Source organism: Nomascus leucogenys, chromosome 7b, assembly GCF_006542625.1.
Source record: "Nomascus leucogenys isolate Asia chromosome 7b, Asia_NLE_v1, whole genome shotgun sequence".
Classification (NCBI taxonomy): domain Eukaryota; kingdom Metazoa; phylum Chordata; class Mammalia; order Primates; family Hylobatidae; genus Nomascus; species Nomascus leucogenys.
In genome coordinates, this window is record NC_044387.1 from 88,436,315 (window position 1) to 88,580,493 (window position 144,179).

General features: G+C 36.5%; 1 protein-coding gene across 1 annotated transcript; it reads left to right on the forward strand.

The window, feature by feature from the left end:
- Positions 1 to 21,586: 21,586 nt before the first annotated feature.
- ANXA10 (annexin A10) lies at positions 21,587 to 118,745 on the forward strand. The gene is made up of 12 exons (XM_003257944.4): positions 21,587 to 21,768; positions 58,830 to 58,911; positions 70,175 to 70,269; positions 92,423 to 92,536; positions 94,089 to 94,179; positions 96,684 to 96,763; positions 109,116 to 109,169; positions 109,266 to 109,359; positions 110,608 to 110,703; positions 112,796 to 112,854; positions 115,645 to 115,767; positions 118,446 to 118,745. Exons 1-12 carry the CDS (start codon positions 21,751 to 21,753, stop codon positions 118,512 to 118,514), a joined length of 975 nt encoding a protein of 324 aa, XP_003257992.1. The 5' UTR covers positions 21,587 to 21,750; the 3' UTR covers positions 118,515 to 118,745.
- Positions 118,746 to 144,179: the final 25,434 nt, after the last annotated feature.

Sequence of the window (144,179 nt, forward strand, 5' to 3'; positions counted from 1 at the left end):
ATAATGCTCACCATCACTGGTCATCAGAGAAATGCAAATCAAAACCACAATGAGATACCATCTCACACCTGTTAGAATGGCCATCATTGAAGAGTCAGGAAACAACAGGTGCTGGAGAGGATGTGGAGAAATAGGAACGCTTTTACACTGTTGGTGGTACTGTAAATTAGTTCAACCATTGTGGAAGACAGTGTGGCAACTCCTCAAGGATCTAGAACTAGAAATACCATTTGACCCAGCAATCCCCTTACTGGGTATATACCCAAAGGACTATAAATCATGCTGCTATAAAGACACATGTACATGTATTTTTATTGTGGCACTATTCACAACAGCAAAGACTTAGAACCAACCCAAATGTCCATCAATAATAGACTGGATTAAGAAAATGTGGCACATATGCACCATGGAATACTGTGTAACCATCAAAAAGGATGAGTTAACGTTCTTTGTAGCAACATGGATAAAGCTGGAAAGCATCATTCTGAGCAAACTATCGCAAGCACAGAAAACCAAACACTGCCATGTTCTCACTCATAGGTGGGAATTGAACAATGAGAACACTTGGACACAGGGCAGGAAACATCACACAGGGCCTGTCATGGGTTGGGGGGATGGGGGAGGGATAGCATTAGGAGAAATACCTAATGTAAATGACAAGTTAATGGGTGTAGCAAACCAACACGGCACATGTATACATATGTAACAAACCTGCACCTTGTGCACATGTACCCTAGAACTTACAGTATACTTAAAAAAAAAAAAGAATCAGAAAACCACACACCGCATGTTCTCACTCATAAGTGGGAGCTGAACAATGAGAACACTTGGACACGGAGGGGATCTCTCAAAATTAATGTTTTGTTTACATTTGAAGTATATTTCCTATCAAATTCTGAAATCAGTTAAAGATTGCAAACTAATCCAACACATATTTGCAATCCACATCTGTATTTTTCATATGCAAAATACTGGCATAATGGATTCTACACCTCAAAACTAGAAATATTCCTTGTGGCTCGTAGGCTGCCTGTGCAGTAAAGACAGCCTTCAGGATTCTGCACACACAGCTTTATTTTCTCAAAAAGAATCTGCTAGTTGAATTATTTGAATTATTTCATGACTCAAATGAATGTTGGGAGAAGAATTGGACCCAGAGTCTAAATTACTTGTATACCTCCTTTTTTTGTGCATGATTAGTTAAGCCGGACTGGAGCTCTTCTTTTGAATATACATTATACAAAGTAGGATTATAAAAAAAAGTGAATTTAGCTTTATTTCAATTAATTATAATAAACATTAGTTACCTGGAATAGATCAGACACTGTGCTAAGTTTAGCATGTGAGGAAGATTAAGCTGTGATTCTTGCTCCCCGGTACCTGTTAGTTTTATGACTTTGTCTTGTGAAATGCTAGATGACTCTAATGGCAATTACAAAATACTACAGCAATATTAGCAAGGACTTGGAGTTCAGTGGAGGCATTCAGAGCTGGAAAGTTTGGATTCACAACACTACTCTATCACCTATTAATTGCGTAAATCATGGCCATGCCTTCTGTGCCTTAGTATGCCTGTGTAAAATAGTTAGAGGCATGCCTTGGAGATATTGAGGATTTGGTACCAGATCACCACAGAAAAATAAATATTGCAATAAAATGAGTCACACACATTTTTTGGTTTCCCAATACATGTAAAAATAATGTTGACACTATACTGTAGTTTGTGTGCAATAGCATATGCCCAAAGAAAAACAAGGTATATACTTTAATTAAAATTGTTGCTAAAAATGCTAATGATTACCTGAGGCTTCAGTGAGTCATAATCTTCTGGCTGGTGGATGCTCTTGCCTCTATTTTAGTGACTGCTGACTAATCAGGGTGGTGGTTGCTGAAGGCTGAGGTGACTGGGACAATTTCTTAAAATAGGACAATGATAATTTTTGCCACGTTGATTGAGTCTTTCTTTCATGAAAGGTTTCTCTTAGCATGTGACATTTGACAGCATCTTATTCACAGCAGAACTTCTTTAAAAACCAGAGACCATCCTCTCAAATCCTGCTACTGCTTTATCAACTAAGTTGATAAAATATTCTAAGTCTTTGTTTTCATTTAAACAGTTTTCACACCTTCACTAGAGGTAGATTCTATTTCAACAAACCACTTTTTTTGCTCATCCATAAAAGAAACTCTCATCCATTCATGTTTTATCATGAGAGTGCAGCAATTCAGTCACATCTTCAGGGTCCCCTTCTAATTCTAGCTCTCCTGCTATTTCCATGACATCTGCAATTATTAAGTCCACTAACTCTTAAACACCTCAAAGTCATCTACGATTATTGAAGTCAAACACCATTAATGTTGTATTTTGTAATAATGTTATAATGTTTTAAACTCCCATTTTTGTTGGTATTTTGACCTCCTCCCATAATTCACAAATGTTCTTAATTACATTTAGAATAATGACTTTTTTCCAGAAGGTTTTTAATTGACTTTGCCCAGATCCATCAAAGGAATCACTATCTATGACAGCTATAGCCTTGCAAAGTGTATTTATTAAATAATAAGACTTAAAAGTAAAAATTACTCCTCAATCCATGGACTGAAGAATAGATGTTGTGTTAGCAGGCATAAAAGCAACATTAATTTCCTTGTACGTTTTCATCAGAGCTATTTGGTGACTAGGTACCTACCTGGTCAATGGGCTGTAATAGTTTGAAATAAATCTTTCTCTGAGCAGTGGGCTTAAAATATTTAGTAAACCACTCTATAAACAGATGTGCTGTCACCCAGGCTTTGTTGTTGCATTTATAGAGTACAGGAAGAGTAGATTTAGCATAATCTTAAGGGCCTTAGGATTTTCAGAATAGTAAATTAGCCTTGGATTCAATTTAAAGTCACCAGCTGCATTAGCTCCTAACAAGAGAGTCAGCAGGTCTTTGAAATTTTAAGGTCGACATTGACTTTTCCTCTCTAGCTATGAAAGTCTTAGATGACGTCTTCTTCCAATACAAGACTGTTTCATCTACATTGGAAATATGTGTGTATTATAGTCACCTTCATCAATTACTTTGGCCAGACCTTCTAGATCAGTTGCTGCAGCTTCTACATCAGCAGTTGATACTTCACCTTGCACTTCTATGCTCTAGAGACAGCTTCTTTCCTTAAACTTCATGAACTAATCTCTGCTACCTTCCAACTTTTCTTCTGCAGCTTTCTCACCTCTCTCAGCCTTCATAGAACTGAAGAAAGTTAGGGCCTTGCTCTGGATTAGAGAATGCCATGACCAGTTTGATTTTGTATCCAGACCACTTCAACTCTCCAAGTCAGCAAGAAGGCTGTTTCACTTTATCATTTGTGTGTTCACTGAGAGTAGCACTTGTAATTTTCTTTAAGAACTTTTCCTTTGTATTTCCAACTTGGCTAACTGTTCTGCACAAGAGTCCTAGCTTTTGGCCTATCTCAGCTTCTAACATGCCTTCCTCACTAAGATTTAGCATTTCTAGCTTTCATTTTAAAGCAAAAGATGTATTGCTTGTCCTTTCATTAAACATACAGACACCATTAATTATATGGTTATTAACTGGCCTAATTCCAATATTGTTGTGTCTCAGTGAATAGGGAGGCCTGAGGGGAGGGAAGGAGACAGGAAAATGGTCAATTGATGGAGCAGTCAGAACACATACAACATGTATCAATAGAGTGACACCCAAAACAATTCAATAGTAACATCAAAGAACACTAATCGCAAATGACCACAATGGGTAAAATAATAATTTAGAAGTCTGGAACATTGTGAAAATTAGCAAAATGTGACAGAGACATGAAGACATGAAGTGAGCACATGCTGTTGGAAAGATGATGCCCATAGACTTGCAGGATGCAGGGTGGCCACAAACCTTCAACTTGTGGGAAAAAAAAAAAAAGGCAATATCTGCAAAAGTACAATATAGTGAAATACAATAAAACAAGGTATGCCTATATTTTGCAGCTGGAGTAAGACACCTCTATATTTATCTCCAGGGATGGCTGCAAGTCTAGAACTGATTTTCAGTCAAGAAAAGAAAAGGGGATGTTACAATTAATAATTTATAATGTGCTATTTAAAGTTCAAAATTTCCCCAATAGCAGGAACTGGTAAAATTGGCTTATACCTCCTATTAGCAGTGAAGCAGTCTTAATTGAATAAGTGATTAGGAACATAAAAGATCCCCGTGGAAACTTTTAGGGACATCTCCCAAAACCAAAATTTATCGCACAGATATTGGCGTTGCAATTTGGAGGTGACGTGTGTCCTGTGGAAGTGACAGAGACCTTGAGAAGCTAGGCCTGTAAATATCGCCAGGACCTTCACACTTTTCCACATTCTTCTACCACTCTGTTCTTGCCATTATTACAACCTTCTATGTGTATGTTCTGGGCAATGCTGTGAATCTTGCCAACTGTTAGACTTGTCAACTTTTGTAATCTGTGCAGTTGGCACCATTTACTCTATAATTTTAAGTAATGATGAAGTTTCTGTTGGGGAGAATTAAGAATGAGAAAGGGGCCGGGCATGGTTGCTCATGCTTATAATCCCAGCACTCTGGGAGGCCGAGGTGGGCAGATTGCTTGAGCCCAGGAGTTCAAGACCAGCCTGGGCTACATGGCGAAAACCCATCTCTAATAAAAGCACAAAAATTAGCTGGGCATAGTGGTGTGTGCCTGTAGTCTCAGCTATTCAGGAGGCCCAGGAAGGAGGATTGCTTGAGCCCAGGAGGCAGGGACTGCAGTGGGCCAAGATCACCTACTGTACTTCAGCCTGGGTGACAGAGAAAGACCAGGTCTCAAAAAAAAAGTGGAAATAAAAGAATGAGAAAGGGTGGGGAAGCCAGGAACTACTGTTGTAGGATGACCTTCTGCCCATCTCTGATGTGAAGTATCACAAATATTGCAACCGTTGTTGAGAAGAAATGCCTGTCAGTGGATATTGGAGAGGAAAATTCCTGGCTTGGAAATTAGGAAGCTAAATGGATTACAAAAAAGAAATTTCAAAAGGAGAAGTCAACCAAGAATACCCTGTTTTTGTCTAGAGAAAATGATAGTAATAGGAAAGCAGCTGATGGCTTCCATGACCACAGATGTACAGCATGTGATCCTGACTGTAATGCCCAAAGGCAGTGGGGAAGATAGCTGTTTCAACCAAAATATCCCCTCAGCAGAGACAAGCATCACAACACATTTACACAGGTCACATGGGGGTGGGAATTAAAAGACTGCAGAAATGCAAGGGTAGTTAGTTAAACGGTTAAGCCACTTGGGAGTTGATCACCAACTCACTTCAGAACCCCTACTGAAGGTTGTGCATGAGAAGCCAAAGAGCTCTTTCCCTCTATCGGATACTGTCAAATGAACAGGCATGTTAGTGCTTACTCAGCATCCTCACTTATTGTAGCTTTTACAGAAACGTGGATAGGAGAGTAAACTCCAAATCCATTAAGCTGTATAAAATCAAAGGTAAATAACATAAATCTTGTAAAGGAAAATTCCCCAAATTCACCCTTAGGTTTTAAATGGAATATTTCTGAGGCTGCTGAATTGTTGAGAACATAAGTAACTTTTATTAGTTGCAGTAATTCTAAAAATTTTCCTAACTCTACAGGTTTGGTCAAGATATGATAGATGCTATAAGGAGCTACAACTGCCTGGACTCCTTATTTGACTTCATTATTGCAGGGATAAGATGGGATGAGCGAAACTATGGAAGGACTCCTTGTCCAACTACTGCAAATAAGGGTTAATGATGGAAAAATGATTAGGATTAATAAAAAAGGAAATATGGATAAAAGAAAATTTAAACTGAACACTAGTGTTCAGAAGGTCGATTAAAAACAACATTAATAAGGAAGAGACAGATGTTATAACCACTAAAATTGTAATGAATTGCTATGTAAAGATTAGGTGGTCTGGCTGCCCCATCAATTTTGCAACCTGTAAAGGAATTGTGACAGTTTTGCTCAATTTATTTTAGTCTCAATAAATTTTTAAGAATCTGATTACTGTACAAAAAGAAATTCATAATCCCCTAAGTGTCAATGCCCATGAAAATTGCATGGGGAAAAAGAGAAGATTCTGACTCTGGATGACAGGAGGGCCAGAGTCCCTTGACTCAACACCCCAGCCAGGGATCCAAGGCTGTTTCCACTGGGTGTGAGTAAAATGGCCCGAGGGTGGTGAAGGAACTTTAGTTGGCGTTCTGGACACTGGTGTCCAATGTAACATCATACAAAGCCCATTAAGGAAAAGTTAACAGGCAATAGAGTTGAGTTAGGGAGATACAGTGAGCAACTCCAAGGAACAGCAGACAAAAGTGTGGCTAAAATGTAGGCATTTATTAACAAAAGTTATGTAAGGTGGTTGCCTCATTCTGCTAGAATGTATGGTTAGAATGGATCTAATGTCTGAATGCAGGACTCTTATCTTACCCAGGTTATTAGGAAAAAGGTTGTCTCGCAAATCTGTTTTTAATCCTTTTTTACTGGAGCATAGTAGATGGGAAATTTCAAACTTACCTAAGCCCACTCAAGTGGCCAATTTAAAGCAATTAGAATAGACTAGGTTTGGATACCTGAGGCACATAAAGAAATTTTGTTTTCAATTAAAAATGTTTTAGATGTAGGTATATTAATATCCACAATTTCCTTGTTTAATAGCCTATGGAAGAAATGATGAAACCCAGAGATTCACTACAGAGTATAGAAATAATAATAAATAATAACCCTCATGCAACAAGTAGTGCACAGTACCGTATTAACTATTCAAGCTGAACAACAAACTAAGGGAGACTATTATTCCGTGACCAATTTGACTAATGCTTTCTTTTCCATTTCTACTTATGAAGAAATTTAAAGCCAATTTGCATTCGTGTGAGATGGATAGAAAAATACACATTTACCATGCTCTCGCAAAGATATTTAAATTCTCCTGCTTATTGCTGTACTTGATGAGATGAAACAGATTTGAATCAATTGGAGAGTGCTGCTATTTGTGATAGTAATGATATATTGTTTATGTATCAATCTCAACACTAAGCTAAAATTGCATTATAAATGCTTGTTAATCATATGATTCCAGAAGATGGCTGATTAACTATCATAAAATACGTATCTCAGAAAAATGGTGAAATTCCTTTATCTCTTGAACAGAGGAGACTAGGGCAGCCCTCAGAAAACAAAAAATAAATGATTTTCTCTGTGAACTCCAAAATCAAAGCAAGCAATATAAAGATTGATTAGGTTCTTTGGTTTCTAGAGAATTCACATACAACATCTGAGAAATGTTATCAACTGCTATTCACAAAATTACCAAGAAAAAAAAAACCTGAATTTGAGCAACAGCACTTCTTTTTTTTTGCAGTTTCAAAGAACCTTAGCACAATCAGGTCTTTGTGACCTTACTAAGCACATGGTAACTTTATTACCTCCATGTTCCAGTGATTTTGGAAATGTCCAGTCAAAGCAGCCATGCTGACTGAAGCATTTGGCAAAAGCCCTTGACTGACACCCAGCGGTCATTGCTGGTATTTGGGACTACAAAGTAGCCTATTTCAACTTCAAGTAAGCATCACTTGAAAACTATCATTGGCTTGTTATTGTAATAGGGGCTTTAATTGAAATCGTTTTTATTACAAAAAGGATATAAATTTATTTTGAGATATGAGATACCTATTTTTGTGAGTTACGTCATACCATCATTCCTACACGGAAGCAAATGAAGGAAATAATTTCCTCATCAAATGAACATGTACATTAAGTCTCCCTGTGGAATTGTGTAAGGACATAACTTGTCCCCATGACAAGTTTCCAAGGGTGCCAAAGGGTGTCAAACAAGTAACTGAAGTTTAGATGGTTCCCAAGTGTGGAAGATCAACACAATAAAAATTCAGTCTAGAAAGCAGCCCCACTGTTGAAGTGTTGGTGACCTTACTTTAGGTGAAGAAGTAAAAGATAAATCTGCTTAATAGGCAGAAATGAGTCATGTTTCTTCTGGCATCAGAGGAACTGGATAATAACAAAAATGACTCTTGCCAATTCTTTGGTAAAAACCAATGGAGTTGGCATATGGCCTGAGATAACGGGAAAATAAAAGAACCCCGTAATCTGAAATTTGATATGGAATTGGAGGTGGGCATCAAAGTGCATCACTCACAAAGTAAACCACAAATACCTCCCAAAATAACACAGGTAACTCCTATTACTGATTACTCACCTTGGCTTAGCTACATAACTACAGGACATAAAACATTCCACCAGAATACTTTTAAGAAGTTTTCCCAAAACAAGGCTCACTGCACAAACAGAAGCCCGAAATGGAGATGAAGCACGTTCTGTGCATATAAGAAGGACTTTGATAAGCAGGTCCCTAATATTTGCCTCAACCCTTTCTCCTACTCAACTGTGTTCTTCACCTTTACTGAAAACCTTATACAACGATGCTCTGTGAAGTCTTGTGAGTCCTTTCAATTATCGAAATCTGATTTTCAATCTATGGAATCTCCATCTGTATTATGAAATAATAATAATGCCTACTTTGTAGGGTTGTTTCAAGGAATGAATTAAACCATTTAAAGTGCTTAGAACAGAACTGGCACATTCATTGCTTTAAAATCTTATTCACTGGAACGATAGCTTCATCACAGTAATTTATGTATAATCTTTCATGGTAAATGACAATATACACTTATATTTATAAATTATAATACATTTAAATTACTTATGAAATCCTGTATTTCCGTAACAATGGATAAGACTATTATATGTATACATTGAAAACAGTATATTCTCATATTATAATACAAACTTTATTTAGTGATTCCAACAAAAGAACAATCAGGTTTAAAGCTCTACTTATTGCCACATTTGTTCCATAAGAGTAGAGTTTTCCCTACTGCAGGTTAATCATGTTGAAGATAAATAAGATGTACAATATGTAGTTTATTTCAAAACAAAAGTATTTATAAGCCAAAAGGTAAATATGATTCAGAAACACTTGTTACTATTTTAATATATTTTGCTTTCAATTGTAATATTATCTATTAAAATATTCAGATGAGACCAATTTAGCAGCACATTATTTTTTCTTTAGTGATAATGATCCTCTGACTACTAATCTCTATGTGGATATATGAAAATTATTATTCCAAGGATGTGAACTTTGTTTCAAATTAATACACACGACTAATATGCTAGAATTCAATTTTCAAAGTGATGAAAATGTTTGTAGTAAGTTAGTTTTTCTTTGACTTTTAATTAAATTTCTTCTACAAGGATTAGGACATATAATTTTAAAAATAATTAAAATCGAATTATTTTTATTCATGACTTCTATTGCTACAAATTGGAAAGGGTCAGTGCAAATTTCCAACTAGAATGAATCTTAAATGGACTTTAGAACATCAGAATATGTCCAAAGTACAGAAATGAAGATAATTTTTAAAATCATATTTTGTTCATTTACCTAAAACATGGATATCTAGAGTACATTGTATGTAGATATTCAATCCTGAAAAATTGCTTTACATTTCAACATCAATTCTCTTTGAAAAGCCATAAAATGTAGTGACATTTTGAGAGGGATACATGGTATCTACACTAAAAATTTATTGTTCTAAATGATATGCAATATAATTCAAGAAAGACAGTTTTTGCTCTTTTGCTTTACAAAGATTCATGAAGTATACAGAGAAGGAGGTTACAGATATTGCTAGCTAGAATGATCAGTGATAACATTTTTAAAGTTATAGAAAAAAATTCTAAGAAAAGAGAATCTGGTGACAAATAACATTGGTTCTTATGCTAATAGATGTTCTGTATAGACATCAGAGGTTAAGAGACCTGCCACAGAGGATGGTCGCCAGGGAAAGTATAATGGCCCCAACAACACAGATGATAGCCTTGCCCTCAGCTCCAGATTCTTAAAAATAAAATTCATTCATTCAAAAACTACTTGTTGGATGCTGTTTTAGATGTTTTATACACTATTTTATGTATTGTCATTATGGTGGTGAAGAAGACCAAGACATTTTCTATCTCCATAGAGTTTGTTCTAATGTTAGAGAGGCATTTTTAAATAACATATTTTTAAAAATATAACATATAATTTTCATTAGTGAAAATACAAACCAAAAAACAGAATAATATAAAGATAATAACATAAGTGGAATTTACAATAAAGGTGACTAAGAAGATACAATCAATCTGGTAAAAGTAAAACCAAGGGAATGTAGGTTCCAGAAGAATGTGTATCATGAAGGAGAGACAATTATGTCAAGATGAGAACAGAGAATAATCCACTAGACTTGCAAAGATGACCATTATTTATGACAATAGCAGTTTCAGTGTTGCATGGGAATGCTTGATTGACGTGGGATAAAGCAAGAATAGACAAGTGGAGAGAGAGGGTATAGAAAACTGTCTGAAGAAGCTTTCCCTGTGAAAAGAACAGAAAAACAAAAATGAAGTTGCTGCAGGTAAAGAATACAAAGCCAAGGAATTTTTCCATTTGGTTGCCTGCTTGCTTTTTAAAATTACAGTTGCTGTAACATAATTTTGGGTTGTTGGAAATAAAAAAAGAATAAAATGATGATGTATAAAAATGAGATAATTTCAGGAATGAAATTCTTGGATAAGTGAGAAGAATTCATATAGTCAGCTGGTAGGAAAAGGAGACCAAGTTAGAAGCAATGTGCACTGTGAAAGGGGAAGATGGGAGAAAATACAAAGGTACAAATACACATAGCAGAAGAATGAAAAATCTCTATCTGCATTAATGGATGTATCCTCAATAAAACAACAAGGGAGGGATCAGCTGAAAATTAGTAGGGTGAAAGAGTATAGGGGTTGGAAGGTTGATAAAAATAAAAATGTGAAATAGATCTTCAAGAGAGTGACACAGCCAACAAGGATTTTCAGAAAGAACTGGTTATCACATACTCGAAATTTGCTGTCACATATTAAAATTGTAGCCAATCAATATGTTTTTACTGTGCGTGTGTTTCTTATATTTATTGTGACTTGACCATATACCTTTCCCTCCTCACATGTAAGTTTTAAGTATACATTTTAGATTTATATAAACATAACAGAAATGTGAATTTTATAATAAGCTATTCACTTAACAGGAGTTACTAATGCAATTTGTAAGATCTGTACTTTTACTGGCCTAATAGTTACTTACTTTGATTGTTGTTAATACTCACAGAGCAAACAAGCCTGCATTCTAAGAAGAACACCTCAACTTATGTATAGGTATAAGACAAAATGTCCTTTACTGCATTCTGAAACATAGTGCCTAGTATTTTGGAGTACCAGATTCATTGAATTAGGATGAATTATTCTCTCTCACAGATGTTGATGTGCTGCTCTAATTCTGTCAGTCAAAATCATAAACTTAATTGTAGTTGACCCTTGAACAGTGTTGGTTTAAACTACATGGGCCTGCTTATATGTGGATTTTCTTCAGCCTCTGACACTCCTGAGACAGCAACAACAGCCACTCCCTACTGAACGTGAAGACCGTGAAGATGAAGAACTTTATGATGATCCACTTCCACTTAATGAATGGTGACTATATTTTCTCTTCCTTATGATTTTCTTAATAACATTTTTTTCTCTAACTCATGTTACTACTATAAGAATACAGTGTATAATACATATAAAATACAAAATATGTGTTAATTGGTTATGTTATTGGTAAGGTTTCGAGTTAACAGTAGACTATTAGTTAAGTTTTGGGGGAGTTGAAAATTATATGTAAATTTTTTACTGTTCATAGCATCAGCACCCCTAATGCCTGCACAGTTTAAGGGCCAACTCAATTTTCAAACATGACATGAAATTACTAGTATATCTATATAAATATTTCTAAAATGTCTGCACTTCTTTCTGCTTGTCCTTTTCAAGGGACTTCATGATAATTAAGAAAATTAAACATTAATACATTATTATATAGGTTTTGTTACCAGGTGACAGAAACAGTTTGACCAATAGGTTTCCCTTTTATAGGGTTGTTTTTCTCTGTTTGTGTCAATTTTTAATTCTGATGACAAGGTGTATCTGGGAAAAGGATAACAAAACAATTAATAGGAATTGAGAAGTCTTCTCTTTTGATGTATTTATTAAAAATTGAGATGATGAATAACATATCCTTCTGGACCAAATTTATGATGTTAGTATCACTCAGGACTTCAAAGAATTAAGTCACATTTCTGTAATGAAATTTCTTCTCTTCCTATCGAAATACTTTTTTTAATATGCTTCTCAGGAACGTGTACCTATTAAAGAAGTAAAACCAGAATGTATGCTGTAGTTTTCTCTAACTTTAGCCATCCATGGACACATGTACTCATTGAAAAAATACTTTAGCTATCTCACTGTATTATAATATATCTGGAAATATAATGGGACTTTTTTTGGCAAATTGTGCACAATTAATCTAAGGGAATCTCCAGGAAGAAAAAAAATTAACACTAAGAGGCTTATGTTTACAGATTTTTTAAAAATTAAATCACAATGTATTAAGGAAAGACTTTCAGTAACGGTATTTAAGTAAAGTTGTCGTGTAAACCCTCCCACAGAAAGAAACTAGATAAAACTTAAAAATCAACTACATAAAAGCACTTAGAAATTGTCCAAAATCAGACAGAAGCAGTAGCAAATGTTATTCCCTGCCCGCCCCCCACGAAAAAAAAAAAAAAAAGCCAGCTCCAGAAAGAGTAAGGAACGTGAGTTTGATGCTTTGAGACCTGACTGCGTGACTTTTGAATTAAAGACCCTCTCAACCCCACAGCCAAAGAGATGTAAACAAGCAGTAGAAAACCATTGTCTTACATGGTGAAAGTACCAGCAATGAGAGTTCAAGGTTGAAAGAACAGTTAGAAACTTAGAGGTAAAATATTGGCAGCAAGAGGACTGAAAAAGAAAGGAGAACAGGCATCCTAGCCTTTTACAAATCTTAGGGGGAAGCATTCAGTTTCTCATCATTATGTATACTATTAGCTATTGGTCATTAATAGATGTTCTGTTTCATCTGAGGAAGTTTCTAACCACATCATTGGCTGATACAAAGTACACTTGTACAAAGAAGTCATGAAATGCAGGGGTAGCAAGTAATAAAAAGGCATGTAGAAATCAGAGAGAAATCTATTCTTGAAAATTTTGTGACTTTTTGTTTGTTTTTGAGAGAGAGTCTCACTCTGTCACCCAGGCTGGAGTGCGGTGGCATGACCTTGGCTCACGGCAACCTCCACCTCCCAGGTTCAAGCGATTCTCCTGTCTCAACCTCCTGAGTAGCTGAGATTACAGGTGCGTGCCACCACACTCGGCTAATTTTGTTATATTTTTGGTAGAGTCTCGCTCTGTTCCCCAGGTAGGAGTGCAATGGCATGATCTTGGCTCACTGCAACCTCCTCCTCCCAGGTTCAAGCAATTCTCCTGCCTTAGTCTCCTGAGTAGCTGGGATTACAGACGCCCGCCACTATACCCAGCTAATTTTTGGTATTTTCAGTAGAGATTGGGTTTCACCATGTTGGCCTGGCTGGCCTAGAACTCCTGACCTCAAGTACCCCTCCTGCCTCGGCCTCCCAAAGTGCTTGGATTACAGGTGGGAGCCACTGCACCCAGCCAAAAAAAAAAAAAAAAAGTGACTTTTATGGGTCACTGAGTGCACTCTGACCATGCACAGTTTGAGTGGCAAAAGAAGAAGTCTTATTAGCTTAAAGTATGAGAAGAGAGCTTAAGGCCAGAATAGTAGTAGAAAATTACATGTGAATTTCTAGAAACAAGTAGGCCACAGGCATGGAAGGACCACATATCTAAATATAATCTCTGGCCCAAAATTTGGCTAACAATGAATCCAGGAAACACCCCCTACAAGAAACAAGATAAGAAAAGCAGTAGCTGGAAGTTGTTAAGACCGGAGCAGAAAATTCAGCTGTTGCGTAACATAGGGAAGACACATTTTCTGTCTGAGTCTAGGCAACTTGACTACCTATTAGAACAAAATCAAGCAATCCTCAGAAGAATGCAAGAGTATCCAGAGTTCATTACCAGTGGTTGGCTTTAAAACAAAAATTACTAGACATTCCAAGAAACGGCAAAGTGTGGCACATATCCAGGAAAAAAGATAGTTCATTGAAACCGGTTCTAAGTGGGTCCCCCTTTAAATTTACAAGAAAAGTCTTCAAAGTCCATATTAAAAACATTTGAACATAAAATCAGAGAAATTTGGACAACTACAGAAATTGAATCCATAATTTATAAAATAAACCTTTTCACATAGAAATCTGGATAAGATTGGCTTCACTGGTAAAATCTACCAAATATTTTAAAAAGAAAAATATCAATATTACACAAATATTTTTTAAAATGGAAGAAAATTAAATACTTTTCAACTTGTTTTCAGAGGCCAGCATTGCTCTGATAAAAAAGCTAGACAAAGTCATTATGAAATTTTAAAAAGTGCTACGACGAATATCCCTTGTATTATATGCAAATTTTTAAAAAATAATTTAGCAAATCAAAGTTAACAATATATAAAAAATGTAATGCAGAATGACCAAGTGAAGTTTTTCCCAGAAATATAAGTTAATTTAACATTCAAAATAGATTACTATAACTCACCACATTAATAGAATTAACAAAAATTGATCATCTCAGTTTCAGAAAAAGGAATTTTTAAATCCACTAAACTATGAATAAAAGGAAACTTCTCAGATGTCCTAAAAAAAGGACATCTATTACAAAGCCATAGTTAATAACATACATAGTGATAAAAAATGAAATGCTTCCTCCTAAGAGTCATAAAGGCTATATTGCCTCTACCATGTATTCAATATTATCCTGGAATTCATATTTAATAAAATAAGAAAAATGAATTTTTTAAAAAGTTCAGATTGGAGAGAAAGAAGTAAAACTATCTTTTAAAAAAATTGACCTGGTCTTAGTCTGTTTGTGTTGCTATAACAAAATACAACAGGATGGGTAATTTACAAACAATAGAAATATATTTCTCACAGTTCAGGAGGATGGGAAAACCATGATCAAGGCACTGACAGGTTTGGTGTCTGAGAAAGGACCAATCTCTCTGCTTCCAGGATGGTGCCTTGTTATTGCGTTCTCTGGAGAGGATGAATACTGTGTCCTCATGTGGTGGAAGGGCAGGGAAGCAAAAAAAAAAAAAAAAAAAAGAGAAAAATTTAAAAAAAGGTTGAGCTCCGTGTGAAGCCTCTTTAATAAGGTGCCTTAAGCCCATTCGCAAGGAAGGATTCCTTATGACTTAATCATCTTCAAGGCTCCACCTCTTCAAACAATTGTATTGGAGGTTAAGTTTCAACATGAATTTTGAGTGGGTTGCAGACATTTAAACAATAACTTGATTATATAAGTACAAAACTCTAAAAATTCTACAAAACACCTGTAATAACTAACAATTTAACTTAGCAAAGTCACAGAATACAATGTGAACCTATATAATGCAATAGTATATTTATTTATTGACACAAATAATTTAAAAACAAAATAACATATATGATTTTCAATGAAACAGAAAATATGAGGTATTTTAAGATAAAAAATGCACTGAAAACAACAAAATATTCATGAAAGTGGAGACTTCAATAAATTGAGAGATTCACTATGTTCATGGATCAGAAGACTAGACATTAATGTATTATTTCTTCTTCCAGATAAGCCTATAGATTTAATGTAATTATAATTAAGTTCCCAGCATGCTTTTTAAGAAATTGACAAGGATATCAATAATTTATAAAATAAAAAACATAACCTACGAGAGCCAAAGCAATTTAAAAAGTAGGAGGAGGAGAAAAATAGTGACAAATTTGCAGAAATCACATTATTTGATTTTCACAATTATAAATCTACAGTTATGAATTAAGATGATGTGGTATTGGTGAAAGGAAGGACATCTAGATCAATGAGGCATAAGGTAGAGTCCAGAAATAGACCCATACATATATGGTAAAGTAATTTTTGACTAATGTGTAAAAACAAATCAGTGAGAAAAAAATATTTTAAATAAATGGTACTTTAACAACTGAGTATCCCTATGAAGAGAAAAAAAATGAAACTTGACTATATGATACAAAATATAACTGAGTATTATATTTCATAAAAGCTGTGACTATAAATTTCTAGAAGAAACATTGTGATCTTGGGGTAGGCAAAAATTTTTTAAATATAAAAAGCTTGAAAATGAATAATTAATTGGAGTTTGTTCAATTATAAATTAAAAGCAAACAAAAACTACTCTTTTCATGAGACAACATTTCAAAAATAATAAGACAAGCCACAAACTGAAAGCAAATGTTTATAAATCAAAGCTGATAAAGGTTATGTGTCCAGAATTTATAAAGATCTCTTGCAAATCAATATTAAATATACCAACTTTGTTGAAAATGGAGAAGATATTTGAACAATTTGCGTAAGAACACATAAGAATGGCCATTTGACATATAAAAAGATTACATTCTTAGTAATAAGAGAATTGCAAATTAGAAGCATGATGTGATATAAGCACACAACAATTTAATGGCTAAAACTTAAAAGGCTGAAAATGTCAAGTATTAGCCCCAAATCATCTTTATTAGTAACAGTCAAATGATTATCAACATGTAAATGGATAAATAATATGTGGTATATCTACTTTATTGGGTGATTTATGAAAATAACAAAGATTAGTGGGAAGAGCCCATGGCTTCCAGTTTGAATAAAGATGGAAATCATTACAAGCAATTTTCTCTAAGTTATAAATATAATTTATAAATATATGATAAGGTGATCCCCTAGAAGATATTCAGGCACAAATTACCTCATAATAAATGACTGTGCAGGAAATAGAATGGAAATAAGAATTAAGAGAAAGAGAGAAATGATGCAAAATATTCAATTGCTAAATAAGAACTTATTTTACATATTTAGATGAATTAAGTGGACATTGAATTGCTATGGTATTGAGATCACATTGGATGCTTTGAGAAGAGTAAAAAATAACTATTTAAACTTGAATGAAAATATTTTATATGACATTTATAGAAAAGTAGAAGAGGTACATAGTTTTTCCAAATTCTTTGGGGAATGTTGAGACAAAACTATCAATGGGTTTTTCAGCAGGAATCTTGTAGGTCAGAAGGGACTGAGATAATATAGTCAAAAAGCTAGATGAAAAACAACTGTCAACCAAGAATATTATACCCAGCAATACTATTTTTCAAAAGTGAAAAAGAGATAAAACCTTTCTTAAACAAACAGAAGTTGAGGGATTTAATCACTGCTAGCTCTGCCTTACAACAAATGTTGAAAGGATTCCTTCAAGATAAAGGAAAAGGTCACTAAATAGCAATAGGAAAATATATAAAAATACAAAAAATAAAAACTCACTGGTAAAAGTGTACACAGAAAGAAGTAAAAGACATTTACACATGAAAGGAAGAAATGAAATTTTATCTGTATGTCGATGACATAATCTTATACATAGAAAATCCTATCAACTCCACTGAATAGCAGTTAGAACTGATTTTAAAAATTCAGTAGGGGTACAGGTTACAAAGTCATTATGCAAAATCAATGGTGTTTCTATATACTAACAACAAACTATCCATAAAACAGACTAAGAAAACAATCTTATTTAAAATTGTATCATGAAAAAATAAAATACTTAGGAGTAAATTTAACCAAGCAGGCAAAATATCTGTACATTAAAAACTACAAAACATTGATGAAAGACTGAAGACAACACAAATAAGTGAAAATATATTTTATATTCATGGACTGAAGGATTAATACTGTTAAAGTAGCCATACCACTCAAGGCAATCTACAAACTTAATACAATTCCTATCAAAATTCTGATGTGATTTTTCACAGAAATAGGCAAAACAATTTTAAAATTTGCATGGAATCAGAAGAGACCCCAGATAGCCAAAGAAATCTTGAGCAAAAAAAGAGCAAAGCTGGAGGCATCACACTATCTTATATCAAAATGTATTATGAATCAATCGTAATCAAAACAGCATGGAACTGGGATTAAAACAGACACACTGACCAATGGAACCAATTAGAAGGCCCAGAAGAAAGCCCAAGTATTTATGATCAATTGATTTTTTGGCAAAGGTGTCAAGAACACAAAATGATAAAAAAGACAGTCTATTCAATAAATGATGTTGGAAAAATAGGATATCCACATGCAGAAGAATAAAATTGGAGTATTAACTTACACCCTACAGAAAAATTAACCAAAAATGGATTAAAGACTTAATGTAAGACTGAAACTGTTTAAAACTGCTAGAAGAAAACATAGGGGAAGTCCATGTCATTGATTTCAGCAATTATTTCTTGGATAGGACACCAAAAGCATGGAAAAGAAAATCAAAATTAGACAAATAGGATGGCATCAAACAAAAATGCTTCTGCACAGCAAAGAAAACAATCAAGAGTTATGAAACAATCCACTTACTGGGAGAAAATATTTGCAAACCACACATCTGATAAGGTGCTAATATCAAAAATATCTAAGAGACTCAAACAACTCAATAACAAGAAAACAAGTATCCTGATTTAAAAATGGGTCAAGGACCCAAAGAGACAGTTCTCAAAATAAAATATGCTATTAAACAAAGGATATGTTTAAAAATGTTCAGCATCTTTAATCATGAGGGATATGAAAATTAAAGCTGCAATGAGATATCACCTCCCACCTGTTAGAATGGCAATTATCAAGAAGACAAAAGGTAAGTGTTGGTGAAGTTGTGCAGAAAAGGGACACCTGGTATTCTGTTCATGGGAATGTAAATTAGTATAGCCATTTTGAAAAACAGTATGGAGATTCCTCAAAAAACAAAACATGGAATTACCATATGATCCACAATCTCACTTCTGGATATATATCTGTAAAGATTGAGATCAGTGTATCAAGGAGATGTCTGCACTCCCATGTTCATTCCGGCATTGTCTACAAAAGCAAAGATACGGAAACAACCTAAGTATCCATCCATGGATAAATGGATACAGAAAATGTAGTATACACACAATAGAATAATATACATGCTTTAAAAAGAAGGAAATTCTGCCATGTGCAACAATATGGATGAAACTAGAGGACATTGCAGTAAGTCACATTTCAAATGCTAATTCATCTGTGAAGCATTCTTCATTTACTTGCTGCCTAAGTAACTTGCCTCTTGAGGAATTGTTCAAAATATTTTTTGCAGCTTGCTTATGGCTCTTACCGTTTATCATCTTGTATTCTGTTAATTTTTAAAACCTACTAAACTGTAAATCCCTTTGAATCAAGAAACATGCCTTTTCATTTTCTTTTTAAGTTGCTTTGTTTTATTCCTTAATAGAGTATCTATGTAACATTGAGATTGAGGTTACAGGTTCTGTCATTGGACTGCCTAGGTTCAAATTTCACTCTCCCACTTCAAGAGTGAGATTTTAGACAATGTTCTTGACTACAGAGTAATTCCATTTCCTCTCTACTATCTATCTATGCTGTGGATAAAATATGGGCAATAACAGTACCAAGCTCATAGAGTTGTTGTAAGAATTAATTTATACAAGTATATTGACTTGAAACAATGTTTAGAATAGAGGAAAAGCTTTATTATTGATAACATTTATTACTGTACAGGTTGTAGATAATCAAATGATATTTTAGTAAATAAATTACAACCAACACTTTAAAATTTTCATCAGGCAAATTTTCATAAACATAAAATAGAATTGTATTAACTAATTAACTACCATCTTTCCCAATAGTTTTCAAGATTTTGCCACACTTGTATCAAAAGGTGTCTCATGACCCTCTTTTCCATGGAATATTATAAACCAAATACCAGATATCATAATTTCCCTTAAGGACAAGTTTTTTAAAAGCTAAATCACAAAATAATGATGAATAAAATTATACATTAAGTAACTATTATCTGGGAGAAAATTAGGGAATATTATCAAATCTCTTTTCTCTGAATTATCTAATAATCTTAGGGAAAGGATTTTGGTCTCAAATATTTTGACAATTTTTGTTCATATTCACATATTTAGTCTATAATAAAAGCCATAAGACCTGAAACTTACTAAAATAATCATAAAAAATAATTGTAGTTGAAAACTCTTCTATTGTTTCTAATTAAAAATTAATTTTAATTGAAAATTCTTCTTTTGTTTCTAATTCTGAATCCTATGGTTTTAATAAGTATATCTATTTTATAATTGCTATATGCTGTCTACATATAGCAATTATACAATATAAATTATACAATTATAGCAATGATACAACATAAATTATACAATTTTATAATTGCTATATGCTGTCTACATAGCAAAAACACAAGACCCTGATTCATACACAGACACATACACATACATAGTAGGACCTACTAGATTTTAATGTTTTTGAGCCAAGCAGCATGGTTCCATATATCTCTCGTAGTACCAGGTATATTGGTAAGGTAATCAGATAATATTATAAATTGAATGCTGAAGAATATATATATATATAGTTGCTCATTATATATATATATATACATTTGTGTTTTTGTGTGTGTGTGTGTGTGTATTACATAAATACATCCTGCTTCACGGCTTTTACTCATATTTTAACATCAGAATTATTTTGGATAGTTCTAGACCTATGGATGCTGCTCAGTTGACACTTGTCTTGTAGAATTTTGTTCTTTCAATAAAGGATTATTTGCGCCTAATTCTCGTTCAAAGTATTTTAAAATTTTTATAAATGAACACTATATTGTTCAATAAATAGCAAGTAGCAGTAAAATAATATACAGATTCATTTTGTTATTTTTGGAATGATATATGAATGTATCTAGATAGTTTCCAACACTATATTGAACTTCACAGGTTTTTCTAAAATTTGTTTCCTTAAAATGCAATAGTTAAATATTAAAATTACATACATATAAATATAGGAAAATTAAGTGCAAAAAATGATGGTGAATATATTTCTCCAAAGACTTTTATTGGTGGATAATGAATTCTTTTCTAAATATATTTAAAATATATTTTTTTAATTTGTGTATTTTTAGTAGAGATGGGGTTTTGCCATGTTGGGCAGCTTGGTCTCGAATTCCTGACCTCAAGTGATCTGCCTGCCTTAGCCTCCCAAAGTGCTGGGATTAGAGGCATGAGCCACCAGGCCCAGCCCCTAAATACATTACTTTTTAATATAAGAGCAGATAAATAGTAGTTGAAATATTTTTTTAAAATTGTATGGATACACATAGAACCTAGCAATTTAAGATAGGAAACTAGGGCTGGAGCACCTGAAGGAGTTTCCATGTTAACAACAATTAAGCAGAAAATAAATCATTAACTTTGTGTTTAATCAACTTAGCTTTCCATAAGTCATCAGCTTTTTCGAAAGATTACATTTCTTTCATTAGTTGGCTACTTTATGTGTCTTAAATCAACATACAACTGGGGATTAGGTTAATGGTTCTATTTATTTTGTGCAATAATTCTGCCTACTCACCTATGACTGATAACTAAGTATAAATACAGTATCTCAAATCATGCTGTATCCAGATTTGCTTTTACATTTTCTTGCCTGAGTCTGAGGTGAACAGTGAACATATTTACATTTGATTTCACAGTGAACCTCAATTCTTTCTGGCTTCACAGTGAAACAAGTTTATGCAATTGATCAAATATTTTCATCCCTGAAGTTAACGATTACCATCAAAATGTTTTGTGGAGACTATGTGAGTATAATGCTTATTTCTGTAAAGCTTTTCACTCTTTTGAAACTTGATTTATAAAATTTCGTTTGTGTGTTTTGACATTTTTAACAGAAAATATTGTTTTAATTAAATGTTTAATTAGTGGGTCTTCAATATAACTATTAAACAGAGTTAATATTGTGAAATCTTAAATCCATGCTAATTTTGAAACAACGTATTACCCCACAGAGGCAAGTTAGTTGTCCCTACTTTCATATGTAATTTGATTCAGAATTCTAACTGAAGTTATCATGTGATTTTTTATCTCGATATTGATTTCTATCTATAAAAAATTAAAATAATTTTGACTATTGATTTTATTTTAAATCCATGCTTTCTTTAGAAGATAGCTTATTTTTGAATAATTTTCTGTTGAATAGAAGCAATGCATAACAAGATTTAGTCTTTTTTTTTTTTTTTGGCCTTGTCTGAATCATTTTAGTCAACTGCTCTAATAGTCATTACAACATAAACATTAAGTTGTCTGAATATGCTTTATATGGAAAGGTCTTCATTTCACGTGGTCTTGAAAATTATATACAAATGTGAATTTATGCCTTGTGGTCTTAGAAATTATATATAAGTATATGTGTGTTAATGATGATTCTTTACAAATCTATATTATAAGAAAACTTTCAGGAGACTGAGGCAAGAGAATGGCGTGAACCCGGGAGGCGGAGCTTGCGGTGGGCCGAGATCGCGCCGCCACTGCACTCCAGCTTGGGTGACCGAGCGAGACTCCATCTCAAAAAACAAAAAACAACTTTCTGGGAACTTTTATGCAAAAAAGTTATAACATAATTATTTTGTTAAATTTTGGCACACAAAACATATTGTTTACTCATACAAAGTAATCAATGCAGGAAAATTTTACTTATATATTGTGTTTCTTCAGATAAATACTGAATTAGGACTTAAAATGCAGCTATTTTCCATCATTGTTAGTTTAACAATCTTAATTTCATCTTAAGATTTCAAGATCTCATTTTGCAGTTGAAAGTTACCATTATTGTTTTATTAATTGTGAGGTGGTTATATTTCACTATAGAGAAAAAAGGTATCAAGTAATTAGGCCAGCATGGTAAATGATTAAATTTGCAAATGCCTATTGTCTTCTCTTTCTGTTCATTTGAGTATAATTATTTGGGAGTAATTACTATTATATTCTACGCATTGTGTGGTCTAATGTTACTATTTATATGCCCATTTTTCAAAAGAAACATTTATAGAATATTTAAATTATATTTCTGGGATTATTAAACATTACCATGATAACAAGATTTTTTAAAAATGCAATTATTTGCTATGCTTCTGAAGCAAATAAAGAAAACTGAAGATGAAAGATTTGTATTTGAGCATACCTAAGAATCCATTTTAAGTACTTTTGATTAGCTATTTTAGAGATGAATGTTATGTTTTATGTATAATCTCAGCAAGTGTGGATGGTAAAATGGTTTTACATAATCAATATCAATATAGTTTAAAGTAATTTTCTATCTTAAGGTATATGACCCCAGTGGTCAGAATTTAGTGTTAAAAAGGCCAGTGTTTAAGGCCAAGCTTATCTCTTTAATCTGATGTTCTCAAGCAAGAGACAGGCTCTTCTGTTGACAAGTAATTTCTTATTTTATAATGTGGGTAGTAATTGACTGAGTTGTTTGTTAAAGATACGTCCCTAGATCCTCCTTATTTAGCAGTCCTGATACAGTATATATAACATCTGAACTTATACACTTGATATAGAAGGGTTACCATTTTTGAGAGCCACAGAGATAGGTAGTTCATTACTCTCAGTTACAAAGTATAGAAAAGTTAAATACAAGCAAGAGACAAGAATCATGGAAAAATGGTTACATTTCTGTAGGAGATAAACATACATAATATGTTAAAATTACTTTCTATATTTATGGGGTTAGGTGGGCCCCAGTGATTAAGGTAGTTTAAGTGTGCTTGTTACATTAAGAAGGAAATTTATCTTTGGTGCAATAGTGTATTTTACTTATGTGCTCGACTGTAAGACCATCTTTCAAAAGCAAGATTTAATTAAGAGATTATTGCAAGCCTGAGTTTTGATATATTAGTCAGATATAAATCACATTGTAGGAATATATTATTATAATATTATAATAGCTCTCTTAGAATGGAGGAAATTACTATACAGTGTACTTGCCCAAGTCAGGATCTAAACCCAGGTATCTCTATGTCCCTAGAGCTCAAATTCTTTTTATTAATAGATAATGTCTCTTTAGAATACACCTGCCTCTTTAGAATACAATTTTCTTGTAAAAATTGTTAGCTGATTTTGTCCTGTTTTGTCATCAACTGATCCCCCTTTTTCATACAGTAGCATCTTATTTACTATAGATTCATTTCTTAGATGATGCCCTTCCTTTTGACCTCTAATAGGATTAGAGTTAACTTTAATCCTGTTCCCTTTTCTACCCTTTTGACACCTTTTCCTATGTCTATCATATTTATTGACTGACAGAAAATGTTAATCATAGCAGTATGAAAAGTAAGATACATGTCGATATCATATTTCTTACCTAAAATAGCATTAGGTATTATACAAACGTATAGAAATTATTATAATAATTTACTGAGTGTCTATATACATCATCCATACCTTGTTTAATTTAATCTTCACAGCAAATTATCCTATAAGAATACCATTTAACAGGCGAAGGTTTGAAGTTCTTTTGGAGGTACTAGATATTCTACCCAAATGTTTTATACGTATTATTTTTGTGTTTGCAACCTTCTAGGACAGTATTATCATCCCCTTTTTCCAGATGAAAATACTGAGGTTCAGAAAAATTAAATACTTTTCCCAGGAGTTAAAAGCCAGAAGGCGACAGTTACATAGGATCCTGTGTAACTCCAAAATCATTTCTACCACAAAGAGAGAAAAAAATGCCTAGGTATGATTATTCTTTGTGACCCCAATTAAACGAGAAAAACTTAGCAGCAGTATCTTTACAAAGATGCTTTGACTCATGAGTTTGCCTCAGAATAGCTCAAGAGCACCGAAGTCAGGCAGCAGTATGTTAGGCAGTGTCTATTATGGGCAATGAGACATATAGCATTTTAGCCTAACTAGAATAAAATAAATGCATTGGTTTTTAGCAGTGGATTACATGTAGCGAAAGAAAAGCACTCCATAAATTAGAAATGAATTCAGAGCATATTACCTAGGAGTGATTGCAGACCGAGAACACATCTCATGGGAGGAGAGGCTGTTGATAAGGCAAGATTATTTTCAAAACTGTCTTTTCCTATAGAAAGTAATTCCCAGGACAAAAACTTCCATCCAAGAAATCTGACTTTGATTGTTTATCTGCAGTATGACTTACTGAGCAAATATTATTAAAAGGTTATTCATACTTTAGATTGCTTTTCACTATCACAAGACTACATTGTCTGAACTTTACACACTTTGATTCAACAAAAGTTATGAATCATGCTGTTATGGCTTCAACTTTTACTGAAGCTTCTGTAGAACTAATAAGAGTTGGATTGGAAAAATTAAATTTAACTTTTTCCTTGAAGTGGCATGCATACATGTTGTTAATTTTTAAAAATATACCACTATAACAACCATAGATTGCTTTTAAGCTAGGGGCTGGGCAAACATGACTATAGTGTAGTGGCTAAACATACACTTAAATCTAGCCTTTCGGCATAGGATCCGTGTGACTGAGCACAATTTGCTGAATCTTTCTGCATCTCAATTTTTTTTAACCCGTTAAGTGAGTGTGATAGCAGCACCTATCTTATAAGGGTCTCTTGAGAATTGTTTGGCATATAAAGCACGAAGAAGAGTATCTGGAGCATAGAAGCATCCCAAAAAGATGAGCTATTATTCACAGTTTCATTTAGTACCAGTGCCAAAGCTTGAATCCAACTCTGTCTAATTCAAAAGCCCTGGCCTTCAGCAGCCCAATGCACTGCTTCTAGAGGGGAGGTTAAGTTTGTATCCATTACTAATACAAATGCATATATATATATATATATATATATATATATATATATATATACAATAAATACATAAGCATTTATGTATGTATATATATATATATAACAGTCCCAAATTTTATAAAGAAATTTGAGAAACAACAAAAGTTTCACAAGGGGAAATATATTTTCTCTTGTACTTAGCATAATGTTTATTTGTAAGTAGATTGTATCATGCAAAAAATTTTCATAAACCCACTTACTTCAATTTCTGGTAACTTCTCTTCTTTATTATGGTAAAACTCCTGAAACATGTATTACACCCATTATATACATTTCTTCTCCTTCAATTCTCTCCGTATCCACTCATTAGGTTTCTTTCTCAAATGCCCTGCCTGAACTGCTCTTATTAAGGTAAACAATGACCTTCATATGGTTAAATCCCATGCCTAATTCTCTCCTCTCATCTTACTAGATATATGGGTGTTATTAGACACAATCGCCTTTGCCAGAAATATTCCAGGGCTAAATTCTTGAAACTCTTCTCCTTCCTCCTTATAGCCTCTCCTTTGGTCATAACATCCAATATAATGGTTTTAATTACATTCTATATACAGACTCTTTTCTGAATTTATGTCTCAACCCACAACGTATGCAGGAACCCCAGATTCCTGTAACCAAGTGTCTACTCAGTGAGTAGAAACTCATCCTCTTATTAGTACAGAAAAAGGAAAGTTAAAAAAAATTAAGCCTTGCTATTATCCTTGGCTCAGGTTCTCTCATACCTTACATTATCATTGCCTGCCAACTTCCCTAGTGGCTTCCTACCTGGTGTCCCGGGTCCCACTTCCAGGTACTGGTCAGAGAGTAATAAATATCATTGTCATAAACCCTGCCCTCTTGAAACATGTATTTCATTGATGTATAGGATTCATACTCACTCTGCAATTAGACAAAGTAATGGAATAGGAGGTAAAAGTCAGCAAAGAGGATATTTTGAGAAAGCCATCTCGGTTTACAAGTTCTTAATTTATCATAATAGCTAGAAAAATAAGAAGACTTCAATTTGTAGAATCACTTGCATTTTTCCAAGTGAGAAGTTAGAACACCTCTCTGGATATGTTGGTTTCTCTTGAATGGGCTAGTTTTTGAGACTATTATAAAATTATCTGTTATTTTGACATTATACTTACACCATTAACATTAATACAGTGTGCCCATTTAAATAAGTATTACTTTAAATCTAAGGCACTCTTGAAATTAAAAAAAAAAAAAGATGTTTAACTATATGTTCTTTTTTTTGTTTTTCCTAATTAATCAACTTATTTAACAAACAGTAGAAGAAGAAAGTCATTAGATTATCACAAATGACAAGCATTAAGAACATACTTCTTTCCTTAACCCTTAGGGTGAAGTCTTCAGAAATTATGTTTAAGCAGTATGAATCATAGTTAGTTTAATGAGTCATTTATTTCTGCAATTAGGTGGAGAGGAAAAAGCAGAAAGAAAGGAGTCACTTAAAGGTCATTACTTACCAACTTTTCATTTTTCAGTACTGCCTCACACACACCAACATCCGACCCTTATCTACCTTAGAATTCTTCTATCAGTAGAAATTATTTGTAATCAGAAGTAGCTCAGCCTGATTCATCAAAAAGGAAGGGATTGCAATAATTTTTAAAAAGAGATCTCAGAGTTTATGCTGTCAATCTCCCAGCATCAGCTTCTTCTAAATAGTCTCCAGCTATTTGTAAGACTTTACTCGTAGCCTTTGGACATGCATTTGTAATCAAAGGCAGAGTAAAACTTGCTTCCTGGGGCCCATTTTTCTTTGCCAGCATCACAGTCTTACACCACACAGTTATGAATATATTCTTCCTCAGTTACACTTTTATTTATGTCCTGTAGACATTCTGGGTAATTATGCTAGAAGGAACCAGAAAAAAAAAAGACTATTACAAAGTATCATGTACAAAACATAAAAGTAAATCCACACAAGATAATGTGTTTTATATACTCCTATTATAGATATAGTGGGAATCAACTTCACTCACAGCAACTTTGGATTGGCTTTTCATCTTTATTTGGTGGCAATTTGTAATAATAAAGCAACAGAATGTCTTAATGTATTTTATCATTCTGTCTCTTAATTGAAACATTTCTGCTATTTTGTTTTTAAATAAGCCAGAATGGAAGGCATTGTAGTAATACTTTTTCAGTTATGTAAAAAGAAAGCACTTTAACCCCAGCAGATATAGTATTCTTAGTACTGTGAATTAGTAATCATTTTAAAATATGTAAATCATATTGTATTTTATTGGTGGGTTATTCTTTGTTGTTGCCATTAGTACAGTAGTAAACTTCTTGAATTATTGTTCAACCCTTTGGAGATATTGAATAAATGTACATATTGTTCTAGGCATTCATTTAGTTGCCAGTCTGAAAATATTGTTTGAAAAGGTAAGTATGAAAATGGTCAAAGGTGCTGAAAGAGAGAGGCATTAGTACCTGGGGACACATGCACCTTCTGTGTACCTTTCCTCACCTGTGGGCTGACTGCTGTGTGTTTAATCAAGAGTGCGACTCACATATAGGAAAGTAAATATTCACAGTGAATACAGTAGTCCCTTCACAGCAGAAAAGGGTTAGATTCAGGAACCCTCAGTGAAAGGTCATTAGTGGTTTTGAAATAAGACCTTTTCATGTAACAGTGGTTACAACTGAACCTAATACAACTTAACGATCAGAAGAAACTCTTCAAGATCTCACTCCCTTCTGGTTCTTATTTTGTTTCATTCCAGATATTGTGAATACTAGAATGACTGTGGGCAACTGTGCTTGGTTTTCCTTCAAGATATTCAATGACTTCTAATTTCATGACTTAGTGGACTTGGTCTTTTTTTTTTTAATATATGATCCATATGCTTCAGAGACAGAAATGGTTTTTTATAAAATGTTATTTTAGTCATTTGGCAGAAGGAAATCAGTATCAAATAGTACCTCCTCTCAGAATCACGGGGTTACATATACACTGTCTGCCAACAATAACAGAGAAACAAGTGAGTTAGTCCCTTTCAAATATTAGGCTTCTTTCTCTCTCCTACAACATGCAAGAGTTCAGCTTTATAATCTAGGTTCATTTCCTTTTTGTTCTTTCTCAATGCTTTTTGCATACTGAGAAAATTTTCAAACAAAAATTCATGTAATCTAGAATCAGTCGTAGAAATTTTTAAGATAGGTGCACTAAACTCAGAAAACTAGTCAAATGGTGTATTGTAATTAAAGGCATCAGATTAACTTTTCTTACATTTAGTCATGTTTTTAATCTAGATTTTTAAAATCTGATTTAGAGAGACATGTAGACAGGTTGAATTTTCAAAAATACTTAGCTTTATTGGCAACGTAGCTTATTCTTCTCTCATCTGATTTTGATTTACGAGAACATTCTTTCCTTAGACTGGGATATAAAACAGATTCATCATGAAATTGTACTTCCCTGTAAGGCTTTCTGTCACCTCACTATGACAGTGTGTGAGGCAGGACATTTCCGTATGGTTAAGATGATTGTCACCCGTCCTTCTATTCACAAACTTGTTCCCTCCTTAAGCCTCTCACACAGGTTCCTTCATCTTTAGCTCTAAGTGCTCTGCTTCTCTCTCTTGTATGGGGTGCTCTTCAAAGTGAAGACAAAAACAACTGGGATCTGTTTCCTGCTACAACTCATCATTATTCCCATGTTTGAACCTCTATCTTAATTGTACAGTTGTAATTCTTATGAAATTATTTTGTCAAACTATACGGTTTGAAGCTAAATTCAAACCAATGTGGTAAGTTCTGATTTAAAAGGTTGCCACATTTGGTTTTATGAGACTAGATATGAACCTAAAAATACTATGTTTAAACTTTTTTTGGGAACATTTCAGATTTACAAGAAAAAAGTTGTCAAAATAATTCATAATTTGAATTACCCTTCCCCCCAGCTTTCCCTAATGTTTACATTTTATATAGCCATATTGAAGTTATCAAAACAGGATATTAACATAAGCACAGTGCAACTAACTAAACCACAGATATTGTTTAGATACCACTTTTTCTGCTAATCTTTTGGTTTCCTGCTTGATATGGTTTGGATCTGTGGCCCCACCAAATCTCATGTAGAATTGTAATGCCCAGTATTGAAGGTGGGGCCTGGTGGGAGGTCATTGGATAGTGGGGACTGTTTCTCATGAATCGTTTAGTACTATTCCCTTGGTGCTGTTCTCATGAGGGTGAGTTCTTGCAAGATCTGGTTGCTTAAAAGGGTATAGCACCTCCCACCTGGCTCTCATTTTCCTTCCCTGGCTGTGTGATGTGCTGGCTGCATGATGTGCTGGCTGCATGATGTGCTGGCTGCCCCTTTGCCTTCCTCCATGATTGTAAGTTTCCTGAGGCCTCCCCAGAAGCCGAGCCCATGCCAGCATCATGCTTCCTGTTCCTGTGGAACTGTGGGTCAATTAGACCTCTTTTCTTTATAAATTACCCAGCCTCAGATATTCGTTTATAGCAATGTGAGAATGAACTAATACACTGCTCCCAGGAGCTAATGGCCATTGGGAACACTTTTAGGCTTAATCTTACTTTTGACGTTTCTTTCTTTTCTCTTTTCTTTGTTTTTTTTTTTTTTTGCTTTTTTTTTTTTGAGCGGGGGAAGGAGGCAGGGGGAAGCTTTTCCTTACTTACAGCTACAAGATGCATTAATCTAATCTTGTATTTTTGTATTTTTTCCTATTCCACTCCTGGAATTAACCACTTCTCCAAAAAGCCCTGATTCCTTTCATTGAAGACTGATATTTAAAACCAAGATCTGGATACTAGTTATACTCATTGCTACTGGGGTATCACTGTTTATATGCCCTCTTAAGAGAACAGAGCAAAAAATATGTGTGTATACTAACCCATTTATCTGCACACATCTATATTTACTTTTGTACATGTGTATGCATATATGTTTGCATGTATGCATGTCTCCATCTACCTTCCTACTTATCTATTTCTCTGTCTCTATCTATATATCTGTCTACCCTCTATCTTCATACTAATACCTCCAATCTAAACAACACTGTTCTAAGCTTCACCCTTATTTGTTACTTCTTTCTCAGACAGTGAAAACTAAGACTATCAATATCTGAAATATCTTTGCTTATTTGTTTAACCCTACCATACATGTAGTTTAAAACTTGCTAAGCCATTACTCTGTGAGAAACAACTTTACCAAGAGGAGTACATTGTTTGGATTATTTTTATTTTTAGCTTTACAGTTCAGTCAAAACACTATTTTCTAAAGTTACTTAGGGCACGTCCCCTCTCTCCACTGAGCTTATCGTGGTTATGAGATTTATTTGTTATATAAATAAATTTGCTACAAACTGCATTTTCTGTTGGGTTTCCCATACATCTTTGTTGATTTTGTTAAACTTACATTTAACAAAATGTGCTTTTTGTGGTATAAAATTTTATGATTTAAGTCATGTATCCAATGCCACATTTCCTTATGGAAGACTTCCATTATCCAAAAATTCCTCCACACTGCCTGTCGGTAGTCAGCTACTGAGCCCAGACTCCAAACTCTGGCAAATATTGCACTGTTTGCCGCTGCTATAGTTTCACCTTCTCTAGAATGTCATAGGAACAGAGTCATAAACTATTGAACCTTTTGGACATGGCTTCCTCCACTTAGTAGAAACATTTAATCCTTATTCATATTGTATTAATCAATAGTTCTGCCATTTTATTGCTGAGTCGCTGTCTGTTGTATGGATGTACCACAATTTGTTTATCTACTCACAGTTTGAATGGATAAACTGTGGGTTGTTTCAGGATTTAGTGATTATAAACAAAGCTGCTATAAACATATCAAGTTAAAGTTTTTGAGTGCAGTTATGTTTCCATTTCTTTTGGGTAAACACTTAGGAGTGAGATTGCTAGGTCATATGGTAACAGTATGTTTAGCTTTAGAAAAAACTGTTTTCCCAAAGTGACTATACAATTTTGCATTCTCGCCAGCAATATATTACAGTAGAATATCATTGTAGTTTTACTTTGTATTTCTTTATGGGTAATGATATTGATCATATCTTCACGTGCTCATTTACTGTATCTTCATTGTGAATGTGTTTGTTTAAAATACTTCCCTATGTTTATATCATTTTCTTTGTTTATATTGTCCTATACATATTCTGGATTAAACGTTTTAGGAAAATGTAACTTATACACCTTCCCTTTCTTTCTGTGGATTGCCTTTTCAGTCCTTTAACAGTGCTTTTCACCAAGCAAAAGTTTTCAGTTTTGACAAAGTCTAATTTATTTTTTCATTATGGATCATATTATTGTTGTCATTTCTAAAAATTCTTTCACTAACCCAAGTCATGTAGATTTTTTCCTATATTTTTCTTCTAGAAGTTTTATAGACTTACATTTCTATTTAGGTCTATGACATACTTTGAATCAATTTTTGTATAAGGCATGAAGTATAGGTCAAGCTTATTTTTGTATATGAATCTCCAATTTTTATAGTACCATTTCTTGGGAAAACTGTTTTTTCTCTATCAAATTGTTTTCACTACTTTGTCTGCATTTATGTGAGTCTAGATTCTTTATTCTGTCCAATCGAGCTATACTTCAATATTGTTACCTAATAGCAGAGTTTCATTAGTACTATGACTTAATAATAATAATTCTTAAAATCAATTAGCATTACTCCTACAATTTTGGAGTTTATTTTCAAAATTGTTTCAGCTATTCTAGGTATTTTGCATTTCCACAAAAATTTTTGAATAAAATTGTCAACATTGACACAAAATTCTGCCAGGATTTCGACTGGGATTTTGTTGAAAATGTAGGCCAATTTAAGGAGAATTAGCATCTTAACAATATTAAGTTTTCTAGCCATGAAAAGGGTACATATCTTTATTTACTTAAGTCTTCTTTAATAACTGTCAGAAGTATTCTGTTTCTTCAATTCCAATATGTATAATACTTATTTCTTTTGATTTTCTTATTGCATTGCCTAAGATTTTTCGGTATGGTATGGAAGTGATGAAAAATAACATTCTTGCTTTCTTCCTAGTCTGGAGCAGACTGGGGCGGTGGAAAGGGTGGTGAAGCATTCAATATTTCACCTTTAATTTTAGATGTAGGGTTTTTGTAGATGTCTTTTACCAAATTAATGAAGTTGCTTTGTCTTTTAAGTTTGCTGAGTTTTTAACATGAATAGATGCTATACTTGTCAAGTGTTTTTTCTGCACCATGTTTTGATGACCATATAAGTTTTATTTCTTAAATTGTTAATAAGGTGAAGTAAACTGATTGATTTTTGAATGTTGTGCCAGTCTTGCATTATTGCGATAAACACAACTAAGTTGTACTACCTCCTCCTTTTTATATATTACTACATTGAATTTTCTTGTATTATGTTGGGCATATTTGCATTTATGTTCATAAGGGTTACTAGCCTACAATTTTCTTTCCTTGTAGTGTTGATTTGGTTTTTGTATTAGTATAATCTAGGTTCATAAAATGAGCCAGAAAGTGTTCTCTTCTATTTTCTAGAAAAAAATTTGGTAGAATTGGTATTATTTCTTCCTTAAATAGTTGGCAGAAATATCCAGTAAAACCATGTAAGCTGGAGATTTTCTTGCTGAAAGGTTTCTAAATACAAATTCAGTTTTCTCAACAGATATGAGGCAATTTAAGTTACCTGCTTTTCTTGAATTAGTTTTGGTAATTTTAGTCTGTCAAGAAATTTAAATTGAATATATATGGGCATTGAATCATTCATAGCATTCCTTTTGGTAGGAATGTTGCCACCTATTTTTATGTTTATAGTTTGTATCTTAGTTTTTCTTTGTAAATTGGCTACAGTTCTATCAATTTTATTGTTGTCCAAATAACTTTACTTCATTTTATTTCTTTATTTTTCTCTTTTTAATTTTATTGATTTTACTCTTGTCTTTATTACCTCCTACCTCCTGTTTGCATTGCATGTAAATTTCTATTATTTCTCTAATTTCTTATGGTGAAAACTTAAATTTTATTTTATTCTAATACATATATATATTTAATGTTATAAATTTTCCTTTAGGCACTGAAACATATGAGTATTAAAAGTGGCAGACTTGTGTGATAAATGTAGATGAGTGAATTTGTTTCTTCTCTTGTTTTGATCAGCAAAGGTCCATGTGGTCTTGAAAGCTTTTGGGATCTGTAGATTTGGGCACTTTTTTTTTAACTTTTATTTTGAGTTCAGGAGCACATGTGCAGGTTTGTTATACAGGTAAACTCGTGTCATGGGAGTTCATTGTACAGATTACTTTGTGACTCAGGTATTAAGCCTATTACCCCTGAGTTATTTTTCCTGACTCTCTCCATTCTCCCACCCACCTCCCTCCAGTATGCCCCAGTTTCTGTTGTTCCCTTCTATATGTCCATGTGTTCTCATTATTTAGCTCCCACTTATAAATGAGAACACGTGATATTTGTTTTTCTCTTCCTGTGGTAGTTTGCTAAGGATAATGGCCTCCAGCTCCATCCATGTTTCTGCAAAGCACACAATCTCATTCTTGTTTATGGCTGTGTAGTATTCCATGTTGTATATGTGCCACATTTTCTTTATCCAGTCTACCATTGATAAGCATTTAGGTTGATTCCATGTCTTTGCTATTGTGAATAGTGCTATAGTGAACATACACATGCATTTGTCTTTATGATAGAATGGTTTATATTCCTTTGGGTATATATCCAGTAGGGGGATTGCTGGGTCAAATAATAGTTCTGTTTTTGGCTCCTTCAGGAATCACCACACTGTTTTCCACAATAGTTGAACTAATTTACACTCCCACCAACAGTATATAAGCATTCCTTTTTCTCTAGAAGCTCATCAGCATTTGTTATTTTTTGACTTTTTATTAATAGCCATTCCGACTGGTGTGAGATGATATCTTACTGTGGTTTTGATTTGCATTTGTCTAATAATCAGTGATGAGCTTTTTTTCATATGCTTCTTAGCCATGTATGTGTCTTCTTTTGAAAAGTATCTGTTCATGTCCTTTGCTCACTTTTTGGAGTGTTCCACACATACTCCAAACATGGAGTTGTTTGTTTTTTCTTTGTGGATTTGTTTAAGTTGCTTATCAATGCTGGATGTTAGATCTTTGTCAGCTGCATAGTTTGCAAAAGTTTCTCCCATTCTGTAGGTTGTTTACTGTGTTGACAGCTTCTTTTGTTGTAATTTATTAGATGCCATTTGCCATTTTTTGCCTTTGTTGCAATTGTTTTTGGTATCTTTGTCATGAAATCTTTGTCCATTCCTAGTACTTGGGTACTTTTTAATGCAAACAATTTTGGGTCAACAATACTTTAAAATCATTTATTATGAATTTCTATAGCATAATGTATGGCAAATGGATAAAATATAGATGGTGGACCTGTAAAAATCTTAAAGTTTTAATTTTACAACTCAATTAAGCTAGGCATTTCTAATTTTATATCAGTGTGATTCTTGAAAACAATATAGTGTTCCATGGAACTCTTGGAAGAACAACCAAAACCCGTGTGATATTACAGGCAGGTGCTAATTATAAGAAGAAAGAAGAGAAATAGAATGAATGATAATTACTATTAATTGAAATACATATCTCATTAATCTTCATAGTAACTGAAACTTACAAAACGTCTACAACTTTTACTTTACCAGCCTGGGCAACAGAGTGAGACTCTGTCTCAAAAAAAAAAAAATGTACTGCTTTGTCCAGCAAGGAACAAAGATGATTTAAAATCAAGTCTGCTTTACTGCCTTACTTTAGTGAGATATCTACGTCTGTTATCACAAGAGAAATGGAGAGGAGGTTCTAACATTTACTGGCTATGCTTTATTTTTTACAATGTCCAGAGAAGGTAATTATCAGATGTTTTCTGGTTACATGATACTTGATTTTTGCTCCAGTTTGTCACTTCCTTGATAGATGTATGCTTCTTTTTATGCCCTTCTCTTCCCAATCAGAAAAAAAAAAAGTTAAACCATATAGGATAAAATACATTACATATAAAAGTTCCTGCTATTTTTAGATGTGTTTCCCATGAGATGCCTCAAAGATTAAGGCATTTAAATTAGTGGCAAAAAGTATGGAGAGCCTCATGGAGTTCTTAGGAATATTATCCCCCACATTGCAGGTTAGTTGAGAGCCTCTTCAAAAGACCAAAGTATACTGTAAAATTATCACGTTAGAATTCCTTTTATATGGATTTCATTGGAAGTAATATAAGCAGGCCAATAAAGAAAAAATATGGATTTACTTGATTACAAAACTGTTAAATAGTGCTTTCAGGATAAAATAGATTTAGACCAAGAATGTCAATAAAAGGGGGCAGCAGAGTGAAGGAAACAAAAGAGTTTCAGTGGAGAATAGGAGCAATTTAAGTGTTTAGAGATTTTTTAGTGAATATCTCTTTGACATTGTTAATTTCACTTTCCAATTATATAAAATGATGAGAAATTGTTGTATTTATCCTTTACCTAAAATATATTTTTGAACAACACTGAAATGTTTTTATCAGATAGTTTAATTAATTAAATTCAGGATAATTACTGGAGGCAAAAACCATGTGCCTTTATTTCATTCTTAAATTGTTCATTTAAACTCACTAGGACTAGTTTTCCATAGGTCCTATATTAGTAAGTTTAGGCTTCTATAACAAAATACCATAGACTGGGTGGCTGAAATAACAGAAATTTATTTATCACAGTTCTGGAGGCTGGAAAGTCCAAGATCAAGGTGTCAGCAAATTCGGTGTCTGTGGAGGGCCCTCTTCCTGGCTTGCAGATGGCCACTTTCTTGCTGTGTCTTTACATAGGGAATGGAGACTCAGCTTTTTCTCATAAAGATACTAATCCCATCATAGGGTCCCCATTCTCATGACCTCATCTACATCTAATTATTTCCCAAAGGTCTCATCTCCAAATACCATTATATTGGGGGTTAGGGCTTGAACATATTAATTTTGGGGGACATGAACATCCAATCCATTTAAGTACCATTACTTTTCTGTTACTCTTAATTAAATGTTCATAAGTCACTTGCACTCACAAAAATTTATAGAAATTTAAAATGTCTAATCTTGTGTCGAGGTAAAAATTATTTCCCTTTTTAGACCATATAGGGTAACTTCCTGATGTTGCCATGGCATTTGTAAACTGTGATGGCACTGGTGAGAGTGTCTTTTAGCATGTTAATGTATTATAACTAGAGTATAATGAGCAGTGAGGACGACCAGGGGTCACTGTCATTGCCATCTTAATTTTGGTGGGTTTTAGCCGGCTTCTTTACTGCAACCCCTTGTATTAGCAAGGTCCTTATGACCTGTATCTTGTGCTGACCTCCTATCTCATCCTGTGATTTAGAATGCCTAACTGTCTGGGAATGCAGCCCAGTAGGTCTCAGCCTTATTTTACCCAACCCCTACTCAAGATGGAGTTGCTCTTTTTGAAACACCTCTGACATTTGGTGTCATTTAGCTGGTATTATACTCATTTAGCACTGATACACTATGGCCTTCAAAGATGTTTCTTTGGGACCATTATAGGTTTTTAGGATATTTCTCATGGCAAACAATCCTCTCTTGCCATCTTCTTATCAATCTGCTCCCTCTTAGAGTTCCTGTCATTCCTTCTAAGGGAGAATTTGGAGCCAGATCCCTTTAAAATGGTTTATGGCCAACTCCTCCTACTTTGTAGCACTTATGTAGTCTGTGGCAAAGTCTCACATCTTATGTCCCAATAAACTCTGGGAGTGCAACAAATTATTGGAATTCAGATATCCGATGTGAAGCCACCCTCTCACTTAAAATAGCTACGTAGCCATGCAATCTGAGCTTTAGACATTTCTCAATGTGCACCTAAGGTGTTCCCCAAATACAGTACACATTTCAAGTTCTCTGGGTGGTCTCCTTGATGCTAACATCACCACCCTTCACCTCATTCCCCATGGCAGGACAAGGAGGTCTCAGAGAACACTATCACCTCTACCCAAATAAATTCCCTTTATAACCTCATCTAGGTTAGTAAGTGGCTGTGAATAACAACACTGATTTTTAGAATTTTCTTTGCAAACCTGGTCTAGGGAATCTGTTCTTCACTTTGGAATGTCAATGCTCTTGGCAGCTATTATTTTGCCATCAGGTTACAGCCTCAGTGAAAACTGAACTATAAAGGGACCAATTTTAAAATCTTGTTATGGTGGTACATGAACACTTTGATGTTTCCCACATTTTTTTCTACGATGTACCCATCTAATGAGAATTTCTACCAACCCTCACTTTCCAGAAGGGAGATCAATATATGTTTGGTGCACAGTAACCCATAACTGATTTCTGCTCAACATACCGTATTTATTCAGCAAAAATTTTCATTTTAATATAAAACCCAGTATGAATTTTAATGGAATTTAGTCTCCTAGGCATATGTGCTCAAGTTTTTAAAAATTATCAAAATTCTCTTATTCCTTCTTTGTACCTATTACATTTTTTAAATGAAGAAAAATGATATCAAATACTCCAAATGCAATTTATATCAGAAAATTGATTTGGACTTAAGTACATGTTAGGAAAATGTTACGTACATTACCAATAATTCAAAGTATAAAATAAATCACCAAGTTAGTATTATTTTTAAAAATAAAATGATAAAATTTCATTCCCCCTTTAGGCAAGTGACTTTATCATTTCCTGAATCTGTCATTGAGTGGTTTGGCAAAGAGCTGACAGAAGAATTTGAAGATCTTTTTAAAAAATAACTGCAGACTCCTTACCATATAATTTCATGATAATCAATATTTTCGGAATCATGTTTTTCTTGCCTATATAAAATCATAACAAAACATACATTCATGTCTTTATAAAACTAGGTACTCCTGAGAAATTAAAAATTACCTTTAAATATATTTTAAAAGCATTTTAGCTATATTAACCTAAGTTATCTAAGTTATCTCACTTAGTTTACACTCCTTACTATAATGCATCAATAAACTCCATGTTAGGCCGGGCATGGTGGCTCACGCCTGTAATCCCAGCACTTTGGGAGGCCGAGACAGGCGGATCACGAGGTCAGCAGATCGAGACCATCCTGGAGCACGATGAAACCCTGCCTCTACTAAAAATACAAAAAAATTAGCCAGACCTGGTGGCGGGTGCCTGTAATCCCAGCTACTCGGGAGGCTGAGGCAGGAGAATGGCATGAACCCAGGAAGCGGAGCTTGCAGTGAGCCGAGATAGCACCACTGCACTCCAGCCTGGGCGACAGAGCGAGACTCCGTCTCAAAAAATAATAATAATAATAAAAAATAAAAATAAACTCCATGTTAGAAGTAGAAACCTGTTAACCAACTGACAGAAAACCAATCAAGATAAAATGTGCTCCTTTTGTCTCCTTCATCCCCGGTTTAGTTATAGCTAGATGTATAGTTATATAAAGAAAACTAGTAATGAAATGCCTTCCACCCGTATTAATGATGCTACAACATTTTTATTTGTGTTAATTCTTTTTTTTTTGATATTTGTACATTTTATTTCCCTGAGTAGAATGGAAATGCTGTGTAGGGCATTCATTTAAAATAGTTTAAGGTAAAAATTACCCTAAACAAACTGGCTCTTACTTCTAATTCTGTAATATATATTATTTGTCTACCAAGGTTAATTTCAAAATTCTAAAACTTTTGTTTCCATTGAAATTGTTTCATATAGAAGTCTAGAAGTTCTTTAGTCTATAGTTAAACAACTTATTTATGGATTGCCCAGCCCAGGTTTTGTTTAGCTGCAAACTGGCTTTACTGTAAAATCACATACTCTTGCTTAAGTAAGAATTAACTCAAGGGAAAAAAAAAAAAAACATAAAACCAACCAGAGCCATGCATTATTATAAAGGTGAAAATCTGCTGGGAATAGAATTTCATGAGACTTTCAATGATAGTCTATCAGTGTACAAAAAGGAGGAAAGTAAAAGGTAATCTAAAGGACCATTCTTTTTCTCATTAACATCTCAAGAACATACAGTTCTCTAGATAACAATATAGCTGGTCTCTGCTACTGAAAGCTAAAGAACTTTTAATCTCCGGGAATTTGTTTCTGTTTGTGAAATAGATGACTGTGCTTTGTGAGTGCTGATTACTAACCAATCTAAAAACATCAAATGAGATTAAAGTTGCTGAAATTTTAGAATCACCATTCATCTAAGGTTTGTAATACCATCTTGTAGAAATTGTTCTAATGAATCTACAGAATTCAGTCCTTCACACATTAAATGTCAGCATAATCTCTGTTGTAAGTGTGAGATTCAGGAGTGCATGCGTTCCTTGAGGATGAGCAAACACATAGATCCTATGTTAAATTTGCTTTATGTTAAACCCTTCAAAAATCTTAAATTGCTATACGTTTTATCCTTTCTAGATTAATTTATGTACTAGGCCTTTTAACCACTTTATGTGACATGGAAAACATAAAATAAGCCTTAATTTTTCAAAATGTGAGAATAATAAAAAAAGAGTAGAAAGGCATAAAATTGACAGGTAAGATATACTATAAAAGCAGTAGTTTAAATCCAGAACACTTTAGAGAGGACACAGCGTTCGAGGCACCTATTCTAGGCTGCCAATTAGTAAGCCACTGGCTTTGTATAAATACTGTCATTTTTTCATATATAATATAGAAATAGAAACACCTTGCCTGATACCCTCTTATTAACATCAAATAAGATAAAGAATATGGAGGTGCTGTTTAAACTGTACAGTAGCTATACAAATAGTATAATGCCTCCTTCATCTCTAGAATGTCGTGATTTGCAAAATATACTTACCACTATTTTATTTGGGGCACAGATATGTTCACTGAATTTAAACATTATTTCAGTTCTTTTTAAATAATACAGTACTGATCAATAAAAAGCATGTAATGACATCTTATTATTAATTAAACTATTTACGAGGAGGGCTGAGTAGTAGTTTCAGATCTGCTCCTTGATATTTATCTTCAAGATAAGCATGATAGACTTTAAGAAATATCCTATTAGTGGTATGTTATGAAAAAGAAAAGCCAGGCTGGGTGCAGTGGCTCACGCCTGTAATCCTAGCACACTTTGGTAGGCTGAGGCAGGCAGATCACTTGAGGCCAGCAGTTCAAGACCAGCCTGGCCAACATGGAGAAACCCCATCTCTACTAAAAACACACAAAAATTAGCCAGGCGTGGTGGCATTCACCTGTAGTCCCAGATACTCAGGAGGCTGAGGCAGGAGAATTCTTTAAACCTGGGAGGCAGAGGCTGCAGTGAGCCGAGATCGTACCACTGCACTCCAGAGCCTATGCAACAGAGCAAGACTCTGTCTGGAGCGGGGTGGGGGGTGGGGGGAAGGCAACAAAAGAAAAGCCAGATTACAAAAAAAATATGTAAATGTGACTTCATTATTTCATTTAGAAACAAATACCTTATGACTATATGTAAAGATGTGGAAAGTACAAGAAGAGCATTTGGCAGACTATTTTCTCTTTTGGCAGCTATTAAAATATTTAACAATAATTTGTAGACAATGAGATCATAAATGATTTTTCTTTTTATGTCAGAGTTTTTTTATTCACCAAATTTAATACATTAAGTATATATTAATTTTCTAATGACTAAAAAATATTCCCATCTGTATTTCTCCTTCATATGGAAGACTAGTCTAGCAATCAAGAGCATAGCCTTTGGAATCAGACAGATTGGGGTTTCAATGTAGGCTCCATACTTTACTAGCCATATGACCTATCAACAGAAATGAATCTCCCTGCCAGCGTGGTGGCTCACGCCTGTAATCCCAGCATTTTGCAAGGCCAGGGTGTGTGGATCATTTAAAGTCAGGAGTTTGAGACCAGCCTGACCAACATGATGAAATCTCATCTCTACTAAAAATACAAAAAAATTAGCCAGGTGTGGTAGCACATGCCTGTAGTCCCAGCGAGTCAGGAGTCTGAAGCAGGAGAATCGCTTTAATTTGGGAGGCAAAGGTTGCAGTGAGCCAAGATCATGCCACTGTACTCCAGCCTGGGTGACAGAGGGAGACTCCATCGGAAAAAAAAAAAAAAAAAAAAAAAAAAAAAAAAAAAAGAAAGAAAAAAAGAAAGAAATCAGTCTCTCTAAATCTGTTTCTTCAACTTTAGTAATAGGACCAATCCCATTTGTTTGTATATTTGATGGCTTAATGCCTGAGAGTTAAATATGCTGTTTTAGTTCATTTTGTGCTGCTATAACACAATATTTAAAACTGTGTAATTTATAAAGAGCAGGAATTTATTTTCTCATGGTTCTGGAGGCTGGAAAGTCCAAGATCAAGGTGCTCTCACTTGGTCTGGTGAGAGCCCAGTCTCTGCTTTCATCTCACTTGGTCTGGTGAGAGCCCAGTCTCTGCTTTCATCTCACTTGGTCTGGTGAGAGCCCAGTCTCTGCTTTCATCTCACTTGGTCTGGTGAGAGCCCAGTCTCTGCTTTCATCTCACTTGGTCTGGTGAGAGCCCAGTCTCTGCTTTCATCTCACTTGGTCTGGTGAGAGCCCAGTCTCTGCTTTCATCTCACTTGGTCTGGTGAGAGTCCAGTCTCTGCTTCCACAATGGTGCCTTGAACATTGTGTCCTCTCTAAAGGAAAAGTGCTGTGTTCTCAAGTAGCAGAAGGTGGAGGAACTCCTTTCATCAAGCCCTTGTATAAAAGTACATAATCCCATTTATTAGGACAGAGCTGTCATGGCCTCATCACCTCCCAGAGGCTCCACCTTCTGATCCCATCAACTTGGTAATTAGGTTTTATTATAGATATTGGAAAAGACACCACATACAAACCATAGCACAGGGTAATATAAATTATTTAGCACTATTCTTGATATATAATTGAAAGCTCAGTGTATTAACTATGACTTTTGAACACTTATTCATGGTATTGAATTACTTCTTTTCTTCCCTTTACTTTTTTACATTTATTCAGCTTTCATTTGGTTGGAATTACTCTTTAATATTATGCTTGGAAAGGTTAGATAGGTGGCATTTTTCCTTTTGCCTTTCCTTTAAATTATAGTTTTGCTGGTTTTAAAGCTTTTCAGTTTATAACCTTTCTCTCTGGATTCTGGAAGGGCTGATCAATTGGCTTCTCATATTTAATTTTGCAGAAGAGAATGCTAAGGGCAGTATGGTTATTTCTTTTGTAAATAACCTAAATAGGTCTAAATATTATGTTTCAAATGTTAATCTTGTTTTTTTCATTAATATTCTCCAACATGAGGTAATCTCTTTTCATTTAAGGACTTGATTCTTTCATTACCTACATTTGTTTATGTTTTGTTTATTCTTGTTTTTTCTTTCATTGCTCTACTATCTTCCAGCTGTGTGTGTGTATATATATATATATATTTTTTTATTTTTTTTTTTATTTTTTAGACAGAGTCTTGCTCTGTTGCCCAGGCTGGAGTGCAGTGGTGCAGTCTTGGCTCATTGCCACCTCCACCTCCCAGGTTCAAGCAACTCTCCTGACTCAGCCTCCTGAGTAGCTGGGATTATAGGCACCTGCCACCACACCTGGCTAATTTTTTGTATTTTTAGTAGAGACGGGGTTTCACCGTGTTGGTCAGGCTGGTCTCGAACTCCTGACGTCGTGATCCGCCTGCCTCGGCCTCCCAAAGTGTGGGGATTACAGCCATGAGCCACCACGCCCGTCCTAAAAATCTTTTGATGAGAATAGAGGGCTCAGTGAGGATTGGGCAAATTTGTGGCATGTGAGTTTAGGACTGGTGGACACATAAGATACATGGATATCAAAGTAAGCGTATTAGTTTCCTGTTGCTACTGTAACAAATTAGCACAAACTTAGTGGCTTGAAATAACACAGGTTTGTTCTCTTACAGTTCTAGAGGTCATAAATTTTGAAATCAATTTCACTGAGCTAAAGTGAAGGTAGCAGCAGAGATGACTCCTTCTGGAGACTCTAGGGAAGAAAGAGCTTCTTGCCTTTTCTAGCTTCTAGAGGTCACCTACATTCTTTGGGTCATGTTTCCTTCCTTCATCTTCAAATCTGGTAACATAGCATCTTGCTTTCATTATCATGCTGCCTTCTTCTGTAGTCAAATCTTCCTCTGCCTCCCTCTTATGACAAGACATTTGGAAAGGTATTTATGGCCCACCCAGATAATCCAGGATAATCTCAAGAATCTTAATTAAAGACATCTGCAAATTCCCTTTTTCCATACAAGACCACATTGACAGGGTTCAAGGGTTGGAGATAGGATATCTTGAGACTTGAATAGTAACAAGTCTTGTCATACTATCTCTTTTAAGTTTTGTAGTCTTCTATTGAAGTAATTTTCAATGACATCTTCCTAGAAAATTGTTTTTTAGAATAGTAAAGGCACATTAGTTGAAGATACTCTTAGATCTTAATTGTAAGAGGCTGGGTGAGTGAAATCAGTTCCCGTCTATCTCTTTTTTAACTCCAGACATCTACCTACTTAACTGTAAAGATTTTATGGCAACTAACTTATCATAAATTTGGTCATGTAGCAAATTGCTTGGAAATTGGCTGTGATAGCACACTAGGAATTATCAAAATGATTGCAGATGTCCACGACTCATAAGGCTGATTTTCATTTAGCACACCTTCTCATATACAGGTGGAGTGAAGCAATCAATTGTAATAGAATCACAGAATTTTTAATTTTCAATTGAGTTCTGAGTTTTTCTAAAGCAGCCGCCATACAAAGGGACCATGTTTATGCTACATGGTTTATAGGTACCTGGATTTAATAGCTTACACTGAGCTTTGCAATTCAACTATATATATTTCAAAAAGTTTAGAACTATATTAATATGTATATCTTTGGTTAATAGATATTTTGAAATATTGTTATACACCGCAAACAATTGATTAGTTATAAGCCCAGCCAAAGTGCTAGGCCTTGAATTTTGAGAAATAGAAAGTACTGCACAAAGCATAATTCCTAATTATGGGAGCATAAAATTTGGTTTGTCCCCCAAACAAATTATTTCAATGATAAGAAGGTACTGCAATAAGGTATACACACACCAAATTAGTGGTACAAGAAACTAGGGAAATAATTTAAGTTTTCTGGCCATAATACTTTGGCATAAAATTTGAAAAAATATTACTAAGCCTATTTTAATATCACTGACTGTACTAGTACTAATGAACTGTCCATCAGTTCATTAAATTTTATGTTGATTAGGTAATATATTCATATTTTCTTTACAAGCATAACACAGCTAGAAGCTGAAGTGAACTTTAAGATTTAAATCAGGTTCACAGAATTTCTATTCCAGTGACTGTCTCCCTAAATATTTTTTTCTGAGGCTAGAAGAACACAGGAAATAAAGATTAACAATTATCTTACTCATTTGAAACTCTATGTTTTCATGTCATTTGACTAATTAGTTTAAGAAACATGCAGCCAGCACATGCATACTGTCCCCTCTTGTTTCTTTAGCAATTCTTAAATCTTTTATTTTAAGCTCAATGATATAACTGCAGGGTTTGTTACAAAGGTAAACTTGTGTCATGGAAGTTTGTTGTACCTAATAGTTATTTTTCCTGATCATATCCCTCCTCCCAAAATCTACCCTCTGAAAGGATTCAGTGTGTGCTGTTCTCCCTCTATGTGTCCATGTGTTCTCATCATTTAGCTTCCACTTATAAGTGAGAACATACAATATTTGGTTTTCTGTTCCTGTGTTAATTTGCTAAGGATAATGGCCTCAAGCTCCAACCATGTGCCTACAGAGGACATGATCTCGTTTATTTTATGGCTGCATAGTATTCCATGGTGTATATGTACCACATTTTCTTTTTTTATTCTTTTATTTTTTTGAGACAGGGTCTTACTTTGTAGACTAGGCTGGAGTGCAGTGATGCAATCTCAGCTCACCACAACCTCCACCTCCAGGGCTCACGAAATCCTCCCATCTCAGCCTCCCAAGTAGCTGAGACCACAAGCATATACCACCATGCCCAGCTAATTTTGTATACAGATAGGGTTTTGCCATGTTGCCTGCTCAGGCTGGTCTGGAACTCCTGGGCTCAAGCAATCTACCTGCCTCAGATTCCCAGAGTGCTGGGATTTCAGACATGAGTCACTGTGCCCAGCCTCTGTACCTTGTTTTATTTATCTAGTCTATCACTGGTGGGCATTTAGGCTGATTCCATCTTGATGCTGAATAACCCTGTCATGGGGAAAACCCTGATACCTTCGCTCCCCCAAAATACCACCAACTAAAATCTATTCCAACTAACCTCTATTGAAAGTTCATTACAACAGATGGGTTTACACAGGGGTTGTGCAAATAACTTGAAATCAGATATTAGACATTCTGTTCTTAACAAATTTCAGCAACCCAGACAATGGGAATTTCTTTTTGGGTGTCTTTCTTACTCTCTTCCCGTCCCTCCCTACAATACACACACACGCGCGTGCACACACACACACACACACACACTCCCCTCTTCTTTATTTTTGAACTGACATAAAAGTAAGAGCTCATCCTTTTAGAATTTCGTTTTTACTCGTAGGGTCCTTTGAAAATGGAAATGTTTTCGTTCATATAAGTGAAAAAAAGTCTTAATAGTATATGTCATTTTATTTTACACAAATTACAGCTATAATGGAAAGGGCACTAACCGTGAAGTTAAATTTGGATTTGAATGTTGGCATCGTGAGTCAATACCTGTGTGGCTTTAAACAACTTACTCAGCCTCATAGTCTTCTCGTGTGTGAAATAAGATTAATATTATCAGTCTCACCAGACTGCTGAGGTGATTACCAAGGAAATGCAGGTGAAGATGCCTAGAGCATAGCCTGCTTATATGAATAATGAATTTTTAAAACCACTGGGTAAACAAAAGATGTCACTGTGGTATATGGATTTTTTATACTTTATAAACGTTCTCTGAGCTCACATTACATCTAAGGCACTGCCCTAGATGTTTTGAAAAGCAAGAAAAGAAAGGTACCTGCCCTCCAGAAGTTTAAAATTTAGAGATAAAGACAAATGCTAAAAAATGGAAGGCCATGTGTAATAGAGATGCAAAGTGAATAATAATAATACTTGGTAAAATCTGCAAAGACTTCGCATAATATAGTTGGAGCGTGAACTAGGTCTCAAATTTTGGGTGGGATACAATCCATATAGATAAAACACGTGCAGAAAAAAAAAATCTTACTTTTTGAATCTAAGAAATCACTATTAAACAGTCTATTGACAAGCATGAGTAAAACCCAAAGACAGCCTACAGATGTGACCAGCTTGGAGATTTTAGACAAAATCACTATATTCCATTTGTCTTCTTCTGAAGCTATGCCTCTTTGTGTAAATTATATGTGCAGTATTCCTCTGAGCCAATTTTGTTTTGCATGAGCCAGTAATGGGCCAGTGAACATTTACTTCAAGAAAAACAGAAGTATGGTGTTTATTATAGCATTCTCTCTAGCCAGAATAACAAAATAAAATAAAAGAATGAATATCTCCAGATATCTCCCCCACCCCCCAAAAAATACCTAGAAGTTTCAGTAAGCTACTGAATCAGAGAGGCAAAAAGGCACTATTTTAATTTTTCATATTTTATTATTGTAGAAGAAATCCAATTAATATGCAATTTGTTTTAATAACTAAGAAAAACATCCCATTATGGAATAAAGGTAGTATGATAAACTGGTGTCGTTTTTCATACAGGATGACTACCAACCAGAGCTCAGTGAGGCAAATATTTTTCCAGAAGTAGGGATGTGTTTGAGCCAAATCCACTCTCATTTTTTAAATCCATGTTCTTTGTGATCTAACAGTGAAGTTTGATTCACTGAAGCCACTAAGTGATGAAACACTATGAAATTTACTAGCAATTATTTCTCCATTTAATTTTATAAATTTCCTCCAGTTTCACTAATATCATCAGCAAATTTTTCACACAGACACACACACACACACACACACAAAATGTGGTGTTAACAGCTTTATTAATCTGGATCTCATTAGTCTTAGCCTGGGCTAATTGTAAACATCAAATCCATCATAAAATAGTAAGTACTCAGCCAGGCACATGTGGTCCCAGCTACTCAGGAGGCTGAGGTGGGAAGATCACTTGAGCCTGGTTGGTTGAGGATGCAGTGAGCCATGATTGCACCAGTGCACTCCAGCCTGGGCAACAGAACAAAATCCTGTCTCAAAAATACTAAGAAGAAGAAGAGGTATTCAACTGTCTCTGAAAGCAATTCTGAAATACTTATCCCAAAGTGATATTTGAACAATTGCAAAAAGTGTGTGTTCTCCAAAATAACTCCTTTTAAAAATACAACCTTAAGATTAAATATATAAATATATGCTGTATTTGTCTAATTTTTGGCAGGAACACATCACATCACTTCATGGTTTCTTATAACACTCTTTGCATTACCAGCTGCATATACCAACTCTTTGTGAATAGGGACTGAATCTCCCATGTGTAGCTCTGCCATTGTACGGTAAGTCCTCACCTAATGTCATGGATAGGTTCTTGGAATCTGCACCTTTAAGGAAAACAATGTATAACAAAATCAATTTTACCCATGGGCTAGTTGACATATGCAAGAGTTACGTTCTTACATCTCTCATCACAAAAACATCACCGAAGTTCTAAATAGACCAAAGACTTCCAATATTAAAATTGAAATAAATGTGAGCTATACATACATTGAAGAAAGATTAGTAAAAACAAGATAAGTGTTTACCAACTTATTCCACTTCAGGGTTACAGGTGGCCCCAGAGCCTATCCCAGCAGCTCAGGCACAAGGCAGCCAGGATGCCTGTCCACCACAGGGTGCACTCATACAATACTCACTCACTCACTCACTCACTCACACTGGGACCATGGGGACAAGCGGATGAACCTAATGTGCACATCAATGGAATGTGGGAGAATACGGGAGTACTTGGAGAAAACCCACACAGGCATAAAGAGAACATGCGAACTCCACACAGTGTCACTGCCAGGGATTCTTTTTTTTTTTCTCATCAGTTTATAACCAAACAATGTTGATCAAAATGACATAACTAGAAGAACTTCTGTGTATAAGGATTGAGGACTGTTGTAAAACACTAAAGAAACAAGGATGAAAAAAATGGGCTCTTGGCCTAATTAGCATGGGATAGTAAAGAATTGAGCTTTCAAACAGTTAAATATAAACATAAGCATTTCCTCTTTCAGCTGAAATGTGTACGGTGAATATTGTGATGATCATGTCACAGCAGTCCCAGCCATGTCTTTTCTGTTTCAGGGAGGAAGCTATTGTAACTCTGCAGGGTCTCACTCACTTTGATTTATGCTGTGCTCTCAGCTCCTGAAAAATTCTTTAGAACAACCTGAGAAGTGACTGTAATCTGATCGCTCTCTCGGAGCAGTAGGGATTCTATGATGGCACTAGCAGTGTTCTGTTTTTTCTAATGAGTTCCACTAACAAATGGGGAGTTGGTACCCAAACTATTGAGAACCTGGCTGGTATTTTGCTCAAAAAGGGTGTACTCTCCTTAGAAAATACACTCTCTACTCTAGAGGATTTCTCCTTCAGAGCCATTTCATGATGGGGAAGCAGACTTTTAGAGATTTGCTTTTAGAGATTTGCTTTTAAAAAATATGTGTGCATATATATTTTTTAACCAAGAAGAAAACAATTCTGCAAACATTGCTGAAATGTGTGAAGACACCTTCATGGTATCTCCTATTTTTTACTTGGAGAAAGAAATAATATCAAGAAGCAAAAATTATTGTTCATGTTTTTCTGCATTTTTATTAATAAATTTTGTAACTAATTCTAAAGTATCTGGCTAACAGAGAACAATATTTGTGCAAATAATCAAAGATGATAAAAACTCAACTAGCTGAAAATATTTCGTATCTATGCTTGTTTTTATATTTACTCATTACCTACATGATTTTTATTTAGTGTGCCTTGATATATATTTTCTTCCACAATGTGTAAGATTCTATAAGTCTTGTTCTCTTCTTATTTCTAAGCATTTATTACCATTTAGATTTGTGATGAGGAAATAAGGCTGAAAATAATATGACATAATGAAAAAGGAACTAATAGTGTCAGCCCATAAAACTATCTCAGGAAATGAGGTGGAACCTCATAGAGATAACCTCGTTAAGAGGAGTCAGAAAAATGTACATTGCACATCCACATAATTGGAAATAGGCTGTGATATCAAACTAGGAATTACCAAAATGATTGCAGATGTCCTTGGCTCATAAGGCTGATTTTCATTTAGCACACCTTCTCATATACAGGTGGAGCAAAGCAATCAATTGTCATAGAATCACAGAATTTTTAATTTTCAATTGAGTTCTGAGTTCTTCCAAAGCAGCCACCGTACAATGGGACCATGTTTACGCTACATGGTTTATAGGTACCCGGACTTAATAGCTTAGACTGAGCTTTGCAGTTCAGCTGTATATGTTTCAAAAAGTTTAGAACCATATCAATAGGTATGTCTTTGGTTAATATATGAAATATTTTGAAATATTGTTATACACTGCAAACAATTGATTAGTTACAAGCCCAGCCAAAGTGCTAGGCCTTGAACTTTGAGAAATAGAAAGTACTACACAAAGCATGATTTCTAATTATGGGGTGCATGACATTTGGTTGTGTCCCTCAAACAAATTATTTCAGTGGTAAGATAGTGCTGGAAAATAAGTATATACATACCGAATTAACTGGTACAAGAAATTAGGGAAAGAATTTAAGTTTTTTGGCTCAGTACCAGATAAATTTGGATTCAAGCCTCTTCTTTGCCACTAAGTAGCTGTATTGCCACAGTAAGTTCCTTACCTTTGCTGTGTCTCACTTTTTTCATTTACAAAATGGGGAACAATATAGCTGTAATAGCATACGGTAGGCTTTAAGGATGAAATACAATACTGAGAAATACAGCTTTGCAATACTTGGCACTCCATAAATGGCAGCTATTTATAGCAACTCATGAAAGATTATTTATAAGTTTGGTGACCAGAAAACACTTAATGGAGATGGGATTTTACTGGAACATTGAAATATATTATGAACTTCATAAATGTGAAACTCATAGGAAAAAAGTCAAAATAGGAAGCCTTGAACCTAGAAATAGTACCAGATGTGAAAACTTGTTAAATAATTTTTATTTAAAACTGGTTTCCAAGAAATATAAAATTTCCAAGCAATGTTTTTCCACCTGTTGCAATCTAATCAAGCATAAAATTTTCACCTCAAGTAAAACATCACTCATGAGCACGTCTTGGGGGAAAAATACTTGTTGGCAAAATTCATTTAATAAAATATTAACACTTCAGGAACAAAAAAGCCTGGGTAAATAACTGGTTATAAGACAACTTTATTCATATATTTCTATAAATTTATTGGAATATTGTTGGACAATTGTGGTCATTATGGTAATGGTACAGAATGTACATGTAATAAATTTTCATAACATCGTAATGTTAATAAAATACCTAACAATGTTGACAGGGAGAAGAGGGAAATTAGGAAGCAATGTGGGAGGTTCAATATCCTCATCTTTTACATAATGTTTGTATTTGAATCCATCTAAAATTGAAAAATTGTTTATAAGATATAATGACTTAGTTTTTATTTCTTCTCTTAACCTGAAAGTGACACTTTAAAATGTCAATACTTACAGTGCTTAAAGTGGATTTGTTAAAAATCAATACATTTTTTCAATATCACTTCATTAATTTTTTTTTCATTTAATCTAACTAGTATTTATCCCAAATTGCATTTAGCAAAAGGTATTTCTTGCTTTATATCCAGATCTAGGACACAGCTACTTTGGCCCATAAGGAAAAATTCATTTAGCTGTCTGCTTCAGTTTTTGGCACTTCATTCAATGTATTTCTGTTTCTTTAATGTGAAAGTTTTTAAAAAGCAATTTCATCTTTTAAAAATATTTATTCTCCTAATCATGTTTTCATTTGATGTTTTTAATTTTTAATTCTGAGTAGTGAGACTGAGGGTTTTTAAAAATTATTTGTAGTTTTCTTCATTGTTTACATTCTTTGAGTAAACACATGTCTTTTACACACACCAAAAAAAACCACACACACATATTCTAATAAGGCATTAACTGTTTTCTATTTTTCACTTGAAGATTAGTCATTTTTCTTTAAATTCCATGGAATGTTGTTAGACTTTTATGATACAGTGCATCATCTTCTTCCTTGAATCCATTGTGTATATGCATCTAATTTACAATAGTAAAACTATATTACATGTTAGCCGTTTATTTTAACTTACTTCAAAAAGTAACATGAAATTTAGCTATTTGAATCTAAGAAGGTTAAATTCTATAAAATTACAATAAGTGTGGGCTACAATTTTAATCAAAATGCACACAACTTTTAAAGTGAATAGTTTAATTATCGTTTAATAATATCAAAGTTAATCTCAAAAATTTGATTAAAAACACATTATCAAATAATTAAATGCTTAGAGCTAAAAATTGAGAACATTTGGTGCTTATTCAACGAAGTTCCAAGTTTCATTGTTTTAGAATATTAAAAATCGTGTTTTCATATGTTATAGTATACACCAAAAATATTGATTTCCCATATATTCTCAATTTTTTTCATTGAACATGTTCTTTTCACAGGGAAACATTCCCTTTAGTTTTTCAGCTTTTTTGTTTGTTTTGTTTTGTTTTTTGAGATGGAGCCTCACTCTGTTGCCCAGGCGGGAGTGCAGTGGTGCAATCTCCACTGACTGCACCCTCCACCTCCTGGGTTCAAGCAATTCTCTGCCTCAGCCTCTCGAGTAGCTGGGATTACAGGTGCCCGCCACCACGCCCGGCTACTTCTGGTATTTTTCTTAGAGATGGGGTTTCACCATCTTGGCCAGGCATTTTGTGAACTCCTGACCTTGTGATCCATCCACCTCGCCTCCCAAAGTGCTGGGATTACTGGCGTGAGCCACCGCCCCCGGCCAGTTTTTCAGCTCTTTACTCCTCCATTTTGACCTTCCGTGAATGAGACTCATTCTCCCAAATCCATATCCGTTGAAGTCTTCAGATCAGTGGTGTCTTGATATTGTTTCTAAACCTCCTAATCTCATTAGAAATATAAGGGTAATAAGAGGATGGAGAGGAAGTTTCCGACTGAGATCAGGTGATTAGAAAATAGTTACCTCTTACTGGATTGTCTAGAAAGTAATTTACTTTAAAACTTGCACATACATTTTAAGCCCAATATAATACTCTATACTATAAAACTAAATTCCACTTGCGTGAATTACAACTACTGAGACAGAATACCTAGAACTGAAGTCAATATATTATATTGTATTAGGCCGTTCTTACATTGCTTTAAAGAAATACCTGAGACTGAGTAATTTATAAGGAAAAGAGGTTTAATTGGCTCACAGTTCTGCAGGCTGTACAAGCATGGTGCTGGCATCTTCTTGGCTTTTGGGGAAGCCTCAGGAAGCATTTATTCATAGCAGAAGGTGAAGCAGAAGGTTGCCTGTCACATGGTGGAAACAGGAGCAAGAGAGGATTGGCGGGGAGGGTGTCACACACTTTTAAACGACTAAATCTCATGAGAACTCACTCTCTATGGTGGGGACAGCATCAAGCCATGAGGTATCCACCCCTATGACCCCAACGCCTCCCATTAGGCCCCACCTCCAACATTGGAGACCACATTTCACCAGGAGATTTGGAGGGGACACATATTCAAATCATATCACATATTTAGCTTCATTTCAAGTTAATTTTGTGAAGGAATTTGTGTAATCAAAATTCTGCCAGTCTATTGAAAACTTTGAAAAGGCGAAGTCAGAAATTATTTCAAATCTAATACAGTACTATTAATAAAATTACACTGCACAAAATCTATGGTTTTGAGAGCTTATAGCCTAGAAGAAGCAGGAAACCACATAGGTTTCTGTGGGGGTCTACGCATAAGATTGCCTCAAATACCCTGAGTGTGCAATGTGGAGTCCAAAGCCTTCCCAGATTTCTTCAAACTCCTCGCACGTTATGCTGCCTTGATTCTTTCCCCCATGTGAGCTCTATAGCTGTGCATTGTTGAAGAAACCAGAGCTGAGTAGCAGTTCAAATGGAAAACAAACAAACAAACAAAAAACAGACTTTATTTAGGAACTATTGCAATAGGGGAAAAGAGATTTCAGTATTGAATAGAACTGAGCTCAATTCCAAATATATCATGGATAAGTGGGGATTTATATTCAAGGGAGACGGGAATGAAAAATTACTGAGATTTAGCATCAAGAGTAGAGGGTTGATTCTGGTTTAATATACCTAACAGGAATCTTGCTGAAGGCAGGCTGGAGTCACCAGCCATTACTTGGGGGATGAGGAATCTGATCAGACATCAAGGTTCTCAGATATCACATTTAGGACATTTTCTTTAAACTGACTTAGCAAGATTGTCATTACAATTGAGTGATGCCAAGACTAACAGAGACCCCCAAATGTAGATGTCTAGTTGGGAACAGCATTCAGAGGTGCCCAACTAAAGTTTGACTAACTAAAATTTAAACTGAAGAGAGCCTTTGTCAGCATGTTATTTTTTTTTCACCCAGACAAATCCAAATAACTCATTCTTTTCTCCAACTTCTATAAAAAAAAAATCACTTATAACAACCTTTTAACAAATGTTAATGAAAAGTTGTGACTATAAGGGGAGGTCATAGAGAGGAATTCTGCCTCATTTTCCATTCTTGTTCCTTGTTGATGGGTGTCTTCTTCCTACCAAATTCATTTTCCTGGAGAGATCCCAAATATTCCCATTCTTCCCTTTATACTTGCCAAAGAAAAGTATTCTATTTCCACATATTTGCCAACCCAAGTCCCAACATTGTCCCCATGATCATGCAGGTTTTATCTACTGTGAATGAAAACATCTCAGAAACTAAGGAAGCCCTAGGTTAATATGAATAGGACCCATTATGTTCTGCAGAGAAACCCAGTAAGGAATTCAAGAAAATGGGAAATTTATTTTCTGAACCTGTATGGAATTGCCAAAATTAGAATGAATTCTGCTGATGTGCAATTGATGCTGTAGTAGTGTGTGCTACAGTTCCGTGCCCAGGATAAAATAGACGGCACCATGTTGGGAGTGGACAGTCCTACTAGAGGCATCATGAATGGCTGCATGTAAAAGATGACTCTGGAGCTAAAGCTTGAAAGATAACATCTTGTATAGACGTTCGCCGTGATCATAAGGTGAAGTCAAGAGATGGGAGTTGAGGAGGAAATATTCAAACAGATGGAACAAAATGAACAATGACACAGAAGTTCCTTTTAGCTGGAGTGTGTGACTGTGAGTCATGATGTAGGAATAGAGAGGCTCAGGAGAGAGAAAATAAAACATGAAACTATCCAGGGAGTAAAGAATCAGTTCAGGAAGAATATTGTATACTCTGTTAAAATATTTGAGTTGAATCCCTTGAGTCATCTATTCTGAGTCACAGGAATACATTATAGCATGCATTGAAAATGTTTAATATTGAAGAACCAAAGTTTGACTTTTTCTATTCTGTGTGATTCCTGCGTTGCCTATATGATACTCTCACTGAGCTGGATTGCAATATACTTTCTTGAGTGGGCAAGAATGGGATGTAATTAAAGCTAGCATACTGGGACATGTTCATAAGCCTAGATGCTCCCAAGAATGTTTCTTTCTTCTGAAAACCATGTATCGTGTGGGCCAGAGTACAAAACAAATATTGAGAAGCATTGTTTTAGGAATTAAGGATTTTGAGCATGGAAGGGCAAATAACATTTGATCTTTTAGAAGGATCATTTTGGTAGACAAATAGGATCTACTTGGCAGCTTATAAGATATAACTTAGAGAAAAATTGGCAAAGGTCTGTATTAAGTAGTAGTAACAGAAATTAAAACAAGGCAAATTACATGAAAACTATTGTGAGGCTAGGAATGAGGGAATGGGACTGAAGGGCGCATTAGCTGTGGAAGCGTAAGGAAGACAATGTGCTCGGTAATCCACCCTTTAATGTTGGCTGTGTTTAAAGCCATTGAAACCACTTTGGAAGAACTCTTGGGAGACATGAGGCAGAGGGTGATAAATGCCTGAAGACCCTTTAGGAGAGTTTAGAGCATTTAGTTCTGTCCAAAGTAAAATCCAAGGAGCAATGCTCCAAAGTTAAGTCAATGCCATGTTCTGGGTAAATGCCTCACGAAAGGAAATCCTAAGATTTCTGTACAATTTATCTTAGGTCTCTTAAAGTCTTTAATTAACTAGAGATCTAGTATCAACTGCACTAAAACTAAGCTACTTCAAACACACTGAATTATCCATTGAAACCCACACTCCAGCAGGTGTCTTGTTAGTCAAACTGTCACCTTGCCTAGCTGACATTTCAAACTCAAAAAGTCTTGAGGCACTCAGGTTGTCAAGGTGCATGTGACTCAACAGCCACATGAGAAAAAGTATTCAAATGTGGGAAGCCTAGAGATGTTGGATCTGGAGGGATGTGGTTTTATGAATCCTGGCCACCTAATTGGCTATGAATAAGTGAAATATGATCCATATATTGATGTACCTATTGATATGAGATAGTACAAATAATTTTGTCAACTTCATGTGCAAAACAAGTGTTTTCTTTCAGTCTGTACTCAGTCTCAGGCATTAATAAATTTGAAATTTTTCTGTCATTTGAAGATATCTATTCGCAGAGGCGGGGAGATAGTTTCTAAAACTAAATTTTAAACATAGGGTTACTCATGCTCTTCTGTATAGTAAGTTTATGTGGCTGTTTATTCTGTCTTCTAAAAGGAGAGTATTCTTTATTCCTTTTTCAAAACCTAAATTCTTATGTAACTAGAAGCAAAGATTATATTTTGATTACCTTGTGGTAGGAATTTAAGTAGAAATGGGCGGTATTACAATTTATTTTGGCTTAGACAAGTTATACTATTTCTAAATCTGGCCACTTTCAAAGAAATGAAGAAATCTTAATACATACAGATACACATTATTTCTCACTGTCACACTTAAAAATGTACATTTTTTCAAAATTTCCAATTTACTCTAAGGCCAGAATAAAAAAAAAATCATGCATATAAAAAGGGCATTGTTCGAAAGGTATAAATTCTGGAAAAACTCCTTAAACAGTCTCTGACTGTTCAAGGTAACTTTTCAGGGTAAACTGCCATTATTAGGTTAAGTTAAATTGTGTCTCAAAAAAATTAGTAGGTTAAATTACATTTAGTTAACCAAGAAATCTGTATTTAGTGAAAACATGCTGTTTGTCTCAGTTCAGGTTTACATTATAGCTCAACTGGGATTCTAAATTACCCAGTCTTGCAACTTGTATTGCTTCTATTTGTTTCATTCTTTACATTGTTATAAAGTGTTACCATTGGAACTCAAATCAAATTGTATCACTCTCTTACTTAGTAACCTTGTGGCTACCACCTCCAACTCTATCTTTTGCATCTCACATAAAATCAGCTGTGGAAACACTGCAGTCCCACTTCCCAGATCGCTTATTCATCCATACATCTTGTTGGGGGAAATTTACACCCTCTTATCTAGGACCAGCTCTTTCCCCCACACCTTCTTCTCCAAGGTAATTCTTATGAGTCTGTCTGATATATTTATTTCTGTTTTGTTTTCCTGATACAAAACATTAAATATAATAAGTATAATGATTGAAAGAATCTGCATAATTCACAGAATAAGAATTCTACTAATTTCGCTGTACTTCTAAGAATAAAAATATAGACATATCACAATCATCATGTTTTTTGGTCTACTTCTAATAGACAACTTCATATTTATTAATATCAGTGAGGTAGAATCCAAACTGAATTCAATTCTTAGTTTTGAGTTCTTAGCACTTCAAATTCCTTTTACAAATATTTTGATATCAGTATATTTATATTCATTTAGCTAGAAATTATGGTCTAGTCCTGTTCTCATTAATTAATTAACTTAATTAATAGGAATGTCTGAGTTCATCTCAGGGCCTAGAAGACTCATTTGCTGTGGGAAGGCATGAATTCCCCAATGTGTCTGGGCACACTGACAACAAACAGGGACAGCTGCCCTTCTTAATAAAGTTTGATTGACAGCTCTGTTGTGCTGAGTGTGATTATATGGTGCCTAGTCCTGACGGGTTCAGTCTAAAATAATGCACCATGTGGATCACAAGCCTGCTTTAAATGTTCTACCATTTTATAATTGTCAAGAGAGAGAATTTGGATAGAATGTCAGTCAAGTTTTTATGTTTACCTCTGCAGCCATGAGCTTTGGTTAGATAATCCTTGCCTTATCTATATCACCTGGATTTTTATGAAACTCATAATCCAAATTCAATTATTTTTTTGTTTTTCTAATATGATTTTAGGGTCCCTTACATAGAAAAAAGCTGTAGTAGCAGGTACCATTTCTAATTCATATGAATGAAATGAATCCCACCAATTCAGTACTCTTTTTCAGTTTCTATAAAATAATCTCCATTCCTTAAAAAAAAAAAAAAACTTACTGTTTGTCAAGAAGATATATATTATTAATTTGATTCTTCAATTTTTTTACTATTGGTTTTGGTATCATAGTCTCTTATTTGAATAATAGATGCAAACACAGTAGAGACCAACAGATAAAATGAACTCAACCAAATTTTCTCTCTGCAATTGAAAATTGCAGTTTAACAGGCCTTGTGTGTATGTTTTGTAGTAATTTAAACATACGGAATATACTCTCATTTTCATTTGTCTGGAAAACAATGTTGAACTTTTTTTTTTTTGCCTCCTGAGTAGCTGGGATTACAGGTGCCACCGCAACCAGTTAATTTTTTGTATTTTTAGTAGAGACGAGGTTTCATCATGTTGGCCAGGTTGGTCTTGAACTCCTGACCTCAGGTGATCCACCCGCCTCTACCTCCCAAAGTGCAGGGATTACAGGCATGAGCCACAATGTTGAAATGTTAACGTGAATTATTACGCTCACTTTCTCATTGATTTTCCCACCAGGTGCAAGGAACCATCTTCCCAGCTCCCAATTTCAATCCCATAATGGATGCCCAAATGCTAGGAGGAGCACTCCAAGGATTTCGTAAGTCTTATTATTTCTACCATCTTTTATTGTGATTATTTTTTACTTTACCTTGTTTTAATACTATACTATGGGTATAAAATAGTTGATGTCTTACAAAACACAGATACAGATTAGACAGAAAAAGCTGAGAAAAGAAGTTGAATGAGAAGAAAAATAATATAAAAAGACAATAATGATGAACAAATTTACCTTTAGAAATTGCTAGTCTAATCTTAAAATGTTTGCCTTAAATCCGTAAGTCCCTCATCACTAACTACTAAATGAAATCTCCACTAAAACACCTTAATCCAGGATAGAGCATTCTTTTTAACCTTTGCTTCTGTTTTCTAGCTTGTTTCATTTGCTATTTGCTATTTCCACTTCCAGTCAAATCAAACTTTTTGCTATTCCCCCAAATGACTGTGCTTTTCACATCTCTGTAAATTGGCCCAATCACTTCTCTGCCTGGAATGCTATTTTCTTCTCTTGTCTACTTTTCATCTAAATTCTCTTTCTTCAAGAATCTGTTCAGATGAGCCTTCCTCTTTGAATCCTTCTCTGGGCACTGCAAGCTCAATCAGCTATGCCAATCCCCCAGGCACCTTGCTTCCTACCCCTCACTCCCCTAATCTCATTTGCACTGTGTGCTTATGTTTGTCTCACCTGCTGACTGGACTGTGAACTCCCAGAGCTTAGAGTTTAACATAGAGGTGATTAGTAATGAATGAGACTAGAATTTATAAAAAGTATATATAGAGAGAAGAAGGGAGGAAAATTTGGGGATTCTTTTGCAAAAAAAAATATATATATATATATAATTTTTAAGATATCACATGGAGGTATTAAACTTTCATATAGTTTCCTACAATAAAACCTGTTTTAAGAAGACTCTTGATGAGCACAAAGATAAACATAGACAACATAAAAGAAATCTTTGCATAAGACACGCAAAACCTTTCATAAGAAAGCAAGCTCTTAACTTTAAAGACAAGGTCGCCTTTACAGGAGCTTCACTGTGTGTGTGTGTGCATGAATGCACATCTGTGTGTTTTATTCACTAGCAGTATCCCATAGGAAAACACTAGAGGACTTAAAATATGCTCGCTAAAGCTGACTTTAGGAGTTTGCAATGCTTTCATGCCTTTTAAAATATTAATCATCACTAGAAAAATAAAAAGACAAGTTAGCACAAAGTTATGAATTAACTTTGTATTGAGGAGTGCATTTTTTGCTTTAAAACTATGGGTCACAGCAATCTGTTCACCAAAAAGTTTTTCTTTGTTCCAGTTTCAATGTTCCTGTCATTGCAATTTTAGGGTCAGAATAAGGATTCATTTTGACCGTCATAATTTGTTGCTTGTCAGTGTGTTAGGCTGAAGTACGTTAGGAGGTTTTGGGCTTTGATTGCACGGTGTCCACTGTAGCATGCCAGAGCTTGAACACAGCTCAAATTGCCTTAAAGGTCTATCCATCCCCATGACTCTGGCGAAGTGTTATTGAAAAAGACAATCACTAATGTTTTTCTTAGCTACTGTGTTTTATTTAGAAAAATCTGAAAGCAAAAACGTATTCTGAAACAAATGAAAATGAGTAGCTTTGAGATAAATTGCTTTAAGTTGTATAAAAATTTACTCATCATCTATAAAAAAACACTTATTAGTTAACATTCCCTAATAGTGCAATCTGCTTTCCAATTTCTCACCACTGGAAGATAGTTTCCTGCCCATGCATTCTTATAACCCGTTTTATTTTGTATCTATTAACATGTGTAATTGCTAGGTCAGCCCTGTGAAATTCTGGACAACTGAAATCATTTTTAACCTACATTCCTAAATCTTGACAAAGGAGCACACAAGTCAAAATTAATCTTATATGAAATGCTCAGTGCTATTCAGAGTGGACATTCTCAGCTTGTTCCTGATCTTTCTGATCATTAAGTATGATGCCAGCTATAGGATTTTTGAAAATGTTCATTATGAAGTTAAGGAAGTTCCCCTCAATTCTTAGTTTGCTAACAGTTTTTATCTTGAATAGGTATTGGATTTTGTCAAGTGATTTTTCTTCATCTGTTGATATAATCACGATTTTTCTCCTTTTTCCTGTTGATGCAATGGATGACATTAACTGATTTTTAAATGGTGAAACTGCCTTGCATATCTGGAATAAATCCCACTTACTCATGAAATATAATGCTTTGTATGCATTATTATATTTGACTTTCAAACTTTTTGAGGATTTTTGCATCTATCTATGCTCATGAGAAATGTTGGTCAGTGATTTTCTTTTCTTCTTGTGCCTTTCTCTGGTTTTGGTATTAAGATAAGGCTGACCTAGTAGAATGAGTTATGAAGCATTCTCTATGCTTCTCATTTCTGAAAGAGATTGTAGAAAATTGATATTTCTTTCTTAAAAGTTTGGTAGAATTCATAAGTGAAGCCATATGGACCTAGTGCTTTGTATTTTGTGGGTTATTAATTACCGACTTCAGTTTTTGATAGATACGGGCCCATTCAGATCGTCTATGAGTTTGAGTAGGTTGTGTCTTTGAAGAACTTAATCCATTTCATCTAGACTATCAAATTTGTGGTCTTAGAGTTATTAATAATATTTTATTATGATTTTAATGTCCATTGAGATTGGTAGTAATGGCTCCTGTTTCATTTCTGATATTAGTAAGTTTTATCTCTCTCTCTCTCCCTCTCTTGCTTTTTCTCTCTTTCCTTATCCTAGCTAAAGACCTATAAATTTTATTGATGTTTCCCCCCAAAAAAACCCAGCTTTTGGTGCCATTGATGTTTTCTCTTGATTTTCCAATTTCAAATTCATTGATTATTGCTCTAATCTTTCTTTTCTTCTATTTACATTAGGTTTAATTTGCTCTTCTCTTTCCAGTTTCCTAAGATGCAAGCTTAGATTCTTGATTTCAGATTTCTTTTTGTTTCTCTATATGCAATTTTATACATTTTTCTCTAAGCATTGCTTTTGCTGTATCTCATAAATTTTCAGTCATATTTTTACTTGCAATTTGTTTGAAATTTTTAAAAATTATCTTGTCACTTCTTCTTTGTCCCATGTGTATTTAGAAGTGTGCTGTTTAATCTGTGTGTATTTGGGGATTTTTCCAGCCATCTTTCTGTTACTGATTTCTAGTTTAATTTCATTGTGGCCTCGGAGCATATTTTGTATGTTTTTTATTATTTTAAATTGTTAAGATGTGTTTTGTGGTCCAGAATGTGGTCTATTTTGATTAATGCTCCATGTAACTTGAGAAGAATGTGTATTCTGCTTTTGTGGCAATAAGTGTTCTATAGATGTTAATTAGATCCAGTTGATTGATGGGGCTGTTCATTTCAGTGATACCCTCACTGGTTTTCCGTCTGCTGGATTTTTAAATTACTTATAGAGTAATTGACAAATTACTCTAGAGGTGTTAAATTGCCGAGTTATAACAGTGTATTCTTCTATTTCTCTTTGCAATTCTATTATTTTTTTCCTCATCTCTTTTGGTACTCTGTTGTTTGGCACATACATATTAAGGTTTGTTATATCTTCTTGGAAAACTGACCCCTTTATAATTTTGTAATAACCCTTTTATTCCTGATAATTTTCTTTGAAGTATTCTTTGTCTAAAATTAGCATAGCTACTCCAACTTTCTTTTGATTGCATTCGCATGGTATATAATTCTTCATTCTTTACTTTTAATCTCTCTGTGTGTTTAATGTTGATTTCTTGTAGACCACTTAGTGCTATTAAGAAATAATTTTACTCACCTCAGTTAAAATGAGTTTTATCCAAAAGACAGGCAATAACAAATGTTGGCAAGAATGTGGAGAAACGAGTACCCTTGTACATTGTTGCTGGGAATGTACATTAGTATCACCACTATGTGGAACAGTTTAAAGGTTCCTCAAAAAATTTAAAAAGTGAGTTATACCATGTGATCCAGAAAATCCACTGCTGGGTATATACCCAAAAGAAAGGAAATCAATATATCAAAGACATATCTGCATTCCTGTGTTTGTTCCAGCACTATTTACAATAGCTAAGACCTGGAAGCAACCTGTGCATCAACAGATAAATGGATAAAGAAAACATAGAACAAATACTCAACAGAGTACAATTCAACCATATAAAAGAACGAGATCCTGTCATTTGCAACAACATGGATGATAGTGGAGATCATATGTTAAATGAAATAAGCCAGGCACAGAAAGACAAACATTGCATGTTCTCACTTATTTATGAGATCTAGATATCAAAACAATTGAACACATGGACATAAAAAAGTAGGAGGATGATTACCAGAGGTTGTGAAGGGTAGTGGAGGGCTGCTGGGGACTCGAGGATGGTTCATGGGTACAAAAAATAGTTGGAAAGAATGAATAAAACATACTATTTGATAGCAAAACAGGGTGACTATAGTCAATAATAACTGTGTATTTTAAAATAATCTAAAACTGTGTAATTGGATTGTTTGCAACTCAATGGATAAATGCTTAAGGGGATGGATAACCCATTCTCCATGATGTGCTTATTTCATATTGCATGCCTATATCAAAACATCTTGTGTACCCCATAAATATATATACCTATTATGTAACCACAAAAATTAAAAATAAAAAATTAAGGAATAATTTTAAATTTTAGTAATAATTATTTTCTTGCCTAGGAGGCCACTTTTACCTATTTGACCATACAGTCAATTCTCATTATTCACAAATGCTATATTTACAAATTTGTCTACTCACTAAAATTGCTTTATAACCCCCAAATCAATATTCACAGATATTTCATGGTCATTTGCAGATATGTGCAGAGAGGTGAAAAATTTCAGTCACTAGAATGCATATTGCTGGTTGAAATCAAACAAGGTGACCTCTGCCGTCTTCTTTTAGCTGTCGTGCTGTAAATAAGTCCTTTATGCAATCTATGTAGTGACACAATTTTGCATTTTTATACTTTGCTTGGTGATAGTGCTGTTTAAAATGGCCCCAAGCATAGTGTTGAAGTACTGCCTAGTGTGTTCCTATGCACAAAAAGAAGTATTCAAGAAAAAAATACGTGTTACATAAACTAAATTCAAGAATTAGTTATAGTACTGTTGGCCATGAGTTTAATGTTAATGAATTAATAAAATAATACATCCATAAAAAAGAAAAGAAAATGTATTGATCTATGCACAATGCTGTTTGGAAAATGCTGAAGTAACATCTATTCTATGTTATGAAGTATGGAAGAGATGAAAAAGTAGCTGAATTTGTGGGTTCATGAGACGATAACTGATAACAAAATTAATAATTTTAAAAAATAATCAAAGTGGTCAGCTTTCTTTTGAAAGTAGTGTTGGGTGGCAGCTTAGAAAAATTCTATACATCAGGAGGCTATAGAAGAGCTTTAAAAATATCTCTTAAATGTTTATACAGGAGAAGGCTATGTGGAAGCATAGTTTTCAATGCTAAGAAGACTGGCTTGTTTCATAAGGACGTTGGCAAACAAACATAATGCAAATGACATTTCAGTTGACAAAAATTATTGTAACCACAGGGTTGCAGAAACCTAACCCTGCATTTTCCCTAGGAACAATACTTCAGTATTTACTAATTCAGTGTTCATGGCAAATTCGTAGAATATAAATACCACACACAACAAGAGTCAATTGTACAAAATAAAATTTGATAAAATTGTGATGATTTGTTATGTTCAAATTTTCCATTAAAATCAGAAAAAGATAAATTATTTAGAAATCCCTGACCTAAAGCAGTAGGAGAAGAAAAACATACAGTGATTACAAAGAAGAAATCAAAATTGCAATTATATGAAGAAATTATATATCTAGAAATTCAAGATTAATAAAAAGTTACCTAATATTATAAGAGAGTTCAATAACTTTTCAGGATACAAAGTAAACACAAAAATCAATATCAGTTCTTCAATTAAGCAATTATGTGTTAGGAAATAAAAATAACATAACTGGGAATATCAATAGAAGTGCAAATATAAATAACTTTAGCAAAATAAAGCTTCTTGTCATTAGCAAAAAGCTCTGCAAATCTTTACTGAGTCTTTTAGAAAAGAAATAACCTTAAATAATAGGTTGGCAGAAATATCGTGTAAGTGACAGAAAGACAACACTTACAAAATTGATTCCTAACTTTACAGTTATTTTAATTTAAAAATTGTAGTACAATTATTGAGATTCATATAAAATATCTCTGGAAGAATAAATAAACAAGAATTGCCACGAAAACTTAATAGAGCAATTCAGAGGGCTAGATTGTGGATAATCTCAACAGAACAAGAACAAAAAGCAAGACTATAATAATTTCATAAATGTGATAATAGTAAGAATAAGACAAAGAAAGTAATTTTAAAATCTTCTATTTATTATTAAATATATGTTCACTTTAGAATGTCCATGCCATTAACAGATTCCTCTACAGCTTTTTTTTTTTTTTTTTTTTTTTGCCTTTTAGTTCAGGGTTTTAACCAGGCTTCAGCCAGACATCACCTTTCTCTATGCCTTTTCAGTGGAGTCTGCCTTTTCTCTCAGTAGCCATTAATTTCTATCTTTGAAGCCAATTCTAGGCCTTCGTCCCTCCCTGTTACAGTTTTCAGACCATTTGTCTGTGCATAAAATACCCTGATGCTCCCCCTGCTTTTCAGCAGTACAGTCATCTATGTTAATTCCTAACACTTGTTCTCATTCGCTGGCTATTTCAGCATCTTATTCATAGCCTTCCTGTGATCCTAAGCCCATCCAGGATGGACTTAATTTCAAAAAAGATGATTTGCTTAACATTCTAGCTTTTCAATTTATTTTTCTCCTCATCTCCATTATATATCTCCCCTTGTCGAAGAAAAATTATACCAGATGGAATTAAACAGCAAGGAAGATTCTGCAGTAGGAATCAAGACCATTGCAAGAAGGGAGAGGGAGTGAACTCAAATCCTATGAAACAAAGGCAAGAGAGTTTTTAAGCAGTATTTTGAGATAGTAGGAAAGAACTGAAGGATGTTGGGCAGGGAGGGCATTGGTCAATGTGATTAGGCTATCTGTGATTGCTAATTGGCACTTAAGAAAGTCAGGTTCCTGTCCTAACACAGACACTGGGAAATAGGAAATACATTTTCTGTCTTCCCAATGATTACATTTCAAAAGGATGGCTCCCATATCCCTGAGAAAGACAATTTTGGGTTGTCAAACTGCAAGAGGCTGGGAGGAGACTTACATCTCTAAGAGGTAGAGAAAGAATTTAAAATTGAATGTTTTCTAAAATAAATGCTCTAATAAAACGGAGATTAGGAGCCTGTAGTTGGGAAGAAACTTGTCTAAATTTTAGTCAAGCTAAGGGAAAGGTTAATGTCATATTGCTGACTCTACTATGACTACAAAATTCATCTAAACTAGTTGTGCACTAAACCAATCTATTAGCTTGGTGTGTTGGTACATGAGGAAGTGAAGGATACACAGACCAGAAACAGTCTATATTAGGGAGGAGATAGACAGGGTGGCAGGTATTCCATGAAAAGCATGACAGGTTCACACTATCCCTCAGAAGCACACAGATGCCTTGTACTTTCACGATTTCCTTCTCTATTACTCCTCCCTCCTTAACATATGTTCATTATAAGCCGTATCTCTCTATTCAACAAGAAAGACACAATATTAGTCAATTCTCACACTACTATAAAGAACTACCTGAGACTACATAATTTATAAAGAAAAGACATTTAATTGGCTCATGGCTTTGCAGGCTGTACAGGAAGCATGGCTGGGGAGACCTCAGGAAACTTACAATCATGGCAGAAGGCAAAGGGGAAGCAGGCACATCCTACATAGCCTTCCTACAAGGAGGAAGAGAGGAAAGGGAGTTGTGACACACTTTTAAACAACCAGATCTTATGAGAACTCATTCACTATCAGAAGACCAGCAAGGGGGAAATCTGCCCTCATGATCCAGTCACCTCCCACCAGGCCTCTCCTCCAACACTGGGGATTACAGTTCTACATGAGCTTTGCAAAGAGACACAAATCCAAACCATATGATTCTGCCCCTGTCCCCCCACAAATCTCATGTTCTTCTCACATTGCAAAATATAATTACTCATTCTCAACAGTCTCCTAAGCCTTAACTCATTTCAGCATTAACTGAAGAGTCCACAATCCAAAGTCTCATGTGAGATAAGGCAAGTCCTTTCTGCCTATGAGCCTGTAAAATCAAAAACAAGTTAGTTACTTCCAATGTACAATTGGGGTACAGGTATTGGCTAAATACTCTCTTTCCAAAGGGGAAAAATCAGCCAAAACAAAGGGACTAGAGGCCCTGTGCAAGCCTGAAACTTAGCAGGGCAGTCATTGAATCTTAAAACTCCCAAATAATATCCTTTGACTCCATGTCTCATATCCAGGCCACACTGATGCAAGAGGTGGGCTCCCAAGGCCTCAGGAAGCTCCGCCCCCATGGCTCTGCAGAGCTCAGCCCCCATGGCTACTCTCAAGGGCTGGTGTTGAGTCCCTGTGCTTTTCCAGGTGCATCTACCATTCTAGGGCCTGAAGGATGGTGGCCCCCTTCTCAAAGCTCTACTAGGCAGTGCCCCAGTGTGGGGGCTCCAACCCCACATTTTCCCTCCACACTGCCTTAGTAGAGATTCCCCATGAAGGCTCTGCTTCTGGAACAGACTTCTGCTTGGACATCCATGTGTTTCCATACGTCCTTTAAAATCTAGGCAAAGGCTCCAAAACCTCAACTCTTGCTGTCCATGTACTCACAGACTTAACACCATGTGGAAGCCTTGGCAATTTTCAGCTTGCACCCTCTGGAGCAGCAGCCTGGGACTTATCTGGGGTCCTTTTAGCCAAGGCTGGAGCTGGAGCAGCTGGGATGCAGAGAGCAGTGTCCCAAAGTTGTGCAGGGTAGCCAGGCAGGGACCTAAATCCAAATATCAGATGTTGCTCCCATTTAAACACTAATCAGCTTAAAGGTCAAGGTGCCATTTTTTGGTGGAGTAAGAGCTGATTGAAGAGACACTATATTTTCTTCACTCCCCTGTGCTTTTGATTGGATTTTTATTTTCCTTTCAAAATTTTTTTACAGATTTAAGGGGTATGAGTGCAGATTTGTTGCATGCATATATTGCATACTGGTGGAGTCTATGCTTTTAGTGTACCCATCACCTGAACAGTGAACATCATACCCAATAGGTAATTTTTTAACCCTTGCCCCTCTTCCACCCTCTCACTGTTTGGAGTCTCTAATATCTATTGTCCTACTCAATATGTCCATGTGTACCCTTTGTTTAGCTCCCACCCATCAGCGAGGACATATGGTACTTGACCGTTTCTGAATTATTTCACTTAGAATAATGGCCTCTGATTCCATCTATGTTGCTGCAAAAGATAAGATTTCATTCTTTTTTATAGCTGAGTAGTATTCCATGGTTCCACGGTGTGTATATGCCACATTTTCTTTATCCAATCATCTGTTGATAGACACTTAGGTTGATTACATATCTTGGCTATTATAAATGGTAATGCAATAAACATATAGATGCAAATATCTTTTTTATCTAATGATTACTTTCCCTTTGAGTATGTACACACAGTAGTGAAATTTCTGAGTCAAATGGTAGTTCTATTTTTAGTTCTTTGAGAAATCTCCATACTGTTTCCCACAAAGATCATACTAATTTACATTTCCACCAACAGTCTTTAAGCGTTCCTTTTTTTGCACATCCTCTCCAACATCTGTTGTTTTAACTTTTTAAATTTTTTTTTCTTGAGATGGAGTCTTGCTCTGTTGCCCAGGCTGGAGTGCAGTGGTGTGATCTCGGCACACTGCAACCTCCACCTCCCAGGTTCAAGCAATTCTCCTGCCTCAGCCTACTGAGTAGCTGGGACTACAGGTGCCTGCCACCACGCCCAGCTAATTTTTTGTACTTCTAGTAGAGATGGGGTTTCACCGTGTTAGCCAGGATGGTCTCGATCTCTTGACCTCATGATCCACCCACCTCGACCCCACAAAGTGCTGGGATTACAGGCATGAGCCATCGTGCCTGGCCATTAACTTTTTAATAATAGTCATTCTGACTGACGTAAGATGGTGTCTCACTGTGGTTTTAACTTGCATTTATCTGCTGATTCATGATGTTAAGCATTTTTTGTATGTTTGGTGGCTGCTTGTATGTCTTCTTTTGGAAAAAAAAAAGTCTGTTCATATCCTTTGCCCACTTTTTAATGGAGATATTTGTTTTCTCTTGTTCTTATTGCAGTACCATGCTGTTTTGATTACTATAGCCTTGTAGTATAGTGTGAAATCAGGTAATGTGATGACTTTGGCTTTGTTCTCTTTGTGTAAGATTGCGTTGGCTATTCAGGCCCTTTTTTGGCTCCATATGAACTTTAGGATTGTTTGTCATAATTCTAGGAAAAATGACACTGATAAGCTGATAGTGATTGCATTGAACCTGTAAATTGCTTTGGATAGTGTGATAATTTTAGTGATATTTATTCTTCCAATTCATGAGCATGAAATAATTTTCCATTTGTTTGTGCTATCTGTGATTTCTTTCAAGTGTTTTGTAGTTACCCTTATAGAGATCTTGCACTTCCTTGGTTAAATATATTCCTAGATATTTTATTTTTTGTAACTATTATAAATGGAATTGAGTTCTTGATTTGGTTCTCAGCTTGATCATTGTTGGTGTATAGAAATGCTGCTGATTTTCATATGTTGATTTTGTATCCTGAAACTTTACTGAAGTCATTTATCAAATCTAGGAGTCTTTTAGAGGAGTCTTTATAGTTTTCTATAAGATGGTAAGATCATATCATCAGCAAACTGAGATAGTTTGGCTTCCTCTTTTCCAATTTGGGTGCTTTTTATTTTTTTCTCTTGCCTGATTGCTCTAGCTGGGGCTCCCAGTACTATGTTGAATAGGAGTGGAGAAAGAAAATATCTTTGTCTTGTTTCTGTTCTCAGGGGGAATGTTCTCCCTGTTCAGTATGATGTTGGTTGTGAGTTTGTCATATATGGCTTTTATTATTTTGAGGAATGTTCCTTCAATGCCTAGTTTATAGTAATGGCACTAAATTAGGAGATAGGAAGGATCCATGCTTCATCAAGCATCATTACATGATTTCCAATTTTAGTTAAAATTGTTCCCTGCTGTAAAATACCATCAGGGATAATGCTTGCACACTGGTTATGATCGTTAGATAATGGATTCTTCCCAACAACAAAGTAGCAACTTTACTAATCTTCAAATATTATTCTTTTCCAGACTGTGACAAAGACATGCTGATCAACATTCTGACTCAGCGCTGCAATGCACAAAGGTTGATGATTGCAGAGGCATACCAGAGCATGTATGGCCGGGTAAGGCCACTTTATCTTGACCTATTTCTAGGGCAATCTCCTGAGAACTAACCATACTCACGGATAATAGATATTTTTTTTTTTCAATCTCACAGATTGTAAATATCTCAGACATCATTATATGTCAGAAACAGTTCATATTCCTCTAACATGTTTCAAGGAATAAAATCTATATTATGAAACAAACATACATGTGAGATATGTTCACACTCACAGTGACCAGTGACCACAAGTTCTTTCCCCAAAATCATTCAGTGTCCCCAAATGAAAAGTTTTGATAACCTTACATTGCCAGTGGGTCCAATTAGGCTTGAAGTGTTGTGCTGGAAATGCCCTTGTGGAGAGCTTTAGGGAAGGCGTATAAAAAACTAATGATCACCAGGTCAAGATATAATAGCTTTTCCTACAGTTCCTTGCAGGTCCTCACCTAACTCTCAACCAAAGTGAATTCTCTACTAGCTTTTCCTTTCACCAGCATGCAGCTATAGAGACCATTAAAAAAGAATGGCAGTTTAAAAATAGTTTAAGGCAATAAAACTATCCATAGCGTTTTAAAGTAATCACACTCTAATTTCAAAGCAAGTACCATTAAAGATTCCTTGCTTTTGCTATGCATTTAAACCACAAATTCAGAACAAAAACTCTTCAGGCCAAAAGTGCCTGAAACAACAATTACTTCATCAGCTGAGCTTTATCGATGAAACATTATCATAAAACTTTCTCTGTAGAGTTAATCCCTGTAAATTTACTCCATCTCTAAACCCCAGTCTTTGAACAACTATAGTAGATGAAATAAAAGATATCCCTCAGCTTTAGATTGAATTAATAATCCAAAAGCTACTACCAGTAGTGACCTTAGTTGAATTAAGCCAAAATAGAAGACCAGTGATATCTTCTTTTCCACATAAACTGTTACCTCAGCGTATGTTCCACCTACACCAGTACTAGTTTTCTTTGGAAAGAGAATATAAAAACTATAAAAGTTGTATCATTGGTAATCTAACATTGTTTTAATATGCATAGTGCTATAAGAAATGTCTTTTTTTTTTTTTTTTTTGAGATGGAGTTTCGCTCCTGTTACCCAAGCTGGAGTGCAATGGCGTGATCTCAGCTCACTGCAACCTGTGCCTCCTGGGTTCAAGCGATGCCCCTGCCTCAGCCTCCTGAGTAGCTGCGATTACAGGCGTGTGTCACCATGCCCAGCTAATTTTTTGTATTTTTGGTAGAAACGGGGTTTCGCCATGTTAGCCAGGCTGGTCTTGACCTCCTGACCTCAGGTGATCTGCCCACCTCAGCCTCCCAAAGTGTTGGGATTACAGGCGTGAGCCACTGTGCCTAGACAAGAAATGTCATTTTTAAGTAATTTTTTTTAACCCAAAGGTTTACATACATTTTTGCTTTTTACAAATCAGGTTAAATTTAGCCTGAAAACATTACTTTATCAAGCTCTACAAAACTATGCTAAAGCAGATTAAAACAATTTTAAAATGAAGTACTTACACTCAAGGAATTTAAAATATACGAAAGAATTTATACTCCAGTGAAGAACTTTTCACTGTACATATAAAGTCTCAGAGTTTGTTAAACCCTCAGTTTTGCTGAATAATTCATACCTCCTGAAAAACCTTGGCTGATACACTAAATTGCACTGCCTGGAAAACTGGAAGTCATGTTTGCCTCTTTCCTCTGAAATACCCTTGTCATTTACAATCAATTAGCAAGTTCTGTAAATTATTTCTCTTCACACATTTCTCTCTTTAAACTCACTTACACAGTCTTGATTTAGATCTTCATCATTTTGTACCCAGACTAATGCTGAAACTCCTAAATGGTCCTGTCTACCCCTAGTCCCTTCCCACTCCAGTGTATCCCCAAACCGTAGCCAGAATGACTCAAAATCTAAATTTTCACACATCACTTTGCCACTTTAATCCTTGAGTGTTTATCTTGTTTCTCCCTACAAACATCCGTGTTTCCATGCATTACTAAAAAGTATGGGGAATCCTCGGTCCTTGATCATCTTGGGAGTAAGATAATGGACAAGTGACAATTCAAAGACAGCAGAAATCTTTACTTGAAAGGAAAGAGGGAGCAGAGAGTTTATTTAAAGGGACAGGACATTCTGAAAGATGAGGCAGAGCAGGCTGCTGAAAGAGAATGGGCCAGCAGAGAGTCCTGGGTTGGGTTTTTATAACGTTGGATTTTTCTTCACATTTCCCGCTCTGTCTCAAGTCTCTGCCTTTTTTCATTATCTAGTTTTTCTGCTTCTGCCGTAAGCCCTTGCTTTTTCCCTGCCTAGTTGCCACCCCAGGTTTGTGGGGCCCTCCCTTACTATTAGTCGGTGTGCATGTGTGGTCCAGGGGTTGGATACGAATTCTATCTAATGGCTGCATTGCTCATTACCGCCACCCCAGTAAGGTCGTACAGCAGTCAAATTGGTACTTGTGCCTATATGTCTCTTGGGAATTTCTCCTTTGCCCTTTTCCTTTCTTTCTGCTCACAGTTGACTAATTGTCCACCCACTCCAGCATTAGAGATTCTATTAATATGTAAATGGTGGGTGGTCCCTTGGGCCTAAGACTTCCCAAGCTTTTCCTTTCTCAAGGGCTCCCCTTGAGTAACCTGCTCATGTCTAGCCATCTGCCTACACATATTCCTACACATGGAATAAACCTCATGCCTTCCCAGGGCACACAAAGCCTTGCTTGCTTTGTTCCTGCTCTCCATCTTCATCCCTCTCCCCTTCCCTAACACACCTTTCACCTGCAGCCAAATGGAACTGCTACACTTGTAGTTCTTCAAATTAACCATGCCCGCCCCTCACCTCCAGTCATGTTGTTTTATCTATCTTCAGTAACCTGATTTCAATACCACTGGCTGGACACCTATCATCCTTCCAGGTACTGAACACAAGACCTCACAGCCCCCCACCAGATCGAGTGGAACAGACTTGGGCTGCTAATACATCCTTTTTGTAACTTCCTCACAGTAACTAATGACACATCTGTGAGCTTATTTGTATCTGTTTCACTTTACCACAGTCTAAAGCTTTGAAAGCTGGGATGATTCTTGTTCATCCTAGAGCTTACCATAAATGTCTGTCTAGCATACCAAGATTGCTTAATTAATGTTTATTGAATGACATTGTAAAGGTGCATCTAAGTACAACTCCTCCAATAAGACACAGGCAGGCTTGGACTGCTCCTGGAAACCTTCCCAGCCTGTCATGCTCACCCTCTACTCTGTGTTTCCCACTTGGTTCCATGAGGTCCTTGTGCACAATGGTACTGGGTTGTGCTAGTTCACTTTTACATCTTGCCAACAACACTGTAATCTCCTGGAAAAGCAGGGATTGTAATATTTGCTGCTATCCCTCCAGAGCCGAGCCCAGGTCTGGCATAGAAGAGGCATTTCATTTACAGAATCAGTGAATCGAAGGCATTATATTCTGCCTATGTACTTTTTTTTAATGAAAAGGAAAAACATCCTTTCATTATCCACTCTGTAGTTAAAATGAATCGACACCAATTGCCTAGATTTCTTTTCTCTCATTCCTTGCCCCGGCTGCTACCAGGTTAATTTCTCTGACCATCAGTAAGGTCTTCTTGACATCTACCACTGCTCACATTTAGGACTACTTCTTCTACCTGGCCAAGGTGTATCTCCTGCTACTTTTCCCTTTCTGTGGTAAGAATGTATACATTAGCCCATATGTTAATCAATGATATTTTAAATTTTCATTAACAAGAATAATCAAGAGTTGACAGAATAATTTTCTTAGCTGCTGAGTGAAGTACAATTCTCAGCAGACTCCATAAACACTTCTTACTTGACATTTTACATTGGTGCAGAGTGGCTGAATTTCATCAGCTTTGCCTTACCTACTGCGGAAACTAATCCTGAGACTCAGCTGAAAATCCACTTGGAATTCTGCTGATTGACATATTTATCAAAGTAATTCATGAGATCACTTCTGATCTTCCCTACCAAGGCAAGTGCTAGTTAAAAACAATGCAGTGACACCAAGGGAACAATGAAATGCCCTTGTGAATGGGGAGAAGAATAAACAGACAATGATTCTTGAAGAAGTTCAAATTCAGCACTGATGCAATTCATTTTCTCATTTTTCATCTAAAACAGGGACTCTCCGGTCTAAAATATGCTGGTTTCTGTCATTCATTTAACCTGCATTGTTGGTTAAGCAATTTAGTGCCCGGGCTGACTTGCTCAAAAGTAAAACTTCAACCAAGGTTATCTGACTATTAAATTGTCTCTTCCACATCTTCTCAGTAATGCCCACTGTTCTCAATGGAACAAACACTCAGGCTTACAAGGGCAGACATCTATACTGCTAATTCCCTCACATCTTTCAAGGTTTTGCTTAAGTGTCAACTACTCAAGAGGGCCTAATCTAAAGTTGTCACTCACTCCAAGCCCTATGCTAGAGCTCCAGATACCCCTCACCTGACCCACAGGAAGTCCAGGGCAAGCCTATCATGTAACAGTCTTGGCCAGTGAGTTAAGGCAATCCTGAATGCCTTCTAAGGCCAAAATGGTGTAATTAAGTGTTCTCTCTCCAGGTGCCAAGATTGTTGTTCTTTTTTTTTTTTTCTTTTTCCTTTTCTTTCTTTGAGACAAAGTCTCGCTCTGTCACCCAGGCTGGAGCGCACTGGCGCGATCTCAGCTCACTGCAACCTCTGCCTCCCGGGTTCAAGCAATTCTCTTGCGTCAGCCTCCCAAGTAGCTGAGATTACAGGACCGTGCCACCATGCCCAGCTAATTTTTGTATTTTTAGTAGAGATAGGGATTTGCCATGTTGGCCATGCTGGTCTCGCACTCCTGACCTCAGGTGATCCACCAGCCTTGGCCTCCCAAAGTACTGGGATTACAGGCATGAGCCACTGCGCCCAGTTGTTCTTACTCTACCACTAGAAAATTGACCTGTTCCATTCTGGTAGGTGTAACATCAGTTTTTTTCTATCATTTCCAACTTACACCTAGAACTTTAATATGGAATGGTCAGGTACAAGAAGGACAAAGCCATTTGTACATAATTTCCAGAAAGCTATTATGTCCCATACATAGTGTACCCAAAACAAGGATCCTTATCCTTATGATCTGGGATGATGAGATTCCAGAGAGAATCCAAGTGACTGAACCAGAATTGAGTTTGAATTCCTATGTCCACTTTTGATTAGGCTGCTACCCAGAGAATAGACCAACCAGGACACCCTGAGGTTGGTATTGTAACCGCCCAGTGGTTTCTCCTTGCCCACTGACAAGACAGAGCTGGTTTATCAAGACAGGGGAATATAAATAGAGTTTAATTAACATAGAGCCAGCTGTATAGGAGACAGGAGTTCTATTATCACTCAAATCAGTCTCTCCAAAAACTTGGGGGTTTTTAAGGATAATTTAGTGGGAAGGGGGTCAGAAAGTGTGGAGTGCTGATGGGCTGGTTCAGAAATGAAGTCATAGGGAGTCAAAGCTGTCCTCCTCCACTGAGTCAGTTGCTGGGTGGGGGCCACAAGACCAGATGAGCCAGCTTATCAACCTGGGTGTTGCCAGCTAATCCACTGAGCACAGGGTCTGCAAAATATCTCAAGCACTGAGCCTAGGTTTTATAATACTGATGTGGAATTGCTTCCCGGCCTTTTGGCTAAGATCAACCGTATAACACTGATGTTTTCCTTAGGAACAATTCAGGGAGGTTCAGAATGTCACAGCCTCCAGCTGCAAGATTCCTAACCCATCATTTCTAATCTTGTAGATAATTTGTTAGTCTTGCAAAGGCAGCCTAGGGGATTTGTTTTAGAAAAGGGCTGTTACCGTCTTTGTTTCAAAGTTAAACTATAACCTAAGTTCTCCCAAAGTTAGTTCAGCCTATGACCAGGAATGAACAAGTACATCTTGGAGGTTAGAAGCAAGATGGAGTCAGTTAGGCCAGCTCTCTTTCACTGGAATTGCCTCAGTTATAAGTTTTGCAAAGTTTTGCTAACACCCTACCCACTAAATTATCCTTTCAGTATTAAGAGAAAGAAAGAAGCATCATACTTAGAAAAGGGTGACAGAGTGAAATCCCAAATTTTACAAATATAAAATCTTCCTCCATCATGGTCATTTTCCAAGAAATTGAAAGGAGGTTAATATTTTCCAGGAACCATTAAATTCAGGGACCAAACTTCCCTACTAAGCTAAGTAGGCCAGACGAAGGTCAAGAAGATAGAGTCAGAAGACTTACTGAGCTGATCAATTTGCAGCAATACCAGAAGCCTAGGGATGGTGGAGATCATCAAATACCTTGACTCTTAGTCTATTGTTGAGTGGCTTTTTTTTTTCTTTGAGACAGAGTCTTGCTGTGTCACCCAGGCTGGAGTGCAGTGGCGTGATCTTGGCTCACTGCAACCTCTACCTCCCAGGTTCACGCAGCCTCCCGAGTAGCTGGGATTACAGGTGCATGCCACCACGCCCAGCTACTTTTTGTATTTTTAGTAGGGATGGGGTTTCACCATGTTGATCAGGCTGGTCTTGAACTCCTGACCTCAGATGATCCACCTGCCTGGGCCTCCCAAAGTGCTGGGATTACAGGCATGAGCCACCATGCCCAGCCTTGAGTGGCACTTTTAATAAAACTGCATGATGATCAGACTTCAAGTAGTCTAGAAAGCCAAAAACATGGCACAGATTATTTTCATGGGCCACAGTGATGTGGTGGAAGTCAGCTGAGTGAACTGAAACAGCAATATTGTAACTTGAAAAAGTGTTATCATTTGTGAGGACCTACAGAAGTCTGTGAGGTGATCAAAGTCTGATGCAATCCATCTGCCAGAACTGCAGGGGCAATATCCTATGAATTGTGACTTCCTTTGCCAGGAAAAAAGCAAGTCAACCTTTGACGAAAGTGACAAGATTGGCAAGCAGTGGTAACCTTGGCATCAGAAACATAGAATGCTTTACCACATGCCCAGCTTTTGAGGGTATATGTGTTGTGATGTCCAGTCTGATGATGAATACAGGTAGCAATTGTATGATCTGAGCAATGCAGGCTGGATCAGCACCTGGATTCCAGTTGGCCTCATCAGAGAATCAGCCCTTACTGTGGACAGCTGCAAGAAGGACACAAAAGTTATCAGCACCTGCAATTTTTCCCCACAGACTACAGAAGGAAACTCCTGTTTAATATGCAGTTTGTGTTTTTCCAAGAGTTAACCCAAAGAGAAGGCTAACAGCCCAAGAGTGAATAAGAAGATTGAGTTTATCAAAGGGAACATTGTTCAGAGCTATAGTCGCCTTGATTTCTGCCCATGGGGCAATAATCATTCATTTTTTGTTCTGCACAGGTGTTTCTGAGTTGAGCAGCCACAGCAGCCCAGCGGACACTGTCTGGTTTCAGCTTATCTGAATCGCCAGTGAACCAGGCCATGGCATTTAGGGCAACAGATTGAGGTCCCCATTGAATCAACAGCTTGCTGATTTCCCCAAAAGTTTCCCCCAAAGGAATAGCTACCATTTTTTTCATGTAAATGCAAGACACTGCAGGGTCCAGGCCTACTAGATTCTTTGATGTACCACTTCTATTTGACAAGTGAGACTGGCTGGTTTCCTTCCACCTTGCCATTCATTGAGTCCCAGTTGACCTACCCTAATATGGGAATATCAGGCATCAGGGTCACAAGGCCTCCATGGATCAGGCATTCAGTTTCTACAGGAGTCCAATAGCAGGCCAGTAGCTGCTTTTCAAAACGGATAGACCCGGAATTGTATCAGGAAGGCAACAAGTTTAAAACATCAAGAGGCACCTTTGACAGGCTGCTTTCCCTTGCTGGAGGCTCCAATTAGCAAACCATCTATCACAGAAACTTATGCCTGAAAGTGATCATTAGGCTTATGGGGCTTCATAGGTAGTAGCACTTCTTACATATGCTGTTTTCCTGTGGAAAGCATCCCCTCCAGTAATTAGGAGCATTCACAGAAGAAACAAATAAACATTAATACCAAGTACGTACAACAGTGGAAGTTATACTAGTCTAAAGGTCTCCAATCATAAGGTTTTTTGACTTTCCTTCTCCATTTCAAACCTTGCTTAAATCCACCCTTTGAATTTGGGTTTACTTTCACTGATGAGCCCAGGTAGAATGGTGACATGGACACCTGCATCCAACAGATTCACATATCCTTGAGTCCTCCTGCTCCACAAAGGCAAATGTGCATGGCCCTAGTCCACAATGGGAATAGGAAGATCTCTGTCCCACCCTCACTCACTTTTCTCCTGAAAGCAGTAGAAGTTGGGGTAGAGGGAAGGAAAAGTTCAGGGGACATGAGGGAGACAGAGGCTCTGCATCAGTCAGCATGACACGTTGATTTCCTGTACAGTGGCTGTGCACACCTCAATCAAATGAATTTCCAATGGTTTTGGCCTACACAAAGTCCTCCATCAGGTGCAACTTCATCATTACTGATCCCATGTGTTTCAGCTTTGTGGGCCCTTGAGTCAGAGGTTAGAACCACAGTTATTTCTGTCACAGCCAAGGGGTTTGAGTCCTTTGACTGAATTGGGTTTGACCCATATGTGACAATTTTTTTTTTTTTTTTTTGAGACAGAATCTTGCTGTGTTGCCTGGAGTGCAGTGGCACAATCTCAACTCACTGCAACCTCTGTCTCCTGGGTTCAAGCAGTTCTCTGCCTCAGCCTCCTGAGTAGCTGGGATTACAGGTGCCCACTACCACGCCCAGCTAATTTTTGTATTTTTAGTAGAGACAGGGTTTCACCATCTTGGCCAGGCTGGTCTTGAATTCCTGACCTTGTGATCCACCCGCCTTGGCCTCCCAAAGTGCTGGGATTACAGGCATGAGCCACCGTGCCTGGTCGTGACAATTTTTTTTTCTTTTTTTTTTTTTTTTTTTTTGACACGGAGTCTTGCTCAGTCGCCCAGGCTGGAGTACAGTGGCGCGATCTCAGCTCACTGCAAGCTCTGCCTCCTGGGTTCATGCCATTCTCCTGCCTCAGCCTCCCGAGTAGCTGGGACTACAGGCGCCCACCACCACACCCGGCTAATTTTTTTTTGTATTTTTAGTAGAGACGGGGTTTCACCATGTTAGCCAGGATGGTCTCGATCTCCTGACCTAGTGATCCGCCCGCCTCGGCCTCCCAAAGTGCTGGGATTACAGGCATGAGCCACCGCGCCCGGCCGACAATTTTTTATAATGAGTCAGTCTTTGAAATGGACTCTATCTTACTTGCTAACCTACGTTCACAATAACATCTCTTACCTCAAGTTTTTCTCTGTAATTGACATAAAAGCTGGGGAAATTTTCTAGGTGCATATTATTATTGACCAATATTTTTATTCCACCTTTTTTTATACTCCCCCAAATTAGTCATTATTATGCCATTGTATAAGTTAGTGTTTCTTTAGTTTTATTTGTGATTCTTAATTTATTTGTACATTTTTCTTCAAATACCCAATTCTATGTTTCTGATTTCAATGTGATTTTTTTCAAAAGGACATTCATTAGCAGTTCCTTTTTTTCTGGAAATGACAAATAAATGTTAAATTATTTCAGTCTTTTCCTGAGAATATTTTTATTGTTTCCTCATTGTTAGATATTAGTTTAGATAGCTATAGAATTCTGGGCAGAATTCTAGTTATTTTTCCGTACATCTTTGCAAATATAACTTCAGTTTTGTTTTTGGTTTTTTTTCCGGCCCTTATTGACACTTCTGAGAAAACTCTTCTGACATCGAGAGGTATTATTTTGTTTGTTTTGGTCCTTTTTTCCTATAGATTCCCTGTTATTCTCTGGATGCTTTTAAGATAGTTTTCTTTATTTTTGGTATTCTATAGTTTCACTGTGGTAGTCAACAGGCTTGTATATTTTTGTCTAAATAGCTGAGGATTCACGTATTCTGGAAGACTGGAAATAGTGTCTCTCCAGCATTGTCCACATTCTCTCCTACTGTAAATCCTTTTAGACCAAAGTCTGTCCTTCTCATTCACTCTTTCAAGTCTGGTAACTTTATGTTACCATATAAATACCATATATTTCTTGTCTACATATGTAGAATATTTTTGTCACTTTAAAATGTATTTTCCCAATGTACTGATTTCATTTTCAGTTTTTTATTAGCTACTGTTTTTAGTTTTTAATTTCTAGAATTTTATTTGCTTTCTTTAAAAAGTCTGTTAACTTTTCTCATAGTATTCCCTCAGATTGTTATAATGATCTCAAATTCATGGGGTTTCCATTCTGATTGTTGCTGAGTCCACTATATCACCTAGGAGATGGGTCTTGGTTTTTGTTTCTTTATGGAGAATCTTCTTCTGTTCTGGAGTGTCAGAGATTTTCTGAAGATTGGTTTTGCATTTGCTTCTTCTGTTCCATGAGAATCACCAGTTTGAGATCAGCTTTCATGATGATTTCTCTTCATGGAGGTCTCGGTTCATATGAGTTAAATAAATTTGAACTTCAAGCCCCAGGAAAGCACAGGTCTATTGTTTCAGATTATCAAGGAAAATGTTCTCCCACTCAAAGCCTAGGCAATGAGTGGTGAGCGTGAGCTTTCTGCCAATCTTTCAATGTTGAATATTTTTCTCCTAGTTCGCGCTGCTACTGAGGATACAACCCTTTGAGGATAGCAACCTCATAATGTGAGGTTTCAGACTTAATTCCCTGTGTTACATTGCCCAGTAAATGTTCTCTTCTCCTCATACAGTGCCCTAAATTAGGCATTAAAGCCCAAACCAAATATCTCTCAAAACCAGCCTCTACTTTCCCCACTCACCTGCAGGATCATCTCCAAGGTCAGCTCACTTGCTTATCTTCTGGTTTTCATTTTCTCCTGATTTTTACATCAAGCGGTTTCTCTTCTGAAATCATGTATACTGTTAAAAGTATTTGTGTTACTTTTTATCAGGTGTTTGAAAGGGGAGAGTTTAGCTTTAATATGCTATGTGTGTCTAGAAGACCAAAGTATTATCATTATTATCAAACAAAAACCCAAATTTCATTGAAAATTAAATAATTATGTAAACTGCGAAAATATCCATAAAACGAAGTTATTCGAAAGAATATTTTCTTACCACTGCAAAGTGATGAAGCAACTTGCACAAACATTTTTATAATACTGTCAACTGAAGAATAACAAGGTTCATAAATTTGGAAAGGAAAGCTTTATTTTTTATAAAAGGTTGCAGCCTGCAGGGTGGCCATTCTGACAGGCTGGGAAGCATGGTTTCCTGCCCAAAACTGGAAACAGACACTTTGACAGCCAGAAGAATAAGACAGAAATTTATGCAGAACAGGGTGGCTGAATATACATATTCAATAAGCTATAGGAGTCATGAATATTTATGAAAGGAGAAACACGCACACGCGCAGTTAAGCTTCATACCTGTCCACGGGACCCATGTTCAAAACATGGTGGTGTTAGCATGTTGCGAGGGTGGAATTTTCAGCCCTCCGACGCTGAAAGGTGACAGTAAACCCTCACTGCACATCCTCCGTAGACTGGCCAGAACCACTCAGTGGTCAGTGGTCTCCAGCCAGGAAAGAATGCTGGCTGGTGGTTTTGTCTAAACCGCAAAAAGGAGAGGCAGTGTAAGAGGGTTGGTTGATATCAGGGGTGGAGTAAGCCTTTCCAAAGGGTTTCTGGTTAACTCTTAGGAAAGAAAGGCAGTGAGCTAGGGAGGGAGTATCATAAAGTGTATTCTAAATTCCATCCCATCATTGCTAGGAACTCAGTTTTCAAGATTGCTCTGGGCCCCCCTTGGCCAGGAAGGGGTTCATCCAGTCAGTTGAGGGACTTAGGATTTCATTTTAATTTTTCAATATAATATAAAATTATGCAAGTATTTACATAGTGACCACTGGGGGAGGGAGATAGAATTAAGACAAATTCTAAATTTCACTTTATACAGCATGCATCTTTGATATTTAAACAGCAAATAACATTTTAAATAATAATAGAAAAAGCCATATAAGTGAAAAGCACAGGAAACTATTCCCCTGTGCATATTCAGACAAGAAAAATGTTAGTCTTACTTCTATTTCTTGCCCCTGTTTATCCATAATAAGATAAAGGTAAGATGAATACGAAATAAGCAAATGCCATTTTATTTTTAATTTAAATGGCGTGGTTAGAATAGCTGCAGCAGGGGTAGTCTGCAGTTTCATGGGCAACACAGAACAGCTCAATTTGCAAAGCAAGTACTCATTAGCTTAACGTAAGGCCAAGCTGTGATTCCAGCAGAGTCTGCTTTAGGGCAAGTCTTCGGAATACAGGAAAGCAGAGGCAGTCCAGCTGGGGAAAGTCACGCTGCAAAGGTTGCATTTGAAAAGTGGTGTATGTATATATATATATATATATATATATGTCCTAGTGAGAATTTAATACTCTAATTAGAGAACCTATTTGAAGGCTCCACTTTGAACTTGGAATGTTTAGTTATTTAAACATATTATTCAATATTTGTCTTCCCAACTGAAAGTAACACCTCCTTCCAGTGTCCTGATAATAGCACGCTATTCCCATTACTATAGCACTTACCAAATTTTGTATTGTAATTTAATTGTAATTCCTGTATTTCTCTCCACTGAAGAAAACTGCTTGATGATAAGGACCTTCACTTATTTATGTTCAAATTGCCAAGAATGACTCCAAACAAATAATTGTTGAACTACAAGTAGTCCTCATTCACTCTTTCATTCACTCATTCATTTTGTACCAATATTGTAAGTGATGACTGTGTAGCAGGCACAGTTCTATGGGCTGGTGAAATAGCCGTGAAGGAAACAGACCAACAGCTCTGCATGATGGAGCTTACATTCTACCATTCCACCTGGGTGGGAGAGATCATGCATAGAAGGCAATAAATGCTTTGGAAAAAAGCAGAAGCCAGGTGAGAAATGCAGGAAGTGTTGGGAGATGGGGTATAATTTTAAATAGCATAAACAGGGCAGGCTTCACTAAGAAGGCAGAGGGGGTGGGCCCTGTGAATACCTAGGGGAAGAACATCAAGGGCACAGTGAAGGGCAAAAGTAAAGGCCCTGACTCCAGCAGATCTGCTATTCCAGGTTCAGGAAGAAGCCCACTGTAGCCAGAGCAAGAGAAATCAGGAGCAAGGAGAACTGTAGGCGATGAAGTCAGAGAAGTTACCAAGAAGATATTATGTATCTTGTTGACCATGTAAGGACTTTGTCATTTACATGGGAATAAAACACTGAGTGTTCATTTTCTTCTAAGATCAATTGTATAAAATAATGGTATAGTTTATTTTGGAGTGTGGTGTGAGAGAAAACATTTTGCGCAGAGGAGTAACTAATTTGATTTTTATTTTCCTAGGATCACACTCTCAAGGTTGTTGAAGGAGATTGCAAGGTACAAGGACAGAAGGGAAACTCACTTGGAGGCTATTATATATATATAATAAATAAGTAAATTATATATATATATATCGCCTCCCAGCAATTCTATTTATATAAAATATATTTTATGTAAATAAACTATAACTCATAGGGCTTATTTAATATTTAATATATAAATAATAGATCTATTATATATATAAACAATATATCTATTGTTTTTGAGACAAGGTCTCACAGTCAGTCACTAGGCTAGAGTGCCACGGGACAATCACAGCTCACTGCCGCCTCACCCTCGCGGGCTCAGGTAATCCTCCCACCTCAGCCTTCCAAGTAGCTAGGACTACAGGTGCACGCCACCACACTCAGCAAGTTTTTGGCATTTTTTGTGGAGATGGGGCTTCGCCATGCTGCCCAGTCTGGTCTTGAACTCCTGGACTCAAGCAATCTGCTGGCCTCAGCCTCCCAAAACACAGGCATGCACCACTGTGCCCAGCCAGAGGCTATTATATTAACAAAGGAGAGTGACGATGGTGGCCTGGGTAACGATTGTAGCAGTAGAAGTAGTAACAGTTCATCAGTTTCTAGATAGATTTGTAAGTTGGAGACAACAGAATCCATTGACAATCAGATATAGCAGGGGTAACCAAGGAGAAAATGCAAGTCAGGGGTTCTTAGTTTCTGTTTCTGGTTGGGCCAAGAAAGGGCCTTCCCCATCTGTCTTTTCTGCTTATCACTAGAGAGAGAAACTAAAAACCATGGCTTCAAGCTGCTAAAAGCCTAAAGCAAAAAAAGCAACAACAACAACAACAAAATAAGACAGTTTGGACAAGCTTGGGATGTAGTAAAAGTTGCAAAAAATACAGGAAAACTGTGAGGTGAAGGGAGACAGACAAAGATGGGGTATAGTAAAGAGGGAAACAACCTAACTAATCATCTTTTATTTGCAACAAGTTACTTAAGGTTTTTGGGGTTGGAAAGACATATATTGAATGCCTATAATATGCCATAAAATATTTTCAGAATTTTACCTGAGTTAAATCTTTTAACATTTATATCAACTCTGCGAGGCAAATGCTGTGATTATTTTCACTTCGCAGATTGCAAAACAGACACAAAGAAGTTAAGGAACATATTTGGAATCTCCTAGCTGGTATTTTGCACTGTGAGGATTCAAGCCTAAAAACCCTGCCTCCAGAACCTGTACATTCTAACATTAGATTATATTTGATATTGTTTATTTTCCTAAAATTATATTATTTCTTTTTTTTTTTACAAAATTAGTTCACTGTAACTATAGCTATGTATACACACACACACACACACACACACGTGCGTGCGTGCCTCTGAGTTAAAAACAAAGATACAAGCGCCATCTACTGGCACTACTAATCTCAGTCTACAATTCAGTATTAGTATAAAAATATAATATGTAAAGGGAAGAAATATGTTGTGATACGTGTGTGGGGTGGGAGTGGTGATCAAAGAAATGTGACTAAAGGTTAAATAACAAACTTTTGCAATGTTTGCATAGTCTTCAGCTTGAATATTGCCTTTTTTATCCTTTACCGAGTTTTTCTTTATCCACATTCATCCATTATTCTTTCATTTGCTTATACATTCATTTATGTATTATTTATAAGCTGTACTCTACATATTTTGTGCACTCAGTACTTTGCTAGAGCTAGATGCTGAATTTTGAAGAATTTGTGAGAAAGTCCATGTCCTGATAGACTTTTGGGGGAAATATGCACATATATTTATCATATAATGTGGTCACTGAAATATAACAAATGCAAAGATAAAGCAGTGGTGGCCAGGAAATAATCAATTTCACTTAGGGATAGAAGAAGGCTCATGGAAGAGATGATCATTTTAATTTTTCTACCTTTCTATCAACTGTCAAGTGCCACTATCCTGTAGAGATAAAAGTATATTGAATTGATCCATTTGCATTCAAACCTTCAACGCATTGCCACCAGATTTATTTTAAAATGCCTAAAACGTGCCACAGGTACCACCTATTTGCTATGTTCATCACTTTGGTCACATATAATTAGTGGCTTCCTATGGTGCTAGCTGTGTCACCTTTGTGTGCCTGATTTTCTTATCTACATAGTGGAATGAATACAGGTCCCAACTCACAGCATTGTTGTAATAAATTATTACAGTTATTCTAATATTCAGAATACCGTCTGACAAATATTAAGTATTCAGTAAATGCTAGTTGTTATGATAATCATCACATTCTTCTGCCTGGCCTACTCAACTTTCCATTATTAGGGCCTCATGGTATACCCTTTGCACTACAAGGACACCCAAAGTCTCTTGTGAAATACTCAAATTTCAAATCAACCCAACATTTATTGAAGGCTAGCTGTATACTTCACAGGCACGTTTTACTCTACCCAGAACCGTACCTTCTCTGTCCTGAAACATTATTTATGGTTGGTATCTCCTAAGCCTTTGCCTGACCAAATCCCACTTCATCTTTCAAAGCTCACCTCACAACTATGCTTTCCACGAACCTTCATTTTATGAATAATATCTCTGATTTATACATTCATACAATTCTGTAAGTTTCAATGCCTTGCCCTTAAGGGTCTCATGTTGGCCCATATAGACATATATATATGTATATGTATGTATATGTCTATATATAAGGGCCAACATGAGACCCTTAAGGGCAAGGCATTGAAACTTATATATGTATCTCTCTCTATATATATAGTAGGCGACCACGTTTCTTTTAAGTGCATATTTCTTGTTTTTTGTTTTGTTTTGTTTTGTTTTTTTGAGACGGAGTCTTGCTCTGTCGCCAGGCTGGAATGCAATGGCAGGATGTTGGCTCACTGCAAGCTCCGCCTCCCGGGTTCATGCCATTCTCCTGCCTCAGCCTCCCGAGTAGCTGGGACTACAGGCGTCCGCCACCATGCCCAGCTAATTTTTTGTATTTTTAGTAGAGACGGGGTTTCACTGTGTTAGCCAGGATGGTCTCGATCTCCTGACCTCGTGATCCACCCGCCTCGGCCTCCCAAAGTGCTGGGGTTACAGGCGTGAGCCACCGTACCCGGCCCCTATTTCTTGTTTTTATCCATCTTGGTGATGTTTGGCTGGAGTAAAGGGACAAACACCTGGCCTCCAAACAGGAGACTCTACTAATTTTGAATAATTTTACAAACTCTTCTTCTTACTTAGGATTCTCATGTCACCTCTATCCTCAGGCTTATTAAATCATTCCTCTAGGGCACCAATATTAATGATGAAGTTCATATTTTTTCTAAGGTACAATAGTGTGGAAAAAATGCTAAAAGTACTAAATTACCTGATAAATAACTTGAAACCAGTGATCAAGTGGTATGGCATATAAATTTGAAAGACCTGAATAAATTGAAGATTTTGAAAATACTCACATTCTAGATGCCAAAACAACATTTTAAAATTAAAAATTCACAATATTGAATACAATTTCTATAAAATAAGCTTTATGTTAATACAGTTTGAAGACAGCACAATCAAGGTATAGATCATTTCTTTTTTTTTTTTTTTTTTTTGAGATGGAGCCTTCCTCTGTCGCCCAGTTGCGTGATCTCAGCTCACTGCAACCTCTGCCACCCGGGTTCAAGTGATCCTCCTGACTCAGCCTCCCGAGTAGCTGGGATTACAGGCACCTACCACCACCCCTGGCAAATTTTTCTATTTTTAGTAGAGACGGGGTTTCAGCATCTTGGCCAGGCTGGTCTTGAACTCCTGACCTGACTCTACCTGTCTCAGCCTCCCAAAGTGCTGGGATTACAGGCATGAGCCACCACGCCCAGCCAGTATAGAGCATTTCTAATACCTCCAGACTTTGTGTCTGCTCCTTTGCAGCCCATCTCCTGACATCCTCCTGCTGAAATAAACCACTGATCTGCTTTCTACTTGTCTTTATAGATGATGAATTTTTGCTATTTCTAGAATTTAATATAAATGTAATCATGTCATATGTGCTCTTTTATGTCTAGATTCATTTTCTCAGAATAATGTTTTTAAGATTCACTTGTGAAGCTATGTGTATTCTTTTATTGCTGAGTATTTTTCTAGCGCATAAATATATATACCAATATTTGTTTATTCATTCACCTGTTGATGGACATTCATTTTCAATTTGGGGTTATTATGAATAAACCTGCTACAAATATTCATGTTCTTTGGGTTTATAAATGTTCATTTTTGTTGGTTAATACTGAGGAATGCATTTGATGGATTGCTTTTAAAAATATATTTAAACTCATGAGAAACTACAAAAGAGTTTGCTAAAGTGGTTGTAATATATTACATTCTCATCAGTGATGACAGTTCTAAATGATCCACATCCTCACCAACACCTGGTATTATCAGTCTTTTAACTTTAGCCACTCTAGAGAATATGTGGTGGTATCTTATGATGGTTTTAATTTCCATTAGTCTAATGACTAATGTTTTAAGCATGAAAACATTTAAACATTCCACAGGCTTATTCCCAGTTTGTAAGTTTTATTTGGTGAAGTTCTAGTTGAAAGGTCTTGTCCATGTTTTCATCAGAATGCCTTACTGGGTTTTAAGGGATTCTGATATCTTCTGGGCACAATTCTTTTGTCAAATATGTGAAGTGACAACTGTGGTTCTCTTTTACTTTCTTAAAAGTTCCTTTCAAAAATTTAAGGTTTTTATTTCAAAGAAGTTACATTCATCATTTTTTTCATATATTGTTTATTCTTTTATGTATCATGTAAGAATTTTTTGTCTATACCAAGTTGCAAAGATTTGTTCCTATACTTTCTTCTAAAAGATTTAGAGTTTTGGCTTTTCTTTTTAAGTATATAGCTCTAGTACAAATTCAAATAGAATATATCAGTAAGAGCAGACATCCTTGCCTCGTTCTCAATCTTATAGGATAAGCATTTAGTTTTTCACTGGTATCCTCTTCCCTGTAGAAATTTTGTAAATGCCCTCTATCAGTTTGAGAAAGATTCCTTCTTTCTTTGCTAAGAATTTTTTTTTATTGTGATTATGTGCTAAACATTCTCAAAGCTTTTGCTACAGTATTTGGTTTAGATATGTGTCCTCTCCAAATCTCATGTTGAAATGTGACCTCCAATGCTGGAGGTGGGCCTGAAGGGAGGTGTTTGGGTCATGGGAGCGGATTCCTCATGAAGAGCTCTTTCCATCATAATAAGTTCCCCTTAAAGAGCCTGGCAGCTCCTCCCTCCAGCTCTTGCTCCCCCTTTGCCTTCTGCCATGATTGTAAGCTTCTTGAGGCCTCACCAGAAGCAGATACTGGTGCCCTGCTTCTTGTACAGCTTGCAGAACTATGAGACAAACCTCTTTGTAAATTACCCAGCCACAGGCTTTTCTTTATGGCAACACAAAGTGGACTAACACACTACTTCTACTGATATCGTCATATAGCTTTTCTCCTTATACTGCTAAAATGGAAATTTACATTGATTAATTTTCAAATGCAAACCAACCTTGCATTCCTGGGATAAACCCTCCTTGCTCGTTAGTTGTCATTCTTTTTATGTATTACTAGATGTGCTTTATAAATATTTGAATACACATGTTTGTGTCTAGGTTTATAAGGGATATCAGTTGGCAATTTTCTTATGAAGTTTTTATTTTAATTTTTGTGTTACAACAATGCTGGCCAGATAAAGTAAATTGAGAAATCTTCTATTATCCACTAATTTCTTCAAGATTTTGTATACGATTTACTTTACTCCTTCCGTAAGGGCTTGATAGATTACATTAGTGATTCCACCTGGATCTAGAGATAGAAGGGAGCATTAACTACAATTTCTTTAATTAACATTGGGCAATCTAAATTTTCTATTTATGCTTGAGCCTATTTTGGTAATTTGTATTTGTCACGGAATTTGTCCATTTCAACTAAATTTTAAAATATAGTGGCAGAAATTTGTTCATAATAGTCTCTTTTTACCCCTTAGTGTCTATAGTATACATACACGTAACTCTTACACTTCCAATATTGGTATTTTGTATTTTCTCTCTTCTTATAATGCTTTTATCTACTAAAAAAGAAAATCCACAGTATATGAAAGGTATTATTGGATTATGCCAAATAAAACGAAAATTAGGACTATTTTGTTGTTATTTCAATGTGGAATCTTTTACTTGAATTCCAGTATTGAACAACCTTAGAACTAAAGTATTGCATGTTTTTAAGTAAAACTGAATATGCTTTACACAGTTTAGTGAGAGATTATTTTAAACATCGTTCAGATTTCTTGATAACCCTAAAGAAAATAAATTGAGCATATATATATATATATATATTTTCCCTCAAATATTATTTTAAGTTCAGGGATACATATGCAGGATATGCAGGTTTATTTCATAGGTAAACATGTGCCATGGTGGTTTGTTGCACCTATTAACCTATAACCTAGATATTAAGCCCAGTATCCATTAGCTATTCTTCCTGATGTTCTCCCTCCCTGCTTACCCCCGCCCCCAACAGGCCCCAGTGTGTGTTGTTCTCCTCCATGTGTCCATGTGTTCTCATCATTCAGCTCCTACTTGTAAGTGAGAACATGCAGTGTTTGGTTTTCTGTTCTTGTGTTACTTTGCAGAGGATAATGGCTTCCAACTATCCATGTCCCTGCAAAGGACATAATCTCATCCCTTTTTAATAGCTGCATAGTATTCCATGGCATATATGTACCACATTTTCTTTATCCAGTCTATCATCGATGGGCATTTAGGCTGATTATATATATCTTTGCTATTGTGAATAGTGCTGCAATGAACATACACACGCATGTATCTTTATAATATTAATATAATGGTTTTTATTTCTTTGGGCATATAGCCAATAATGAGATTGCTGGGTCAAATAGTATTTCTGCCTCTAAGTCTTTGAGGAATCACCACACTATTTTCCACAATGGTTGAACTGATTTACACTCCCAGAGTGTAAAAATGTTCCTTTTTGTCCATAACCTCACCAACATCTGTTGTTTCTTGACTTTTTAGTAATCACCATTCTGAATAGGGTGAAACGATATCTCACTGTGGTTTTGATTTGTATTTCTCTAATAATCCGTGATGTTAAGCTTCTTTCCATGTGTTTGTTGGCTGCATGTCTGTCTTCTTTTGAGAAGTGTCTGTTCATGTCTTTTGCTCACTTTTTAATGGGGTTGTTTATTTCCTGTAAATTTGCTTAAATTCTTCACAGACTCACTCTGGTTATTAGACCTTTGTCTGATGGATAGATTGCAAAAACTTTCTCCCATTCTGTAGGCTGTCTGTTCACTCTGATGATAGTTTCTTTTGCTGTGCAGAAGCTCTTTAGTTTAATTAGATTCCATTTGTCAATTTTTGCTTTCATTGCAATTGCTTTTGGAGTTTTCATCATGAAATATTTGCCTGTGCTTGTGTCCTCAATGGTATTGCCTAGATTTTCTTCCAGGTTTTTTATAGTTTTGGGTTTTACATTTAAGTCTTTAATTCATCTTGAGTTAATTTTTGTATACAGCATAAGGAAGGTATCCAGTTTCAGTTTTCTGCATATAACTAGACAGTTCTCCCAGCACCATTTATTAAATAGAGAATCTTTTCCCCATTGCTTGTTTTTGTCAGGTTTGTCAAAGATCAGATGGTTGTAGCTGTGTGGTCTTATTTCTGAGTTTTCTATTCTGTTCCATTGGTCTGTGTGTCTGTTCTTGTACCAGTACCATGGTGTTTTGATTACTGTAGCCTTGTATTATAGTTTGAAGTTGGGTAGTGTGATGCATCCAGCATTGTTCTTTTTGCTCAGGATTGACTTGGCTATTCAGGCTCTTTTTTTGGCTCCATATGAATTTTAAAACAGTTTTTTTTCTAACTCTGTGAATAATGTTAATGGGAGTTTAATGGGGATAGCATTGAATCTATAAATTACTTTGAACAGTATGGCCATTTTCATGATATTGATTCTTCCTATCCATGAACATGGAATGTTCTTCCTTGTGTTTGTGGCATCTCTGATTTCTCTGAGCAGTGGTTTGTAGCTCTCCTTGAAGTGGTCCTTCAATTCCCTTCTTAGCTGTATCCCTAGGTATTTTATTCCTTTTGTAGCAATTGTGAATTGTAGTTCATTCATGATTTGGCTCTTGGCTTGCCTGTTGTTGTTGTATAGGAAGAGCATATGTATTTTTTAATTCCACTTTACATTTGTAAAATAAAATGCAAAATATTTTTATGTCTGTTTTTGTAACACAAACATTTAGTATGCATGTATTTCTTTTTAAGTGTTTGACTTTCAATATTTAAAATAATACTGCCTGTTATTTGAAGAAAGTTCTAAGACTACTTAATGAATTTACATAAGCTGTTTGGCAATAGTGTAACCAGGGACTTCTGCTAAAAGAGACTGTTGCAATGATAAAGTGCATATTTTCTTTAAGGATTAATGTTTCAGTAATTCCACAAGAAAACTAAAGACCCCCAATTAAATGTTTTTAAGTTTAACTTTTATATATTTTCATAATGAGATCAAAAGAGGAGTTGGAGTTTAGGGTCAGAAAATCATTCTATGTTCAAATGACTACAATGTGCATATGCTATGTCATGTAGGGGTGAGATTAAATCAAAAATTTTCAAGTTCATCATCTCATGTAATGCATACATATACATGTGAAATCAGACTTGTTATTCTGTTATTATTAAATGACATGGAAAAGAAAATATTAAAAGACTTTCTGCATTATCTCATTTCTCTTTCAAATTGGGTAACATATAATAAAAATATGTACTTTTTCCTCCACAGGACCTGACTGGGGATCTGAGGGAGCAGCTTTCAGATCACTTCAAAGATGTGATGGTTGGCCTCATGTACCCGCCACCACTGTATGATGCTCACGAGCTCTGGCATGCCATGAAGGTAGTGATCTGACCCAAAAATATGCCTGTAACAAGTACAGGCCAGTATTTCAATAGAGGGGAAACTGCCCTGTGATGCTCCTACATACTTATGTGATCAAGGAGAGGGGAGGGAATATCTAAACAATGATGTAACAATGGAAATGTTGTGGTCAAGGGCAGTGGCCTTGTTAGGAAGCTGGAGCCTCCCGGGCTGAGTGGCTGGGATCAGCCTGTTCTTTTGTTGTACAAAGTCACAAACTTAGTGAGCCAGCCCCAGTGCTGACCTACAACAAGGAAAAGTGAACAAGCCTCCAGGGCTATTCAGATTTCTCCCTGAGTATGTATTCCTATATTGAGGATAATGTATTAAAAATGATGTGAATCTTGTTACATTATTTGTAAAAATTTGATTAAGTCAAAAGAAGATATTAAATCAGGGACAATATATAGATGGTGTCTTTATATTTTCTTTTTATGACCTGAAGTTCATTCTTTATAGAAACTTTTTTTTTTTGCTCAAATGTATAAAAATCTTAATTTGGAAGAATTAGAATCAGTGTTTCTTACAGGAAAGTTATTTCCATGAAATAAGTTGACTGTGGATTTTTTACAGATTTTGTTGGCTAGGTACAGGGAACAAAGAGGGCCTTGGCTTTACTTCTTTCCAAATGCAGATATTAAACACCTGCAGAACTGTTGAAATCATTCCAGTACGATGCTTGCCAATGACCAGATTACCACAATCTGTGAACAATGTGTGACAGAAAATAGGCAACAGGAAAAAATTAAAGGACATGGATTTTGGCCATCACATTTACTGATCCAAATAGGCATTGTACAAAAATTATATGAATTTTAACTCATCGCTTTTAACACGTTGCATGTCAATTCCTACCTCTTGCAAAATTATGTCTAAAAATTATTTTAAAAATAAAGTTATATGTTTATATGTTGCTGTTTTGATTAAACAAGTGTATTTTATCAATAATTCATAGAATGCTAAGGATTTCTGAGGCTTTCCTAAAAAAGGTGTATTGTCTTTAAGATCACTTTCAAAGACCAATATACCCATGTGTCTGCAAGAGACCACAGAAAGCATCCATCCAAATATTTATGCAAATTGTACAAAATTCCACATCTAGAGAGGCAGGCACAGGTCCCTAAAATATTCTCGGCAAATTAGAAAACCTGTATTCTAATGTCAGCTTGCTAAAGAATTAATATTCCAGCAGCAAATGGAATATCAAATATCATTCCAACAGCAAATGGAAATGCTCAATGCCATGAGCATTGCTTAAACATGTCTTTCTCCACATGTTTAGAAATGCTCATACTGTTTTATTCTAAATGAAGAAACAGAGTTTCCTTCAGATATTAATTCTTCAGGGTCAAATAGGTAGTAAATGGCAAAGCTGGAACTAAGATTGTGCCTGCCTTCATCCTAAACACACTTCCTTTCCCCTGCCACTTCTCAACACACTGGAAATGCTGTATCTCTTTCTTGTACAAAAGGTACACTATTACTTCCAATAAGAATATCCTTACATTTATCTCTTTTTTCCTTTCTCTAGGGAGTAGGCACTGATGAGAATTGCCTCATTGAAATACTAGCTTCAAGAACAAATGGAGAAATTTTCCAGATGCGAGAAGCCTACAGCTTGCGTAAGGAAATATACATATGTGAATATATTTTACACATACAAGAACTGTATAACACATTAAATATTCCAGTTTATGTATTTTGAAGAATTATCTAAGACATTCTTACATTTAACATAGGATTCACTGAGGACCAATTAACTCATTAGGTAAAATTGATTATTAGTGCACTAAAAATGAAACAGTTCGCTAGACAATCAAGTTAAGCCAATTTTCCAGGAAAATAATTACAAGTCTCTATGAGTTGAATGTTTTCATTAAGACAGGAAAGTGTCCCACACTTTAATTCAGGGGGCATTTCACCTCTTATCCAGGAAAGACCCAGCATATAGAAAAAATAAAGTACAATAATGGCTCAGTGAATTCTACAAATATATCTGCTTTGCTTTACATAAATTTCACATTCCTGCAATCTACCGCAAAATCAGATTTTTATACATTTCAAAAGTAGAAAGGGTAACTATTTTCACCTTCAAAAAGGTATAATGCCTTAAGTTCTATTGCATTATGTACTATATGACATTGTGTCTCAAGAAAATGTTGTGGACAGTCATCTCTGTTGCATTCAAACAAAAACGAGACTTTTTTTTTTTTTTACTGATCTTTTTTTATTATTATGCTTTAAGTTTTAGGATACATGTGCACAATGTGCAGGTTTGTTACATATGTATCCATGTGCCATGTTGGTGTGCTGCACCCATTAACTCATCATTTAGCATTAGGTATATCTCCTAATGCTGTCCCTCCCCCCTCCCCCCACCCCACAACAGTCCCCAGAGTGTAATGTTCCCCTTCCTGTGTCCATGTGTTCTCATTGTTCAATTCCCACATATGAGTGAGAATATGTGGTGTTTGGTTTTTTTGTCCTTGCGATAGTTTGCTGAGAATGATGGTTTCCAGCTTCATCCATGTCCCTACAAAGGACATGAACTCATCATTTTTTATGGCTGCCTAGTATTCCATGGTGTATATGTGCCACATTTTCTTAATCCAGTCTATCATTGTTGGACATTTGGGTTGGTTCCAAGTCTTTGCTATTGTGAATAGTGCCGCAATAAACATACATGTGCATGTGTCTTTATAGCAGCATGATTTATAATCCTTTGAGTATATACCCAGTAATGGGATGGCTGGGTCGAATGGTATTTCTAGTTCTAGATCCCTGAGGAATCGCCACACTGACTTCCACAATGGTTGAACTAGTTTACAGTCCCACCAACAGTGTAAAAGTGTTCCTATTTCTCCACATCCTGTCCAGCACCTGTAGTTTCCTGACTTTTTAGTGATCACCATTCTAACTGGTGTGAGATGGTATCTCATTGTGGTTTTGATTTGCATTTCTCTGATGGCCAGTGATGATGAGCATTTTTGCATGTGTTTTTTGGCTGCATAAATGTCTTCTTTTGAGAAGTGTCTGTTCATATCCTTCGCCCACTTTTTGATGGGGTTGTTTGTTTTTTTCTTGTAAATTTGTTTGAGTTCATTGTAGATTCTGGATATTAGCCCTTTGTCAGATGAGTAGGTTGCAAAAATTTTCTCCCATTTTGTATGTTGCCTGTTCACTCTGATGATGGTTTCTTTTGCTGTGCAGAAGCTCTTTAGTTTAATTAGATCCCATTTGTCAATTTTGGCTTTTGTTGCCATTGCTTTCGGTGTTTTAGACATGAAGTCCTTTCTCACGCCTATGTCCTGAATGGTATTGCCTAGGTTTTCTTCTAGGGTTTTTATGGTTTTAGGTCTAACTGGAAAAAACTTCTTTAAAGTTCATATGGAACCAAAAAAGAGCCTGCATTGCCAAGTCAATCCTAAGCCAAAAGAACAAAGCTGGAGGCATCATGCTACCTGACTTCGAACTATACTACAAGGCTGCAGTAACCAAAACAGCATGGTACTGCTACCATAACAGAGATATAGACCAATGGAACAGAACAGAGCCCTCAGAAATAATGCCGCTTATCTACAACTATCTGATCTTTGACAAACCTGACAAAAACAAGCAATGGGGAAAGGATTCCCTATTTAATAAATGGTGCTGGGAAAACTGGCTAGCCATATGTAGAAAGATGAAACTGGATCCCTTCCTTACACCTTATACAAAATTAATTCAAGATCGATTAAAAACAAGACTTTTCTGAAAGGAATGAAGTCAGAACTTTCACTAAAATGTTAAAATGAGATGAAGCACTTAGAAAAAGTAGTGGGCTGGGCAGCAGTCTATGGAAATAGAATGCATAATTCTGAATTTTGAGAATCAGAGAATGTGAAACGACTCTCAATCCTTTTTTTTCAATTTTGGAATAAAGATTTTTAAAAAATAGTCCTATGCTTATGTTACCATTAGGTGACAGATTTCTTTGGCAGACAGTTTATTAACAAAGAAATGTCAACAGGTGGACTATATTTCCTGGGATTTCTACTCACAACTGGGAAGTAACATTAACTTATTCAAAACACATTGATATATAGTTCTATAATAAATCATACCTTTATCATGTTTTCTTATGCAGAATACAGCAATAACCTCCAAGAGGACATTTATTCAGAGACCTCGGGACACTTCAGAGATACTCTCATAAACTTGGTCCAGGTATGGCATTCCAAAATTTACATCACTTTGCACTAAGAAAATAGGTATATGTCATTGCCAAAAAAAAATAGAACAGAAAACTCCAGTATATTACAGTTCAACAGTAAATTCTGTGTAGTAACATTTACTGCAGCCATGTTCAAAGCACTCAACTAGAAATTCAACTTGTTAAAGACAAATACGGATAATGCATCAGCTCTATTTTCAAAAAATTAAAAATCTAAAGAAATTATAAATATACATGTATGTATAATTAATTATATATTCTGAGAAAATTAAAAGATTAAAAATATTACAATTAAAATTAATAATTCTAATTAGAAATAATTTTTTTTTTTGAGATAGTCTCACTCTGTCACCCAGGCTGGAGTGAGTGGCATGATCTCAGCTCACTGCAACCTCCTCCTCCTGGGTTCAAGTGATTCTCCTGCTTCAGCCTCCCATGTAGCTGAGGCTCCAGGCACGTGCCACCACATCCAGCTGATTTTTGTATTTTTAGTAGTCTCGAATTCCTGACTTCAGGTGATCCGCCTGCCTCAGCCTCCCAAGGTGCTAGGATTACAGGCGTGAGCCACCACGCCCGGCCTTAGAAATAATTTCATTTTTAAAACTGCTACATGGGCTTAGCGCACACTAACATTTCTGAGCTCCTACAGTGTGCCTAGTACTGTGTGAGGGGAGAAACAATTTTCTCATTTAATAACAACAAAACACTATAATACAAATATTCTCATAAGTACTTCAGTAAAGAATAATCAAAAAGTATACAGTGCTAGCTCTATGATTGTCTAAAGAGCTAATAGGTAGAAATCCCGAATTTGATTGCTAGAGACTCTAAATGCCAGCATATGATCTTCAATGCAGCCTATAAAAATTCTGTGGTGTTATATATTACCAAAAAGGAACACTACTTCAAGTTAAAAGTAGAGTTTATCATTTATGTTTCTGTACTGACTAAATGATATATAAGTATTTCCATTTAATGAATATTTCTTGAAAATATTCCACATATTAGCATTGTAATACATTGTATACATATTCTCCAATGTGCCTGTTATCCTGTTTAGCAAAGGCACTCAGGAATGCAAAGAGAAAGAGAGTCAGCGTTCAGCTCTTAATTTCTAAAAGAGAATCTCAAAGGCCACAGCTGAGAAAAATGTCTTAAAAGCCGGAATTTTGGTTTGGTTTGGTTTGGTTTTGTGTTTCGTGTGTGTGTGTGTGTGTGTGTGTGTGTGTTTGTGTGTGTGTGTGTGTTTGAAATGAAACAAGAGTTTCTAAACCCCCAGACCTTTCCTTTACACATCAAAGGCATAGTAGTTAGCAAAGAATTAGTAGTCACCAAAGAATTTCACTAAAACCAAGAAGTCAATAGAATTTTGTACATGGGAACATGACATTAGAAAAGATTTCAATGTCTTTAATAAAAGAATACATGAAAGCCTTTTTAGTGGGAACAAAGCTGGAAGAGTAGGACCTAGGAGAGAGAAAGATCTATAGTCCAGGTGGAGGGGACTAGAGTGAGAATCCTGCCTAAGGTCCTCAGGAACCCAGAGCCCCACACTCTTAGGTGAGGAGTTAGAATCACTAGATAAAAATGCAAGATAGATCGTTGTCTATTTTTTCATCCTTTTCTCTGAACCCCTCCAGTCCCAATTGCTTCTATGAGTTCCTGGATTTGTTTTTAATCTAAACATTTCTGTGGCTACTGTGGATAAACTCTGAGAAGTCCTTCCCTGTCCTTTATCCTAGTTGGCTTTATCTGAAGAGGTGCTATGGAGAACAGACAGTACTCAGTCCCTGAATTTTTATGGTCTGACTTATCTATTTCATGGAACCGTTCTACTTTATGATGGTGCAAAACTGCTGCAAATTTCACATAATAGTTGATATTCCATAAATTATGTGAGATATGTAACACACTTTATTGTAAAATAGGCTTTGTGTTAGATAATTTTGCCCAGCTGTAGGCTACTGCAAGTGTTCTGAGCACATTTAAGGTAGGCTAGGCTAAGCTATGATGTTCAATAGATTAGGTGTATTAAATGCATTTTTGACTTGGGATATTTTAATTTACAATGGATTTATCAGGACGTAACCCCATTATAAGTCGAGAAGCCTCTCTATATCCTTGAAGGTTGTACCACTTTCATAGAAGCTCAACTTCAGCAAATTTAGAGTCCTCACGTTTTGTTTATAGCATACATTATCAATGTTTCTTCAATCTGAGTTTGTAATGTCTTTGAAAATGAGGATCTCTTAAAAACTTAGAAGAGTTGTGATCTACTTGCTTTTGGTTAGGTCCATTTACCACTTAACCGCATGCAAAGTTCTTTCCTAGATATATTTCTCCAGTATGACTTTCTTTGCATCCTTGCTCCCTCATTTATGCCTTTTTTATTTTCACAACTCAAAAACATTTCCTTGAAGGATCTCTCCGAAAGTAAACTGTCCGGGTATTACTAGAGGGCTGAGTCATAAAAGACCCTTACTTTTCAAAGCCTCTTCGAGTCTCAGCTTACATTGCTTGGAATCAGTAAGTGGTTTCTCTTTCTAACTCTTCAAGGCACAAAATTTCTAAACTTTCTCTCTTCTCCCTTGTGTGTCTGCTTGCAAACTAGCCAGTTATTTACTGAGCTCATCTCTTTCTTGTAATAGATGACTAAAAGCATAAAGTAAATGCCATTTCTCAAGCTCACAGGAAGACCAGAACAGGTGCTACCGATCAGAGTGCATTTCGCTTCCAAGAAGTGATCCAGAGACTTAGTCTCCTTCCACCGTTACAACTGGCTTTTAAGTTTATCATGTCTGTCTTCAACCCAGGGAAACAGAAAGAGAATAGAGGTTTCTTCATGGAAGTGTTTATGAGCCTTGTTGTAATGCATATCCATTTCTGCTCAAATATCATTGGCTAAACCCTCACTCAAGGAGGCCTACTTAATATCAAAGGCAGTGAAGTTATTTGTCTTCAAGGAAGTTGAAACAAGTTTTACAATCTGGAATTAGTGTATTTCTTCTTCTTCTTCTTCTTCTTCTTCTTCTTCTTTTTTTAACGGAGTTTCGCTCTTGTCGCCCGGGCTGGAGTGCAATGGTGCGATCTTGGCTCACTGCAACCTCCCCCTCCCGCGTTAAAGTGATTCTCCTACCTCAGCCTCCGGAGTAGCTGGGATTACAGGCACGCGCCACCAAGCCTTGCTAATTTTTTTTTTATTTTTAGTAGAGATGCGGTTTCACCATGTTGGCCAGGTTGGTCTCAATCTTTTGACCTCTTGATCCGCCCGCCTCGGCCTCCCAAAGTTCTGGGATTACAGGCGTGAGCCACCGTGCCTGGCCAACCAGTGTATTTCAGAGCTGTGAAAGAGAATTGAACATTGCAACCAAGAAATACAAATGGGTAACAGAAGATAGTAAAGACATATTTGTCAATAAATAGAAAACTTATGATGATGACTATATTAGGCCCACATAGAATTTCTAAAGGGAAGCATATATAAACAAAGAATTTGCTTCGTTGTGTTTGGTTTTGGTTTAGTTTAGTTTAATTTGGATTTCTGTGGTTTGGCTGCATAGTTCATAAAACTCCCATGTCACCACTCCCAGTAAATCATCCTATTCTGAGGAGTTTCATCTGTAGGATTATCCATGTCAGTGGAGAAAAGATAATTTGGTTTTTCACAGTACAAACTGAAGCTTCTGGTAAAATGTAGGTATAAGCTCATTTTAATTTGTAACAGATGTTGAAGTCATTTGTAGAAAAATACATTTTCAATAATAATTACTATTTTAAAATAATCTCACTTGACAAGATGCCAATTGAATATTTTCTAACTTTTACATTTTATAAGATTAATTTTAATTAAAAATTTTTCTCAGTTTAAAAGCTAATTTTACAATAATGTTGCTACAATAATATAAATTAAAGCAACAGTTTCCACTCAAAGATTCTTCTTGGCACAGGTATTGCCCCTAACCGAGTGAAGCCAACAGTTCCATTATAAACCATTATAAATCCTAATATCAAACAAGATTTTATTGCTTTAATAGGAAGGAAATTATTTTCCTGAGGACTTTATTTAATTCCATTAAGACTACATCACAGTCAAATCCTGCTCCTGTTCCCTCCCTCCCGTAGGTATTGATCCCAAGAACATTCCATAATTAACAGGCTGTATGCTGATCTCCGTCTCAAAGTCATCTTCCCAGGAAACCCAACTGGCAATATCCCCTCTGTGTAGAGATGAGGAGACTTAAGATTAGAGAGGTTAAGTGGTGTGCCTGACATTACAGGTCTACTTAATGAAAGGGCTGACATGAAGTCAGGCCTAGATGCACTATACCTCTACTGTTGAATTGTACTGCTCCTACCTCCAACCCCATTTGGTTCCACTCCAGTTCTACTTCTATTTGGTAAAATGTCAACGATCAAAACTCAAATCCTCTTAGCATTTCTGCACCTCTTTAAAGGTTGAGCTATAAACCACCTAAAATAACTGACATCTAAGAATTAGGATCACAGTGTATTTTTATAAAGCAAACATTCTTGTATTTCAGGGGAAAACACAAGTTCCAAAAATGAAACATGAGGGAAAATAAATCACAAGGGAAAAAATAATCAATGAATGGTGACTTTTTGGATGTAATAGGGCAATCAATTTTATTCCCAATTGTAGTTATTCTTTTCCTAAAATTAAACAATGATGCTTTATTAATGATAGGGTGTGTACATGAGTACGAGTATTTGTATATATAATAATATTGTTTGTGTAGATATACATATATTTTAAAATAACACACAATATTTTATCACTGGTTTTTACCTAATTTGGATTATGAATGTACAGGATGAACTATTACTTTTTTTTAAATATAACATCAACTTGAATTTTTAATTTGATTTTCCTTCTTATATATTTCATTAAATTTTTCAAAAAATGTAGCACCTATAAATTTCTATGAATTACATGTATGAATAGCTCAGATTTTTATTGCTTCCACACACAACTTTATTTCCTAGTTTTAACAGAAAAAGCTAATCTTGTATACTGCAGACAGGACAGAATCAACATTCTATTGCTTGTGTTTTAAGTTTAGAGTTTTAGGCTTTTGGTTCCTAATAGGCATAAAGGTCTTCTCCAAACCATGATTCAGGACCCAAGAATCTTTTCCATTTGTGGTTCCACCAAAAGTGTTACTTCTTAAATTTGATTTCTAGAATTGGAATATTAAATATATGTATGAGTATTTAACCTTGGAATAGCATTTAAATACAGTAAAATTTTCCTTTCAACATAGAATACCAAAAAGTGTGGGTGAATCAAGACTTACATTTTATAAGAAGCCAAGGAAAATTAATAAAGTTTACTTTAACATTATATACTTATAAAGTTTCACAGTACATTTTCCTTAAAATGTAAAATACACATTTTCCTTAAAATGTAAAATACAATTCTAAAAATATAATACATATTTCATAAAGATTATTTAACTCATAATAGAAAATGGAGGTAACAAACTATTAAAAACTTAATATAATCTCCTTTAATAATAGTTTCTTTGAAAATCAGAAGTTCCATGATAATTTATACTGTTAGTAAAATGTATGACTTCTCTTAGATTGTTAAATAGTTCAAAGATTTTCTATTGGCTTCTCACTTCTACATTAATGACTCCTCAGTTTGGAACCACTGACTTAGGATTTGGATCAGTAAATTCAGAAAATTGGAAAAGATATAAAGTTAGTAATGGGATTGTAAAAGTCCATCACTTCTCTTGATCATTGTCTGTGGTGTACACCATTTCAGAGAGAATCTGTCTAGATATTTTACAAAAAGAAATGGAGTTTTCTTCCTAACAGGAGGTGAAATTTGGAGCTGGTGAGTTCCTAGTGGATAACTGTGGGGCACCGTAGTGTAATCAAATCTCTCCCATCAGTTTTGTATCTTTGGATTTATCATTTAACCTTTATAAGATTCAGGTTTTTACTCTGTAAATTAAAGGATATAAGCTGATCCTTCTTTCAATTCCTTTCCAATACAAATATTCTCCAGTTCTTTGGTTGTTATAATCAAGTCCTCTACCTCCCTATGCACCTTCACTTTTAGGATCACAGGGAAGATGACCCATGGTTTTCATATTTTTAACATCACTAAAATTCAGACACACCCATTTTTTTTTTAATTAATAGAGACGGGAGTAATTGGAGCATAGGAGCCTTAGGCTTTTATGAAATGGCAAGTGTTAAAAATCATTGTCATATTTTCCAGAAGAGAAGATCTTTTACTTTACTTTATCTATAAAGTGTTTCCTGACAGGATGATTTCTAATAAGGAAACAACTGAGCTGGAACACATTCTTCTTGAAAACTAATGCCAATTATTAAACTGGCTCACAATGCTTCCTGCATGCTTTTATTACACAGATTTATGAAAGATCTAATTATCTGTCAAATAATGAAAAATTAGTCACTTAGAGATTAATCAATATGTGCAAATCACACTGGAGATGATAAACATTTTCAGGAAGAGAAAGAATGGAAACTACCCAATTGGATACTTACTCCTTATCTTGGCTTTCAGAATTCTCCTATGACAGTTTCTTGAACTGGTACAATGAGGCCTCTGGGAGTGTTATGGCTGATAGCTTTCAATAATCATCTGTAATCAACTCATTGCCTCCAAATATTTTCACCCACATCTTAGTTCTTTCATTTCTTCCCTTCCCATGTTTATCATGCCCGTAAACTAAATTCTGTACTCATTTATGCCATTTTCCGGTATTTACATCAATTAAACATACCTTGTGGCCATCTCAGGCCCTTTATATGACAAAGCCAGCTTGACTCTGCCTTTGTCAAAGCCAAATCACAATCTTACTTATTCACATTGTTTAAATCCACCAGTGTGCTTAAAGTGCTCTTGGCAATTAGCTGCATAGGAAAATAAACAGATGGGCACCATTTCAGGCTAAATGTCCAAAACAATTATCTTTCCAAACAATATTTCAGATATGTAAAGTTGCATAAAATTCTTAAATATTTCTCACAAACTTTGCAAAGGCAGGAGCTTACTTAGCTATAAAGGCTGAAGATCACTAAGAAAATATCAATAATCCAGAAAATCTTCCCACATCCACTGATGCATCTTTGAAGTCTGCCATCTAAAGTTATTTCTTTACTTTTCCAATTAACATTTCCTGAATGCCTACCATGTGCCAAGCATGATTTTAGATAATTGGGAATTATTGGTGGACAGAAGAGGTAAAGATCCCAGCCCTTAAGATGTTTGCATTCTAGCAAGAGAATATGGACAATTAAACATAAATTTAATAAATAGGTGGATTATATAAAATATTAGAAGGTTGATGAAAGATATGGCAGAACAGAGTAACAGGGAGAAGTATTGTAGGGCTGAGCATAATGGGTAGATTGCCATATTTTTCTTTTTTTTGAGATGGAGTTTTACTCTTGTCACCCAGGCTGGAGTGCAATGGCAAAATCTCAGCTCACTGCAACTTCTGCCTCCTGGGTTCAAGCGATTCTCCTGCCTCAGCCTCCCAAGTAGCTGGGATTATAGGCACCTGCCACCACGCCTGGCTAATTTTTGTATTTTTAGTAGAGACGGGGCTTCACCATGTTGGCCAGACTGGTCTTGAACTCCTGACCTGAGGAGGTCCACCCGCCTCAGCCTCCCAAAGTGTTGGGATTACAGACGTGAGCCCCTGTGCCCCTCCTGCCATATTATATAGATTGATCAGAGTAAGCCTCATTGAGAAGATGAGATCTGAGCAAAAATATGAATAAAAGAATGAGTTAACAAATAAATCAATGTGATAGGATGTTCCAAGTAAAGAGTATAGCTAGAGAAAAATGTAAGGTAAAAAAAAGCTAATGGGTATGAGGGATAGCAAGAAGGCCAGTTGGTGGCCTCTGAGCAAGCAAAGGAAATGTACTATAATAGTAAATGAATTCAGAGAAGCAGCACGTGGCAAGATTACGTCAAATCCTGAAGCCATTTTAAGGACCTTGGCTTTTCCTTTGAGTGAAATGGGTAAGAAGTAAGTCATTGCTGGGTGTTTAGTGAAGGAATGTGGTCTTATGCTTTAAAATACTCACAATAGCTGCTATATTGAGAAAAGACTACAGGGAGACAAAGGTAGAAACAGAAGCCTATAAGGAGGCTGCTTCAGCAGTAAAGCTAGCTGTAACATTAACTTGGATCCATAGGAAAGCATTGGCAGTGGTGATAATTGCCCAGTTTCTGGATGTATTTTAGATAGCAGCAGGAGACAGACAAATCTTAAGGCAGATAGGGGCGGTGAAATCCAACCTTCACACCAAAGACAGTTTAAAGCTGAAAATCCATCTACAAGTCTCAGATAAATCCACAGACCGGACTGGGAACCTCTCTTCCCATGTGAGGTGCTTTCCTCTGGTTGATCCCCACCCTTCACCTATTTTACATATTCCTACCCTTCCCTAATTGGTTTTTTACACTGTTGTGCCCATCTTTGAGTGGTGCCTTTTTTTAGCTTCTTTTGTGTACTAACAAACCAATCAGCACATACACCCCCATTCTGAGCCCATAAAAACACTGGACTCAGCCACAGCAGGGGATTGCCCATCTTCGGGTGGTGGGGGAGTAACTACCCAACTTTGGGGAAGGGGGCTGCCCAACTTGGGTCTCCCTCTCTGCTGAGAGCTGTTTCTCACTCAATAAAACTCTTCGCCTTGCTCACCCGCTGGCTGTCAGTGTAACCTCATTCTCCTTGGATGTGGGACAAAAACTTGGGACCTGCCAAACAGCAAGTGTGAATAGAGCTGTAGTCCTGTAGCACTCCCTTCCCACTCACCAAGCAACGGGAAAAGTAGCTGCTTGGCTCCACATGCCCCCTTTAGTCAGGCTGTGGATAGTGGAACTAAGAGAGCTGTTAACATGCCCCTATTCGCCTGGCGTCTCCAAGTTTTTAGGCACCACCATCTCCCCTTCGTCTGGACATGGGAGTCATTTGTGACATGCCTGGTCCAGCCACAAGCCCCACATGGAGCCCGCACCTGTGCCAGCAATTGGAGGAGCCAGCTGGTCTCCATGCTCACTCGCTCACACATCCCCTCACTCTGCAGGCTGAGTGTGCAGTCACAGTGGCCACGGGATCCAGGCCAGGTTGCAAGTCAAACACAGCCCAGCAGGCTGAATGGGCAGGGTACCTCCTGCCACAATGCTCCTGCCCAGGGCGAGCAAGGCCCAGGCAGGAGCATTGCCAGCCACAGAGGTCTCCAACTGGCAAAACACACAGAAAAAAAATCCTGTGTCATTTGGAAGGCAGTGTCTATATTATTTCCTGAGGAATTGCATGTGGGCTATGAAAAGGCCGAAGAAAACAGAATCAAATGTGACTCTTAGTTTCTTAGTCTGAGCAACAGAAAGGATGAAGTGCAGTGTGGAAGACTGAGACTATAGAAAGAGTTTGAGGTGGAGGGAGTCAAGGCATTGGATTTTCAACATGCTAAACCTAATATGTATATTAGAAAATCAAGTGGAGATGCTGAATTGGCAACTGGAATATACATATCTGAAGTTCAGATGACAGATCTTTGCTAGAGATGTAAATAAATAAATGGGTATCATTACAATATAGATGGAATTTAAAGCCACATGAGTAGATAACATTATCAAGAGAAGAAATGTAAATACGGACAAAAAGATGATCAAACACTGACTACTTGGACCTTCCAAAATTAAGAGACTGAAAAGAAGAGAAACCGGTTCACCAGATTGAGGAGTAACCAATAAAATGAACTAGATTGCAGGATCCTGGAAGCCAAGTGATGAGAGATTAGCAAGAAGAAGAGAGTGTCAATTATACCAAATCCTACTGATCGATTCAATAAGATGAAGAATAAGAATTACCACAGATGTATGTTATTAAATAAGTGGCATATAGTCACAGAAGATATAGCATATTAATTGCTTCCAATTATTTGTTGCTTGGTATAAATTAAAATCATAAGAGAGAATTTGAAAGGGAGCCAGAGCATATTATGTAAAAATAAGTTATTTAGGCTAAGGGAAGAGTATGGTAACCAGACCTCAGAGTCAGAAATGCCACTGATATTTAATACACATTCTTCTCTAACAATCAGACCTTGGGCAATTCACTTAATATCTCTAATTTTTATCTCCAAAATATGAGGTGGAACTCCTAAGGTACCTGCACCTCAACATTTCCATGATTTGAAAATAACACCCATAGTCCTACCACTCAATAACATTATTCGCTCCTTTAATTTAATACACAGATTTCAAAATAAGAATTGCATATGTGCAGTCTTAGTCTCTTGGTATTTTAAGCAAAGGAAATTGAGCAAGAAGAAATGTGACTGACAAACTCATGCCTATTTCTCATCAGTTGTTCATCTTTAGGGGACATACAACTTTTGAGTTATGATTAAACATTAAATGTTCCAGGGCTACAAATTTATGCACAAATGGTAGCTTACTTATTTCTTTGTGAATAAATTGCACTTTCTCCTATGCCTCTAGCTTTTTGTTATCAAGAAAAACAGACCTAATATTTAATCTAAAATGGCAAATTTCATCTATGTGATACTTTGAATAGTGAATGTGGGTGCATGTTCAATCTCATTCATACTTTTATTGGGTTAAGTATTTGACACTCAGATTTCTGGCCATCCTCCTTTCTTTCTAAGAAGGCAATTGGTAGAGAGATGTGTGTATGTGGTTAATGAACTATCTTGGCAACAGGAAGGTCACCGCTGTGTCCTTAGATCAAGATATTGCATATTGACTATGGAATAGCAATTCTTGGCAATTCTGGACATTGAACATATGAGGTGTCAATGACAAGCATATGGGCATTTATCAGTGTTAGCTGCCAAGATAAGCCACTGATTTAATTTATGATCTTTTCTCTGTCTTACTTGGGTCAGAGCCAAACTGACCAGTTTGGTCAGAGAAACCTTTCATGATGATTTAGCCTCACCTTTACTCTCACGGGAGCTGAAGACTCCCCCGAAGGTCTAGCTGTGTCTCCCACATACTTCAAGTCAATGTGGTCTATCCTGTAGCCCTTGGCTGCTGGAACACTGTCCCTGCCATGATCATAAACAATTCAATCGGGCAAGCTTCCCCACAGGTTCTCAGCTAGATTGCAAGTTCCTCCATCAGGAGCAGGTAAGAAATTTGGGATCCCATTCATACTATTTAGGGATTGAGGTTTATTCAAGGAAGTTGTGTTCAAGACCTCCCTGTGCCCAATCTTGCTGTCTCACTGGATTCACTGCACTGTGGCTATTCCCAGTGTCCTAAAAGATGACAGGGCTAGGCACAGTGGCTCATGCCTGTAACCCCAACATTTTGAGAGGCTGAGACGGAAGAATCACTTGAGGCCAGGAGTTCAAGACCAGCCTTGTCAACGTGGCGAGATCCTCTTTTTGAGAAAAAAAAAAAAAATTAGCCACGCATAGTGGCACATGCCTGGAGTCCAAGCTACTCGGGAGGCTGAGGCAGGAGGATTGCTTGAGTCCAGGAGGTCAAGGTTACAGCGAACTATGATCATGCCACTGCATTCTAATCTGTGCAATGGAGCAAGGCCCTGTCTCAAAATAAAAATGGTAGAAGCAGAAGCTACTGTACTTTCAGTGTTCTCATAACATAGTTGGAGCAAGGAGAAAGTCTCCCTTCTATATCTCGACCCAAAAGAAACAGTTAATTAGACTGATAACATGTCTCCCTACCTCTTTCTCCCTACTGGCCTTCATAATCCTCAGGAATCAATGGACCCTGCATTGGTTAGCACCCCTTCCCTCCTGTTTGAAATGATCGACTGGATCATGTCTGTTCTCTAAATGATAATGGAGTGAGAGTTAAACAGATTTACAAAATATTCTCACTGCACAATGTCTGAATTTCATTACTATTTTGTTGTATAAATCCTATTGTGCAAGTCAGAGATGGACTTTCTCTGCATTTTTGCTCTAACAATGTTAACACTCATTTCTAACACCCACTGCCATGGTCAGGCAGTGGATACTCAGTTTGATAAGGGAGAAGATACTGTACAGAGACTTGGAAAACTGAAAAATGCCTAAAAGTCTTTCAAATATTACCAGTGCTGCAAAGAAAAAGAAAAAGAAAATAATGCACATTTTAAGACAAAACTTTATATACTATCTTCTAAAGTATTCACGAAATCAGGAAATGAACACTTACTCCAGATAATAACAGAAGTTCCTTGGGAACAATCAGAATGTTTGGTGGTTCAAGGATTTCAGTCCCACTAACCAATATGAGTTGCTGACTAAGAACATTTACATGGAAAACCTGTGCTTACTTTACAGGGGACCAGAGAGGAAGGATATACAGACCCTGCAATGGCTGCTCAGGATGCAATGGTAACTAGAACCAGTTCTCAGACTGACTGCAAAGAACCTTGGTTACAATGGGCTGGAGTGGTTCTGATGCTGCTTCTGTGCTGGCTAATGTTCCAGGTCCTATGGGAAGCCTGTCAGCAGAAGACGGGGGAGCACAAAACCATGCTGCAAATGATCCTGTGCAACAAGAGCTACCAGCAGCTGTGGCTGGGTAATTACTAACTGGGTTTCTTTCCAGCTACTCGACCAATTATATAACACAAAGAAGGTGGTTAACTAGAAACAAAAATGAAATATTACAAGAAAATAGCGGAAAGTCAGTTATCTCAAAGGTACTTATTTTGAATTTTGTTTATAAAATGTGCCTTATTTAATGACATTACTAAGGAATAAGTATTTCCTTAATATTTTTTCCAATAACTTTCAAATACTGAGCATTTTAAAAATAATCTCTGTATTTGATGGAGTATTTATTCAACTATATTAGCTATTTCTTATTAGGGATATTATATGTTGTCTTGCAAAAATGTATAGTAAATATAGTTTAACAGTCAATACTGCATCAAGGTCATTATTATTGATATCATGATTTCTGCAATATCGATAGAATCTTATTGGTCTTAGAGGGTGCACTCATGTTGGTTTGCCCTTTGTTTGACATTCCCTAAACTACAGTGTCTTTTTCTTTTATTAAAAAAAATTTGTCTTTTTCTATATAAAATACGCAAATGGCTGAAAATTTTCAACAGATGGCCTACCCTACCCCAATCCCACATCTAGACTTTACAAGTCAGTAAGAGATATTACCTGTCTTAATGATAATCGTAATAATAATAATGAAAAGACATCTTCTTGCTTCTAATTGTCAGGACGAATGGATGAGAACTAAAGTTGCCTGGGATAGTCAGATAACTAAGTTCTTGAAATAAGGAATCTTAATTTAACACAATTCTAAATTAGTAAACCCTAGTCTACACTCATAAAGTTGATTTCATATTTCTCAGAATATTCTTTATAGATATTTTGACTGCTATTTTAATCATCACAGAGAGGACTTTTACACTTAATTCTCATATTTAAGCTCTAGTAAGAAGTTTGCTGTTGACATAAGCCTATTATATATGTCCTAAATAACTGGTCCATAAATAATGGCTTGTTGTGTGCTTCCTCTCAATTTAAATCAGCAGTGAGTTAGTGGGTCCCACTGGAGGTGGCATTTGTTCCCCAGAAGAAGAGAATAATAACAGGTCTTTGAAGTTCAAGATTTATGCTGATTCTACTAAGAGTATTTGTATTTGTTTCAATGGTATTTATAGCAAACATAATTGATGGCAGTAGTACTTTTAATTAATTATTTTATGGAAAATATGGATTTTTACTATGTGTAATGATCTAAAATTTGTATGATAAATTTATAATGTTTTCAAAATCTCCTTTGAATTGCATCAATTTGTCAAAGTTTTCCAGGAATTTCAAAATATTTCTGGGCAAGACATGGTAGATGCCATTAATGAATGTTATGATGGATACTTTCAGGAGCTGCTGGTTGCAATTGGTAAGTAATAAATTATTTGAAGCACAGCAGACATTTTATTCCTCAATAAATGCTGAGTGGCTCTGATTGAACTAAAGATGCATGAGTAAGCTCTTGATCGAGTCATTTTCCCTTGAATTTTATTATTTAAAAGGACATAAACTTCATAGGGGAAGAGTACATCAGCTACTAATAAAATGCACTAAACTGGCAACCTGATAACTTTAACGAACTGATACCCTTCCCTAACAGCTAGTTCAACTTTCATACCAGAAAACACATCATTCTCAGATATTTTCTCTTTGAATTGGCTTCTCACACTGTTCAATCCATTTTATCTTTGCTGACTTGCATTGCCTTGTTCAAGAGCCGATAAATACTTAACAGTGTGGTTTTCTTCTCTTTAGGAGGAAAAGGATTTTTTAGTGACCATTACTAATAAATTTTGGTTTAGGAGTAAATCCTACCATAAAACAGATTTACCAAGTAGTGATTTTCCTCAGGCTATTGTGATAGTGGCACACCTCTTGCTCCTTCCTAAGTAAGAAATGATATCCCTCCATAGAGGACAAAACAGGGCGAGTTATCCAGAAAAACTGCAATAGAGCTACCTGTGCAATAGAACTATCTTTGTCTTATACTGTGCTGGTAAGTTGACAGCACACATTTCAGGGATGACCAAAGGGGGTCATTGTGAAATATCTCCATCGAAGGCATAGTCAAGTAATCACTTAGATACTAGTTGAATAAATGAATATTGTGATTTTCCATCCTTGAATGGCAGAGGCATACGTGGGCGTGAGAGCTGACAGATAAAGGAATTTTTGTAGCTTATCTAGTAAAGAAGTCTCAAGCTAGGGTTCCATGAAAACAGTTTGATGAAACCCCTAAAATAGTATGCAATAGATGACTATTAATAACTGTGTATTCTTTCTGAAAATGTTACATTTATTCCAGAAAATTCTCTACAAAATTTAATAACCATATATCACAACAAAATCCTTCATTTTATAAACAATGCCTAAGGAAATTAAGTGACTGCCTCCAAGCCTATTAGCTGATTAGCAACAAAGTTATGACTAAAACTCATAATATCTGAATCTCAAGATAGCTTTCTTTCCACTATAGAACCCCGCCACAAAGCAGTGGGCATAAGAGAAGAAGTGGTGGACATTAGAAATGGCAGAAAACATTTCAACTATTTATTCACTCAGCAGACATTTATTGAGCACCTACTGTTCTAGACACTGACTTAGGCACTGCAGCTAGAACAATGAAACAACAAAAATAGCAAAAGTTCGCTGCCTTCAAGGAGCTTTTAAGGAGTAGTGACTCAAGAGTGATTATGAAGGTTTCGTGTATTAAAAATGAAAGAAAAGATGAGGGTATAATCTCACAATCTAAAATAATTACTTAAACTACCAGGGAAATACTGTTATGATGATTTCATTCTGGCTAGAAATTATAGCCTCTCATACATCACCTATTCATGTATTAATTTGTTAACCTCTTCAAATAAACACTACTGAATGTTTATGATCATCAACTGACTTCCAGCAGGGTAACTGTTGACCAGGCTCTAGGCTGTTCTACTGCCTTAGCAGTTTTTATTAGATAACTCCTAGAACTGGTCTAGACCACTTGTGGTCCATAGTTTCATAGTTTCCCCTTAAGAGATTTCAGGTCTACTCACAAATCTATAAGTTACTAAAAATAGCATTCAAATAGATGAACAAATTACATGGGAGCTATATCATATTGAATCCTAAAATAATAATAATAATCTATAATAGTGTTAATAACCTAGGTCTCTTTGAAGCTCTATTGATTAAATTTTCAGATAAAGATGATAAAGTTTTCTTCATTAAGGCTACATGAAGGAACTAACAAGAGTTCCAACAGATAGAAATAGACCAAGTGAAAATCTGCATGACTCATTATAATGTTGTTGCTTTATATTTTTTTCCTGTGGCTTATAGTGTTACCATTATTCTAAGTGTTGACATTGTAATACAACGTAAGAATTGTAAGAGGAAAAGTGTTATTGTTTCTCAAATTCTGACGAAAATATGTTTTCACTCTCAATGTTTCTTCTCTCTCTGATTTCTCCTAGTTCTCTGTGTTCGAGACAAACCAGCCTATTTTGCTTACAGATTATATAGTGCAATTCATGTAAGTAAGACTCATATATTTTTAAAATTTCTCCAGAAATTGTGTCTGTTTTCTCAAAGGATTAATTTTACTTCCATCATTTAAATGTTCATTACCATTTTTGAACTTGTATATGTACAAAGAAAATACACCCAAGTGAAAAAAACTGGTTTAGACACAAAAAATAAGACATGTCAGATAAAAATAATGTTCTGCTTTCTGTATCAAATTTAGGGAACCATATTTGGGGTGTATCTCCCTGTGCACTTTAGAGATTATTTAATATCTGCAGAAACTGGTAAATTCAAATGTTTTTGTATGTTTCCAAAGAGCCCCACATCAGACTTATGCAAGTACAAAACATATGGCATTAAGCAGAAAATGTCAAAATATTACAAACTCTCAGCAAGAAATTACCACGTTCATGACGTTTCAATACACGAAATTATGTCAATGGATATTTTTAAACATTGTGCTATTTTCAAAAAGTATTTAAAGTGATAACTAGAAAACCATAAACTCTAAATCTATTTTTGTAATTAAATGGAAATGTTTTTCATACTTCAGTGTGTTATTCAGTCACACATACTTTGGAGCATTCATTTTTTTTTTTTTTTTTTGAGACGGAGTCTTGCTGTGCTGCCCAGGCTGGAGTGCAGTGGCGCGATCTCGGCTCATTGCAAGCTCACCTCCCAGGTTCACGCCATTCTCCTGCCTCAGCCTCCCGAGTAGCTGGGACTACAGGCGCCTGCCACCACACCCGGCTAATTTTGTTTTGTATTTTTAGTAGAGACGGGGTTTCACTGTGTTAGCCAGGATGGTCTTGATCTGACCTCGTGATCCGCCCGCCTTGGCCTCCCAAAGTGCTGGGATTACAGGCGTGAGCCACCGCTCCCGGCCTGGAGCATTCATTTTTTAAAAAACAAACATTTAAGTGCATCACATAATGCACTCCTTATCCATATTTACATGAAACAGAAAAAGAAAGTCTCGGCCGCGCGCAGTGGCTCCTGCCTGTAATCCCAGCACTTTGGGAGGCCGAGGCGGGTGGATCACGAGGTCAGGAGATCTAGACCATCCTGGCTAACACGGTGAAACCCAGCCTCTACTAAAAATACAAAAAATTAGCCGGGTGTGGTTGCAGGCGTCTGTAGTTCCAGCTACTCGGGAAGCTGAGGCAGGAGAATGGCCTGAATGCCGAAGGTGGAGCTTGCAGTGAGCCGAGATTGCGCCACTGCACTCCGGCCTGGGCAACAGAGCGAGACTCCGTCTCAAAAAAAAAAAAAAAAAAAAAAAAAAAAAGAAAGTCTCATACAGATAATTATACACATGTTGTAGCCTTGAAAACTCAAAGAAAATGATTAAAAATAATCCAATAATACATTAATTTTAATAATCAGTTTTATCCTCAAAGTAAATTTAACAGATATACTTCTTAAAAGTAGTCAGCATGCTGGGAAAATATGTTAATAGTCAGGAGTATGTTATTATATATCTTTTGCAGTGTATTTTCTCATTTATGCAAAGGAAGAACCTGGGTAACCCCAGAACACAAAAGGAAGATCAATGCTCACAGTCTTGCTTCTCTCCTATTCTATTTTCTAGGAGAAACAGTTGATTTGGTTAAACATTTATTTGAAATAGTGTATTGGGAAATGCTATAGGATGATTTCAATTGTTTCTTTCTCAAAGAACCAACCATTACAACAACAGTATGAAGCTTCACTTGTGAATGACTATGGGAAAATAATCACAATTACCTTGATTCCAATTATGCACAAATTCAAGGCTACTTATTCTAATAGTACACGAAAACTGTATTTTTGCTGTGTATGTGTTATAAGGCAAAAGGAAGATAAGCGTATTCACAAATGGTTTGTAGGTACAAAGAAGGATTGTATATTCAAGTAATGTAATTTTTGATACATGAAGACCGCTAATGTCAAATATTTGTCAAAAAGCTGCTTTAATCACCCCTGAACCAAAGATATATTCTGTGTTCTCCTCCAGTGCACTCTAAAGTGAACGATCTACATTTTAAATTTGAATACTTGTTAGATTATTCATTTTAACCACCTCAAATTATGAAAAGTTTATTAGTAATATACATTTAAAACATTCAGGCTTCAAAAATTAGATTCTGTTTTCTGGCCACTAGATGTCACGATTACTCCGTTTGGAAAGACAATTTGAAACTGATTTGTTAGGGTACAGTATTTCTGGGGCTAGCACACAGACATTGATTTTGTATTTTTCTGCATTTGAATTTAAATCTGCAAATATTTGAATCACCTAGAATTCTAATTTTTATAATTTCTCAATGATAACAAGAAAATAAAATTGTTATTGCTCTCTTAGACAAATCAATGTCCACCTGACAGAGCTGAGAATGTCTTCCCCTCCAAGGAAGAATTCTTACCTGGAAGGACCACAGGATCAGATTTGCAGTTTATAATGCAGTGTGAGCGGGACAGTGTGAAGGTTAACCAGGCTAGAAATGGGGAGCAACTATTGCAGAATCAGGGTGAAATGATAAGGGTCAGAGTCAAGGTCGTGGCACTGGACTAGAGAGCACAAGGCATTCAGAAAATAGAATAATTCATTGTCAGCATGCGGTAAGGGAGAGGGAGAAGTGACAGAAATGGCTCAGGATCTCAGCCACAGCCTGTGTGGCCAGTGATGCCAGTGTTGGAAGAACTCAGGAAGAAGAGAAAATGACTACAGAAAAGGAGTGTGTCCACTTGGGACAGACTGACTTTTAGGACGCTGTCTTCTCATTTCTCATTTCCCCCACTTTTCTGTATCTTTTAGGACTTTGGTTTCCATAATAAAACTGTAATCAGGATTCTCATTGCCAGAAGTGAAATAGACCTGCTGACCATAAGGAAACGATACAAAGAGCGATATGGAAAATCCCTATTTCATGATATCAGAGTAAGTTTCTGACACATGATTTATTTGGACCCACATTTTCTCCTTTTTGAAACTGAGATAAAAGCTCTCATTCAAATAACTTCATGGCAGAGTCTAAAAAGTTAACTATTCAGACAGGGATAACCTAGTTTTGTCCTCTACACAGTCTTTAGAACATCAGCAGGTGCTAACTTAGAAAACCCTTTACCACGGCCGGGCGTGGTGGCTAACACCTGTAATCCCAGCACTTTGGGAGGCTGAGGCAGGCAGATCACAAGGTCAAGAGATCAAGACCATCCTGGCTAACACGGTGAAACCCCGTCTCTACTAAAAATACAAAAAATTAGCCGGGTGTGGTGGCACACGCCTGTAGTCCCACCTACTCAGGGAGGCTGAGGCAGGAGAATCGCTTGAACCCGGGAGGCAGAGGTGGCAGTGAGCTGAGATCGCGCCACTGCACTCCAACCTGGGCAACAGAGTGAGACTCCATCATCTCAAAAAAAGAAAAAAAAAAAGAAAACCTTTTACCTCAGCGACAGAACTTATTCCTTTTTGACATGTTTTACCCAGAAGCATTGATGCAGTCATGCAAAATATTCATTCTCTGTAATTGTGCTTAAAGACCTAAATTCTGAAGTATGATCAGGCTCAGGAAAAATATATATTGCAAAAGGCTGCATTACTTTTGAAGAGGTTTCTTAAATCAGCTCAGCTCTCCTCTCATATTGTCATAGAAGGCAGGGCAGTCAGTCAAATATCATAAACTGCTAATTCGGAGGGACTCAATGTTCCTAGCTATATACAACTCTACATATCCTTATCCCTTTAGCCCTTGAAGGGCAAAGGAGCAATGATTCAGTGCTGAACAAGCCAGTTTTTTCATTCTGATACTTTTAAACTTCATGCATTTTGATAAAACCTAACAAAGAATCCTCAGAATATATAGGACCATTTACCTAACTGAGAACCTAGCAGAAAATAAAAATGCTTGGCACCTTGTTCAAAAAAGTTTAAAGAATTTCAAGATGGTGAGAGCAGAGCATTAAACCAAGTCGAGCACAGGGACATGAGAGTAGAGCTTAACTTATATTTTGTGCAGAGCTAAGAGCTATTACCTTGTTCACATTGTTTTCATCTGAAATTTGTAATTGCAAGAAACAGTGTTTTAGTTTATTGAAAGAGTAATCTAGAAGCAACCTAAAGCCCAAGAGATCACATAATACAGAAGACTTTGTAGGCCTCTGGAGAGCTGAAATGGTTTCTAAGAGGAAGAGTTGATGGAACAGTTAAGAGAAATCTTATTCCTTCATCTTTGGTAAAACTCTCCTACAGCCACTTTCAAAACTCTAAACTCTTTTAGTGATGAGAAATGCATGGAATAATTCATTTTCTCAAGGAATAAATTAGTTCTTAGGCACTTATTATAATTAATCACAACCACCTCAAAGTCTGCTGATATGAAAATGTAATTAATGCAACTTTGCTATGTACATTTAAAGCACTGAATTATCATTACATGACTTGGTGCCAAAGCACCTTAATATGAAAGTTGATACTTAACAAAGAAACATTTTATAATAATATTTATTACTATCATTGATTTTGGAAAATATAGAAATTATAGAAGACCATTACAAGAAAATTAAAACCGCCTTAATTTTCTACAGATAATCATTAATAAACTTTTATTCTGCTATGATGTGCATGTTTGTGTCTCCCGAAAATGTGTCTGCTGAAATTCTAACCCCAAAGTGATGATATTAGGAGGTGGGGTCTTTGTGAGGTGATTAGGTCATGAAGGTGGAGCCCATGAATGGGATTAATGTCCTTATCAAATAGGCCGAAGAGAACACCTTTGTCCCTTCTGCCATGTGAGCTTAGAATGAGAAGAAGGCTGTCTATGAGAGACAGGCACTCAGCAGGCACCACATCTGCTTGATCTTGGCCTTGCCAGCCTCTAGAGCTGTTAAAAATAAATTTCTATTGTTTATAAGTCACCCAGTTTATGGTACTTTTGTCACAGCTGCCTGAACACACTAAGAAAGATACTTTCAGTCATTTTCTAAAACTATATAAATAATAATATGTTTTGCTATGTAAAAGAGTATTTTTATTGAATCATGGTATTCTGCTGTGTAAGCTATAAAGTACACAAACTACCTCATATTATTATACATTGCTTCTCAGTTTTTCACTATTATACATAATGTTATGGTGTATATATTTTTAGCACAAAACTTTGTGCTTATCAATGATTGATAATAACTTTCTTAATATATGTTTCTTGAGGTAGAATTACTACATTAATAATTATAAACATTTTTAAATCTTTTGAGACATATTTGTTCTCTACATTCATTTATAACAATAATAATCATAATATTAGGGTACGTCTTCCTAAAGTTGAGGAGAATATTTAATTCTAAGGCAAGTTATTGTTCTTATAAATACACATTCAGGTTCAACCAACTTTATATAAACCACATACTACTGACTGTAACCAGAGCATTATTCTTCAACAACTTTCAGTGGGAATAGTACTTAGGACATGTTAAATCTTTAGGTGAGAAGAGAAAAGTAAATAAATAAGTTTAGAAATGCTAATGGTCCATGGCTCTTTCATAGTGCAGTTCAGAGGAATTATGCTTCCTTTTTAGAACTATTACGATATTTTATTTCAAATATATTTTTCTTTTCAGAATTTTGCTTCAGGGCATTATAAGAAAGCACTGCTTGCCATCTGTGCTGGTGATGCTGAGGAATACTAAAATGAAGAGGACTCGGAGTACTGTGCACTCCTCTTTCTAGACACTTCCAAATAGAAATTTTCTCATAAATTTGTACTGTTCATGGCACTATAACAAAACTATACAATCATATTTTCTCTTCTATCTTTGAAATTATTCTAAGCCAAAGAAAACTATGAATGAAAGTGTAGATAATGAATTTGCCTACTATCTAATCAGCAATTAAATAAATTGTGCATGATGGAATAATAATAGAAAAATTGCATTGGAATAGATTTTATTTAAATATGAACCATCAACAACCTACAACAAGAGAGTCTGCTCAAGGCTGTCTTTATCATGATTTGAAAGACCAAGGAAAATGCAGTGTGACCATCCTTGTTTGGGGAATTTTTGAGACTCCTATACAATTACAATAACGCTAGAGTGATCATCTAAAGTAGGCTTTAAAAATAAGTAAAGATGTAAACCAGCAAAATGCAGCCGGGCATGGTAGCTCATGCCTATAATCTCAGCACTTTGGGAGGCCAAGGCAGGCAGATCACTAGGTCAGGAGTTCGAGACCATCCTGACCAACATGGTGAAACCCCCATCTCTACTAAAAATACAAAAATTAGCTGGGTGTAGTGGCGGGTGCCTGTAATCCCAGCTACTCAGGAGGCTGAGGCAGGAGAATCGCTTGAATACAGGAGACAGAGGTTGTGGTGAGCCGAGATCGCACCACTGCACTCCAGCCGGAGTGACACAGCAAGACTCTGTCTCAAAAAAAAAAAAAAAAAAAAAAAAAAAAAAAGATATAAACGAGTAAAATGCAGCCCAATATATGCTTGCCTGGATTAGATGTATAAGAGATTTGGGTGTAAAAACAGTGTGTGTGGCCAGGCGCAGTGGCTCATGCCTGTAATCCCAACATTTTGGGAGGCTGAGGCGGGTGGATCACGAGGTCAGGAGATTGAGACCACGGTGAAACCCTGTCTGCACTAAAAATACAAAAAATTAGCCGGGCACGGTGGCGGGCGCCTATAGTCCCAGCTACTTGGGAGGCTGAGGCAGAATGGTGTTAAGCAGGGAGACGGAGCTTGCAGTGAGCCTAGATCATGCCACTGCACTCCAGCCTGGGAGACAGAGCGAGACTCTGTCTGTCTGTCTCAAAAAACAAAAACAAAAACAAATTATATATATATAGTGTGTGTGTGTGTGCATGTGTGTGTGTGTGTTCGACTTCCAGCTATTCTTTTTTTGTGACAGTACTTAACCAACTACTTGTCCAAGCTATGTGAGAAAAGCCATTTCTCTCTGTTTTTATCTTCACCTTTTAACAGCAGCCTCAACGACTTTTGGAAGTTATGATATGCTTTTTTTGTGCCATCAGTAGAGCATGGTCTCGTCTGTCTCTCAAGGTTCACAAAGTTAGGAGCCACAAGGAAAAATACTCACTGAGATCAGATTTGGGGAATAACCTAAACTGATGCCACAATCTAGCCAGAACTGAAACCAGAGGCAGGATGGGTGAGTGTAACCTGGAACCAAAAGGAAGAAAATTATCCTGAAAACACATGAAAGCGTAAAATTCACTAGTAAAGCAAACACACAAATGAGGAAGAGAAAGGAGTCACAAGGTACCACCACTGAAAAACACCGAACCACAAGAATAAACAGGAAAAAAAAAAGGCAAAGAATATACAAAACAACCAGTAAACAACTAACAATATGATAGGAACAAAACCTCGTATATCAGTAATAACCTTGAATATAAACAGATTACATTCTCCACTTAAAAGATATACACTGGCTGAAAGGATAAAAACAAACAGATCCAACTATATGCTGCCTACAAGAAATGCACTTCACCTATGAAGACACATATAGACTGAAAATAAAACTATGGAAAAGATATTTTAAGCAAACAGAAAGCCAAAGCAAGCAGGAGTAGCTATATTTATAGTACATAAAGTAAAAAAGACTACATAAGTCATTTCATAATAATAAAAGAACCAATCCAGTGAAAGGAAATAACAATTCTAAATATATATGTACCCAACATTAGAGCATCCAGATTCACAGAGTAAATACTACCAGATCTAAACAGAGAGATGAACTCCAATATAGTAATATTGCAAGAATTCAACACCCCACCTTTAGCATTAGGCAGATCATTGAGAAATAAATAAAATTAACAAAGAAACATTGGACTTAAACTGCACTTTAGGGCTGGGCTTGGTGGTTCAGACCAGTAGTCTCAGCTACTTGGGAGGCTAAGGTGGGAGGATTGCTTGAGCCCAGGAGGTTGAGACTGCAGTGAACTGTGATCATGCCACTGCAGTCCAACCTGGGTAACAGAGTGAGACCCTGTCTCAAAAAATAAAGGAATAAGTAAACTGCTCTTTATACCAAATAGTCCTAACAGACACTTACAGAACATTTTCTATAACAACTACAGAAGACACATTCTTCTTATCAGCACATGCAACATTCTCCAGAAAGGACTATATATTAGACCATAAAACAGGCCCACTGAATTTTTAAAAAATCAAAATCATATCAAGCATCTTTTCAGACTACAATGAAATAAAACTAAAAATTAATAACAAAAGGAACTTCGTAATGTATACAAATAGGTGGAAATCAAACAACATGTTGCTAGATGAACATCAGATCAGTGAAAAAAATGAAGATGGAAATCAGAAAATTTCTTGGACAAATGAAAATGGAAACACAACATACCGAAACCTGTGTAATACAGCAAAAGCAGTGCTAAGAAGGAAGTTTATAGCAATAAATAACTACATAAAGAAATATTTCAAATAAAATCTGACAATGCACCTCAAGGAACTAGAGGATCAAAAACAAACAATACCCAAAATTAGCAGAAGAAAAGAAAAATAAAGATTAGGGCAGAACAATGAAGTTGAGACCAAAAAAATCAATACAAAGGATCGCCAAAATGAAAAATTGGTTCTTCTAGAAAAGAATCAAAATTGATAAACTTCTAGCTAGACTAACCAAGAAGAGAGACACAAATAAAAACAGAAATGAAAATGGAGGCATTAAAACTGATATCACAGAAATATAGAAGATAATCAAAGACTATTATGAATAACTGTATGCTAACAACCTGCAAAACCTAGGAGAAATGGATAAATTCGTGCAAACATAAAACCTATCAAGATTGAATCAGAAAGAAATAGAAAACAAGAAAAGATCAATAATGAATAGTAATTAGAATTGGTAATAAAATGTCTTCCAACAAAGAAAAGACCAGGACCAAATAGATTCTTTGCTGAATTCTGTCAAATGTATAATGAAGAACTTGTATCAATCCTCCACAAACTATTCCAAAAGATTGAAGAGGAGGGAATTCTCCCTAACTCATTCAACGAGGCCAGCATTACCAAATGCTGATACCAAAACCAGACAAGGAAAACTACAGGCCAGTATACCTGATGAACATAGATGCAAAAATCCTAAACAAAATACTGGCAAATTAAATCCAATAACACATCAAAAGGATAATACATCACAAACAAGTGGGACTTATTCCAGGGGTACTATGATGGGTTGACATATGCAGATGAATAAATATCATGATAAATCACATCAACAGAATGAAGGACAAGAAACGTGATTATCTCAATAGATGCAGAAAAAGTATTTGATAAAATCCAACACTCCCTCATGATAAAAACACTCAACAAACTAGGTATAGAAGCGACATATAACAAAATAATAAAGGTCATTTATTACAAACCCACAGCTAACATCATACTGAATGGAGAAATATGGAAAGCATTTCATCCAGGAACTGGAACAAGACAAGGATGTCTACTTGCATCACTCCTATTCAGCATGTTACTGGAAACCTTAGCCAGATTAGTCAGTTAACAGAAAGAAATGAAATGCATCCAAATTGGGGAAAAGGAAGTCAAATTGTCCCTCTCTGCAGATAACAGAATTTTATATTATTAAAAAAAAGAAAAGAAAAAAAACAAAAGACTCCACCAAAACCTCCTAGAACTGATAAGCATATGCAGTAAAGTTTCAGGATACAAAATCATAACATAAAAATTAGTCACATGCCTATACCCCAATAATGAAATAGCCCAAAAAGAAATCAAGAACTAAATCCTATTTACATTAGCTACCAAAAAAGATGCCTAGGAATAAATTTAATGAAGGAAGTGAAAGATTTCTACTAGGAAAACTACAAAACACTGATGAAAAAATTAAAGAGGACAAATGGAAAGATACTATGTGCTCATGGATCAGAAGAATTAATATCATTAAAATGATTATATAACCCAAAGCAATCTACAGATTCAATTCAATCCCTATCAAAACACCAATGTCAGTTTTCACAAAAATAGAAAAAATTAGCCTGACACTTGTGTTCATCAAAAAAGAGCCAGAAAAGCTAAAGCAATCCTGAGCAAAAAACAAAGCCAGAGACATCACAATACCTGACTTCCCAACATATTACAAGCCTATAGTAACCAAAACAACATTGTATTAATGTAAAAATAGACAGATAGACCAACGAAACAGAATAGAGACTCAAGAAATAAATCTATATATTTACAGTCAACTGATCTTCAACAAAGTCATGAGGAACATACACTGGGGAAAAGACACCTTCTTCAATAAATGCTACATTAAAAAAAACTGGCTATCCATATGCAGAAGAATGAGACTAGACCCCTAGGTCTAGGTACAAAAATCAACTCAAGATGGATTAACCACTTAAATGTGATACCTGAAACTATAAAACTACTAGAAGAATACATAGGGAGAACTCTTCAGGACATTGGTCCATGCAACGATTTTATGGCTAAAACCTCAAAATTACAAGCAACAAAACCCAAAATAGACAAAAGGGACTACATTAAACAAAAAACTTCTGCACAGCAAAAGAAACATTCAATAAGTGAAGAGACAACTTTTTGAATAGGAGAAACTGTTTGCAAACTACTCATTCAAAAGGGGGCTAATATCCAGAATATATAAGGAGCTCAAACAACTCAACAGTAAAAAGCCAATAGTCCCATTAAAAATTGGGCTAAGACATGAATAGACATTTCTCAGAAGAAGAAATACAAGTGGCCAAGAGGTATATGACAAAATGCTCAAGATCAGTAATCATCACGGAAATGCAAGTCAAAACCACAATGAGATATCACCTCACCTCAGTTACAATGGCTTTTATTTAAAAATCACAAAATAACAGATGCTGGTGAGAATTCAGAGAAAAGGAAACTATTAAACACTGTTGGTGAAATGTAAATTATGCAGCCACTTTAAAAAGCAGTGTGGAAATTTCTCAATAAACTCAAAATAGTACTACCACGTGATCCAGAAATCCCACTGAGAGGTGAAGCCAGTTGGACTTCCTGGGTCGAGTGGGGACTTGGAGAACTTTTCTGTTTTACAAGAGGATTGTAAAACGCACCAATCAGCTGGGCGCAGTGGCTCACGCCTATAATCCCAGCACTTTGGGAGGCTGAGGTGGGCGGATCACAAGGTCAGGAGATCAAGACCATCCTGGCTAACACAGTGAAACCCCGCCTCTACTAGAAATACAAAAATTTAGCTGGGCGTGGTGGCAGGCGCCTGTAGTCCCAGCTACTCGGGAGGCTGAGGCAGGAGAATGGTGTGAACCCAGGAGGTGGAGCTTGCAGTGAGCCAAGATTGCGTCACTGCACTCCAGCCTGGGAGACAGAGTGAGACTCCATCTCAAAAACAAACAAACAAACAAAAAACAAAACAAAAAAAAACCGCATCAATCAGCACTCTGTGGCTAAGATTGTAACATGCACCACTCAGCACTCTGTAGCTAGCAAGAGGTTTGTAAAATGCACCAATCAGCTGAGTGGCTTAGCTGAGTGGCTAACATTGTAAAATGCACCACTCAGCACGCTGTAGCTAACAAAAGGTTTGTAAAATGCACCAATCAGCACTCTGTAAAGGGACCAATCAGCAGCCTGTAAAATGGACCAATCAGCAGGATTCTAAAAATAACCAATTATGGGAAGGACTGAGAAAAGGGCATCTGATAGGACAGAAACAGGACATGGGAGGGGAAAAATAAGGGAATAAATGCTGGCCACCCCAGCCAGCAGCGGCAACCTGCTCAGGTCCCCTTCCACCTTGTGGAAGCTTTGTTCTTTTGCTCTTCGCAGTAAATCTTGCTGCTGCTCACTCTTTGGGTCTGTGCTATATTTAAGAGCTGTAACACTTACTGCTAAGGTCTGTGGCTCCATTCTTGAAGTGAGCGAGACCATAAACCCACTGGAAGGAACCAACTCTGGACACACCACTAATGAATATTTATCCAAAGGAAAATAAATCTGTATATCAGAGGGATACCTGCACTCATAGTTATTGTATCACTCTTCACAATAGCAAAGATATGGAATCAACCTAGGTGTCTATCAATAGATGACTCAATAAGGAAAATGTGGCATAAACACACAATAGAATACTAATTGGCCATAGAAGAAGAATGAAATCACGTCATTTGCAGCAACATGAATGGGACTGGAGGTTACTATACTAAGTGAAATAAGTCAGGCACAGAAAGACAAATACCACATCTTCTCATTCATATGTGGGAGTTAAGAAACTTGATCTCATTAACATGGAGAATAAAATGCTAGATACCAGAGAGTGGGAAAGGTGGGTAGATAGGAGGCTGTATAAAGAGATGTTGGTTAATGGGTATTAACATGCAATTAGATGGAAAAAAAATAAGTCCTAATGTTTGGTAGCAGACTATGATGACTATACTTAGCAAGAATATTGTGATAAAACTTGAAATGATACCAAAACATAGAAATGATAAATACACAAGGTGACAGATACCCCAAGTATCCTGATGTTCAAACCAACCCAATAGTCCCATATACTAGTTCTTTTTGATAAACGTAGAAATTGATCCTTCTGGTCTTAAAGCTTGAAGCTTATATTTGTTTTATCTGAGTTCCTTCCTTTGGACAGGATCTTCAGGCCTCTCAGAAAAGTATCAAAGAACTGAAACTCACCTCAGAAAAGCATCAAAGGACTGAAACTCACCAGATCACAGCACCAGTTGTCAGACCTCTCATTCATGATGATGGCTTCCTTGCCCTTCCTTAGTTCTTGTTTTCTTATGCATGGTTACATTTCTTCCCTGTTATATAAACCCATAGTTAGTCAGTCAGGGAGATGAATTCGAGACTGAGCTCCCATCTTCTTGGCTGCAGCACCAAGTTAAAGCCTTCTTCCCTGGCAGTATTCATCATCTCAGTGATTGGCTTTCTGTGCAGTGAGCAGTAGGGCCTAGACCAAACCCTTGGTATTGCAGTAACAATGGGACCATTACATATTCTATCCCTGCAACAAGCACTCACATGTACCCCATAAATATGTAAAATATTATATATCAAAGAAAGAAAAAAATGGGTAACTAGGTAACATGAACAAATTAATTTGCATCACTATGGTAATAATTTTACTATCTATATATCTTAAAACATCATGTTGTATACCTTACATATATATACATTCAAATTTATTTTTAAAAATAGAAGGAGGATATATTTCAAAAACGTTAGAAAATGAGGAGGGATCAAAATGATAAAACATAAAAATCAATGGAAATAAAAGAAAGTGGCAATTGAGAAAATGAGGAACAATAATAGTAAAAGACTAAAAATCCATATTAGCAACTACTTTGAATGTAAATGGTTTAAACACCCCAATCTAAAGGTAGACATTGGCAGAATAGATTAAAAAAATAAACATAATACAATATATACTGTCTGAAAAGACTCCTTTTAAATCCCAAAGCACAAAGAGACTGGAAGTAAAATGATGGGAAAAGATATTCTATGCAAACAGCAAAAAAAAAGAGATTTGGGTTGGCTATACTAATATAAGACAACATAAATTTTCAGTCAGAAACTGTTATAGATTCTGTGGTGACCTGGCAGTGTTGCCACACAGGCATTTTAGTCTCAAGCGAGAGACTGGAGTGCCTGGCCTGGAGTTGGGTAGGGGCCTCCACAGCCAGAACTGTGGAAAGCATCTCAGCAGTAGGTGTTGGAAATGTATTCTACCCTGTTGCAATCCTGGAGAATGAGGAATACTTCTAAAGCTGCAGTTTCTCCTGAACAGTGAGATTTGCAGCCAGGTCAAGTTTAGTAATCTGGAATCAGTCTGCATGTGCCATTTCTTGGTGCCCCAGCCTGCTATCCTGAGATCATGATGCAATGGGGTCCACACCACTCTACTCCCAGGCAGAATTTCAGGCACATGGAGCATCTATTTGATTGGACGAGCAGCCTGAGCCACCCTATCCTTCATAGACATAGATTATGGTGCAGTCAGGCCCTCTCCACTCCATGCCCAGACAGATGTCCATGCATGCAGGGTACCCACTCACCTGCTTCAGCAGCCTGAGCTGCCCCACACTTCCTGGGCATAAATTGTGGTCTAGCATGGCTCTCTGCTCCATGCCTAGGCAATGCTCCAGGTATTCAGAGCATCTGCTTGCCTGATTCAACAGCCCGAGTTGCCTCACCCCTCCTGTGCAGAGATCTTGGTAGAGGGGGGCACTCCTTGCTTCATACCCAGAAGATCTTCAGGCACTCAGAGCACCATGCTTACCTGGATCAGCAGCCTGACCTGCCCAGTCCTTCCTGTACAGAGATCCTGGCACATGGAGTCCCTCTTTCCTTCATGCCCAGGCAAATCTCCAGACATTCAGAGCACCCACTCATCTGGTTCAGTAGCCTGAACCACCCCACTGTTCCTGGACATAGATTATGATGCAGTGAGCACCTCCCCACTCTGTCCCCAGGAAGATCTCCAGGAATTTAGAGCACCAATTCACCTGTATTACCATCCCAAGCTGCCCCATCCTTCCTATACAGACAACCTGGTGCAGGGGAGGTCCTCTCTGCTCCACATCCAGGTAGATCTCCAGGTACCCAGAGCACCTGCTTTCCTCAAATAGGAGCTTAAGCCACCCTCCATCCCCATGCAGAAAACTTGAGACCAAGGAGATTTCCCAGCTCCATGCCTAGGCACACCTCTGGGCACCTGGTGGCCACCCACTGGATTCTCTCTTGGCATTGGTGCTGTGCCTGACATTGGGGGATACGTAGGTGAGCCTGCCTAGTCTGTCCCCATCTATTGTAGCCCCTGCCCCCTGCCTCCAGGGCTGAGCAGGGAACTCAGATAACTGTGCATTTCATGAATCAGCCCTTTGCCCAAGGCAAAGAGAGCCTCTGCCAAAAAATAAGGATCAAGTATATACAAAGCTGTGTTTGCTGCAGCTGCCTCTTTTCTATAGGCACCATCTACTATCTTGTAGGCAGAAATGCACAGTCTAATATAAACCCTGCTGAAGGAAGTAAATAGGACTATAGAAGCAAACCCAAAAGACCCTATTCAGCATTCTCTACAGTCATACCCCCTAGGGAGATAGGGAAGAGAAAAGGAAAGAAGAAAACCCAATAATATTATAGGAAAAGAAATAAAACATAAAAAATCCTACCTACACAAAATAATTACAAATATTGGAAGTGCCAGCATCTCCAGATGAAAAAACCCAGTGCAAGAATTCTGGCATCATGAAAATCTGATTGTAGTAACACCACCAAAGAATTGCACTAGCCCTCTAGCAATGGTCACTAGACAAAATTGAAACTAAGAAATGACAATTTAAGAACTGAAAGCATGGATTGCAAGGAAGCTTAATGAGATCCAAGACAAGGATAAAAATCAACACACACAAAATCTCTATAGCAACCCAGTATATAAAGGAAAACATTAACATATTTTTAAAAAATCAATCAGAGCTCCTGGAATTGAAAACCTCACTTACGGAATTTCAAAATATAATTGGAAGCTTCAAAGCTTTATTAATAGACCCAAAGGAAGAAATAATATCACAGCTTGAAGATTGGTTGTTCAAACTAATTGAGTCAAAAAATTTAAGGTAAAATAATTTTTAAGAATGAACAAAGTCTTTGAGACTTTGGGATCCCACACATAATATGGGACTGTGTAAACCAACCAAACCTATAAATTTTGGTATTTCTGAGACAGAAGAAGAAAAACAGTAAACAGCATGAACAACATATTTGAAGGAATAATTCAAAAAAATTTCCCAGCTGGGTGCAGTGGCTCATGCCTGTAATCCCAGCAGTTTCAGAGGCCGAGGTGGGCAGCCTCACGAGGTCAGGAGATCGAGACCATCCTGGCTAACATGATGAAACCCTGTCTCTACTAAAAATATTAAAAAATTAGCTGGGTGTGGTGGCCGGCACCTGTAGTCCCAGCTACTCGGGAGGCTGAGGCAGGAGAATGGCGTGAACCCAGGGGGCAGAGCTTGCAGTGAGCAGAGATTGCGCCACTGCACTCCAGCCTGGGTGACAGAGCGAGACTCTGTCTCAAAAAAAAAAAAAAAAAAAAAAAAAAAAAAAAAAAAAAAATTCCCTAATCTTGCTAGATAGGTAGACATCCAGATACAAGAAATAGAACACCTGTACAAAAACACCTATACAAAATGAAAATCACCAAGGTATAGTCACCAGACCATCCAAGGTCAACAGTAAAGAAAATATCTTAAACGCAGCTACAGAGAAGGGACGGGTCACTTACAAAAAGAACCACATCAGGGTAACAGCGGATTTCTCAACAGAAACTTACAATCCAGGAGAGACCACAGGCCTATTTTCACCATTCTTAAAAACAACAAATTCCAACCAAAGATTTTATATCCTGCCAAATTAAACTCCATACATGAAGAAGAAATATTTTCCAGACAAGTAAGAACCAAGGGAATGTGTCATCACTAGACCAGCCTTAGAAGAGATCCTTCAGGGAGTTCTAAACATGGAAACAAAAGAATGATACATGCTACCACAAAAACACACTTAAGTATACAGTGAACACATAAAGCAACCACAAACAACGAATTTACGACTTCATAATAGACTCAAAATCTCACATATCAATATTAGCTTTGAATGAAAGTAGTCTAAATGTCCCATTTAAAAGGCACACAGTGTCAAGTTGGATTAAAAACAAGACTCATCTGTCTGCTGTTTTTAAGAGACCCATTTCATGTGTAATGACACCAGTAAGCTCAAAGTAAAGGGTTGGATAAAGACTCTCCATGCAAAAGGAAAGCAAAAAAGAGCAGGGGTCACTAGTATTCTATCAGATAGAAGAGATTTTAAACCAACAACAGTAAAAAATGACACAGAAAGGCACTATAATGATAAAGGGCTTAAATCAACAAGAAGACTTAACTATCTTAAATATATATGCACCCAACATTAAAGCAACCAGATTAAAAAGACAAATACAAATACTTCCAACCCTACAAAAAGACTTAAACATTTACATGATGACAGTGCAGGGCTTCAACACCCCACTGACAGCATTAGACAGATAATCAAGGCCTGAGATTAACAAAATATTACAGACTTAAAGTCAGCATTTGACAAAATGGACCTAATAGATATTTACAGAATACTACACTCATCAACCATAGAATACACATTCTTCTCATCTGTACATGGAACATATTCCAAGATCACATGCTTGCGCATTAAACAAGTGTTGATAAATTTAAAAAAAAAACCATTGAAATCATATCAACCATACTTTCAGGCCAGAGTGAAATAAAAATAGAAATAAATAACCAGAAGATCTCTTAAAACACACCATTACATGAACATTAAACGACTTGCTCCTGAATGACTTCGGGATAAACAATCAAATTAAGGCAGAAATCAAAAAATTATTTGAAATAAATGAAAACAAAGACCAACATACAAAAATCTTTGGGATGCAGCAAAAGCAACATTAAGAGGAAAGTTTATAGCACTGGATGTATACTTCAAACAGTTAGAAACATCTCAAATAAATAATCTAACATCACACCCAGTAGAAATAGAAAAGCAAGAACTACACCAAAGCTAGATAAAGAAAAGAAAGAACTAAGAGCAGAACTAAACAAAAGTGAGGCCCAAAAATCCATATGAAGACTCAGTGAAATCAAAAGTAGGTTATTTGAAATAATAAACAAGGTTAACAGACTGCTACCTAGATTAACAAGGAAAAAAAGAGAAGATCCAAAAAAGAACAATCAGAAATAACAAAGGTGACCTTACAACCAATTCCACAGAAATAAAAAAGATACTTGGAGACTATTATGAATATGTCTATGCACATACTATAAAACCTAAACGAAATAGATAAATTCCTTGAAACACACAATCTCCCAAGATTTTTTTTGTATATATGGATAAGCTGATTTATTTATTTTTTAATTTTTTTATTATTATACTTTAAGTTCTTGAGTAAATGTGCACAAAGTGCAGGTTTGTTACATATGCATACATGTGCCATGTTGGTGTGCTGCACCCATTAACTCATTTACATTAGGTATATCTCCTAATGCTATCCTTCCCCCTGCCCACCCCATGACAGGCCCCGGTGTGTGATGGTCCCCACCCTGTGTCCAAGTGTTCTCATTGTTCAGTTGCCACCCATGAGTGAGAACATGCAGTGTTTGGTTTTCTGTCCTTGCAATAGTTTGCTCAGAATGATGGTTTCCAGCTTCATCCATGTCCCTACAAAGGACATGAACTCATCCTTTTTTTATGGCCGCATAGTATTCCATGGTATATATGTGCCACATTTTCTTAATCCAGTCTCTATTCATGGACATTTGGGTTGGTTCCAAGTCTTTGCTATTGTGAATAGTGCTGCAATAAACATACATGTGCACGTGTCTTTATAGCAGCATGATTTATAATTCTTTGGGTATATGCCCAGTAATGGGATGGCTTGGTCAAATGGTATTTCTAGTTCTAGATCCTGGAGGAATCGCCACACTGTCTTCCACAATGTTTGAACTAGTTTACAGTCCGACCAACAGTGTAAAAGTGTTCCTATTTCTCCATATACTCTCCAGCACCTGTTGTTTCCTGACTTTTTAATGATCGCCATTCTAACTGGTGTGAGATGGTATCTCTCATTGTGGTTTTGACTTGCATTTCTCTGATGACCAGTGATGATGAGCATTTTTTCATTGTCTGTTGGCTGCATAAATGTCTTCTTTTGAGAAGTGTCTGTTCATATCCTTTGCCCAGTTTTTGATGGGGTTGTTTGATTTTCTCTTAAAAATTTGTTTAAGTTCTTTGTAGATTCTGGATATTAGCCCTTTGTCAGATGGGTAGATTGTAAAAATTTTCTCCCAGTCTGTAGGTTGCCTGTTTACTCTGACGGTAGTTTCTTTTGCTGTGCAGAAGCTCCTTAGTTTAATTAAATCCCATTTGTCTATTTTGGCTTTTGTTGCCATTGCTTTTGGTGTTTTAGTTATGAAGTCCTTGCCCATGCCTATGTCCTGAATGGTATTGCCTAGGTTTTCTTCTAGGGTTTTTATGGTTTTAGGTCTAACATATAAGTCTTTAATCCATCTTGAATTAATTTTTGTATAAGGTGTAAGGAAGGGATCCAGTTTCAGCTTTCTACATATGGCTAGCCAGTTTTCCCAGCACCATGTATTAAATAGGGAATCCTTTCCCCATTCCTCGTTTTTGTCAGGTTTGTCAAAGGTCAGATGGTTGTAGATGTGTGGTATTATTTCTGAGGGCTCTGTTCTGTTCCATTGGTATATATCTCTGTTTGGGTACCAGTACCATGCTGTTTTGGTTACTGTAGCCTTAAAGTATAGTTTGAAGTCAGGTAGCGTGATGCCTCCAGCTTTGTTCTTTTTGCTTAAGATTGTCTTGGTGATGCGGGCTCTTTTTTGGTTCCACATGAACTTTAAAGTAGTTTTTTCCAATTCTGTAAAGAAAGTCATTGGTAGCTTGATGGGGATGGCAGTGAATCTATAAATTACCTTGGGCAGTATGGCCATTTTCACGATATTGATTCTTCCTACCCATGAGCATGGAACTTTCTTCCATTTGTTTGTGTCCTCTTTTATTTCATTGAGCAGTGATTTGCAGTTCTCATTGAAGAGGTCCTTCACATCCCTTGTAAGTTGGAGTCCTAGGTATTTTATTCTCTTTGAAGCCATTGTGAATGGGAGTTCACTCATGATTTGGCTCTCTGTTTGTCTGTTATTGGTGTATAGGAATGCTTGTGATTTTTGCACATTGATTTTGTTTCCTAAGACTTTGCTGAAGTTGCTTATCAGCTTAAGGAGATTTTGGGCTGAGATGATGGGGTTTTCTAGATATACAATCATGTCATCTGCAAACACGGACAGTTTGACTTCCTCTTTTCCTAATTGAATACCCTTTATTTCTTTCTCCTGCCTGATTGCCCTGGCCAGAACTTCCAACACTATGTTGAATAGGAGTGGTGAGAGAGGGCATCCCTGTCTTGTGCCAGTTTTCAAAGGGAATGCTTCCAGTTTCTGCCCATTCAGCATGATATTGGCTGTGGGTTTGTCATAAATAGCTCTTATTTTTTTGAGATACATCCCATCAATACCTAGTTTATTGAGAGTTTTCAGCATGAAGGGCTGTTGAATTTTGTTGAAGGCCTTTTCTGCATCTATTGAGATAATCATGTGGTTTTTGTCTTTGCTTCTGTTTATATGCTGGATTACGTTTATTGATTTGCACATGTTGAACCAGCCTTGCATCCCAGGGATGAAGCCAACTTGATCGTGGTGGACAAGCTTTTTGATGTGCTGCTGCATTTGGTTTGCCAGTATTTTATGGAGGATTTTTGCATCAATGTTCCTCTGGGATATTGGTCTAAAATTCTCTTTTTTCTTGTGTTTCTGCCAGGCTTTGGTATCAGGATGATTTTGGCCTCATAAAATGAATTAGGGAAGATTCCCTCTTTTTCTATTGGTTGGAATAGTTTCAGAAGGAATGGTACCAGCTCCTCTTTGTACCTCTGGTAGAATTCGGCTGTGAATCCATCTGGTCCTGGATTTTTTTGGTTGATAGGCTGTTAATGATTGCCTCAATTTCAAAACCTGTTATTGGTCTATTCAGGGATTCAACTTCTTCCTGGTTTAGTCTTGGGAGGGTGTATGTGCCCAGGAATTTATCCATTTCTTCTAGATTTTCTAGTTTATTTGCGTAGAGGCGTTTATAGTATTCTCTGATGGTAGTTTCTATTTCTGTGGGATCGGTGGTGATATCCCCTTTATCATTTTTTATTGCATCTATTTGATTCTTCTCTCTTTTCTTCTTTATTAGTCTTGATAGCAGTCCATCATCTTGTTGATCATTTCAAAAAACCAGCTCCTGGATTCATTGATTTTTTGAAGGGTTTTTTTGTGTCTCTATTTCCTTCAGTTCTGCTCTGATCTTAGTTATTTCTTGCCTTCTGCTAGCTTTTGAATGTGTTTGCTCTTGCTTCTCTACTTCTTTCAATTGTTAGGGTGTCAATTTTACATCTTTCCTGCTTTCTCTTGTGGGCATTTAGTGCTATAAATTTCCCTGTACACATGGCTTTAAATGTGTCCCAGAGATTCTGGTATGTTGTCTTTGCTCTCACTGGTTTCAAAGAACATCTTTATTTCTGCCTTCATTGTGTACCCAGTAGTCATTCAGGAGCAGGTTTTTCAGTTTTCATGTAGTTGAGCTGTTTTGAGTGAGTTTCTTAATCCTGAGTTGTAGTTTGATTGCACTGTGGTCTGAGAGACAGTTTGTTATAATTTCTGTTTTTCTACATTTGCTGAGGAGTGCTTTACTTCCAACTATGTGGTCAATTTTGGCATAAGTGTGATGTGGTGCTGAGAAGAATGTATATTCTGTTGATTTGAGGTGGAGAGTTCTGTAGATGTCTATTAGGTCTGCTTGGTGCACAGCTGAGTTCAATTCCTGGATATCCTTGTTAACTTTCTGTCTCATTGATCTGTCTAATGTTGACACTGGGTATTAAAGTCTGCCATTATTATCACGTGGGAGTCTACGTCTCTTTGTAGGTCTCTAAGGACTTGCTTTATGAATCTGAGTGCTCCTGTATTCAGTGCATATATATTTAGGATAGTTAGCTCTTCTTGTTGAATTGATCCCTCTACCATTATGTAATGGCCTTCTTTGTCTCTTTTGATCTTTGTTGGTTTAAAGTCTGTTTTATCAGAGACTAGGATTGCAACCCCTGGTTTTTTTTGTTTTCCATTTGCTTGGTAGATATTCCTCCACCCCTTTATTTTGAGCCTATGTGTGTCTCTGCACGTGAGATGGGTCTCCTGAATATAGCACACTGATGGGTCTTTACTCTTTATCCAATTTGCCAGTCTGTGTCTTTTAATTGGAGCATTTAGCCTATTTACATTTAAGGTTAATATTGTTATGTGTGAATATGATCCTGTCATTATGATGTTAGCTGGTTATTTTGCTCATTAGTTGATGCAGTTTCTTCCTAGCACTGATGGTCTTTACAATTTGGCATGTTTTTGCAGGGGCTGGTACTGGTTGTTCCTTTCCATGTTTAGTGCTTCCTTCAGGAGCTCTTGTAAGGCAGGCCTGGTAGTGACAGAATCTCTCAGCATTTGTTTGTCTGTAAAGGATTTTATTTCCCCTTCACTTATGAAGCTTAGTTTGGCTGGATATGAAATTCTGGGTTGACAGTTCTTTTCTTTAAGAATGTTGAATATTGGCCCCCACTCTTTTCTGGCTTGTAGGGTTTCTGCCAAGAGATCAGCTGTTAGTTTGATGCGCTTCCCTTTGTGCATAACCCGACCTTTCTCTCTGGCTGCCCTTAACATTTTTTCATTCATTTCAACTTTGGTGAATCTGACAATTATGTGTCTTGGGGTTGCTTTTCTCGAGGACTATCTTTGTGGCATTCTCTGTATTTCCTGAATTTAAATGTTGGCCTGCCTCACTAGGTTGGGGAAGTTCTCCTGGATAATATCCTGAAGAGTGTTTTCCAACTTGGTTCCATTCTCCCCATCACTTTCAGGTACACCAATCCGGCATAGATTTGGTCTTTTCACATAGTCCCATATTTCTTGGAGGCTTTTTACTCTTTTTTTCTCTAAACTTCTCTTCTCACTTCATTTCATTCATTTGATCTTCAGTCACTGATACCCTTTCTTCCACTTGATCAAATCGGCTACTGAAGCTTGTGCATGCATCACGTAGTCCTTGTGCTATGGTTTTCAGCTCCATCAGGTCATTTAAGGACTTCTCTACACTGTTTATTCTAGAAAAAAGATTCATCTAATCTTTTTTCAAGGTTTTTAGCTTCTTTGCAATGGGTTCGAACATCCTCCTTTAGCTCGGAGAAGTTTGTTATTACCAGTCCTCTGAAGCCTTCTTCTCTCAACTCGTCAAAGTCATTCTCCATCCAGCTTTGTTCCATTGCTGGCAAGGAGCTGCATTCCTTTGGAGGAGAATAGGCACTCTGATTTTTAGAATTTTCAGCTTTTCTGCTCTGGTTTCTCCCCACCTTTGTGGTTTTATCTACCTTTGGTCTTTGATGATGGTGACATACAGATGGGGTTTTGGTGTGGATGTCCTTTCTGTTGGTTAGTTTTCCTTCTAACAGTCAGGACCCTCAGCTGCAGGTCTATAGGAGTTTCCTGGAGGACCACTCCATACACTATTTGCCTGGGTATCACCAGTGGAGGCTGCAGAACAGCAAATATTGCAGAACAGCAGATGTTGCTGCCTGATCCTGCCTCTGGAAGCTTCGTCTCAGAGGGGCACCTGGCTGTATGAGGTGTCAGTTGGCCCCTACTGGGAGGTATCTCCCAGTTATGCTACTCTGGGTTCAGGGACCCACTTGAGGAGGTAGACTGTCCGTTCTCAGATCTCAAACTCCATGCTGAGAGAACCTCTCCTCTCTTCAAAGCTGTCAGACAGGGACCTTTAAGCCTGCAGAAGTTTCTGCTGCCTTTTGTTCAGCTATGCCCTGCCCCCAGAGGTGGAGTCTATGGAGGCAGGAAGGCCTCCTTAAGCTGTGGTGGGCTCCACCCAGTTTAAGCTTCCCAGTGGCTTTGTTTACCTACTCAAGTCTCAGCAATGGCAGACGCCCTCCCCCAGCCTTGCTGCCACCTTGCAGTTCAATCTCAGACTGCTGTGCTAGCAGCGAGTGGGGCTTCGTGGGTATGGGACCCTCTCAGCCAGGCACGGGATATAATCTCCTGGTATGCCATTTGTTAAGGCTGTTGGAAAGGCACTGTATTAGGCTGGGAGTGTCCCAATTTTCCAGGTACCATCTGTCACGGCTTCCCTTTGCTAAGAAAGGGAATTCCCTGACCCCTTGCGCTTCCCAGCTGAGGCGATGACCCATGCTGCTCCACGGGCTGCACCAACTGTCTGAAAAGCCCCAGTGAGATGAACCCAGTACCTCAGTTGGAAATGCAAAAATCACCTGTCTTCTGTGTTGCTCATGCTGGGAGCTGCAGATTGGAGCTATTCCTATTTGGCCAACTGCACAATCTCCCAAGATTGAATCAGGGAGAAACAAAAACCCTGAGTAGACCAATATAAAGTTCCAAAATTGAATCAGTAAAAAACCTACCAACTAAAAAATTATTTTTTGGAATAATTTTAGTAGAATTGATAACAGAGTAACAGCTCTTTATATTTCTGATCAAATTCAACTATGAAGTCATATAGGTGTGGGTTACTCCTTAAATCACTCTATGAAGCCAGCATCACCCTGACATCAAAATGACACACTCATTTTTCTCACTATTTCATCTATATGCTGGCACCAAACCATCCTCTACCTGTGGTCTGTGATTTTCCCTTTCACAGTCCAACAGCTGGCAGTAGTCACAAGATGTGTGGAGTGAGTCCTCAGGTGTGTTCTGAGAAGCTCTAGAGAGGCAGGCAGAGCTATACTTATTCCTGGAACTGAACGGATGGCAGAACCCTCTCTGTACCAGCTGTCACACTACTTTAGGTTTTGTTTCCTCACAGAGCTTTGTGTTTTGTCACGGCTTTAGAAAACAAAAGAAGAGTAGGTAGCTTATCACAGACTCCCATTTTTAAAGTCAGAGCCCCTAGAAAAATATATGTCTGGAACACTGAAGGCAAAGGTTAAAAGTATATGCACACACACCTACAGTCTGGCATGTGCCCCAGCTACCAACTACTTCAAGGACATAGCCCAGCCACTCCCTTAGACTCCCAGTCACGTTTCTTTCTCTTGTCACTTCTCCTTCTCCTGATTCTCCTTCTTCCTCTTCCTCTCCTTTTTCTCTATTCTTCTCCTCTTTTTTCAAATTTGATTTTTAAATGTGATAAAGATCAGAGCAAAGTAGAGAAAATCTTGGGGTGATTAATTAGTCTTGAGAGTCACTAAAAATTATTCTCTATCAGCTCAAAAGTCTTGATGAGTGTACAAACCAACACTTTGTATTAAAAAACTATCTGCTGAATGGAATCTGATGTCCAGTAAAAAATAAAAGCATGGTGGAGAGCTCCCTTGCATGGACAGTGCTATGTACGGAATTAGCACAATGAATTACCCTCAAGGTTTTAATAAGATGCAAGAAATAGTACTTCATTGCGATATGACCATCTTCATATTTCTTCACTTCTTAAGTATCAAAAATTAATAAGGTTACAGAAAATTTGAATAATGCAGTTAGAAACATTTCTCTGATTGCTAGTACATGTAATAATTTGAGAATCTACATATACAATCTTCTCATGCATATAAGAAATGTTTATGAAAACTAACCATGTATTAAGTCACAAAACTACTCTACAAAATTCAAAGAATAAGTGTCTTAGGAACTATATTCTCTGACGACATGATCAGTAATGAAAGATAAACAAAAAAATCAAAATAAAATGGCTTATGTCTGGCAGTTAATAAGACTACTTCTAAATAACCAAAGAGGCAAAAGTTAATTAGTCAAAATACTTAAAATGAAATAACCTTAAAATATTTATTAAAATGTATGGAAAGCATCCAAAATTATGATTAGAAAAATTTATATCTTAAATACTTTTATTAGAAAGAAGTTAGAATGAAAATTAGTGAGCTAAGCATCCAACTTAGCTAAGGGAATTAAAAGAACCAAGAAAAAAAGTTAAAGGAAGACTATTTTCTAAGAAAGTAAATTAAGGAGAAAATTAAGATTAAACATTTATTAACACATAAAAAAGAAAAATGATTGATAAAGCCAAAACTAAATACAACTATGACTATGCCTTACTTAGCAACAGAATACGTTTAAGAAATGTGTCATACTTGTGTAAACATCATAGAGTGTACTTACACAAACCTAGTCTACTACATACCTAGGCTATATGGTATAGCCTAACCTCCTAGGCTACCAACATACTTAGGGGTGTTACTGTACTCAGTACTTTAGGCAACTGTAACACAACGCTATTTATGTATTTAAACACATCTAAACATACTAATGGTACACCTATATAGGGCACTTACCGTGAATGGAGCTTGCAGCACTGTATGTTGTTCTTGGTAAGTTCATGAGTGAGTGGTGAGTGAATATGAAGGTCTAGGTCATTACTGTACATCACTGTAAACTTTATAAACACTGTACATTTGGGCTACACTAAATTTATATAAAAAATTTTTATTCCTTCATTATTAAATTAACCTTGGTTTACTGTAACTTTTTTACTTTATAAACTCTTAATATTTAAAATTTCTGACACTTTTGTAATAACACTTAAAACACACACCCATGTTGTACAGCTGTACATAAATATTTTCCTTCTTTATATCATTATTCTTCACCTTTTTTCTATTTTTTTAATTTTTAAACTTTTTTATTAAAAACTAAGACACAAACACACACATCAGCCTAGGCCTGCACAGGGTCAGGATCATCAATATCACTGTCTTTCTCCTTCACATCTTGTCCCACTGGAAGGTTTTCAGGGGCAATAATACACATGGAGCTGTCACCTCCTGTGATAGCAATGCCTTCTTCTGGAATAGCTCCTGATGAACCTGCCTGAGGCTGTTTTACAGTTAACTTTTTTTTTGATAAGTAGAAGGAGTACACTCTAAAGTAATCATAAAAAAGCATAGTATACTAAACATTGGGCAATAGGAATCTTTTAGTTCCATTATATTCTTATGGGACCACCTTCATATGTGTGGTCCATTGTTGACTATAATGTCATTATGTAGCACATTCCTATATTTCAAAATAATAATAGTTCAACAACATAAGCTTGGACATGCATAGTGGTAGAAATAAAAAAGAAAATAAGTGGGAGATACATTGTAAAAAGTATGTCAATAGGACATGGATACAGATTGCATCCAGAGGTGGAAAATTAGTTTAAGGATGACAAATTCATTATGACAATAAGAAACAAAACTTTTACAGACAAGCTTATGTTTTTATTTATTTCATCTCTTGTAACATACATGAACATCTCAGAAAGAAGGGAACAGCCCATGCCTAACAGTACCATTCTCTGGGAATACTAGTGGCAATTTATTTATTGAATTCATGTTTTACAGTGAAGAAAGAATTGTCACACAGTAAATAGCTAATAATCCACCAACACACACACACAAACACACACACACACACAAACACACACCCTTTCCAATGTCCCCTGGCAATACTCCCTCACGTCTGGGTCCCTGGCAATACTCCCTCATGTCTAGCTTTTTTCTAGGCTTTATATCCTTTTTTTCACTCCTGTTTACTTTCAGTTGATTCTATTTGTGTGTTTGTCCATATCGCACCTTGTTGCAAAAGAGATTTGTTTACACATTGATATGGCTTGGCTCTGTGTTACCACCCGAATCTCCTGTTGAATTGCAATTCTTAATGTTGGGGGAGGGGCCTGGTGGTAGGTGATTGGATCATGTGGGCAGATTTCCCCCTGCTGTGCTCGTGATAGTAAGTGAGTTCTCATAAGATCTGGTTGTTTAAAAGTGTGTGGCACTTCCCCCTTCACTCTCTCTCCTGCTGCCATGAGAAGATGTGCTTGCTTCCTTTTCACCCTTCTGTCATGATTGTAAGTTTCATGAGGGCTCCCCAGCCATGCTTCCTGTACAGGCTGCAGAACTGTAAGTCAATTAAACCTCTTTTATTCATAAATTATCCAGTCTCACGTACTTTTTACAGCAGTGTGAGAACTGACTAATACAGAAAATTAGTACCAAAGAAGTGGGGCATTGCTATAAAGGTACCTGAAAATGTGGAAGTGACTTTGGAACTGGGTAATGGGCAGAGGTGGGAACAGTTTAGAGCACTCAGATGAAGATAGGAAGATGTGGGAAAGTTTGGAATGTCCTAGAGATATATTGAATGGTTGTGACCAAAATGCTGATAGTGATATAGACAATGAAGTCCAGCCTGAGGTGATTTCAGATGGAGATAAGAAACTTATTGGGAACTGGAATAAAGGTCACTCTTACTATTCTTCAGCAAAGAGACTGGGGGCATTGTTCCCTTGCTCTAGGGATTTGTGGAACTTTAAGCTTGAGAGAGATGATTTAGGATATCTGGCAGAAAAAAATTTCTAAGCAGCAAAGCATTCAAGATGTGGCCTGGCTGCTTCTAAGAGCCTATGCTAATTTGCATAAACAAAGAAATGGCCTGACACTAGAGAACATATATTTAAAAGGGAAGGAGAGCATAAAAGTTTGGAAAGTTTGCAGCCCAACCATGTGGTAGAAAAGAAAAAAAAAATTTCTGGGGAGGAATTCAAGGCTGCAGAAATTTGCACAAGTAAAGAAAAGCCTAATGTTAACAGCCAAGACAATGGAGAAAATGCTTCCAGAGCATTTCAGAGACCTTCATGGCAGCCCCTCCCATCACAGTCCTGAAGGCCTAGGAGGAAAAAATGGGTTCATGGGCCAGGCCCAGGGCCCCACTGTTCTGTCCAGCCTTGGGACATGGCACCCTGCATCCCAGCTACTCCAGCTCCAGGAGTGGCTAAAAGGGGCCAAAGTACAGCTTGAGCCATTGCTTCTGAGGGTAAAAGCCCCAAGCCTTGGTAGCTTCCAAGGCTTGTGCCTGCAGGGGCACAAAAGCAAGAGTTGAGCTTTGGGAGCCTCTGCCTATATTTCAGAGGATGTATGGAAATGCCCAGATGTCTAGGCAGAAGTCTACTACAGAGATGCAGCCCTTATGGAGAACTTCTACTTGAGCAGTGCAGAGGGGTTGCAGCCCCACAGAGAGTCTTCACTGGGGCACTGCCTAATGGTGCTGTGAAAAAAGGGCTACCATCTTCCAGATCCCAGAATGATAGATCCAGCAACAACTTGTGTCGCATGCCTGGAAAGCTGCAGGCACTCAACACCAGGCTGTCAAAGCAGCTGTGGGACCTGTACCCTGAAGGGCCACAGAGGCAGTGCTGTACAAGGACTTGGAAATCCATCCCTTGCATCAGTGTGTCCTGAATGTGAGACATGGAGTCAAAGGAGACTATTTTAGAGCTTTAAGATTTAATGACTGCCTTGTTAGGTCTCAAACTTGCATGGGCCCTGTAGCCCCATTGTTTTGGCCAATTTCTCCCTTTTAGAATGGAAGGATTTATCCAATGCCTGTACTCCCATTGTATCTTGAAAGTAACTAACTTGTTTTTGATAACAGGCTCATAGATGGAAGGGACTTGTTTGTCTCAGGTGAAACTTTGGACTAGAACTTTTGAGTTAATGCTGGAATGAGTTAAGACTTTGTGGGACTATTGGGAAGGCATGATTATGTTTTGAAATGTGAGAAGGACATGAGATTTGGAAGGGAACAGGGCAGAAGAATATGATTTGGCTCTATTTCCCCCACCTCAATCTCATGTCATATTGTAATTCTCAATGTTAGGAGAGGGACCTGGTGGGAGATGATTGGATCATGGGGCGGATTTCCCCCTTTCTGTTCTCATAATAAAGAGTTCTCACAAGATCTGATTGCTTAAATGTGTGCAGCATTTCCCCCTTTGCCCTCTCTCTCTCCTGTCTCCATGTGAAGATGTTCTTGCTCCCCTTCACCCTTCTACTGTAATGTTGAGTTTTCTGAGGCCTCCCCAGCCATACTTTCTGTACAGCCTGAGTAAATTTGAATCAATTAAATCTCTTTTTTTTATAAATTACCCAGTCTCTGGTAGTTCTTTATAGCAGTGTGAGAACAGACAAACATACACATATTGTGTTATATATGCAAAAAATAGAATATAAATTTAAAATCAATGAATAAAATTAAGTAATGGGTATATAAGGAAAGGAAAATACTTGAAGCCCTGATTGAAATGTATACTAAATGTCTCCCCTGAGATTCCCCTTTTCTAGTGCTGTGAGATGACCACAACTCCTATATTGCCTCACTTTTGTATTTTACCCTGCAACTTATCCCCAAACTATAAATATAGTAATGAAGGTGTTTTAGGAAGTTAATAATATATAATACCCTTTTTATTCTTACATGGTTTAATTGGAAAATGACACAGGTGATATATGAATGGAAACACAAATGTCAGCCTTGTGACTATAGTAAATTTTCTATTGCTGCTATTAATAAGTTACTATTAAATTAGTGGTAATATCACTGTTCAAAGTCAGATGTCTAAAATGGACCTCACATGCTAGAATTAAGTGGCTGACAGGGCTGTGTTCCCTTCTGGAGGCTCTAATGGAGGGTCTTTCTTTGCTAGACAGGGGAAGGGCTGGATCTACAAAGTAACTGCATAAGCCAAGGTGGAAAAATAATGGGGGCCATAAGAGTCATGTACCAGAAAAGAACATGAATATGTGCTAATAGATATCTGCTAAAATACTTGTCTGTATTGTACATTTTTTAAACTTCATATTTTCCAAATGCTTCAACATCCCCACAAATAGGCTGTGAACACCCTGCCCAGGCATCCAGGCACACTTCTTTTCCTCCACTCACTGTCACCTACTGACATTCAAACACACCAATTAAATCCCCTCATCCCTGATCCCCAATAAAGACACTTGCCCAGGAGTCCTCTCCCTCTCTCTGCTCCCCACCTACTTGGTTGAGACTGAATGGTGGCCATTCCTCCCCCTCTAGAACCTATGAGTATAATAACTTTTCATTTCCTATGCCTCAGCAAGTGTACTGTCTACAGCCATGTTGGATTGATTTTTCAAGACCCTACAAGATTTATAATCCAATTTATAACCCAATTTATAACCTGCTATCAATAAGCAAAAACCTAGATCATCCTTCATTTTTCTCATAATGTCATATTCATTATATAATCCATCAACAATGTAAGCCTACTTGAGTTTACACCTTCTCTCCCTTTCTACTGTAGCTAATTTAATCCAAGCCACACACTTGGGTCATGTGTCATAGCCTCCTTCTCTCCTTGCCTCCTCCAGTCTGTTTCTCACAAAGTAAAAGAACATCATTTGGAAATGCAAATCATAGCATGTCTTGACCATGTCTTGGCCAAAATGTTCCACTGTATTCTTCAAATCTATAGCCCATAAGGCCCCCTTCTTCTATTCCACTCTGATCTCTTAACCGCTTTCCTTATTTACTTCACAGTCACCCTACCCTTCTCAGGTATATCTTAAACACAACTTTATTCTCCCATTAGGCCTTTTTGCACTGCTGTTTCTCTGCCTGAAATTTTTTTTTTGTAATTTCTTCCTTTTTTTTTTTTTTTTTTTGAGACAGTGTGTCACTCTGTCACCCAGGCTGGAGTGCAGTGGCACAATCATGGCTCACTGAAGCCTCAACATCCCAGGATCCAGCGATCCTCTTACCTCAGCCTCCTGAGTAGCTGG

Bases quoted from the DNA above. Each gene is read 5' to 3' on its own strand.
- ANXA10 (XM_003257944.4), top strand. The intron at 92,537-94,088 runs GTAGTGATCTGA...TCCTTTCTCTAG, and splicing joins AGCTCTGGCATGCCATGAAG to GGAGTAGGCACTGATGAGAA. The intron at 115,768-118,445 runs GTAAGTTTCTGA...TTTTCTTTTCAG, and splicing joins CCCTATTTCATGATATCAGA to AATTTTGCTTCAGGGCATTA.